Genomic DNA, 139,222 nt, shown 5'->3' on the forward strand with positions numbered 1-139,222 from the left:
GAACTCACCAACGTGTTTAAGCTGAAGCCTTGTTCCATGTTGTGTGTGTGTGTGTGTGTGTGTGTCACTGCTCGGCCCACGGTCGGCTCGTCCATCTGCCACCTCCCATGATGCTTCACTGCAGGGAGATAGAAATCAGAGACATTCAGAAAATTCCTCTAAATTCACAGAGATGGAGTTTTGTTTTCCATCATCCTCATCATCCTCCTCCTGCTGCTCGTCCTTCAGTGTGGTTACCATGGTGACCAGTAGCTAACCACCTGGTGATTCATCATCCACTTTAGCGAAGACGACAGAACAAGCGGAGCTCCCACTCCTCACCGTTTCACCGGCGACGGGAAAAACCAGGTCTGACTCTGGATGCTGTCGTCATGGCAACAGGTGAATCCAGGCTGGCAGTTTGTGGAACCAAGGGACTCTCAGACCGTCGTCTCCACAAACAGCATCTCATCCAGGTTCAGAGAAGAACAACGTCCACCAACGCTCCCACAGAGGACAACAACCGTCTGACAGAAACCACAAACTGTGAGGTGAACAGCAGCTTCTACAAGATCCTCAGACACCCTGAAACTCCACCATCTAAACGCTGTGACCAGACGTCTCTAACGCCGCGTGTTCAGTGTGACATCAAACAACAGAAGCTGATGCTGGTTTGGCGTGTGTAATGTCGTAGCTGCTGGGATCAGGCAGAACAGCTAAACCACTAGAGGCTACAAACCTGCTGCACAAAAAAAACATTCACATCCCAGAGCGAAGACAGTCTGTCCTCACATCCAAACAGCAGCTAGAGATCAGCTTGAAATCAGCCTGAAATCAGCTCAACATCAACCTGAAATCAGCCTGAAATCAGCCCAGATTAAACTTAATTTCAGTTGGAAATCAGACAAAACTGAATCTCACATCGATCAATTAAAATCTGAAATCAGTCCAAAAATTTACCAGAAAGTTTCATGAAATCACAGAAATCATCACAGAATCAACCTGAAGTCAGCCCAAAGAGAGACAGACATCAGTTCTAAGATCAGCTGAAATCATCCATCCATTCTCTATACAGCATATTTTTGGACTGTGGGAGGAAGCTGGAGTACACGGAGAAAACCCGGGCATGCACAGGGAGAACATGCAAACTCCATGCAGAAAGATCCCAGGCCGGGATTTGAACCGGGGATCTTCTTGCTGCAAGGCAAAAGTGCTAACCACTACTCCCACTGTGCAGCCCCACTGAAATCAGCTAGAAACGAGACGAGCCCCCAGTAGAGGGCAGAACCACGCCCATGCATGATACTCTATCAATTTTGATCATCCTACGTATCTCCCTTCCTACTTGATCTGCAACTCCACAACTGAGCAGGTGGTCTTAGACTGATCTTCAGTGCCAAGTTTGATTATCCTGACTTCAGCACTTGCAGAGATATCTGACCGGACATACACACACACCCACATACATACTTACCCAGCCAGATTCCGAAGCAAATGCAGTAACCCCGCTGACGTACGTCAGGCATGGTTAATCAGAGCAAACTCTGCCTCAAATCAGTGGACTGAAACCATCAAATCATCATGAAAGCATCATCACACCATCATCATCAAACCATCATCACCAAATCATCATTAAACCATCAAACCACACCTCTATTCTCGCAAAACGGTATGAACAATGCGTTGACAATCTTATAGATGAAGACCAAACTGGATTCATCAAGGGTCGCCATACGATGGATAATATTAGGAGTCTTCATATCATAGATTATATTACAAAGGAGCAAATTAGCGCGGTACTAGTAGGTCTAGACACAGAGAAGGCCTTTGATAGCGTTAGCTGTGTTTTCCTGTATGAAGTCCTAGAGAAGTTTGGTTTCAATGCAAAGGCTGTTCAATGTATCAAGACACTCTACCAATCGCCCACACCCCGAATCAAAGTTAATGGTAGTCTAACTGACAATATACAACTGGAACATTCAACTCGCCAGCGATGCAGCCTATCCCCAACCCTTTTTGCACTTTATATAGAACCTTTAGCCCAATTTATTAGACAAAATGAAGATATCGGGGTATACAAATTGGTAATGACTCAAATGTTGATGGACTTTTTGCAGATGATGTAATTTGTTATTTAAAAAACCCAGAAACATCTTTGCCCACTCTAATTCAAAATTTGGAGATGTATGGGTTCTACTCTGGATACAAAATAAACTTGGCCAAGACACAAATATTAACAATGAATTACTCCCCAGAATTTATAAAGAAAAAATATAATTTGAGTTGGAACTGCAAGAATATGTCTTCTCTTGGAGTCACGTTAACAAAAAAAATTGAGAAACTCTATGATGCCACTATCCCCAAGGTGGATCAAGAAATTAGGAATGATATAGCCAGATGGGACTCTCTCACTCTGGACTTGAGTTCTAGAATTGAGGCTATTAAAATGAATGTTCTGCCTCACCTCCTTTATCTTTTCCAGGCACTCCCCATAGAAATCCCAGAAAAACAATTCAAGCTGCGGGACAAACTCATATCACGATTCATTTGGAATGGTAAAAAAATCAAGAATCAAATTTGAAAAATTACAAATAGTAAAAGATAGTGGAGGAATGGCTCTGCCCAATCTTAAAGAATACTACCATTCAGCTCAATTAACTCCTATAATGAATTGGTGCGATCAAAATTATGTTTCAAAATGGAAAAATACTGAACAAACTATACAGGGAAGAAAAATAACCAGTATTTTGGCAGAGACAGAAACAATCAAGAATAGTCTCAAACAAGTAGATACAGTGACTCGTTTCACACTGGAAATGTGGCTAACTATAATACGAAAATACAACCTAAAAAATGAACTTCCTCTACTTTAGTGGCCGGCTTATGATAAACACTTTATCCCAGGTACTCATGATCATACATATAACAGTGGATAAGTAAAGGCATAACAGCCTGGTGTGTATTGATTAAGAATGGCAGCTTTAAGAGTTGTCAAGAGTTAAAGCAGGAATTTGACTGAACTAATCAAGACTACTTTCACTACCTACAACTAAGAGACTTTTATGACAACACAATCAAACACAATGTGAACCTTCTAAACAATGATATCATAAAAATGATAGTTGGAATATACCAGCCTAAAAAATTCAGACATATCTTCTCTTTATAAGCATTTAATGAGGAAAAGAGGTTGTAATACTTTAGACGTGAAACAGAAATGGGAGAAAGAATTAAGTGTTGGTATCTCAGAGGAGGAATGGTTCAATATTTGGAGAATCCAACAATCAACAACTTCTTCTAGAATTTGGAGGGAGCATTGCTGGAAAAATATGATACGGTATTTTATAACTCCTAAATTTACGGCTAAATATGTATCCAGAGTACAACCTTGTTGGAGAGAATGTGGAGAGGTTAATGTGCATCACGCACACATTTTTTGGTTATGTCACAAACTTGCACCATTTTGGAATGATGTCCACTCAACAATTGTTAAGATATTGGGATATTCAACTCCTAATACATGCTTGTTAATGTATTTTGGTTCTATTACTATTAATGAAGCAAACAAAAATGATAGATATTTACTAAAAATACTACTTGCGGCTTGCAAAAAGACCATTACTAAAAAAATGGAGAAAATTGGACCCACCAACGATCAATGATTGGCAACAAATTGTTTCTGGAATACTGGAGATGGAAATTTTGACCCGCAGACTAAGGACTGAAGAAGAGCAACGTCAAGACAAATGGGAGAAATGGACTGTTCTCACTTCAACGCTAGACTCTTGAAAAATTCAAAGGAATACGCTGCATAGATCTATTATGTTTAGATTTGGAGGAGCTATGCTTGATTTTTTTTTTTTTGAAGTGGAGTTTGTTCTGACCTTTCGTGTGTAGAGAGGGAGGAGTGTGTCAAGGAGGCACACAGGTTCTTGAAGGTTTTAGGTTGGTTTTGACCGTCACTGTGGTTGACATTGTTCCTCCCTTGGTTTTGGAATCATTCCTGTGGGGAATTTTGAGGCTGTAGATGCATTGGGAGGGTTTGAGATGAGTTTGAACCAGAAAATAACCATTTCAAATTTGGATAACCCCGCTTTGTAAGCTTTGTAAAATCAGGTATGGCTCCTTTAATTTATTAATTTATCTTTTAATTTTGATTTGATCTTGTTGTGTATGTCTCAACATGTCCCACGTGTTTGTTTTTTGTATTTGTAAAAGATAACAAAAATAAAGTTAAAAAAAGAAAAAGAAATCATCATCATTATCATCAAGCCATCATCAAACCATCCAGATTTCCTTCCAGAGCTCTACACCTGGATGCGGGTGCAGGATTTAAATCTATCAGCAGGACTTGAGCTGTGATTCTGGTTTGAGGTGAATCAGCAGAACAGGAACCTGTTGGTCTGCATTCAGTTCCTCTGAATAAACAGGAAGTCAGGAGTTTCTGATTTGAGGAGGTTTTCACTCTTTAAACACACATTTAGTCGTTCTGGAGTCAAACTACCGCTAAAAGTTCAGATTTCCTCACTAATCACAACATTCAGCTGATTGAAGAAGTTTCTGTTAATTTAAGGAACTAAACAAGAACACAAATGTTTTGTTTCCACCATAAATAATCAGTGAGCTGCTGAACCAGAACCAGATTTAGTCTCAATGAGACGGGTTCAGTTCTGAAAGAAAGAAAGAAAGAAAGAAAGAAAGAAAGAAAGAAAGAAAGAAAGAGTCGGTGGAACAAACTGAGGATCAACGTGATTTTAAAAGTATGGAAATAGAAAAAAGCACTCAAGAAAAAATAAAAAGAAAATAAACATTTCTAAAGATTATAGCAACTAAAAATAAATAACATGAAATTTAAAACGGTAAAATAAATAAAAAATGTTTACACAGCCAAAGTTAAAAAATGTCAATATAAATAACAGAAAAATAAATAAAACTTCTAAAAACTTTAAATTAACAATTAAAAAACAAAAATAGATTTTAAAAAGACAAAAACAATCCATAATGAATAGTTTACTGCATTTACCCAGTAGGAGTACTGGTATCAAACGGATCCAGCAGGTTCTGGTTCTGTCACTAACAACGATGGTTCCAGACTGACACTTACCGGTTCGTTGTCGCTTCTATGCCCGCAGACAGACGGCATCCCTCGGCCACATGTGGAGCACAGAGGTCGCTGGAGGGCCGGGCTGGAGGACTCTTTCCCCGGCTGGAGGACTCTTTCCCCGGCTGGAGGCGGTGCCGCGGCTCGGCAGGTGTGAAGAAACGGCGGTAAAATGGCTGAAAGCTCCGGATGCTTCACAGATGGAGGCCGCAGAGATCGTCTCTGTCAACAGATGACTCACTACAGCTTCTATGTGATCTATGCACATGCGCACTACCGCGTCCACAAAGATGGGACCTTTGTAATGTCTCACTCTGACACACTTTCCAGACACCAAACTGAGGAGAGACGCAAAGAGAAATAATAGTACGATTACGACGAGTACTACTACTGCCACTACTATTACTATTAGTACTATTAGTACTACTACCAGTACTACAACTACTACTACTACTACTGTCACTAGTACTAGCACTACTAGTACTACAGCTGCTATTACTACTAGCAGGACTACTACTACCACTACTACTACATCTGTTTAACTGTGTCTGTTTCTGATGATTTTGTTTGTGGAGCTCAGCTGGACCTCTGTGGTCTCTGGTCCTGGTTCTAGTCTCTGATCCTGGTTCTGGTTCTGGTTCTAGTCTCTGATCCTGGTTCTGGTTCTGGTTCTAATCCTGATCCTGATCCTGATCCTGGTCCTGGTCCTGGTCCTGGTCCTGGTCCTGGTTCTGGTCCTGGTTCTGGCTCAGAGGTTTCTTCCTTTGGTGTTCCTTCAGTTCTCCAGCTGAAGGCGGTTCTGTGGATTTTGGCTCCATCTGCTGGATCTTCAAGCTGCTCTGATTTATTTCCTGACGATCAATCAGAAGCTGATCAATCGATTATCTGATCAGCTGATCAATCGATTGTCTGATCGATCAGCTGATGTTTCCTCAGAACAGGTTCCAGGTTCTCAGACCTTCATTCTGTGGTGGTGACTCAGTGGATGTGTCTGATCCTGTTGTTGGCTCCAGGCTGCTCCAAGGAGAACCAGAAGATTCACAACCAGAGGAACGGAAGAGAAACAACACTACAAAATAAAAGCCTCTCGTCACAGTAAAACCGTTTCAGAAGATAAATGAAGACATGAAGGAGCTGTTTATGAGTCAGAGTAGTTGATTAACTCAGATGTTATTTGAATATATTTGTGGTATTTATTCAGTCTTGTGTTTGTTGCTGTTGTTGTTATTTGTTGAGTTAGGTTATTGTTGGTAGTGTTTATGTTGCCAGTGCAGCTCTGATGGACCATCATGCACCTGGAGAACTTTAACAGGAAAATAATTTACAGTATATTAGAAACAACAACAATGTCCCTCTGTCAAAATTATTATTTCACACAATAAATAAACATATAAATCGTTATTTACGATTTCTGCCAGCTAGTTTATAAAAATGGAATGGATTTAGAAATCTTTTTTTTTTTTGCAAAATGTTCATTTGGAAATAAAAATATTTTTCCCGAGACCTTTATTTTGAAATGACGGCCCGGACGTACTCGTGCTGACTTTTCGGTGTCTTGACGTGTCCAGGTGCGCTCACCATCATGGGGCAGGTTTACTCGGAGGTAAGAACAGATTTTACTTTTCTACTTTCTGATCGAAGCAAACTGATTTCTAATCCTTTATTCTGAAAGGTCGTAACAGTTCCAGTGTACCAAAGACAAACAAACAAACAAACAAATAGACCAACAGGCAAACAAACAAATCAACAGGTGGTCTGATGCAGAGACAGGGAACTGTCGCAGCCTTCAGACTGAATCGGTTGTTTGATCGTGTGAAGTGAATTTATCGATCAGAATTATCAGTTTGTAATCGATCGGCTGATTGAAAAACTGTTTTAATTTCAGAGTTCTTCAGTCTGAGCAGAACACAAACTGTTCTCGAACATGTGGCAGGATAAAAACCCACCAGTGATGATCAACAATTATACATAATTATCAATAATTATCAGTGATTATCAATACTTTCGCCTTGTGAATGATTGATTTCTGATCACTCCATGTAAAGCTATGAACATGATGCTACTTTAGCTTGCTGTAGTGCTAGCTACCTAGCTAACTAGCTCCCTTCATGTTAATCTATGAACATTATTCTACATTAGCTTGCTGTAGCGCTAGCTACCTAGCTTGAATTCTCAGTTCCCTGCCGAGTGGTGATTTGACATTATATATTATATAATATTATTCTCTATCCACATATATTGTTAGGTATTTTCTTTTGACAAGAATTTAAATATTAAAGAAAAGTATAATAAATACATTAAATATTTTTCAGATATTCCAGAAATATTAAAGGAATAGTACTGGAAATATTTCAATCAGTCTGATTTCTGATAATTTTTCCAGATGTGTTCCTTTAATTATTGATTAATCTGATGACTGATATTGATCATAAATTATAGAATGAGCTTTAGCATATATTTAAAAACAGACAAGAAACAATGAAAGACAGACAGACGGGTCCTAAACTGGGTGTTTACTGGTTTAAATGAGTGTTTACTGGGTGTTTACTGGTTTAGCTGTGTTTTTACTGGTTTATTTCGTGTCGTAATAACTGCGGTCCGTTGAAGCTCCTCTGGTTCTGCTGCTCTGATTCTGTTTTCTCTGATCAGCAGCCAGAAGAAGCTTCAGCTGGAAACTATCAGCAAAATATGCGGAGAGAAAACGTGGAACCTGCAGACAGACAGAACTCTGAGTTAAACATCTGGAACCTGCAGCAGCTCATAAATTCACTATATTCAGTTTGTTTGTCTCATTAACTTGCAGACGTTCAACAAAGGTTCTGGGGATGTTTGCTTCTGCTAATGTAGCTAATATAGCTAACATTAGCATTAGCCACAATGACAGGAGGATCCTTAGTGTTAGCACATTGTGGAGCTAATGTGGTTAATGTTAGCATTAGCTACAACAATACAAAGTTTCCGGGGTTAATATATTGCGTGGCTAATGGGCTAGCATTACTATTAGCCATACAACAGGACAATCCTTAGTGTTAGCATGCTGTGCAGCTAACATGGTTAACTTTAGCTCTAATGTTCAGATTTCTGTGGAAACTTTAACTGAGTAAACAAGGACTGGGTGGGTTACTGTGTTTCCATCTGGTAGCTTCTGTTAGCTTCTCTATGGTCAGTAAACTGCATTTCAAACAGCTGAAATACAATAAAGCTGCTCTCAAGAACAGGTAGCATGAGGTTTTATAAAGTTAGCAAGAGGTTTTGTAAAGCTAGGATCAAGTTTTATAAAGTTAGCATGAGGTTTTATAATGTTAGCATCAGGTTTTACCTCAGATTAAATCTGGTATCGACGATAAAACCTACTGTATCATTCCAGTCAGTAGGACGTTCCCTCTAAAGCCTGGTTGGTTTCCAGTCTGATAACCAGCTGGTTTTACTGGTTTTGCTTCCAGCCGTCCTGTCAGGCGGCGTACGACTCAGACATCCATCAGCTGTATCACCTGCTGACAGTCGACCCGTCTCACCTGAACGTCCAGGACCAGGACAGTGGGGACACGCCCCTCATCGCCGCCTGTCGCCACGGCAACCTGGCTACCGTCAAATACCTGCTGGACAACAAGGCCGACATCCACCTGACCAATAAGGTGCTGCCTCCTGATGATGTTATCGCGTCCCTTTTAGTGTTGACCAATGAGAACTAATTCGGTCCTCCTGTCTGACCTCCAGAAACAGAGGACCTGTCTCCACTATGCGTCCAGGAGGACCTTGTCTCTTCTCGACTACCTGATGATCTCCATCCTGATGCCCGTCCTGCTGCTCGGCTACTTCATCATGGTACTAACCGGCCAATCGGCAGCTTGCGTGGGGATGACATCATCACTGTGTTGTGTAGTTGTGTGTGTGAGATGTGTGTGTTTGTGTTGCAGCTGCAGCGGCAGAGACGGAACGCCGCCATGATGGAGGAGCTTCTGGAGAGCACAGCAGACATCAACGCCGTGGACTACGTGAGTCCGTCTAACGGAACCAGACCTAGAACGGATCAGAACATTTAACAGAACCAGAACTAGAACCTTTAGAACAGTCAGACTAGAGCAGAGATACGGAAACGTGGAGCTGCACCAAATGTGACGTAAAACAAACTCTGAACTAATGTTGGTGGAGGTTCTCAGTCATCAGGTCCTGGCAGGAACTTCAAGAGAAACCAAGACATTTCTAGAAATGTCAGCTGGTTTCTCCTGAAGCTCCTACCATCTCCTCATCTTGTAGATGTTTTTCTATCTCCATGTTTCCTCTCTGCTCATCGTCTGTAGATGTTTCTCCATGCTGGATTGATCTCCAACTACTTGCTCCTCTGTTCTTTGGGTGTTTTATTGATTCTATGATCTGAGATCTCCAGACTGAACCTGATCTCAGTTCAGTTTTGTGTTGAATGACCGCAGAAGGTGGTTTAGATACAGCTCGCTGATCTCCTGCTGTGGTCTCCACTGTTCAGAAAGGAAACTCAGCTCTGCACTACGTCTGTCAGAGGAAGAGTCTCCGTCTGGTTCCTCTGCTGCTCCAACGGAACGCCGACACCAACATCAGGAACAACGTAGGAGCACAAACACAAACTAAATCTGTCCATTGCTGTGAGAACAAACCTGACTGTGTTTGGTTTCACAGGACGGAGAAACTCCTCTGGACATCGCCGTCCGACTGAAGTTCAAGAAGATCGAACTCATGTTGAAGAAGAGCCGCTGACAGAGAGCTGAGGTCCTAATGGAATAATTAGATTCTGGTCTTTGGGCAACAGAAAGAAACAAAAACACCACCAGGAGACTTTATTCTAAGTTACGTTATTGGCTTCTCACTGCTTCCAAACTCTATGCTAAGTTAGGCTAACAGTTTCCCTCTTCTTTCAGACATTGTGCCAAGCTAGGCTAACGGTACCTCCTTCTTCCAGACTTTGAGCTAAGCTATGCTAACAATTTTCCTCTCCTTTCAGACATTGTGCTAAGCTATGCTAATTGTATCTGGGTCATTCCATATCACATAGACTAAAGACAGTTGCACCACCATCTCAGATTGTCTTCATTTTTTGTTATTCTGCAGAAGGGTAAAAATGATTGAAAACCCCAAAGTTACAGCCTCACAGGCCCACTGGTTTTCATTTTACAGCCTGTTGAAGGAGGGGGGTCCTTAATTTTTAAACTCCGTCTGTCATTGTTTGATGATTTCAAACCCTAATAACTCAGGAAGTACTCAATATATCTTCTTCAAATTTTCAAGTTCTTTTAAACGTATATAGATGCATAAAATAAAGTGGTCAGACAAGTGTTATGATGAAAATCTGTTGAGACACAACCATTTAAAAAGTGCATAATATTACAATAAGCTCCAAAATGAAATGCATTTATTAGGTACTTAGCATTGTCCCAGTGCCTGATGCAGTTGGTTTAGGGAGGCGTTAAGGTTTCCTGATGCAAGCATTTTGAAGAGAGTTAAGGACTTGTGGAGAGCAAAGTAAAAAAAATGTTGTCTGAATAACTTCCATGTCTCTAATGTTTAATTTAGTGACATTTGATCGTCTAGTTTGTTTAGGTTGTAATTTGTAAGAAACCACCAACTAGTCAAAAACGTCTACCCCTGTACACTTTGTGCCTCATTTTCAAGATGATGACAAGCAGAACCAAAGTTCTTTTGTAATTTTTTTTAAAGTTAAGATAAAGATTGAAAATTTTGCTAAGTATGAAACTTGTACAACCTTGTCCACATTCTGAAATTTTAGTTCAAAAATAGTCATTTTTTGCTAATGACCAATGTTTGAGACATTATTGCAAGGTTGTGAATAACATTTTCAGTACTGGTCATGCTTTGATACTTATTTATGTTGGATCCTACCAAACTGAACCATTATATGAAAAGCTCGTCTTAAGAATTTTTTCACATATTGAGAGGTCTGGTATACAAAATATATGAGACATATACCTTGCTTGAAGCTCAAATTATTATGTACTATATACATATTTTTAGTCCTGAAAATCTTAAGCAGATATGTTGAGAGGTTCCTGAGATATAAAGTTGTGAAAACTGAAAAAAATTACAGACAGAAACTTAAAAACATGACCCTTGTATACTGACAGTCAATAGAAACTTTGAGGTATAAATGTAGGCAGAATTCTACTTGTAGGGGGGTTGTAATGATTCATTGTGGATTTACTGATGATCTAGTGCCCTGGTAGTGGAGATAATGATGAGTTGTCATTTTGTCATGATTCATTGCACATGGGTTGGTCACTTTGCAAAAGTGAACCAAATACACACCAAACAACACTCAGTGAGTATCTGCACAATGTGAGAATGGGTTCTGAAGGCCTATATAAAGGCCCAAAAAAGGCCACCATTGTTAGTCCAGTGAACAGCATCATGCCGCGTCTATCACATGAACAACGTCTCCGGGCACTGGGTATGGTGGAGGCCGCTTTGAGCTACAGTGATGTATCCAGGCGTATGGGCTGTTCCCAACCCACAATCAGAAGCCTGGTCCAAAGCATGCGCCGACGGATTGCTGCCTGCATCCAAGCAAATGGAGGCCATACTCGGTATTGACTGTTGTGACTTTGTGTTTGGCAGGTGCCGTTTTCTTTTGTGAAATTCTTTATTTTGAAATCATTCTTCAAACTTTAGATTTTTGTTTCTGTATGCCAATATGCTAAACAAATGATTCATACGAAGAAAATCCAGTTTGGGGCTTCAAAATAAAAATTATGTTGAAAAATATGGTCTCAAAGTTTTTAATGACTGTCAGTGTAGAACCATGAGGATTGGGTTTAGGACCTCAAAATTTTGGCTTTCCCAATGAAATGTACCAAAGAATGGTAAAAAAAAAATGAAGCAATTTTGAGGTGCTGGGTGCAACCACTTCTCTGGATTTTTGTCTATTTGGTATGGAATGACCCATCTTGTTCCAGACTTTGAGCTACGCTATGCTAACAGTTTCCCTCTTCTTAAAGACATTGTGCCAAGCTCGGCTAATTGTATCTTGTTCCAGACTTTGAGCTAAGCAAAGCTAACAGTTTCCCTCTTCTTTCAGACATTGTGCTAAGCTAGGCTAATGGTATCATTTTCTTGCAGACTTTGAGCTAAGCTAGCCTAGCAGTTTTCCTCTCCTTTCAGACATTGTGCTAAGCGATGCTAACACTTTACCTCTTCTTTCAGACGTTGTGCTAAGCAAGGCTAACAGTTTCCCACTGCTTCCAGTCTTTCTGCCAAGCTAGGCTAACAGTATATTCTTCCAGACTTTGAGCTAAGATATGCTAAGTTTCCCTCTTCTTTCAGACATTGTGCTAAGCTAGGCTAATGGTATCTTGTTTCAGACTTTAAGCTAAGCTATGCTAACAGTTTTCCTTTTTTTCCAGACGTACTAAGCTAGGCTAACAGTTTCCCACTGCCTCCAGTCTTTGTATGCTAACTGTTGCAGCTTCCATAACATCCTCTAGCTATGAATATTATGTCTGATACTGCTAGCTGTTCAGCTGCACTTCCTAGTGATTTCTGAATGCTACACTAAGCTAACCAGCTGACTCCAGTCTGTTACAGACGAGAAAATGTCTATAAAATGAACAAAAACATTTATTTGTATTAAAATACTTGTAGATATTGAACTGAATCTGATTATTATACATTTCAGATTAAATTTTGTGTTTCACGATCAAATTGTGTTAATAAAATTTAACTTGTTTGCTGTGTTTCTGATTTATTCAACCATTTAAAACCAGAAATGTCAATGAAACACAGCTTGATCAGAAACTGAAGACGATCAGTTCCGACAAAATCTTCTAAACTCTAAAAATCTGTTAATGTAAAACATTAGAACTCCAATTGTCCCACAAAGTCACGATTTAAACCTAGGTTTCCTTGGCAACTGCCTCCTCCTGTAGGTTTCTATAGTAACAGTTCCTGCCTCTGACTGTAGGTTGCTATGCTAACAGAGGCTAACAGTTTCTGACAATTGTTTTCCACGGCAGCTGAGTCTCATTGAGATTTTCAAAGAATTTCACAATAAGAGTCTTATGTCAACCAAGCTGCAGTCAGTCGGTAGTCGGTCTTTCACAATAAGAGTCTGGAACAAATGAGAAAACAGGAGCTTGAAAGCAAACTGTCATTTTAATGTGATGGGTTTTACACAGGATACAACAGTTTGTAAAAGTGTTGTCAGAATAAAAGCAGCTGAAGTCACATTTCACAGGATTCAATTTATTTAAATAAATGAATTGAATTGAATTCAGAACAAACACGAAGTTCTTTCAGCAGCTGATCAGGAAGCGATGGATTTAATATCATCAAACACTTCCTGCTCCAGGCTTGTTTTTCACAGAGTTTAATGTAATTTTTGCAGCTGGTTTTATTTTGAAGGCACGTATTAAATGAGTAAATGTACACGTATGTGCAGATGTTCAGTAAATGAAGGAACAAACAGGAATGTGATTAAAACCAGCTACACTGTAAAACAGGAAGCTGTACACATGAATCCAGCTCATGTTTGGTTTCTCAGTAAACAGAAACTCTTCGTTTACATTCAGCAGCTCCAAAACTTCAGTCCACCGTCAGACACATGGATATTTCCTGTTCCAGCATCCTGCAGATCTCAGCCAGACTTTGGGACATTTCATTTATCGTTTGGCTTTTTGGACGCTGTTCTTGATTTTTCGTTTTTCATTTGTTTGGATGTTTTTAAAATCAGGTTCAGTTGTTCACAATATTTTCAAAAAATTTAGGAAACCACCGATTTAATCTGCAGCTGTCAGTCTGGATTTTGAAAGTCTGTAATATTACCGGCTGTGTCAAATCTCCTCCTCACAACCAGGCAGAAAACAGCCACAAAGATGCTAAAACAACCTCAAAGAGACTAAAACAGCCTCAAAGACGCTAAAACAACCTCAAAGAGACTAAAAGAACCACAAAATGATTTAAAATAAGCTTGAGAAGACACCAAGATCAGAAATCACAGGTTTAGTCTGGATTTCTTAATCATCTGTTGGATTAAATCTGCATCATTAAAAGTTTTCTAATAAAAGTTTTGGATCAGGAGGAAAAAGTAGTAGTACGACCCGGAGAAACTGCTGGGTAGAGCTTCAGTACTGGAGTAAATGTACTTCGTTACTTTGCTGGTACTGCATTCATCTGGAGCGATTTCAGGTTTTTCTAAAAAGTTCCATTTTCCTCTAAAACACGTCGATGTTTGTGATCCACGGTTTGAAGATGTTTTAGTCTGGAACTGATTTAACTGTTCGAGGGTTTAAAACTCAGTCTGCTGGTTCTTCTACACGATAAAATACAACAGGAGCTGCTGGTCCTCATCAACACCTTCACCATCTAAACCATCTCCACCATCTCCATCTTCTCCACCATCTCTAGCGATGCTCCTGCAGCAGCTTCAGGATGGAGGGAAACATCTGCTCAGGAGCGTCCAGCCCCCAGATGAAGTCCAGATGTTCCCAGTGTTGGATGTGCTGATGGAAGACCAGGTTGGACACCTGAACACACAAACATCAGGCTGAGTGGTTGGAGAACACTGATGAGGAACAGAATCTGACAAACTCCAAGAAACGAGTTCAGGCAGCGACTGAACGCAGCTCGACTTTTTAAAAAGTCAGAATCAGTGTTGATGTAGAAATGTTCCCGAGGGGTGAAGGACGTGTGGACCACTGGGTTCTGGTTCTGGTTCTTCAGTCCACCACAGAACTTATGAAACACGCTGCATTGAGTTTAACTCAAAACCATTAACCTGAAGGCTTGGTCTGTGAAACCTTCAAGGAACATTATAGGAACGTTCTCAAAAGGGGACTTTTGGCAAACTTTCAGCGGACCTTCACGGAACATTCTTGGAACACCTCAATCTTCTCTGAAGGTTTCCCTAAGGAAACTTCAAGGAACCTTTACAGAGCATTCCCAGAACATTCCCTTAAGGTTCCCCAAAGGTTCTCTGAAAGTTATTCTGTATATCTTCAGGGAACCTTTAGGGAATGTTTGAGGAACAATGTTGAGAAACCTTGAAAGGACCTATAAGGAACAGCACAGGAATGTTCTGTACAGGTTCTCTCAAGGTTTTGTAAAACCTTCAGATGATCTTCAAGGATCCGTTTGGTAACGTTTTCTGATGATTATCATATGAAACCTCTAGTTATAAAACCTTCAGGAAGCCTTCTAGTAATGTTATTTGAAGGTTATTTCACAGAACCTTTAGGGAATGATCTAGGAATGTTCTGGAAAATTTCCCTACAGTTTATCTTGTGAAACCTTCAGCGGACCTTCAGGAAATGTTCCCTGAAGGTTCTCTGTAGGTTTTTTTAAATACAAATTTCAGGAAACCTTTGAAGCAATGTTTTAGGAACACTGTTCAATATGTTTGTCAAACCTTCAGGGAACCATTAAAGAACATTCTTTGACTGTTTCCTAAACGTTCTCTGATGGAGAACGTTCTCTAAAGGTTGTTTTTGTAAAACCTTTAGGGAATGTTCTCTTATCTTCATAGATTTTCACAGTGAATGTTCAGCAGATGTCAAGAAAATCGTTGAAACTGACGTTCTGGGAGCGTTCCCTGGACGTTCTACTGTTCTTCTCTGATGCAGAACCTTCAGTGTGGTTCTGATGTTGTAGAACCAGAGCTCAGTGCTGCTGCTGGACTCACCTGGGTGAGGAGGAGCGCCACGTCTTTAGGGTCCGCCAGCGTATCCTGTCCCCCTGAGAACAGAGCGGTGGGAACCTTCATGTCCTGGACGTGGTACTGGGGGGGACGGACTGCAGCAACACAGACAGAGTCAGTTGAGTCTGTTGGACTCAATCAGCTGATGTTTACCTGCCATGCCATGTCTCCATACAGTTGTGGTGAGTGTGTGTGTGTAGATTAGGGCTGGACCTGAATATCCCGAATATCCGAGTAGTCGTTCGCTACGGCGGTATCCGGATAATAATTTTGGTATCCGAATATGCGCTCGCCCCCCCTCCCTCCGCCTTCGGCCCACATAGGCTCATATCAGCTCATCCCGTCGTGTGATCACATAAACATATACACATATGTCTGTGTGATCACCCCTTCCTCCCCCCAGATGAAAATACAAATATACGGAGTTCCTCTCTTCCCTTCGCCTTCGGCCCACTTCGGCTCATCTCAGCTCCTCCATTCCTGTTTCTTACCACCTGAATGTCCGGGTTGCTGCCGACTCTGACGTCACGCTTCACTTCGTTGCATAAACACAAGACAAGATGCTGAAGACCTCCGCTGTTTGGGAATTCTTCAGTTTAACTGAAGACAAAACGAAGGCAAAATGTGGACCCAGGAGACCAGACGAACGGATCCAAATATTCGGGCCATCTCCGCCACAGTATATATTGGGAGGCCAGAAACCACTATTCGGGCCAGCCCTAGTGTAGATATATAAGTACATACCCAGGGTGGGAGGGAAACATTTTCTTGTTGTTGTTTTTTTCCAATAATTTTCAATGTTTTAATGTTGTAAAGCACTTTGTGGTGCGATTTCATCGGATGAAAAGTGCTATACAAATAAAAATTGATTGATTGTCCAGACTCACCTGGTTGTAGTGTTCCATGTTTCCTGCAGGTCCAAAGTCAAACGCCATCAGTTTCCCTCCATGAACCGCCTGAAGACGAAAACCAGAATGTTCTGAGCTCCACAAAAACCAGAATAAAAACAAAAAAGCAAAAACAGGAAGTCTGATGAGGGGCGGGGCCTCTGACTGACAGGTGACCGACCTGAGCCCAGTGGACCATGTTCTGGACGGAGGTTCCAGCTGGACAGTGGGTTGTGTAGACCGGAGTCCGAGTCTGGAAGCAACACATGAGTCAGTGAAGAAGCAGAGCTGTCAACCAAACGTCCTGGTCTTCATCAGCTCAGTGACACAGGGAACCAATCAGAAGAACCGATCACTTCATTTAATGTTCTTCTGTCTGGTTCTAACGTCACTCAGATTCTCAGATCAAACAACATGAAAACGTTCATCAGTTTAATGTTCTCTGGAGTTCAGAATGTCTGAGATCCTCTCTGAGGTTCCTCCACTGAGGTTCCCCACCAGAAGCAGCTGAAGACGAAATAAAACCAAACTTAAATCTTTGTTTCAAGGTACGAACCATGTTGAGGTTTTTCTCGTCAAAGCCGCAGAGAACGAAGAACAGGTTTCCACACAACTCGCTGTGTTTCCCACACACGTGTTCCGCAAACCACTCAATGATGTGACTCTGAGGCAGGAAGTCCCGCCTCCCAAACAGGTCCTACACACATTATCAGAACCAACCATCAATACATGTGATCATTATATGACTGTGAGTACATGTGATGTCAGTGTGGTCATGTGACTGGTCTTTACCCATATAAGGGCGTCGGGCAGGAAGGACAGTTTGGTCATGGGGCTTTCGGTGAAGGCGACGGTTGCTACGGGAGCCAAACCGAAGAACAGCTTGATCTTACTGGCCAGTTCTGGCAGCGTGGAGAATGCTATGAATGCTGGGAAATCAGAAAGATAGTCATCAGGACAGAGGCCCAGTAGTGCCACAAACCAGGAACACATGAGGAGAACATGAAAGGAACACATCAGGAGAATGTGAGGGGAACATCAGGAAAAAATGAGGAGAATATGAGGTGAACATGAGGAGAACATGAGGTGAACATGAGGAGAACATGAGGTGAGCATGAGGAGAACATGAGGTGAGCATGAGGAGAACATGAGGTGAGCATGAGGAGAACATGAGGTGAACATGAGGTGAACATGAGGAGAACATGAGGTGAGCATGAGGAGAACATGAGGTGAACATGAGGAGAGCATGAGGAGGAAATGAGGAGAACATGAGGAGAACATGAGGTGAGCATGAGGAGAGCATGAGGAGAACATGAGGAGAACATGAAGACAACATGAAGACAACATGAGGACAACATGAGGACAACATGAGAACATGAGGACAACATGAAGACAACATGAGGTGAACATGAGGTGAACATGAGGACAACATGAGGACAACATGAGGACAACATGAGGACAACATGAAGACAACATGAGGACAACATGAGGAGAACATGAGGAGAACATGAGGAGAACATGAAGACAACATGAGGACAACATGAGGACAACATGAGAACATGAGGACAACATGAAGACAACATGAGGAGAACATGAGGAGAACATGAGGAGAACATGAGGAGAGCATGAGGAGAACATGAGGAGAACATGAGGAGAACATGAGGAGAACATGAGGTGAGCATGAGGAGAGCATGAGGTGAGCATGAGGAGAGCATGAGGAGAACATGAGGAGAACATGAGGTGAGCATGAGGAGAGCATGAGGAGAACATGAGGAGAACATGAGGTGAACATGAGGAGAGCATGAGGAGAACATGAGGAGAACATGAGGTGAGCATGAGGAGAGCATGAGGAGAACATGAGGAGAACATGAAGACAACATGAAGACAACATGAGGACAACATGAGAACATGAGGACAACATGAAGACAACATGAGGAGAACATGAGGAGAACATGAGGACAACATGAGGACAACATGAGGACATGAGGACATGAGGACAACATGAAGACAACATGAGGAGAACATGAGGAGAACATGAGGTGGTACCGATGGTGGTTCCCTGCGAGTGTCCGATGTAGAAGATCTGCTGCTGCTGCGTCATCTTCAGGATGTAGTCCACCACCGCTGGAAGGTCCTTCAGGGCCATCTCATCATGACTGCACACATCAGCACCATCACCACCATCTTCATCATCATCATCAACATCATGACCACCTTCATCATATCGTCATCACCATCATCATCATCATCATCATCATCATCATCATCATCATCCTCTCTGTTCTGGTTCTGATGAAGGTTCTATCTTGGTTTCTACCTGAACCTCCAGAACTCCTCCTCCAGAGGACTCAGTCTTCGGTGTTTCCTGGACCAGGTGTTTCCGCGGCTGTTTCCCATCCAGACATCGTATCCAGCGTCGGCCAGCACATATCCCAGACTGCAGTTGGGCAGGTTGGTGATCCAGTTGGAGCCGGCCGCCAGGAGGCCATGTTGGAGCAGGACGGCGGGCCTCGGACCTGCAGGACCACAGAGTTCAGCTGGAACATCTCAGAGGGAACTGAAACTGTCCAACGCAGCTTCAGCTGTCCTCATGAGATATCATATATAACAGCACCTTTATTTTGAAAATCCAGCATATGTCAAAAACCCTGATCAGTTCCTTTAAACATCTTAGAGCTTTTACTTTGAAAGTGCAGCATATTTCTCAGCATCCTGTTGACTCTCTGTAGATAGCAGTGATTTTAGTGTCTAGAAAATTAAGACTTCCTTTTAAAATTAAAACCATTTTAAACTGAGCTGCTACTAGGTATGGACTCTTATTTTGAAAGCGAACCCAAACATCGAGATGTTGGTCCATCAGTGTGTGTGTGAGAGAGAGACGGGAAGAAGAACTGATTGGTCAGCACATTTAAGCATCACAGAGATTTTATTTTGACAGTCTGATAAAGGAGGAAGCAATGATGTAGTGGTCTATTTTGAAAATCCAGCATATTTTATAGTAACTGGTAAGTCTTTTGTTACTTTTCAGAACTTTTATTTTGATAGCGCAGTGTATCTCAGTGCATCCTGGTAACTTCTTTTAGCTGACTAGGGGCTTTTACTTTGAAAAGCCCACATAAATGGACTTCCTTCCTGTAGACCTGTTTGAGTCATGTTCCTTTTTGTAGAATAAATCAACATGCAGCTGCTAAAGTCCTAAAACCACTGTTTGCTGAGAGAGACTTTTATTTTGATAGTACCTCATCGCATCCTGTAAACTCTTAATTAACTGTTAATTCTGTTAATTAAAAATTCTGGTCTTTCAGAAGAATTCATGAAACTGTGATCCGTTTAAAGTTGAAATGAAGTTTCTTGTGCTGAACCCTTAGAGCTACAGGGTTCCAGAGATCACTTCCCTTTTCTACAAACCCTGAACCAGACACGAGACCAGCTGAAGGTTCAGCCGAGTCACTTCCTGTTTCACAACAAACTGATCTCTGACCTGCATTCTGCTTCAGGCCATGAGGGATCCGGTTCACCGTCAAGATGTAGCCGTCCTCCGTCAGAACCTGGTGCTCCTCAGCCGGGTAGCCCCACCTCCAGATGATCTCCGACTGAACACACAACACACACATTAACACATCAACACATCAACACACACACACACACACACACACACACACACACACACACACACACACACACACACACACACACACACACACACACACACACACACACAACACACACACACACACACACACACACACACAACACGACCCTCAGGATAACATGAGGGTTAAACTGGGTCAGAACTGATCAGAGGTCAGGCAACAGGTGAGTCACAGGTGTGATGATGTCACAGGGGTGATGATGTCATGGGTTAAAGGTTGTGATGACACCTGAAGGTTATTAACACCTGTCGGCCAACGTCCAGTGACAGCAGGTTCAGTGTGATGACTTCATCAGTGCTGACCTGTCTGTCTCCATGGCAACAGCACCAGAGCATCATGGGAACTGTAGTGTGTTAGCGTGCTCACTAAAAACTCAACTGAACTGAGCACGCTCACTAAGAACTGCCAGTCATTACTCACGATGTTCATGTGCACTTCAGGGTCCAGCTGCTGCTGTCGGACATCAGAGCGTTGCTGAGTGACGGTCGGACCACCGAGGACGAGAGCCGAGAGAAACAACACACACACCAAGACACACAACATCGTCTGACACACACACACACACACAGAGTCAGAATTGTGCATTCAGGTTCACTACGTAAATGAGGATGAATCAGAGTCTTTATATCTGATCAGTTCGTAGAAAACAGAATTTCATTCATTCAGAAACTGAGCTGCTGAACACCTGAAGCTCAACGCTCAGACAGAAAACAGACAGAAAAGAACCTAACAAGAACCTGAAAGCAACCTGAGAACAGCCTGAAAACAGACAGTAAACAGACAGTAAACAGACTGTAAAGAACCTAAAAACAGCTTGAAAACAGACAGTAAACAGCCTGAAAACAGGCTGATAAACGGACCATGAAGCTTCAAACACTGAAGTACAAACAGATAAAACACAGACTTCAGACCGGAAGTTTGCTTTAACTGAAGGTTTTCTGATGGATTTAAATTCTTCTGTGAAGGTTTTATCTCTGCTGCTCTGTTGTCAGACTGTTTTAATCAGTCTTCAGCTGTTTTTAGCTACTTCTAAGCAGTTTTCAGCCTGTTATAAGCTCTTTCTAAGCCGTTTTTAGCCGGGTTTTTTTTTTTTTTTTTTTAGCTCTTTCTTCATGGTGCTGCTATTCCTTTTTTCTGTTTCCGTTTTTCTGGAGGATTCTGCAGCTTCCTTTCAGATCTGAAACTTTATTCTGTCACATTTAACTTCAAACATCTGAACGTTTTCAGTCTCAAGTATTCCTGGTTCCCGTTTCACATCAGCCGTTAATAAGCCGTTAAAGAGCCGTTAGACTAACCGTCTCTAAGGGTAAGTTTAACGGGGGTTATATGTGGCGGTAAAGAGTCGCTCACCTGTCCGTGCGTCCGTCTCAACCTGGAGATCAGCTGACTGTGAACCCATTGACGGAAGAGCCGAGACGTCAGAGGGAGGAGTCCTGCGATTGGTCAGAGACCGGAAGCACGTTGTTTACATATTGACTTAAGAGATTTTCATCGAAAAACCAAAAATAATCATAGACTGTATATATAGTGGACGTAGCATCTGGCTCCAGAATTGAAGCAAACACGGAAGTGTCAAAAACTTGCAATATCACGCCGTCCGCTAGGGTTGGCTCCAAAAAGCTTTTGCTCCATAGACCCCAATTCATTTTTGGAGAAAATAAAATTTGATAGACTGATTTTCTACAGCTCAGGATTTTTTCCTGTTAGTTTTCATGGTTAAAATGAGAGATCAGGTGGCCGATCTTAAAATAAATCAATACTGAATTTTAAATAAATCGTTAAAGTTGGCGGAGCCAGGGGGCGTGGCTATACTTGATGGACAGCAACAGAAGCCTCTGCGGTAAAACGTGGGCGGGATAAGAGAGTCCTCAGCCAATCCTGCCCCGAGTTGCTCTCCGGTCCAGTCTGTTTGATGACGCTTTTTACGTCACTGGCTCCAAAAAATCCAAAACGGCGACCAGGAAGTAGCAAAATCTGGGCTTCATTTTCTCGCCGTTGAAACCAACGGGTGACGTCACGGTTAGTTTACTCCTGAAAATAACCCAAAATACCAAAAATAAATAAATAAATAGATATAGATAGATAGATAGATAGATAGATAGATAGATAGATAGATAGATAGATCGATCCCCGGTTCAAATCCTGGCCTGGGATCTTTCTGCATGGAGTTTGCATGTTCTCCCTGTGCATGCGTGGGTTTTCTCCGGGTACTCCGGCTTCCTCCCACAGTCCAAAAATATGCTGAGGTTAATTGGTTACTCTAAATTGTCCGTAGGTGTGAATGTGAGTGTGATTGTGTGTCTGTATATGTAGCCCTGTGACAGACTGGTGACCTGTCCAGGGTGTCCCCTGCCTTCACCCGAGTCAGCTGGGATAGACTCCAGCACCCCCCATGACCCTAGTGAGGATGGATGGCTGGATGGATGGATGAATAGATAGATGGATAGATAGATAGATAGAACATGAATGATGTTATCAGTGTTTATTAAAACATTATTTATTAACTATCACATCACAGGAGGCTCATGGGTCCATTTTTATTTGATTCCTATGATTTTTGTTTAATATTTTTAGAAAATAACAACATGGAACATGTAGAAACACTAATCCTGCAAATAAAGATACCAGAGATTATTGTTAAATATTGAATATACACTAATAACTATATATTGAACAAAACTCGTTTATTATTTAAACATAGCATCTAGTTAAAAGTGGAAGATGTGTTTAACTACATGTTATATTTAGTGGTGAACTAATTTAAGATGAAAATATTTGTTTAAAACCGGTTTCAGAACTTTAAAATCGGGTTTTCTGTTAGTCGGGCTTTTATTTTGAAGGACTTTAACCGGATGTACCGTCTTTCTCCGGGATAGTATTTATTGACCCACAAGTTTCTCTCCGTTTTATAACAACGCTGGAGGATTTGACCCGAACCTGTTATTCTGTGTCCGCCGGTACCGTGAGTCCGGTCCGGTTCGGAGCTGAAGATGTCTCGGGTTCTGATAGTCGGAGCGGGTCTGACCGGCAGCATCTGCGCATGTCTGCTGAGGAGGGAGCTGCAGAGCAAAGTTCATATCGTGGTTTGGGACAAATCCAGAGGAGCAGGTGAGACAGAAGTCCATCCAGAAACCAGAGGATTTAATGTTCCCGAACTCACAGCCGAACCGGGTTCAGCTGCAGGACAAAAATAAAGACATAACTCAAAGAGGACGGTCCTCTAACATCCGGCTCAGTATTTATCCATAAATACACTTTATTTATTTACAAACACACAGATCTTCACTGAGAAAGCGTCCAGTTTACCGTAACTGACAGTCAGATAAATAGATAAACAGATACTGTGAAGATCAGGAGACCGTCCTCTAACAGCTTATTCATGTCTGCGGCAGAAAAATGAAGAATTCACTCAAATCTTCTCCTAAAATTCCTCCAGTTTTATGTTCTGAAGCTGAACATTAGCAGTGGATGGATTGATAGAGAAGACGGTTTAATTCTGACAGGAATCATCGAAACTACACTTTGTTTATGTCAGAGAGAAACGCAGAATAAAATCAGATCTTCATCCAGAAAGATTCAGCTTCATGTTCCTGAGGAACAGATTTACTGAAGAACCTGATGCAGGAACTCACCTGTTCTGTCTCAGGTGGTCGGATGTTCACCAGCCGTCCTCCAAACGCCTCATCACACTCAGCTGACCTGGGAGCTCAATACATCACTGCCACACCTGCCTACGCTCAGTCCCACCACAGGTACACCTGAACACCACACCTGAACACCACAGGTTCACCTGTCCTCCAGGAGGCTGCATTCAGGGACAGTTTGTTCATCAGAGATCAGCTGTTGTGTTTGTTTTGTTTCAGTTTCTACTCAGAGCTGCTGTCAGCCGGAGTCCTGCAGCCGCTCAGCTGTCAGATCGAAGGTCTGCGGCAGAAAGACGACAGCAAGAACTACATGACGCCGCTGGGCATGGGCAGTGTGGTCAAACACTTCCTGTCTGAGTCAGGTGAACACTTCCTGGCCTGACTCTGTTAGCTCCAGTAGCATCAGCTGAACTTGTTTTTGGTTCTTGAAGATGTTTCATCTCAGACGTTCCTCGGTTCTGCTTCCTGTTGTGGAGTTCCAGGTGTCTGTTCTCACCTGTGGACCACCTGACCTCCCTCACCTGTCTGACCAGTCACACCTGTAGAGGCTCTGATCTTTGCTGTTTCTCAGCAGGGGGACGCTTGCTTTGTTTCTTCTTCTGTGATCCATGAACCAAACCTCTCCCAGACAGGAAGTAGTTTACCATTAGATGGAGAACCCAACAAATGTCGTTTTAAACTTTATTCCTTAGGTTTGTTTTAAACTTTTCTTTAAATTTAAACTTTGATTCCGTTTGTTTGTCAGGAGCTGATTTGTTCTTCGAGCATCATGTGACCGGCCTGTACCACTGTGGTGCATCATGGGAGGTGGAGAAAAAGGCGGGAGGCAGAGAGACGTTTGACGCCGTCATTCTGACGATGCCGGTTCCTCAGATCCTGCAGCTGCAGGGAGACGTGGAACAACGTGAGAACCAGAACACAGAGACAGAACCAGAACACAGAGACAGAACTAGACAGAGAACCAACAGAACATCTAACAAACACACATGAAGATGTTCACGGTCCAACAGAAACATTAGGCTCAGTGCCGACGTTCACCACCAGGAGGCAGCAGCTGATTAAACTCAACCAGTCCTGACTGACCAGTAACCCCAACACACACACACACACACACACACACACACACACACACACACACACACACACACACACACTGTGATGTCACTATCCTGAGCTCTGATTGGCTGAAACCTTCTTCTTTAAAACTGAAAAACTGTGTGTAGCTGTAAGTCTGTCTCTGTGAGGACACTGTCTGGTCCTCATTCTGGGACGGAAGTCCAAACGCTGCCAGAGGTTCAGTTGGAACTGGGTTCTGGTTCTGGTTCAGTTGTCTGAGAAAGTGTTTCATTAATCACGGTCCTCACAAAGACAGAAGCATAAGACAGTGTAGCTGTGTGTGTGTGTGTTGTGTGTGCATGTGCACAGTTGGACTGCACGTGCATGTCTGTCTCTAGATGATGATGTCACCTTAAGCTCATCTGATTGGCTGACAGGGGACAGCGCCCATTTCCTCTGCAACACACACGATCTAATAATAACTTGTGTGTGTGTGTGTGAGCAGCTTGAAGCTGCAGCTCGTTTCTGTTTCTGTGAATCATGAGTTACAGTTTACAGTTGAGAGCAGCAGACTATTGATTATAGATCACTGATCACAGCTCAAGTTACACACCTAAACACACACACACGTTGAGTTACCAGATAAAGGTTCATCCAGATGTTTAGTAACCAGACTAATGTTCATCCAGATGTTCAGTAACCAGACTAATGTTTATCCAGATGTTCAGTAATCAGACTGTTTATCCAGATGTTTAGTAACCAGACTAATGTTCATCCAGATGTTTAGTAACCAGACTAATGTTCATCCAGATGTTCAGTAACCAGACTAATGTTTATCCAGATGTTCAGTAACCAGACTAACGTTCATCCAGATGTTTAGTAACCAGACTAATGTTCATCCAGATGTTCAGTAACCAGACTAATGTTTATCCAGATGTTCAGTAACCAGACTAATGTTCATCCAGATGTTCAGTAACCAGACTAATGTTTATCCAGATGTTCAGTAACCAGACTAACGTTCATCCAGATGTTCAGTAACCAGACTCTTTAACCAGCTATAATAAAACCGTGTTAGAACTGAGGAAGGAAACTGTCCAATCAGAGCTCACTATGTGAATGATGCGTTAAGCTGTAAAGAGACTCCTACGTTTCCCATGATGCAGCTGGACAGTGATTAGTGCTGCTACTGTTCCATCATGTACTGACTCGTGTCCTGTCTGTCCATCTGTCTGTCAGTCCTGTCTGTCCACCAGAAGCAGCAGCTGGATGGAGTCGTCTACTCATCTCGTTTCGCCGTCGCTCTTTTCTTCTCTCCAGGCGACGTCTTCAGTTTCTCCTGGGGAGCTCGATACATCAGCGACAGTCACTGTATCTGTTACATCGCTGCCGACTCCAGGAAACGGAACCTCGGTCTGTCTGTCTACTGTCTGACTACTTCCTGTCTGTATGACTGACTACTTCCTGTCTGTATGACTACTTCCTGTCTGTCCTCTCAGACTCACCTGGTCTCGGTCCGTCCCTCATCGTCCACACCAGCGTCCCGTTCGGCCTGGAGCACCTGGAGCGAGACAAAGAGGATGTCCAGCCAATCATCTTGCAGGAGCTCCACAGGCTCCTCCCTGGTCTCCCTCAGCCAATCAGCATCAAGTGCCATAAGTGGAGGTACTCCCAGGTGAGTCCACTTCCACCTGGACTCGTCCTGGTGAGGTAGCGTCTTATTGACAGTCCTCTGTCCCTCCTGCAGGTGCTGACCTCGGTGCCAGACTGTCCGGGTCACATGACCATCCTCGACCAACCGCTGCTGGTCTGTGGTGGCGACGCCTTCTGCCACTCTAACTTTGACGGCTGTGTGGAGTCTGCTCTGAGCATGCTCAGTGCGCTGAAGGCCTCGTTGTGAGTCCAAAAGGACGCTGATCAATAATCAATGAGTTGTTAATCAGTACCCGGTTACTAGAAGTGAATTAAGTTAAGAAGAAGTCGTTCATTAAAGTTAATGTTGATTAAATGTTTTTGTCTTTAATAAACTGAATCTTTTCTGGATTAAACCTGCAGAGTTCTGTCTCAGTTTAACCTAAGCTAAACCAGCTGGACTAACCTGAACCTGGTCTAAACTAGACTAAACCTGGTTCAGTCTGATCCAACTGGTTTAAACTGGTTTCTTACCTGTGCCGCCCTGGTTCTAAGCTGGTTCCAGTATTGGTGCTGGTTCTTGTATTGGTGCCAGTTCCTGCTGGTTCCTGCTGCAGAGCTTCAGTCTGCGGTTCTCGGCTGCTTCACTGCTTTGATCTTTTTATAGCAGCAGATAAGACAGAATTAGTTCTGGTCCGATGCCCACGAGGCTCTCTGAGTGAGTGTGACCTCATTTCTCCTCGCTGTTCTCCAGTCGTTTGGAGCGCGCTCAGTAACGCCACTGCAGTGCATTGTGGGGGAAGAGATTATCATTTCTGCCAAGTCACCGATCAGAGTCAGAGTTTCTGGAGGACGCAGTCGATGGAAACCAGGAGACGGGTTTACAGGAAGAGCTGCACCTTCATTATCACCATCATCATCTTCATCACTTTTACCATCATCATCCTGAGTCCACTCAACTGAAACCCGGATGATCATAAACTTGATTTTTTCCTTTATTTATGTCCTGATGAGTTTAAAGTCCTGCACTGAAAACAGTAGAAGTAAATAGAAAACGTACGTCTACGCATTAAATATCACATTAAGTCATTGGATGATTATCACTCATGACATTATTATTGATCGTTTAATTTGAAACAGACGCTCAGATTTCATGTTTCATCTGATAAATAAACTAACTGGATAACAATCTGTGGAGTTTTAGTGGATCTGAAGACTCTCAAACAGCAGCTGTTTATAAATAGTTTATTCACCTTTACAGTGTTTTATTTCATTATAAAACAGGAAGGGACAGAAGAAAGAACCGGGAGGTCAGTTTAACGTGAAATGTTCTCCGTGTGTTTGGAGGAAAACTGGAAAATCTGATCAGGAACCAGTTTGTGCTGAAATGATGCAGGAGGCTCAGAGACGCCACATCAGTCAGAGCCTGATCGATACTCATCAATAACCATCAATATTCATAAATAACCATCAATATTCATCAATACGGCGTCACTGGCAGACAACGTTCATAAGCCCCGCCCCACTGATTCATCCAATCACAGCTTATGAAAAAGTAATGTTACACGATTAGCTTATGACGAGTAGCTTTGAGCGACCGAGCTGTTAGCAACTTAGCCGTTAGCAACACATCCGCAGCTCTGAGAGCTGATTGATCGTGGATGCTAACAGAGGCTATGCTAATGTTAGCGCACGTTTTGGTCCTGAACTTTACGCTCCACTAACAAGTTATTCAGTCGTCCTGACAGACTTTCCTCTTCCAACACATGAAACAACGAATGAACTGAGGTTCAACGGCAGCAGATTAAAGGAGCACATTTAGCTTAACTAGCCACTGAGCTAACAGACATCATGTGACTGAGCTGAAATGAAATGACTCTTCCTGACTTTAAGGTCAAGAACGGACAGCAACTGAGAGGGCGGGGCTTAGTACAGTTTCAGCTGTTATTGGTTCAGAGAGCAGCTGTAGTGTGGTTGGTGGATTCCTCTGACTGATGTGGCTCATGAACTCTGAGGAACTTTCAGGTTGTTCTGATGAAGGTGTGGTCACATGACGGCTCTTCAATCACTGCGATACAAGCTAAAGGAGTGCTTCAAAGACTGGAACACTGACACACAAGGTTATGAAATGTAGAATCTGTTGCTGTGGTCTAATGCACCTGGAGAATAGATCCACCATGTGACCACACCTGAAGGCCAGAAGAAGAACACAATGACCTCTTCAACTCCAAAACTGACAAACAAACAGCAAGAACTAAAAGTGAAAAGTAAAACATGAGTGTGAGCTTCATTTTGGCAGGTTTGTGATGTAAACAGAAGAGAGCTGAAGCACTGTTTGGTCGTCTGAAACACAAAGTCTGAAGCTCCTGTGAACGTTTACTGTGGTGAAGAAACGACACCTTCTTGGTTCCTTTACGGCGGGTCGCAGCAGGAACCCGGAACATGGCGGAACAGAACAGAGGTGACCGTAAAACGACAACACCGTTTCTGTTCACTTTCTGTCCAGATGAGTTCGTCTACAACCGACCAACAGAAGACAATGTATGGAGCACCTGGACAGTCAGAAACGTGGACAGCACCTGGCTGGCCGCAAACACCTAACGCCGGTTCAGCTACGGGACGCCAGCCGAGGAGGTTTTCACACTGAGGAAGAAATACTGAAGCTGAATTTGATGTTTTTAAAGTGTGACAACGAGGCAGGAACAGGAACCATTTTCTGATCCTGGTCCGAACCTTCAACCAGATGTTCCATCAGATCTGCAGCTCAGAATGAAAACAGTCTCCGGAAGTCGCTCAGGTCTGAACGGGTCGGTGTCAGGATGGAGGCCAGGTCCGACAGCACCACACGAGACGGGAAGTGTTGCTGTAAAATGGCTGCTGAAGACAGAGCTGGATGAACACTCGCTGTAGAGCACCAAGGATGGACGACGGCTCAACCCGAAGCTTAGCACCGAAACGAAGATTAGGAGTCCGACCACACAGGAGGAGGCTCTGTTTGGTTACAGTGACGCTCATCTGGGTCAGTCCAATAAGAGAGAACGTCCCCTGCAGAAAGTTCTAGAGTAGACCTACTCCAGAACTTACTCCAGTTGTCGGTAGGTCTACACTAGAACGTTCTCCTTTCCTGCTACCAGTCTTTACATTTAGTCTCACTTAGAACATTCCAGGTCCTTGAAGTCCATGGAGGTGGGTCCAGATTTATCACTTTGTAATGGACTTTTTCAGAACTTCATGAGTCCAGCAGATAGAACCATGACATTTAGGAGGAGAAACATCTGAGTTCTGGTAGAAACTGACACCAGATCAGTTTAAATCCATCCAGGTGTCACAGTCTGAACACTGGATCCGGTTTCTGTTCATTTCCTCTAGAACCAGCTGTGATCATCAGTATTATGGGATGTATCCTAGTGTGAACAGTTTAGAGTCCTAGAAACAATCATTGGTTCCCTGGATGTGTCTGTGGTTTCTGATAATTCACCAGAGAAAATGTTAAAAAGATGATTGTGGGTAAACTTTAGTGTTGGTAGGTAGTTGGTCAGAACTGTTGTAGAAGCTAGAAGAAGGAACCAGGAACATCTGGAGGCACCGTTCATTCTGGTAAAATCACTTTTAGACTCAGAACTGAAGCTTTTCTGGACTGACCCACCTGATGATCAGACTACATCCAGCTGGTTCTGGTTCTTTTCTTAATGTCACTAAACAAATTCTGACCATGAAACCATCCATCAATCAGTCCAACACCACAACTACTGGATCTGTTGAACAAATCTGATTCAGACCTCTGGAATCAGAGTTCTGTTGGGTTTCGATGGGACTGATGTGAGAAAGAGTTGGTATTTGGTCCTGTTCAGCCTCTTCCTGTGAGATCAGACTCTACTCAAGACCTCCAGACCAATGACTACGACCGGTAGAAGCACCCAACGAGAGGACGGAAATCAGGCATCAGGACTAAAAGCGCCGTTCCAGTCACTGGGACAGATGTTCAGAGGAGACGTCTGGATTTACTGACGGCACCAAAATAAAGAGTTCACAGGCCCGATGAGATGCATCGGTTATGTTGTAGAACTTTGCAGTCAAACGCTGGACGAGCAGGAGGAATCTTGAAATAATAGCAATCCAAACACCTGAAGAAGAATCAGCGGTTCCTGTCAGACTGGTGCATGAAAATGGAACCACTGGTTTGGACTGAAGCTCTAATTAGACCTGACTGGAGCTTCTCTCTGGATCCTGCTGAACCTCCAACCGTCGTCTCTGGCGTTAAAGGTAAAGTTTGCAAAGATTTAAGTGCTTAAACGTTGACGAATATTCTACGGACAGAGTAATAATCATGGAGTGACACCATCTTTGACCCTCAGGACTCCAGTTCCTGGAAAACCAGCATCTGTTCACCTTCTCTGGACAAACGCCTCTGACTAAGGAGGTTCTGATCAGACCTGACAGCTTATGTTCTCACTGGAAACCACAGTTTAACTGAGATATTGCTGCTTTAGAACAGATTGATCAGCACGACGCTCTTGGATGGACCGCCGGAAATATTTACAAGGATTCAGTAAAGCATTGGTTCTAAACTGCAGCCGCCCGGTGACCCGGACACCAAACACCCAGCGCTGTGCAGTGGAAGGTTTCAGGATGTCGGCCTACATGTAGGAATGATTACACTGTGTGTTTGTCATTTAGCTTAATGATTGATATAGTCTGAGTACAACAAAAATACATTTCTGGTAGCTGATTGGAGAGAATCCTTCTGTGCAGACAGACAGACGGACAGAAGCATTGTGTGATTGACAGAACTGCAGCAGATTGTGAAGTTTCTCTTCTGCATTGTCGCATTCAAACAGCAGCTTGTTGCTTCTCTCTGTGCATCGCTTCCACCCAGTTCACACCTGAGGGTTTGGACCACTAAGTCCAGTCTGAAATCAAGTCACTGATCTGGAAAACATGCAGTTCTGGGGTTTGGAGGTTCTCAGATGAGCAGAAACTCCAGAAGGATGAAAACATATAGTTCCTAGGATTTTATAGTGTTAGATGTCCCTGGGAGCTTCAGACGACGGTAGCTGTCATTCTGGTTTGGGCTGAAGATGTTTGAAACCTTCATGAAATGTCTTCATGTTTGTGAAACGTCTCAGAAGGTAACTGGACTTTTGTCTTTGGCTCTAGAAGACGTTTCATGAAGCTTCTTCCTGAACCAGAAACAAAAGTCCCGTTAGCTTCTACTGGAGCTCTGCCATGACCTGAATCTTCACAGACAACAGGTCCAGAGTTTATTATTCTTGGTCCAGAGCTCTAACACTGATCCACACCTGTAGCATCTAGATGTTCTGGTTGATCAATTAAAAAAGCCAAAACTTTCTATTTCCACTCGTATGCTGAGATTTGTGATCGGGAAACAGAGTTAAAACCACCTGTGTTCTGTAAAACTGGAGATATAAAGCTCTTTTCAGAACAGAAATATGCAAATCTAAAGAGATCCTTCAATCGATTTATCAATTTTCTGATTTCTTTCAGTCCAATTAGTTTCTGTTCTATTTAAAATAAATCCAGATAGGAAGTGGATCTGGGGAAGACGTTGGAGCACAGAGCGAAGCATCAACACTGAGATCCAGATGAACCAAACTGAAGCCTGCAGAGGAAAACTGAATAAAGACCGGTGTGCAGAAAGTCTCCTAGAACTGCTGAGGAAGGAAGGAAGGAAGGAAACGTGGGGATTCGTCCAACAAACGTGGTCGCTAAAGAAGTCTACTTGTCTTTCTTTATATTCAAGTTTTACTCCTTTAATTTCTCAAACCTCCCGTTTGTCCATTCATCCGTCACTCGGTTGGCCTCGCCCCTCACCTCCGACCGCCATGATTGTCCAGGTGTTCACAGAGTAGAAGACAGGAAGGGGCGGGGCTTACGTTCTGACCGGAGCTCTTTGAATGCAGAGTCTCTCAGATCAGCTGTGGTCCATCAGTTGGTTTTATTCCCCGTTAGAGAACCACAGCCGGCTGCAGGCTGCGGTTCAGCGCTGTGTGTACATACATACATACTGTGTATACGTATATGTATATATATATATATATATATTTATATGTATATATGTACACGTGTGTCAGACTTTAGTGATCTGGTTGTGGTGGTCGTCTTCGAACGGCTCGTTCTCAGGGTCCGAGTCCGTCGTGTCGGAGTAACGGTAGTGATCTGGTTCGTTGTCGCTGACGTCCGGCGTCACCGAGGCCGACGTGCTGCCGGCGTCACAGTTCGATCCTTCCTCCACCGTCTTAGTGAAATAAAGTTTTACCTGAAGCAGAAAACAGAAGGTGAACCGATGGAGAGAGTCTGATTAAGAACTCGGTGCTGCTCAGTAAGATCAGCCTCAGATGTGGTTAAATTTAACATGAAGCATCTTTGAACTGTTCATCTACCAGCAACATCTACGCCTGTATGAACATCAACATCTAGACCTCTGTGAACATCTAGACCTCTGTGAACATCTACGAACATCTAGACCTCTACGAACATCTAGACCTCTGTGAACATCTAGACCTCTGCGAACATCTAGACCTCTGCGAACATCTAGACCTCTGCGAACATCTAGACCTCTGCGAACATCTAGACCTCTGCGAACATCTAGACCTCTGCGAACATCTAGACCTCTGCGAACATCTAGACCTCTGCGAACATCTAGACCTCTGCGAACATCTAGACCTCTGCGAACATCTAGACCTCTGCGAACATCTAGACCTCTGTGAACATCTACGAACATCTAGACCTCTACGAACATCTAGACCTCTGTGAACATCTAGACCTCTGCGAACATCTAGACCTCTGCGAACATCTAGACCTCTGTGAACATCTAGACCTCTGCGAACATCTAGACCTCTGCGAACATCTAGACCTCTGCGAACATCTAGACCTCTGCGAACATCTAGACCTCTGCGAACATCTACAAACATCTAGACCTCTGTGAACATCTAGACCTCTGTGAACATCTAGACCTCTGTGAACATCTAGACCTCTGTGAACATCTAGACCTCTGTGAACATCTACAAACATCTAGACCTCTGTGAACATCTAGACCTCTGTGAACATCTAGACCTCTGTGAACATCTACAAACATCTAGACCTCTACGAACATCTAGACCTCTACGAACATCTAGACCTCTACGAACATCTAGACCTCTACGAACATCTAGACCTCTGTGAACATCTAGACCAGGGGTCCCCAAACTACGGCCCTCCACATTTGGCCCGGCCCCATGAACAACACCAGAGACACATTATGATTTTTTTTTCAGCCTGGCCACGCGATCGAGACTAATACACACATAGAACATGACATTCTACTGGAACCTACATCAGTGTTTCCTCTAGGACTTTTTTCTGTAGGCGGCAGGCTCCCCGCTCGCCCCCCCGCCCCCGCACACACAAAGAGTAGATACTGAGAGCACCACAGTTATCTGCAGTAGTACTCGCGAGTACCCGACACAGTGTAAGACTGCTGTGAAGGTGAGACATGTGGCGTTGGAGTATTTGCAACGATTAAAAAATAAAAAAATTAAAGGACGGCGCTGGAATTTTAGTAGCAGCGGGCTGCCGCTGCAGAGTGACTGTAGCAGAAACCTTGGAAGACCTTTGAGACACTGCCCATATGAGTCATTTAAGTCAGAGATTCTGCTCTGACAACTAAGCTGAACTTTCACCTGTTAAAGGCATTAGAGGAGATTTAATTTCCTACGACTTTGAACGTAGCATGCGCACATACAACCTCTCCCTCAGCCCCCTCTAACCTCCCCCCTCTTAACATTTACGAAGAAACGCCCCCCTCCAGAAACTTGCGTAGGACTCGTGAAGTTGTCTTTTACGGCTGGGTCCCCCTGGATCTTTGTCTGCCATTATGTAAAAAAAGATGAGCAAAACAAGTCTCCAGCTAACTATGAAGCTATACCAAAGCAACACATACAGAAAACACGTAAGTCCAAGGCGTACGCAATCTACGTAACTAGGCCTGAGCCGGAAGATTTGTGATTGACAGGAAAGGGAGCAAACCAAACGCCTCGGTCCAAGCGCGTTGATTGGCTGATGTTTTTCAGGTCCTGCCATGTCCACAGTTATTTTATTTATTTTTTTAAATTCTTTTAGAGACCATACATACAAGTCCACTAAAGGTCAGTATATTCATTTTATGTGAATCAGACAAATTAAACAAAAAAAAAAAAACAACTTCCATAATGCCTTTAAGATTGTGCATGGCACAACAGAAAATTAATGTTCCACGGACTTTTTTTCTGTGAAGAACCCAGAGAGGGTAATTAGTTATTTATTTCATAAAAAGTGTTATTATATATTTCCTGACTTTTTTTTTTCTGTGAAGAACCTAGAGAGGGTTACTTGGTTATTATTTATTTCATAAATAGTGTTGTTATATATTTCCTGATTTGTTTTTCTGTGAAGATCCCGGAAAGGGTTATTAATATTTGGTTATGTGTGGCTTTCTGGAGAACAATGTTTACGTTTAGGCACCCCTGCGATCGTCACATTTTTTCTGTTGCAAACTGATCCCCACCCCCACCAGAGAAGGGAAAAGTTATGCGGCCCTCACAGGAAAAAGTTTGGGGACCCCTGATCTAGACCTCTGTGAACATCAACATCTAGACCTCTATAGAGACCAACATCTAAACCTCTATGAACACCGGGTTCCGTTTCCTACCAGCAAATCCAAGTCTTACCTTGAAGTTGGGGGAGAAGTTCCTGTTGGCCTTGTCCTTGTTGGCCTTGTCCAGGTCGTTCTTGGTCAGGGTCAGAACCAGATATTCTCTGTCGTTGGTTTCGCTGCCCGCTGTCATCATCGCCAGGTTCTGGTGCGTTCTGTCGGTCAAGTCTCGCAGCGTCCCGGCGCTGCCATTCTCCATCCTGTCGAGGTTCTCCTCGGGCCCAGGGATAAAGAACGTGTTGACCCAGAAATGGAACATCTTTTCCTGGAGGACAGAAGAAAAGGAGGCTGATGAGATGTTCAGATTTAATGTCATGGTTGTATCTGCTGGACTGATGAAGTTCTGAGGCTTAGAAATAATGGGAAAAGTCCATTAAAAAGTGATAAATCTGGACCCACCTCTATGGACTTCAAGGACCCGGAATGTTCTAAGTGAGACTAAACTTAAAGACTGGAAGCAGGAAAGGAGAACGTCCCCTGGAGAAAGTTCTAGAGTAGACCTACTGACACCAGGATAAAGTTCTAGAGCAAACCTACAGACAGCTGGAAAAAGTTCTAGAGTAGACCTACTGACACCAGGATAAAGTTCTAGAGCAAACCTACAGACAGCTGGAAAAAGTTCTAGTGTAGACCTACGACAACTGGAGAAAGTTCTCGTGCAGACCTGCCGACAACTGGAGAAAGTTCTAGAAATGTGGAATCATTCACAGCTTGAAGGTAGAAGTCTGATCATTGATAAAGTTCCTGAAGATGAAGAACCAGATGTTCTGAGGAACTTTCGGAAGATTTAGCTGCATTTATTCAAAATGACTCAACAGCTCCGACCTTTAACTGATCTAAACCTGAAACTCTGGATGATGGAAGATCAGTTCCTCATGCTCACCTTTTTCATGACCTTGTTCTGTTTGTGGAAGAACTCCACCTTGATGTCTCCACAGACGGGCAGTGGCTGAGGAAACTCGAACAGCATCAGTTTATCTTCTCTCCTGGTGTGAGTCGGAGTTGACGTGTGGATCTTCACCTTCAGCTGGTACACCACGAACTGAGGGTCTGCAGGAGAACAGAGAACACTGAGGGTCTGCAGGAGAACAGAGAACACTGAGGGTCTGCAGGAGAACAGAGAACACTGAGGGTCTGCAGGAGAACAGAGAACACTGAGGGTCTGCAGGAGAACAGAGAACACTGAGGGTCTGCAGGAGAACAGAGAACACTGAGAGTCTGCAGGAGAACAGAGAACACTGAGGGTCTGCAGGAGAACAGAGAACACTGAGGGTCTGCAGGAGAACAGAGAACACTGAGGGTCTGCAGGAGAACAGAGAACACTGAGGGTCTGCAGGAGAACAGAGCACACTGAGGGTCTGCAGGAGAACAGAGCACACTGAGGGTCTGCAGGAGAACAGAGCACACTGAGGGTCTGCAGGAGAACAGAGCACACTGAGGGTCTGCAGGAGAACAGAGCACACTGAGGGTCTGCAGGAGAACAGAGCACACTGAGGGTCTGCAGGAGAACAGAGCACACTGAGAGTCTGCAGGAGAACAGAGAACACTGAGGGTCTGCAGGAGAACAGAGAACACAGAGTCTGCAGGAGAACAGAGAACACTGAGGGTCTGCAGGAGAACAGAGCACACTGAGGGTCTGCAGGAGAACAGAGAACACTGAGGGTCTGCAGGAGAACAGAGCACACTGAGGGTCTGCAGGAGAACAGAGCACACTGAGGGTCTGCAGGAGAACAGAGCACACTGAGGGTCTGCAGGAGAACAGAGCACACTGAGAGTCTGCAGGAGAACAGAGAACACTGAGGGTCTGCAGGAGAACAGAGAACACAGAGTCTGCAGGAGAACAGAGAACACTGAGAGTCTGCAGGAGAACAGAGAACATGAAGACAGACTCACTGCAGGTTCCTCCGGTGAACATGGGGATGGTCTCAAAGAGCATCTTGTGGAACAGCAGAGCGATGGGTTTGTACTGCAGCTGGTTCCTCAGCAGGAAGCTGTAGTAGACGACGTAGCGCCGCTGGCTGGGGATGGTCACGCCCTGAACACAGAACCATAAGAACCACAGCTGTTGTTCTGAAAACACACTTCAGGACTTGGAGTTTCTGCAGATTCAGCTCGACAGCTTCGACTCTGATCTAACAGCTGAGGTTCTGCAGTTTGTTGTTGTCCTGTGGTTGGGTTCTGTCACGTAGTTCATTTCTTCTATTGTTTTGTCAGCTCTTTCTGGTAGTTTTTTGTCTCTTTCTGGTAGTTTTTTTGTCTTTTTATGGCAGTTGTTCTTTTCTTTCTGGTAGTTTTAGTCCATTTCTGATAGTTTGTTGTCTATTTCTGATAGTTTGTTGTCTGTTTCTGGTAATTTTAGTCTCTTTCCGGTAGTTTTAGTCTCTTTCTGGTACTTTCTCATCTCTTTCTGGTACTTTATCTGTTACCTTCTTGTCGCGGGTCCGGACCTCTCCGTAGAAGTCGAGCGCCTCCTGGGCCTCCTGGAACTTCCCGCGGTGTAGCAGGTAGGCGCAGATCATGACGCCGGTGCGCCCCTTGCCGGCCTTGCAGTGGATGGCGGCGACGTGCTGCTCGTCCTCGCTGAGCCACTGGTCCAGGTCCTCACAGAATGGCTTGATGAGCTCCAGCTGGGGAGGGTTGTGGTCCTCGAATGGATACTGAGCCACTGCAGGGACAAGGAGAGTCATCAGGCTGAGAGACGCCTCGACACCCCTGGACCGACCCAGGCAGCCGCCACGCCTCCCCCACACTCACCTCGACAGTTGAACTTGGCCGTGTCGTAGTGTCGCTCTGCACAGCTGTGGACAGAAAGCAGATTTACAGCAGCAGGTTTCAGATAGCAGGAGTTTAAAACATGAACACGAGTACAAACAGAGAACAGAGGTGTCAGTGCAGGTTACAGTTCTTCTTCTTTTCCTTTCGGCTTTTCCCTTCAGGGGTCGCCACAGTGAATCAGTTGCCTCCATCTAACCCTGTCTGCTGCATCCTCTTCTCTCACACCAACTACCTTCATGTCCTCTTTAACCACATCCATAAACCTCCTCTTTGGTCTTCCTCTAGGCCTCCTGCCTGGCAGTGGGAAACTCAGCATCCTTCTACCAATATATTCACTCTCTCTCCTCTGGACATGTCTGAACCATCTCAGTCTGGCCTCTCTGACTTTATCTCCAAAGCCTCTAACATGTGCTGTCCCTCTGATGTACTGTGCAGGTTACAGTTCAATGTTCCAGTTAAACATGAAGGGAACACGACTCAGCGGCATATTCAGCATGGTGAAACATCTTCTACAGCTGATGAGCAGAGCAGAGAGGAAACATGGGGATAGAAGAACATCTACAGGATGAGGAGATGGTAGGAGCTTCAGGAGAAACCAACTGGAGGTTGCTGAGGACATTTCCAGAAACGTCTTCCAAATCCTCCAGTTGGTTTCTCCTGACGCTCCTCCGACTACCAGGACCTGGATGACTGAGAACCTCCAACAACATTAGTTCAGAGTTGGTTTTACGTCACATTTGGTCATTTTACTTGTTCTGTGTGGTCATTTGTTTGGTCTCTTTGGAACACTATGCTGTTGTTTGCATTTTTGGGGTTATTTTACTTCTTTTTTCTCTCTCTGAGCTCTCTCCCTTTTCATGTTGTTCTGGTTCCACAGAGCTGCAGAACTTTAGACAGAAAACTGAACGTACAATTGTAGTTTCCTGGTTCTGTTGGTTCACAGAACCAGGCACCTGCAGCAGAGGAACATCTGCTGCAGGTGTTTATTCGGTGATTAGATGGTGTAATAAAGCTACATCTCTGTTCTGTTGGTTCAGAGATGAATAATGACATCTCCTCTAGCTGACATGGAAACACACGGAGCAGCTTCATCTGTGGAGTTCACAGGCTCGACTCCTTCTGAGATGTTTCTGGATTCAGAGCTTTTGCTAAAGTTCTTTCACAGACAGAATAAAATGAGCAGCAGCAGTGAGGACTTACAGATTGTAGATCTTATAGTGATTCTTGTGCTTTGAATCTAAAAACCTGAAAGACACAAAAAGACCAACAGCTTTTATTCTCTCTAACATTCAGCTGACTGAAGGCGCTGCATTCAGGTGTTTAAATAAAACTGAAAAGTTTGTGGTTTTTCATCTATTTCTAGTACTTTTTTGTCTCTCTTACACCTTTACCTGCCACATCAACAGGTGAAGAGGAATCAAAGGTGAACTCACCGAACGACGTCATCGATGTTGTTTCTATAAACTCCTTCCAGACGCTCCGCAGGAAAACCCATCGCTATGATGTTCGGATAAATGTCTGCTCACTGCGTTCAGGAAACACCTGGAGAACGTTTACCTGGACACAACCTGGATTTAAATTAGACTGTTTTCTAATGGAGTTTGGTTTGATGACGGTTTGTTCTAGAGCTGATGAACTCATGATTATTTATTATTATTATTATGAATGTTGAAAAATGTGCATCAGTTTCCTCAAATGTGCAAAGATCTTCAGTTTACTGTCACAGAGAAGGAAAGAAACCAGAAAATGTTCACTTTAAGGAGCTGAAATCACAGAATTTAGACTGTTTTAATGAAAAATAACTCAAATTTATTATTATTAATATAGTTGCTGAGTAGTTTAGTAGCTGAAAAATTATCTTTCTGTCTCAATGGAAACAGAAAATCAGACAGGATCACTTTAATGTCACTCAATAACAAAATCAATAAATATTCACATTTCAGAAGCTGTGATTGTTCTGTTAGTTCTAATCAGTTACTAATATTGATTATTATGTGGACAATTAATTCTATCCTGACAGCTGAAGTGGATTAATGATCTATATCCAGCTGTTAGCTTAGCATGCTAGTAACTCCTACTTTTAACTGTAAAACACATCAAAGAGCTCCCAAGATAATACCCATCTTTCCCTGCATCACTAATATTAGTCGAACATTAGCCTAATACTAGCCGCACATCAGTCGAATATTAGCAGATCAGAAGAATATTAGCCGACTATTAGCCAAACATTAGCCGAACATCCGCTGAATAGAAGCAGAACATCAGCCGAATACTAGCCGAACAAATGCTGAATATTAGCCGACTATTAGCCCAGCATGAGCAAAACATCAGCAGAACATTAGTCGAACATCAGCAGAACATCCCCAGAATATTAGCCCAACACGAGCAGAACATCGCTACAACATCAGCAAAATTTCAGAAGAACATCAGCAGAACATTAGCCGAATATAAGGCAAACACCACCCCCACAGACAGAAATTGACTCCGGACACCTTTCTGTGTTTCTAGCTTCTCCAGCAGATAAAGCCTGCAGCTGACTGGTTCTGGACGTCCGGACCGTTCTACCGTGTGCCCGCTTCACTAAGTCTCTACTTTTCTGAACGGATTTCTGTATTGAAGGATACAGGTCAGGTCCAGGTCGAAGCCGTCCTCCTGGTATCGCCTTTTATTCCGGCTCACGATTTCTTTGATTAAGGCGGCAGCCATTTTTGGAGTCCCCGGCCTCCGGTGAGGTCTACTACCGGGTCGGAAAGCACCGAAGACCGCCTGGACTCCTCCGGAGCCTCCGCTGTCCAGTTGCCGGGGAGAGAAGCTAACTGGGACGGCTAGCCCGGAGCTAGCTGGCCAGCAGCCTTCCAGAAGGTTTAGAAAATAATAAAATTAAGCAAAATATTCTTCCGGTGACACACAAGAGCCAAAAACTCGGTCCTAACGGGGTTTAAAACGACCCCGTTATCCGTCCTCCTCGGTGCCTCCCTGCGAGCTGCGGTGCTCCAGATGCTAGCCGGCCTGCTAGTTGACAGGCAGCCCGGCCGTCGGTGCTGTTTTCTGGGTCAGAACAAGGCGGCGTCGGGGCCTCCTCCCTGCTCCCGCTGCGGGCCCCGCTTTCCAGGTCCCCCGCCCGGTAAGACAAAACCATCCGCGGGTCGTTCCTCGGTGCGGAGCTGGTTCTCCAGGCGTCGGACGGATCCAGTCGGACGGTTCCCGGCCTCAGAGCGCAGCGCAGCCGCCGTGATTGGACGCAGATCGGCAGAGAGAAAATCTCTCCGCGCGGCAGAGCAGAGCGGCAGACGCGACGACGCACACATCAAGGCGGCGGCAGGAGCGGCGCGCATCCTGCCGCCTTCAAAACAAAGACTGACTCAAAACTTCATGAGATATTGAAGAGCAGCTGTGTTTCTGGTGAAGATGACTACACAGACAACGGGGCTCGAGGCTCCTCAGTCCTGGAGAAAAAAGGAGACCATCCCCATTTCATTTTTCTGCCTTTCTGGGAGGGGAGGACAAACTTCAGAAGTTTTAGGTTAAAGGGGAACTTCGGTTTTTTTCAACCTGGGGTCTGTTTTCATATGTCATTTTATACATGTGAGGGATGGAGAAATGGATTTTCGACATAGCTCCAGTATTTAGCCAGGCAGGCAGCTTCGCAGCTCAGCTAGCAGCTCGGCTAGCGAAAAGTATGGGGCAACTTGCCCCCCCACGTCAAAGTCCGCCCTAACGTGCGTTTTGTCCCACACTGACCGGCTCGGATAGTCTCAACGAGTGTCCCACAACATACTAGAGATGAGAAGTGAACGAAAACCTCCGCATTACTTGGCGATCGCTCTTTGTTGTGGTCTGTATCCAAATCTCAGGACGCTAGAAAGCAAATCTTGTTCCAAAATCGCGCGATAGCTCGCGCCAACACCAGTGTTTTGGCGCGAGCTATCGCGTGATGAGGGCACGTTAGGGTGGACTTTGACGGGGGGCGGGGCAAGTTGCCCCATACTTTTCGCTAGCTGAGCTGCTAAGCTGCCTGCCTGGCTAAATACTGGAGCTATGTCGAAAATTCATTTCTCCATCACTCACATGTATAAAATGACATATGAAAACAGACCCCAGGTTGAAAAAAAACAAAGTTCCCCTTCTAAAGGGATTCAGAAGCATCTGAATCCCCTTAATTTGAAGCTCCAATTTAACAGAAGTCAGAACCTGTAGACTGTTTGAGAAAAATAATAAAACAGTAGAAACAGCTGAAACAACAAAACAGAGCAACAGACACTTTGTAATGACCTGATAGAACCTGATAGCACTCAGTATGTTCACATATTAAAATACAGTAACACCGGAATGAATGTAGGGCGAAATAGAATGGCAACGATATATCAGTACAGCACTCAGTGACAGAATTAAAAATAAGAAGTAACACTGGTAATGATGCTGAATAAAGTATTACTGCAGTTCAAACTGAAATAAACGCATTGTGTTCCAGAAATTTACAATAAAACAAAAATATTCATTTAATAACAAACCACTGATATGACACAGTTCAGACAGCAAGATTAACTTTGTGTTGTACATTAAAAAGAGAATCAAACTCAAACATTAAAATCCAGCAGATCAGAAGTGTTTCCATCATGTTCTATGAGAATCTGCAGAAAGCTGCATATGTTACTGTCTCACCTAGATAACACTAAATACTTCTGTATTTTTATCCATCCATCCATCCTCTATACACCACTTTATCTTCACTAGGGTCATGGGGGGTGCTGGAGTCTATCCCAGCTGACTCGGGTGAAGGCAGGGGACACCCTGGACAGGTCACCAGTCTGTCACAGGGCTACATATACAGACACACAATCACACTCACATTCACACCAACGGACAATTTAGAGTAACCAATTAACCTCAGCATGTTTTTGGACTGTGGGAGGAAGCCGGAGTACCCGGAGAAAACCCACGCATGCACAGGGAGAACATGCAAACTCCATGCAGAAAGATCCGAGGCCCAGGCCAGGATTTGAACCGGGGAGCTTCTTGCTGCAAGGCGAAAGTGCTAACCACTAGCTCACTGTGCAGCCCTTCTGTATTTTTATTTAAATGTGAATATTTTTTATTAAATTTAGTTCATTTTAGTAATCCATTTGATCAGCATGTTGTCTATTTTTAATTAAAAATCGCATCTACATTAAAGCCTTAGTATTTCTGATGGTTTATTAATCCCAGTAAAACTACAGATTACATCATCATGAGCTGGGCTTTTATTTTGTAAAGCTCACCGCCCTGTGTTGCTGCTTCACTGTCTGACTTGATGACGCTTCTTGTGGACCAAACGCATCCTGTCACCACGGGGTTGCCAGGTGTTGATGACGTCATCCTTCCATTGTAAACCTCCGGTAGACACCTGAATCCCCTCAGACCTGGCAACCACCGGACGTTACGTAACAAGCCCCGGGCCGCAGCGGCAGGGCCTCGGCCGAACAGCTGCCGCTTTACCGGGCATCCACCGGGTCCGGGAGTCCGGTGATTTAACGGCGCAGGAGAACCGGAGACTGATCCACTGGACGGACCTCTGAGTAGATCAGCGGGAAGACAGCGACACTCGCAGGTCAGAGAGCGGTACTGCAGCTCGAGTACTGGAGTACCTACAGTACAAGTATACACTGAAGTCAGATCCAAAAGTACACGGTAGATAGCAGTAAAAGTACTCGGTAGGAGGCAGTAAAAGTATTCGGGAGGAGGCAGTAGAAATACTCGGTAGGAGGCAGTAGAAATACTAGGTAGGAGGCAGTGTTGAGTCTTAACTTGGTTTTCCGGTTAAAGGACCGTAGAAGAAGAAGAAGCATCCAGTTGCCGCACGAGAACCTCCGAAGAAGAAACCGAGGAAGTACCGGACTGTCAGCGGGAGGTGAGGCTCTCATTTTACCGGAGAAACTCTCGGTTCCCGGTGTTCTCTTCTCCCGGTGTCACCGGTGATCCGCAGCGGATAAATCCGTGTCTTTATCCGGTGTTGAGCCGCTCCGTAACACCGGGGAAACCAGAAGGTCAAGCTAATGCTAAAGCTAGCCTCTCTCATCGTCCGTTCGGTTTCATGATGCGGCACCGGGGGGCCCAAAGGGGGGCCCGAGGGCCTCCGGGAGGTCTGGGACGGGCCCCGGTGTGTCAGTTGACAGATGAAGGGCAGCCCGGTTAGTTTGGTACGGACGGTTCCGGTGATGAGAACTGTTCACTAAAATCCGTTCAACTTTTGTTCGATTTAAGAACTTTTCCCCTTTCGGTCCGACAGACACATCTGTGGACCGGAACTGGACATCAGAGCCGAGGCACCGAAAGTTGCTCTTCCATTCGGCTGGGTTCAAAATGACTTTTTGAGCCAATTGAAGTTGAAAACTGGAGTCTGATCCCGAACAGAATTAAAACCAACAGGATCAGAACCAGTTTACCAGCAGCAGCTTCCGGTCATCATAGTTGCTAATAAACAGCAGTTTGGTGACTTTAGTGGTTCTAGAAACCTCTGATTAGCAATTATATTATTTAATTCTAAAGTCAACAGATGAGACCCCAGACAATTGAATTTCTCTTTTGGGATTAATAAAGTTATTATTGTATTGATGATTCATTCTGGGTTCTGGTAGAAAGACGGTCAGTCAGCTGATGATCAAAGATTCGATCTTTGATCTTCAGCTGAAGATAAGCGTCTTCCTGAACAGAAGAGGTTTGAACCAGAAACACTAAATGTGAACTTGAATGTTTCCGTCAGGTGGCTGTAGAGTGAAAGTGAAAGCTGCTGATGACTAACCCTGTTCCTGCAGCACCTAGAGAACAGCTGAGTGTCAGCATGGTGCTGAGGGAGGTTCCCGCTGAGAACATCACCCGTCCTCTGGGCAGGAATGAGGTCATCGGCCTGCTCTTCCGTCTGACCATATTTGGAGCCGTCACCTACTTTACCATCAAGTGGATGGTGGACGCCATCGACCCGACCAGGAAGCAGAAGGTGGAGGCTCAGAAACAGGTGAGAGATGGTTTTATTAGAAACCAGCGGGACGTCTCTGGAAGGTTGAAAGAATCTCTTAAAGGTTGACTCAAAACTTGCAGAAAATGGTTCAGAATTTGTCCAAATATATTGTAAAATTGTCCAAAATTACAAAGAAACGTGTCCAAAATGGCTCAAAATGATTTACTAAACATCCAAAATGATAAAAATGTCAATAATATAAATGCAGCACAAACAGAGAACAGAGGAGTAGGTTGTTCAAGATCCATTCAGCATCGAGAAACATCTTCTACAGCTGATGAGCAGAGTAGAGAGGAAACATGGAGATAGAAAAACATCTAGAGGATGAGGAGATGGTAGGAGCTTCAGGAGAAACCAACTGGAGGTTCTGGAAGATGTTTCTCCTGAAGCTCCTATGACTACCAGGACCTGATGATGGAGACATCTCCACAGGTCTTCTTAGATGTTTACTTCCTGTTAGCAAAACCTTCAAGGAATCAACTTCCTGAAGTCAGTCAGTCGTTGGTTCTTCTTAAACAATTTTCCTGACGAAGCTGTTTCCATTCAGATCAAAGCTGCCGTCTTTACTTTTCTAAATACTGATAAAATCCAGAATTAGTTGGAGCTGCAGCAGTTTGTCAGGAAATAGAAACTGTTTCTTCCACCTGTTCGTCGTTTTTAAGAAAAAATGGAAAATATCTCAACTTTTTCATTTTTTTCATCGATCGTTTTTAACTTTTTCCTGCTTTGTTTTTCTGTAAACTGAAAATGAAAACTGTTGGGAAGTTATTCAGTTTCAGATATTTGACCAGTCAAAGTAATTCAGAAATCTGCGGGCGGAAATCAGGTGTTTTCTTTAAATGATGAAGAGGATCATGTGATTGGCTGAGAGCTCCAGGACAGCCTCTGATTGGTCAGTTTCTGTGTGTGTCAGGCAGAGAAGCTAATGCGTCAGATCGGAGTGAAGAACGTGAAGCTGTCGGAGTATGAGATGAGCATCGCTGCTCACCTGGTGGACCCGCTGAGCATGCAGGTACCTTCTCCGTCCAGGTGTGTTCAGGCCAGCAGGTCCGACAGGTGAGACATGACCTCTGACCTCTGTGTGCAGATCACCTGGAGGGACATCGCTGGGCTGGACGAGGTCATCACCGAGCTGAAGGAGACCGTCATCTTACCTGTCCAGAAGAGACACCTGTTCCAGGGATCCAGACTGCTGCAGCCACCCAAAGGTCAGGCCCTGCCCACCTGTCAGCTCATTAACCAATCACCTGTCAGCTCGTTAACCAATCAGGGATAATGTTCAGACCTCTACCAGACCATAATTTCATCCTGTTGTCATGGTAACAGGTGTGCTGCTGTACGGGCCCCCTGGATGCGGTAAAACACTGATCGCCAAGGCGACGGCCAAGGAGGCAGGGTTTCGCTTCATCAACCTGCAGCCGAGCACACTGACGGACAAATGGTACGGAGAGTCGCAGAAACTGGCTGCTGCCGTGTTCTCATTGGCTGTCAAACTGCAGCCGTCAATCATCTTCATCGATGAGATCGGTGAGTGGTCAGTTAGTGGGGGTGTGGCTTAAAGCAGGAGGGTTTGGCCTGAAGCAAGAAGGGTGCAGTCTGGTCAATGATGGGTGTTGTCTGTTGGCTGAGGGGCGTGGACTGCCCAGAGGCTGCAGTTCCTCCTCCGTCCAGCAGGTGTCAGAACTGTGTTTCTGTTGATCAGACTCGTTCCTGAGGAGCCGCTCCAGCTCGGACCATGAGGCCACGGCCATGATGAAGGCTCAGTTCATGAGTCTGTGGGATGGACTGGACACCGACCATCACTGCCAGGTAGGCTGTCACCTGTCGGGTGGGCGGGGTCTGGTGTGCTCTGAAGACGACTGACAGAGGTTTTGTGTCAGGTGATCATTATGGGCGCCACCAACCGGCCCCAGGACCTGGATTCTGCCATAATGAGGAGGATGCCCACCAGGTTCCACATCAACCAGCCGGTACGTAGCCCCACCAGAACCAGCAGAACTTGAAGGATCAGAACCACAACTCACAATCTTCTTTTTCTGCAGAGTGTGAGGCAGCGGGAGCAGATCCTGGGGCTGATCCTGGAGAATGAGAGCGTGAGTTAAATCCTCCAAGAACCAGTTCCCCCTTTCCACTGTATCAGTTCAGGGTTCTCCTGATCCTGAATCAGATCGACCCCTCTGGTTCTGATCAGATCATTGGAGTTTGATTGCTCCTGTCTGCCTGCAGATCGACTCGTCGGTGGATCTAAGTGACGTTGCCAAGGAAACGGATGGTTTCTCAGGAAGTGACCTTAGAGAAATGTGTCGTGATGCGGCGCTGCTGTGTGTCAGAGATTTCGTCCACAACCAGAGCGACAGGTACGACCGACCCATCAGTAGAACCTTCTCAGAACCTTCAGGTTCTTTATCAATGATCAGAGTTCTACCTTCAGACTGGGAATATCTCCAGAGTTCAAGGTCCTTGAAGTCCATAGAGGAGAACGTCCTCTGGAGAATATTCTAGAGTAGACGGACTGACAACTGGGCCAGTTGTCAGTCCGTCTACTCTAGAACTTTCTCCAGTTGTCAGGATTTCAACTCTAGAACTTTCTCCAGGTGTCGGTAGGTCTACTCTAGAACTTTCTCCAGTTGTCGGTAGGTCTACTCTAGAACTTTCTCCAGTTGTCGGTAGGTCTACTCTAGAACTTTCTCCAGTTGTCGGTAGGTCTACTCTAGAACTTTCTCCAGTTCTCGGTAGGTCTACTCTAGAACTTTCTCCAGTTCTCGGTAGGTCTACTCTAGAACTTTCTCCAGTTCTCGGTAGGTCTACTCTAGAACTTTCTCCAGTTGTCGGTAGGTCTACTCTAGAACTTTCTCCAGTTGTCGGTAGGTCTACTCTAGAACTTTCTCCAGTTGTCGGTCCTACAAACAATCATTAGTTCCATGGATGTGTTTCTGATAATCCACCAGAGAAACTTTAAAAGGTCATTGTGGGTGAACTTTATTGTTGGCAGGAGGTTTTTCATCTGGAGAAGTTTATTTTTCTCCAGTTGACTCATTTCATCTCGTCAGAATGTAGAACTGGATCTCCTGTTGAGGAGTTAAACCCTGATGGAGTCTAATGAAGGTGTTTCTGTTGACCTTTTAGGACTGAAAACTGTCAATGAGAATCTGAAACAAACAAACAAATGTGATGGTCCTTCAGATCCTTGTGGTATTTGCTGATGAATATGGGTTATCGATCGGTTCTAATCTGTGTTATTGATCTCTCAGTGCTTCAGAGGACTTCATCCGTCCCATCCGTCAGTCCGACCTGCAGAAGGCCATTGGTAAGATGAAGAAGTCCAAGTCGGCTGGCGGACACGGCGCTCTGCTGCACGCTGCTCTGGACTGATCGCTGCCGCGGGTTCCATCCCCGACTGCCGGGTTCTCCGTGTGCCGCCGCTTCGTGTTTTTATTTCTGCAGCCAACCTGTTGGCGGCACTCTGCTTCCACAACCAGCCGTGGAAGAATCCAGAACTCTGCAGCCCACAGGACGGTTCCTCCGCCTCCACCAGAAGCTCAGAACCTTTGACCCACATCTGAGACGCTCTGAGGGGTACCCAGGAGACTCAGCTGCTGTTGCCATGGAGACGCCTCCATCCTCAGCGGTGATGTCAGACTTTTAAACCTGCGACTCCCCGATCAGTAATCAATACGGTTATTTATCAGCAAATAAACAGGAAAAATCCTAACCAGGTTTTTATTTATCAGAAATTTAGTTTAATTATGTGGAGCTCAAACAGTTTAATGTTCTCTAAATTCTGAGCAGAACCACGGCTTTAATGTGGGTTCTGTTTCCTAAAGGGTTCATTAATCAGAACAATAAAAATGTGCTTTAAAAGAACAAACCTGCATTTAAACGTCCTTCACTGGAACCCATTTCCACTTCAGAGTTTTTACTTTATTCTCCTTTAAACTGGGCCGCCGCCCGGTTCTCCTGTTTTAAAGTGTTTACTGTGAAAAATCAAGACGTAAACGTGTCTGTTTCTCATCAAGTGTACTTTTTCTCCAGTTCTGTTGGACAGGAACCAGGATCATTAATGTTTAGTTTGGTTCTGGAAAAGAGAAAAACTGAAAGATGACGAAGTTCCAGAATCTTCAGGAGGGTTTTTTATTTTATTGGCTGTGAGTTATGATGTAAGACCTGCTGGATGATGTAATAAACTGCTTGAAACGGGACTGATGATGTCATTGGTTTAAATCAGACAAATGGAAATAAAACGTCGTTCACAGGAAGAAAAACTTACTCTGAAAACCTTTCATTGAAGCCGTCCACCAGTAAAACCAGTTTGGTTAACCCTGGTGTCGTCCTGTGGGTCAAAATGACCCAGTTTAAGCTTGAAAATGTGGGAAAAAACACATTTTCTGATGTCCACATTTAACATTTTTGGAATTGTAAAAATGTTTAAGAACGTTCACATAAAAATCAACCAAAATCCAGTGAATTTCGCTGGATTTTGGTTGATTTTTATGTGAACGTTCTTAAAGAAAATACTAGAAGTTTTACTGACATATGTAACCACAACAGATATTTTTTTGGAAGATTTTTACTCATTTTTTGAAAATATTCACAAGAATGTTCTTGCCAAATTTGGGGGATTTTTTAAAAATAAAACTTTTCAGGAATTATTGGAATTTTCTTCCTGAAGATTTTGCAAATTTTCTGAAATTTGGGAAATTTTTTTTGCTGAGTTTTTGGATTTTTTTTCAGATGAAGACACTGAATTTTTTGGTGCTGTAAATGAGGACAACAGGAGGGTTAAAGAAACCTGCAGAAGTCACGATTTTGGCTCAAAGATAATCGATCAAAAAGACCGAAAACCGTCTGAAGATGAGAGAAATTTGACCAAAGTTACTCAAAAATGTTCTGGAAGGACAAAATGAGTTTGTTCAAAATGATTAATAAAATAGTCCACAACTCAAAAACTGTCCAGAATGAACGTAAACAAACTGAAGTGTGAAAACTTTTTATTAAAGCTGTTCACCAGTAAAACCAGTTTGATCAAAGAAACCCGCAAAAGTCACGATTTTGGCACAAAGACGTGGAAAACATCTGAAGATCAGAGTCATGATAAAAGGTGAATAAATTAAGGATGAAGCTGCTTCCTCCATCAGCTCCAAGGCAATAATTAAGACTAACAGCACCACTCCTGGTCTGCTCCACCTGATCTACTGCAGGTTGGATCTTCTCTGAGCTTCTAGACGTTCTCATCCTGCTTTAGGTTCCTTCAGTTCTGCTGCTTCTAACCGAAGAAATCCTGAATCTACAGAGTTCAGTTGGAGAAACAAATCCTTTAAAGACCAGGATTTAAATTACAGAAGAAAAACTGTCTGAACTAAAACCCACAGCAGGTCAGAACATCATCTCATCTTCAGAAATAAACCAGCAGTACGACGACGATCCGCCAGAAACAAAACAGAAGAACCTCCAGATTTAAACCTCCATGAGGAACCAAACCTGAGCCTGAAACCACTTCATCAACTCCACTAAAGATAAAACGATTCTGTAAGAAAGATTCTCATCACAGCTACTGGAGATAGAAAACATCTACAGGAAGAGAAGACCTCAGTCCAGAGAAGAACATCTGAGGAGACCTCAGTCCAGAGAAGAACATCTGCAGGAGACCTCAGTCCAGAGAAGAACATCTGAGGAGACTTTAGTCCAGAGAAGAAATTCTGAGGAGACCTCAGTCCAGAGAAGAACATCTGAGGAGACTGTAGTCCAGAGAAGAACATCTGAGGAGACCTCAGTCCAGAGAAGAACATCTGAGGAGACCTCAGTCCAGAGAAGAACATCTGAGGAGACTTTAGTCCAGAGAAGAACATCTGAGGAGACCTCAGTCCAGAGAAGAACATCTGAGGAGACCTCAGTCCAGAGAAGAACATCTGAGGAGACTTTAGTCCAGAGAAGAAATTCTGAGGAGACCTCAGTCCAGAGAAGAACATCTGAGGAGACTTTAGTCCAGAGAAGAACATCTGAGGAGACCTCAGTCCAGAGAAGAACATCTGAGGAGACTTTAGTCCAGAGAAGAAATTCTGAGGAGACCTCAGTCCAGAGAAGAACATCTGAGGAGACTTTAGTCCAGAGAAGAACATCTGAGGAGACCTCAGTCCAGAGAAGAACATCTGAGGATACATGATGGTTTAGGTTTTATAAATAGATTATTTTCCATAATTCTGTTTCTGCAGGACTTCAGCTGAAACATGAGACACTGGAGTTCAGACTGTGATTGGACAGTGGCCGTGAGGGGGTGGGGCTTGGTCCAACAGGTGTGTTAAGGCCATGGTAGTCCGAAGGTCGGGGTCCTCAGAGCTCGGGGCCCTCAGAGGTCGGGGCCCTCAGAGGTCGGGGCCCTCAGAGGTCGGGGCCCTCAGAGGTCGGGGCCTTCAGAGCTCAGGGCCCTCAGAGCTCAGTGTTGGGGCCCTCAGAGGTCGGGGCCCTCAGAGGTCGGGGCCCTCAGAGCTCAGTGTTGGGGCCCCGGCCCCCGGACCTCCCCTCACACTCCCTGTGGAAGTCGCAGCCGTCCAGCAGGTGGCGGTAGGCAGCCCGGACGTCGCGGTACAGCGGAGCGTCATCCTGCAGCCCCGGGAATCGAACCGGTGACTCGTTGACCAGCAGCTGCAGCCGCGGACCTCGCTGGCAATCGAACAGTATGAATAGCAGGTTGGCGGCGTACGGGACAATCTGACTCGTCCGGAATGTCCGACCTGAGATGAGACAGGAGAGTTCAGACCAAAGGCAACGATTCAGACACGTCCCGCTGAGGATCAGCAGCTCCGATATCAGCCCTTATCAACTCATTTTAACAAAAACTTTTAGATATTATTTGTTGTTTTATTCAAATCTTTCAGAAACATTGTTCAAGAGTCCGACTTACATTATTTCCAGACCTTTCTTCAGTATTTTAAGTTTTTCAGCTATTTTCTTACGATTTTCAAGGCTTTATTAACATTTTGAGACATATTTTCAGGTATTGTGTTCATTTTTCTGAGAGGTTTCAATTCCTTTCAGTGATTTATTATTCTTCTTCCAGATTTTTTTTTTTACTGATACCATTATTTTCAACACATTTTATTTCTCTTTTAGAGACTTGTCACTCTCTGGTCTCTGATTGGACGTAGTGGTTATGGGCGGGGCTTGCATACCGTGCTGTGATTGGTAGTTGCTGGCTGTGGGCGGAGTCTGGTCCTTGTAGAGTCCCAGCAGGGAGAGGAGGGGGAGGAGCGTCTCAGCGTGACCCACCAAGATGGAGGCCGGCTCCGGAGACGCATCGGTGGACCTGAAGGACACGATCAATCAGTCAATCACCCAATCAATTGATCAGTCAATCAATCGATCAATTAGTCAGCCATCAATCAATCAGCTGATCAATAATCAGTCAGCCAATCAGTGATCAGCTCTGATGGACGATAGAAAGGTCACCGACCTGCGAGGACGTCCGGCTTTATCGAGAGTCCTGAAGACGTGATGGAAGAGCGGACAGCTGGACAGACCGCTGATCACATGACCATGAGAGCGTTTCCAGTACTGTTTCAGGTCTGACTGGTACTCCAGAACCTGCAGACAAAAACCAGGGAGAAGTAAACCCGTACACCTGCAGACCAGGCCGAGGAAGAAGTTAACCCATAGTCCTGCAGACCAGACTGAGGGAGAAGTAAACCCGTAGACCTGCAGACCAGACTGGGGGAGAAGTTAACCCGTACACCTGCAGACAAGACTGAAGGAGAAGTTAACCCGCACACCTGCAGACAAGACTGAGGGACAGATTTCTCCATAACCCTGATATCTGGCTCTTCTATTAGTTCTGGAAACCTTCAGATGTTCTGATCAAACCTGGACCAGCTCTGAACCATTCAGTGTTCCACATTAATCAGAACAAACAGAAACGTTGCGTTAATGTGTCGAACCTTAGCATCGCTCTCGTCAAACAGGAAACACCACGGAGAATGGACGGACCTGATGGACAGCTCGTAGGAACACAGGAAGAAGGCGGCTTCCACCAGATCTACGGCAGGAACACAGGGACAAACTTCAGTTCTAGAACGTCTCCATCCTCAACATCTGCTCACATCTACCAGATGTTTATCAGGGGCTATTTTAGACTGTTTCCAGATGTTTATCAGGGACTATTTTAGACTGTTTCCAGATGTTTATCAGGGACTATTTTAGACTGTTTCCAGATGTTTATCAGGGACTATTTTAGACTGTTTCCAGATGTTTATCAGGGACTATTTTAGACTGTTTCCAGATGTTTATCAGGGACTATTTTAGGCTGTTTCCAGATGTTTATCAGGGGCTATTTTAGACTGTTTCCAGATGTTTATCAGGGACTATTTTAGGCTGTTTCCAGATGTTTATCAGGGACTATTTTAGACTGTTTCCAGATGTTTATCAGAGAGATTTGCATTTTTCTGTGTGTCAGTGTGTGTAGATACTATGTGTATAATGTTCATATTCTGTGTGTATATTGTGTCTATATAGTGTATAATATGTATAATGTGCATATGCTGCATACTGCGTGTAAATACTGTGCATATAGTAGGGCTGGGCGATAAATCGAATTAATTCGATTAATTCGCCTTTTTAAAACCTTGAAAATTTGCCAAATCATAAAATCGAGGCGAGCTTAAATATATAACAATACAGATTCTTCTTCTGCCTTTCACCACTTGTGCACTGGCGTTTGCTTCCACCTCTCATCTCCTTCCACCAAAACGCTCACACCCCCGTCATGGTGGACAGAACAGCAGATGAAGAGTTGGTCGCCAGAAAAGGGCCTCATGTTACATCGATTATATGGAAGTGGTTCGGCTTTGACAAGACTGACACAGAACAAACTACAGTCATGTGCAAGGTTTGCTAAAGTACTGTGAAAACGAAGAGTAGCAGCACAACTAACCTCTTTCAGCACCTCGGACAGAGGCATCCTAAAGAATGGGAAGAGTGCTGCATGGCTAGCACTAGCCATAGCAAACAGACCACAAAGAAACAACAAAAATCCATTAAAATCGTAATCATCCAAGATGACTAAAAAAAAAAACAATCGAGATTTTATTTTTTGGCCATATCGCCCAGCCCTAGTATATAGTGTGTATTGTGTGTATTGTGTGTACATAGTGTATATATACTGCATACCTGGTGTGTACTGTGTGCATGCACTGTAGACTGTGTACATAATGTGTATATAGTGTGTATACTGTATACCTGGTGTGAGGCGGTGCTGAGGAAGGCCCAGCCTCTCAGCTATCCTCCTCCGGACAGCCTCCATCTCCTCTCCATGTTGGAACTTCTCCACCTCCATCAGCGCCGTGCGGTTGTTCTCCACGCCCTCCACGTAACCACGGCAACGCTCAAAGAAGCGCATCAGCTCGTCATCCAGCTGGTGGTCGTACTCTGGAGGAGCGTCTGGAGCAAGAACATCAGTGAACATCAGAACCAGAGCCAGCGTTTCCCAGCATGCCTCAGAGCCCCTCCTCACCGTGGCGACCGCGGCGCCGCAGCCCGTCCTGGAACGCCTCCACGCTGCTCACACACCGGTGCTTGGAGCTGCTGATGAAGGACACCATCCTCTTCCTCACGTTCTCCTCCGACAGCAGAGACGGAAACAAGACGGACAGACGGACGGCCAGGTGGAGGAGGTCCTCCCTGCCCTTCATCACCAGCTGACCTGAGGAGGAGCACCCTCATCATCATCATCATCATCATCATCATCACCACCTTCATCACCATTATCATCACCAAACACTTTTATATTTGTAATATTTACTGTAGTACTTTAACAGTATAACTGTAATATTGACTGTCATATTTACTATAGTACTTTAACTGTATAACTGTCATATTTACTGTAGTACTTTAACAGTATAACTGTAATATTTACTGTCATATTTACTGTAGTACTTTAACAGTATAACTGTCATATTTACTGTAGTACTTTAACAGTATAACTGTCATATTTACTGTCATATTTACTGTAGTATTTTAACATTGTATCTGGAGACTATCCTGGGACTATCTGGCGGCTCACGGTGCGCAGGTCTCCGGGTCTCTCACCGTCCATGTCCTCGGTGTACCAGGCCTCCCAGCGGCTCTGGATGTCCCGCAGCCAGCCCTCGGAGCCTCTGGCCGCCTCGGTCCGGACCAGCTCGCTCAGTCTGTGGATCCTGCGGATGTTCTTGACGGTCGGGTAGCGGCTGCCGTGGCGGATGACGGCGGTGAGGTGGACCGGGGAGCAGCGCTCGGTGGGCGGCGGCATCAGGACCGACATGTTCACGGACAGAACGTCTTGCAGCAGCCGCGGGTTCACGTCCTCGTACCGGGTCTTGGTGCCGAAGTACGCCGCGATGTGCGGAATGTCTGCCGGTGAAGAGCCGGAGAGGCGGCCGAGGAGCAGGCAGAGAGCCCCCGGTAAGAGCACGGAGAGCATGTCGGAGCGGAGCGGGGAGGAGAGTACCGGTTACCGGAGGAGGGTAACCGCAAGCTGGAAGACCTGACACCGGAGGCGGGTAACCGTCTTCTGCTTTTCTTTGCTGCTGTGTTGATGTTCCGGTTCTGGGACCTTTGACCGGAACTTCCGCCTCTCAGCGGCCGAACAAAAACCTTCCCGGAGTTGATAAATCCGCCGTTTCCCTTCAATCTGCAGCGGAAGATAAAGTAGTTCCTTTAAAAGAGGTCGAACCGAGGCTCCACAGAGACACGGGGTACGTTAAAACATCCGTTAGTTTCTGTAGTTTCTCAACAATCACCGAAACCGTTTCAAGTTACACAAGAACACAACAACTTCCGCTGAGGGAAGCCAAAATAAAAGCTTTGCGTGTCAAGTCAGCGTTTTGAAGCTTCCTGTGACCAAACATGAACATTTGTCCTCCTCTTTCAAACAGATGTGCTTTTTGTGGAGTTTTACCCTGAGCTCCATAATATTTAATTATGTACTGTGTACTTCTTAAAGACAAAAATGTCAACACTGAAAATTAGACTCCAAACGACATTTCAGATTTCTAAATGTCATCTGTGTTTTAATGAGAGCTAACTGCTAACAGGAGCTGTCCAGAGCTGCTAAAGTCAAAATTTAGAAGTTGTTGAAATGAATAATAATGAGCAGTAAAACCAGGAAGATTCACTGTGAGGACAATACACACTTTGTCTCTTTAGCTTAACATGGTGCAGTATTTCAGGAACTAAAATGTTAGTCTGTCTTAGCTAGCTAGCTAGCTGGCTAACATGTAGGCAGCTATGAGCAGTTGTTTTAGCTGCTGTCTGTCTTATTAAATGTACATGCAGCACTTTGATCAGCTGCACTCATTTTAAAAGGTGCTATTAAACAGATGTAATCATAGACTGTATATAAACATATATAGAGTCTATGGATTTGATCTGTGGCAGAAGCTAACTTTAGCTTCCTTTATTCCACAAGCTAACATGAGCATTAGCTTAAAAGTAGCTCCCCATTTTATCTTGTGATGTGAAAATATGAAATAAGCTAATGTGTGTATTAACTGAACAGAAGATGAAGTCCTGCAGTTTCCAAATTCAAATTTAAAACATAATAAAGCTAAAGTTGAACCAAACATGGAGGACTTTAAATGACAAAGTCTCCAAAGTTACCAAAACGTGTCAGACTGTCTGTGATCATTTCAGGTTCATCATGAAAATCAGACACAAAGACAAAGTGACTCCATCACATGGCTCCAGTTTCCTGTTTATTGATTCACATCAAACCTCCACCAAAGTTGATTTTCCAGCCAGCAGCTGCTCACATTCACCATCACCTGACTGCTTTAGTTACTGTGCTGGCAGCTGATGCAACCATCAGACCACCAGTTTGCTTCTAAGATTAGATGAGATTACATGACAGAAAACAGCACGCAATGTTCTGCTGTGGATTGGTCCTGAAGGTTTACTTTACAGGACGGATCTTCATGCTGATGGTCTTCAGGGAGTAGTCATAACCCTTCCAGGTGGACCATTCCACTCCAACTGCATAGAGGGTCCCATCTGCCCCCCAGCGATAAACACCATTAGGGTTTGTACTGTGACAGGCAGTGTACCAGAACGCCCCCAGGAATAGTCTGGCACAGTTCCCTCCACCAGAGTCCTGGTCTTTGTCGAAGGTGGAGAACCTCTGTCCATTGTGAGTACTCAGAGAGTCTCCTACAGAGAGGTCAGAGGGTTAGATGATCATCAGACTTCTGAAGGTGACAGAGGTGATAACTGGACAGAAACACATTCAGCTTCCATATTTTCTACTAAACCAAATAAATGCCATCAGCGTCCTGCTCTGAGCTCGTATCCAGGCTCTTACTGACTCACCGGCGCTCCCGTTGGTGAATCCAGACACATGCAGGGCGTAACCGTCACACTCGCCGTCCACGGAGAACGAGGAGTATCGGGCAGATGCTTTCCTCCCATCAAAGTCCTCCATGTCCACCAGCAGCTCGTAGCGTCGCTGCCGTGTCAGCTGGTGGATGTTCTCCAGACCTGCACACACACCGGATATTTACACTTGTAGTCCAGGTGTTTTCTGAGGAACAGTCACCTGAGTTATTGATTCAGTCCAATACTGACATTAAAGTAGGAAAACTCTTCAACAGACCTTTATGTCCAGAAGACATAAAGAGTGACTGCACTCAGACTGTGGAGGCGGTTTGGTTTTGGAGCTTCAAGACTCACTGTTGTCTTTATGGTTGGATTGTGTATCTTTGTGGTAGTTTTGTATCTGTGTGGTAGTGTTGTGTATCTTTATGGTAGTGTAGTGTCTCTTTATGGTAGTGTAGTGTGTGTTTGTGGTCATTGTTTCTCACCCAGCCAGTACTCTCCAGCAGGGTTACCGAAGCCCTTCTTGTACTGGTCCCAGGGTCTGTAGAAGTTCAAAGCCTGCTCTGGAACACCTGCAAACACAAAGCATCTGCTTTAATGTGAACAAAGCTGCTGCTCTGCCTCAGCGTCTTCATGTCTCCATCTTCTAGTCTTTAGAACTTTACTGATTAGAATCTGACTACAGGTGTGTGGAACATATGAGGGCAGAACAGAACCTCAGAGAACACTGAGAGAACACTGAGAGAACCAAGGTTCCACCTTTAAGGTGGCTTCTGGTCAAACACTCACCGTCCAATGTCCTCCGTCTGACTTCTCACAACGCACCTGCACACAAACACAACATCCCTTCAGGAGAACCACACTGCAGACAAATGTTGACCCACAATGATTAGACAACCGACAGGAAGCACAGACAGACAGCAGGAGGAACCTTTGTGGGAGTGTTGTGTGTCTTTGTGGTGGTGTTGTGTGTCTTTGTGGTGGTGTTGTGTCTCTTTGTGGTGGTGTTGTGTGTCTTTGTTGACCTCTTCCTAACGTTCCATCAGGTTTTCATCCTCATCAGATCATGTTAAAGTGAATGTGAGTCTTTCATGTGTTTGTGTGTTGAAGGTGGAGCAGCGTCCAGACAGGTGAAGCGTACCTTGACACCAGGTTTGGATCCCGTGGGGTAGATGGTGTACACTCCGCTGGTTGTTTTCTCGTTGTGTAGCTGGATGTAGGAGCAGTCCGGCGGCAGCTTCTTGGTCTTTGTGCAGCAGGTGAGCAGTGGAGCGAGGAGGAGGAGGCTCACCGACAGCAGCTGCAGATGAAGCAGGTTTCAGTGTGGAGGCAGATTCACAACACAGACAGCTGAGTCCAGGTACACACTTACCTTCATGGTCAGAGGTGTTGATGAAGACCTGGAACAGAAATGATCAGAGACAACGTGAGGAAAACTGCAGCCGGCCTTTACTCTGGAAGATGTGAGTCTGAACGTGTGCAGGTTTCCTGTTTGTAGAAGCTCCTCAGATGAAGTGGCTTTTATTTCCACGTCGTCATCAGTAGAAAGTAGAGGATGAACCAAACACACAACAGCAGAGCAGCTCCACCACAGCATTTCTATTGTGGTTCTAACAGGTTTTAACAGACCACCATCCATCGGCCGTAGAGCTTTCACTCTGCAACAACTCCAAATCTTACCAAGTCTGTTTGTCTTATTTTTAGTCCAAATGTCTCATCCCACTTGATTTCAGATAAATTCACTTCAGAGGCATTTCAGCAGATGGAGGGACGATGCATCTTAAATATCTTCGATCAAACAATCTTGAAATGACCTTGTTTTAAGTTGTATTTTACAAGAAACAAGGTTCATTTTACTTTTCATACAGTTTTCCAGCTGAGCTGTTATTTGCAGAAACTACACAATCTGGATTTAAGAAATAAACTCAACGTGATTCAAGTAAAAACCTTTTTTTGGAAAATGCCAGTTAGTTCAGATTGTCAAGTTTGCTAATGTGTTGCTGCAAATTCAAAAATAAATTGATTTCAATTCTACACTTGTTTACTTGGTGTGGAGTTATTTATAAATGAGGGAATAAGAACCACAGTCATATTTACAACTAATGTATTTTCAACCAACTGTATGCAGACGGATACCTTAAAATACCTTAGAGTCATGTCACTGTAATACAACCTAAAATAAGTAAAATACACCTTAAATTTTTTACTCAACATGAATGTTTTAAAAGCAAATGTCTACTTTTGAATTAAAAACAGCTGCTTTTGGGCAGAGCTGGCTTTCCCTAAAACACAATGAATGCTTTCAAAACATGACTAGATATTAGGATTCCAGCTACCTGTGAGAAGACATATCTGAAAATACTTCAGTTAATCTTTGTAATCTTTTTTCAAGTACAAGATTATCTTAAATCTGGAGAATTACCGCTATAATACAATTCAAAATAAATTTAATACGTCTCAAATTAGGAGGTTTCATGAAAGAAAAAATCTATTTATGAGTGAAAAACTGCGATTTTTAGCATGTCTGGCTTATTTTAAGATGGTAAAATATAACTTAAAATGAATTTTCTCAGATAATTTTAAGATCTCAGTATTTTAAATATCACATCTTATTTCCAGAAATCTTACCAAGGCATTTTTCACGTCTTCTATTGGCAGATTTTTTCACTTATTTCAAGGTAAAAGTTCCTTGAAATCTGTTTTTTTTTCTTGTTTTGAGAGGAGCATTTTTCTAGAGTACATCTGTCGTCTTTAGAGCAGCAGTGTCTCTGTGCATTAAGAACCAGTTTGTCCATCAGCTGCAGTGAGTGTGATGCAGCTTTACCTGTGGATTTACTCACTGAAACCTTCTTTGAAGATTCTGGAAACAAACTTCTGAACAGTGAAGATGGACTCAGAACCTGCAGACCAAAGAGAGAAGCTGAAGTCTGGATGGACTCAGTGACGTCTCAGCTCCATGATGTTCTGATCTGAGCTCATCTCATCTCTAATTATCCACTTTATCGAACTCAAAAAACAACTCTAGCAACACTTCCAGACTTTTAATCCAGTCAGAAGCTCAAGTTCTGTCTGGAGCAGCAAACGTTTGGTCTCAAAGCCTCCAGAGATGAAACATGTCTCCTCACTGAGCACCTGGACACCAGACAAACATCTCACCTGTCTGAACTCACCTGCAGCAGCAGCCCAACAGTCCACCAACGTCCCTGCAGCTCGTCGCCTCACGGCTTTTATCTGCAGAGATGGCAGCAGGCGACCAATCAGAGAGAGCCTCTGTTTGATGATCAGAACAACGACGTGATGTAGGACCAGGATGAGGGTGGACAAACATACCGGACATACCAGATCAGAATCAGATTTCCAGAGAGTTTCGGTGTCGTTGTATAAACAGAGCTGTAGCAGCAGAATGGTTAGTCATTTAACAACAAATTCAGTTATACTTTTCAAAAAATAACGTATTTACTGACTTCCAGCTTACAGAGAAAAACATTCCACAGCAACGGCCCTAACTCAAATGGTTGACTATTGGTAACGCGATCCTGAACAAAAGAAGCTGATTGGATCCATTTTTTTTAGCCTTTTCTGCAGCTTTTGATATTCATGATCATGAGTTATTGGAAAAATTAAAATGCTATGGATTTTTTTCTTCTGCTTCATTAACAGTCAACAGTTACTGACCAAGAGACAGCAGATGTTTGCTGGAAGTGAGTCAGACCTTAAATCTGTGAAACATGGAGTGCCTCAAGGAAGTTTCCTTGGGCCTCTTTTATATTCTATTTTCACAAATGATTTTCCTTTAGTATTAAATAAAGCTCACATGGTTCTGTATGCCGATGATACCACAATCTATTTAGCAGAACCAACAATCAGGGACTTAAATACAAATTTAGGAGTGGAAATGAAGTCAGTCTTTGAGTGGATTAATAGTAATAAACTTATTTTGAACGTGTCAAAGAGCAACAGTATGGTTATTGGAACAAACCTACATTGTGCTCTAATCAAAAGCTTGACTTAACCATTAATCATGAATCTATCAAACAAGTGAGAGAAGTTAAACTGGTGGGAGTTATTATTGATCATATATTATCTTGGGACAAACAAATAAAGAGAATTGTAACTAAAATTGGAAATACTCTGCAAAAACTCAAAATCCTACCAAGTCTATTTGTCTTATTTTTAGTCTAAATGTCTCATCCCACTTGATTTAAGATAAATTCACTGAACAAGAGACATTTCAGCAGATGGAGGGACGTGTTTTAAGACAACGCATCTTAAATATTTGAAATGATCTTGTTTTAACCCTCGTGTCGTCCTGCGGGTCAAACTGACCAGTTTTACAGTTTGAAAATGTGGGGAAAAAAATATTTTCACAGTGAAAATTTCTACATTTTCAAAATTTTTTGGGAAATTTTTGAATATTTTTTGGTGGAAAAAAAGAAATGTTAAAGAAATGTTTCTTTAAGAACATTTGGAAAAAATCTGAATGTTGATTTTTTTCACAATGTTCTTAAAAAAATATTAGAAGTTTTACTTATGTATATGGAAACACTTTAGATATTTTTAGGATTTTTTGGAAGATTTTTATTCCATTTTTTGAAAATATTTACAATTTTTATATATTTTTTTATTTTTATTTCTTTCCAAATTTGAGGATTTAAAAAAAAAACTTTTAAGGGAAACTTCAAAGGAAATTTCTTCCTGAAGATTTTGCAAAATGTTATAAATTGGAAGAATTTTTTGCTGAATTTTTTTATTTTTTCAGACAAGGCAACAATATTTTTTGGTGCCATAAATGAAGACAGCAGGAGAGTTAAGACCCCAAAGCTTGACAATCCTGGTAAAATATAACTTAAAATAAGTTTTACAGCTAATTTTATGATCTCAATCTTCTAAATATCAAGAAATCTCACCAAGCCATTCTCACTTGTTCCAGTGGCACATTTTTTCACTTATTTAAGGGTAAAAGTTCCTTGAAATAAGTGTTTTTTTTTCTTGCTTTGAGAGGGGCATTCCAGTGTATTTTGTCAATGCTTAGTAGATGTGTAAAATATCTGACACCACAAACCTTTGTTTCTGTCACACATGAATTATAGTCCAACAGTTTGGTCCAATGCTTCACTAAATAACAGAAAACTGCAGCTGTACAGAATAAAGCAGCACGAGTCGCTCTTTCCTGTGGAATTAAGGCGAATGTTTCTAAAATGCACGATAGTCTCCACTGGTTAGACATGAAAACAGATCGCTGTGCTGCTGATGGTGTTCACTGGGAATATAATCACAACAAAGACACCAGATGTTTTATATAATAAATGGTCTTTTAGTTTAGGAACACATAATTACTCTACAAGACGTGGTGCTGGAATCGTTTCACCTTTTCTAAATCTAAGTCATTTCCTCAGTAAACAGTCATCTACAGAGCAATGAAAGAATGGATTCACTCCCCAGTTATGAAACACAGCAGAGGAACAGACTTTATAATAAAACTAAAGATTATAATTTAACACAAAGTTTCAGTTATTGACATCCGTGGGAGCAGAAGCTGGTAAAACACAGTAATTAAACAACTTTAAATCTTAAACTTAAATGTAGTGGCTGCAATGTTCCACCAATCAGGCAGATTAAAGTTCTGCTGTACATAATGAATGGATGGAAGGTTCAGCGTTTCATTGTTCAGCAGACTGAGATCACGTTAGTTTCTGAGGCACATTATTCTTTAATCATTATCATTGTTGGGTCATGGCATCTTTGAAGAAGAACACAATCTGTTTTTGTCGTGTGCTTTTTGGTTCAGCATACATGTGTGTCATTTGTGTTGTACATGTGTATTCTTGTATGTACTGTCTGTGTGTTCTGTAGTTTTGCTTTGTATGCATTTTGTGTACGTGTTGCTCTTTGCTGTTGTCACAGATGAAATGATGAAGACCCCAGGAAGGATAGCAGCAGCTGCCTCGCAAAAGCTGACAGAGGATCGAAATAAAACATCATTTTTGTCTCCTTGTGGTTCTTTTGTGTTCAGTCCACAGTAAAGTGAGTCTTAGTGTAGAACGTAGTGAGACTGAGAGTGTAGAAGGTAGAAAAGTGTTCAGCTAACAGACCTTCAGACCAACTCATGGCAGCAGTTTGACTTCCAGCTGACTGACAGACGGACCTGAAGGAGGTGAAACCAGGATGCTGCCACATGACACCTGACAGATCCTGTTACTGGTTGTTTATTTTATGGCAGCAGTGAGACTGTTTTTAACTAACAGGAATCAGGTGAGACGCCTGTTAAACACTGTCCTGACCAATGTTCCCTCTAATTTTTCATGAGTCTGAGCAAACACACAGACTCCCTGAGCAGACCCTTGGACCACTGTGAGCAACATCAGACGTGTCACTGTGGTCACACCAGCATCCATCCATCCAAGTTACACGGTCGTTAAAAGAACCACATTACAGCATTTACATTTCTGTTAAAACACTTTGTCAGCAGGGGCCAGTTGAAGGCTGCAGTGATTCTGGTGACACTAAATGTATAAGAGTGAACTTATTGAATAATTTTGTCTCTCTTTGCTGTTGCAGACGGTCCCTGTTCACTCCATAGACACCAACGTTATTTCTGCAGCTTTAAAGACAGCTACTTTAGATAAACCTGGGCTTGTAGCACATCATCTGCCTTACAATGATGGGAAAGAGGCATCGTTTATGTTTTGACAACCTTTATCTAATGAGTTATTGATGCTGGAAGTCTGAATCTGTGAATATCTTTCCAACTTTACTGAACTCGGGGCCACAACCACCCAAGGAGTGGTTTATTTAATTTAGAAAAAAGCATTTAGTCATACTTAAAGCTTTCAGTGCTTTATTAACACAAAACTAAGAGTTCTGTGTTGTTTTATGATCACAGGTTCTGTCTGAAAAGATGTGGCATCACCAACTTATTCAAATCTTATGACTGATGTCATGAGACATTTAGAGCTGGAAAAAATTAGATTTGTATTGAAGAATCAAGAAAGAAAGTTCCACGAGGTTTGGCAGCCATTTATTGATTATTTTAACCATAAAACACAGCCTGATGGCAAAACTCTAGAAGCATTTTAACCCCAAATGGAAGGAAAGGATTTCTGACTTTTCTTTTTCTCTTTTTTGTTTGTTTGTTTGTTTTGTGTGCAAAGTATCCATGTGTATGTATGAGTGTGTGTATATATTATGTGTACATGTGTATATATGTAATTTATATTACAACATCTCTATTTCTGTGTCTCTATGATGCAAGAGCTAATCGCATCACTGCCGAACGTGTACATATACGTGTAAAGGTGTGAGGCATTCGTTTCACTGTTATGTTTGTATTTTAAAATGTGAAAAAACAATAAAAGAGATTTCCAAAAAAAAAGAAGATGTGGCATCATTTTAAACAGTGAAACCAAACTAATAAATGTAATGACCAACCTGTGTGTAATACTGGATTCTGCAAAAACTGAATGCAGAATACTGGACAAAGAAAGTCTCTACAGATATTTTTCCATCTAAATCTTATCTTAACACAGTTAATGTATGAACTCATTTATGTGTGTATGAATGTATTTACTGACTTATTTATTTAGTGCCGTTAACATATCAGAGTTCTGAGTGAGTTTTTCTTTAGATAGGAAAAGGTCATTTATTGATCACATATAGGCTATTAAATAAATGATTATTGAAAACTAAAAAGCATTTAAATAAAACTTAGGAGTTTATTGAGTCACTAAAATCCTGTAGAGTCTACGGCCACATCATCATGATTATAAGCATAATGTGGTAAATTCACAAACATGTACTGTAGGAAATCCAGCGGATCTCATCATGATGTTCCTTACCACATCGACTTCAGGAGATGATTAGATGATGATAAACTGTGAGCTGCTGGTTGGTTCTCTCTGTTCTCATGTTTCTTACATGTTGGTCTCCTGATGCTGCCTTACTTCAGTCCATGAGCAACAGAAAACACAGTTTTTCTTGTACCTATTACCAGGGTTCCAGTCTTCCCACTCAAACGTTTTTGCTTCTTTGGACGTCTTGGAGTTATGGGTGCAGACATTTCTAAACGCGCAGAGCAGTGTGCAGCAGCGTCTGTAACCAGGCAACCCATGGCAGGACCATAGAACCGTGCACAGAGAAGCATAGATATATATAGAAGACTAGATACGATAGCGCGCTGTAGCAGCCGGCTAAGGTGGCTTTACATCAGGACGTCTGTAAATGAGGTTGATTAGCTGCATAAATACAATGTGAACCACATCATTGGCTGGAGCAGCCAGTCACCGGTCACTCACTGACTCACACTGAAAAATAGCACAGAATGAATTGTTATGAATTTATTTTATTTCCAATTTAGGTTGGATGTTTTTTGTGCACAGCGCAGATTTTCTGTGCGCTGAGACTGTCAGGAGTGCGCAATTGGGCACGCACGCAGCTTAGAGGGAACAGTGGTCATGACTCAGCAGGTGGAACCAGAACATTCCTGTAGAAAGCAGCTGTGTGTTCTGGAGGTAAAACTCTGACTGTTGGTGCTTCAGCTCTCGGTCTTCTTGGGGTCTGTGGGTGGTTCCTGGAAGAGGTTCCATCTGGTTCTAAGGTTCTCCTGGAGGCTCTGGGTCAGTGTGGGCCCACATGCCTGGAGAGAGACTCTGTTCTGGACCAGAAGGCTTCTGAGAGACTCATCAGGAAACTCCTCTGGTCTTTGTCCCCGAGTCTCTGGATCTGCTTCAGCTTTGTGAAACAGATCCACTGATGGGTCTGCAGCAGTGAAACTGAAACTTAGATGGAAGGACTTTCAGTGAGCCTGGAGGAGGTTCTGATAAATGTTGGACCCTTCAGGAAGGGTTGTGTAGAGCAGGAGCAGAACTGCTGACCGGACTGGAGAGGATGTCAGAGCGAGGAAGGTCTGGTTTCACCTCAGGATGTGCAGTTATCCACTCAGAAAGTCATTCAGTTAGAACTGTGACTGTATAGAAACCATAAAAGATATTATATATGTGTGTGTGTGTGTGTGTGTGTGTGTGTGTGTGTGTGTGTGTGTGTGTGTGTGGAGGGATGGGTTTGCTTGATTTGAATGTTTTAAATGTTGTACAGTACTTTGTGTTGTATTTTTAAACCGTATGAAAAGTTCTCTAGAAATAGAGTTTGATTTAGATTTTTTTTCACAGTAAAGTGAGTCTTAGTGTAGAACGTAGTGAGACTGAGAGTGTAGAAGGTAGAAAAGTGTTCAGCTAACAGACCTTCAGACCACTGGTGTAGTCCAGGGTATACGGCGGTATACGGCGTATACCCACTTATTTTTCAGTTAGCATTGCGTATACCCACTTCTAATGCTCCCTGGTGCGCATCATTCAGTAATATCTGTGTGCCAGGTAGCCCTCTTTTCCTTAAGGATGATGAAGCCATGAACAACCCTCCTCTGCCTGTAATTGGCTGGTACATGCTACCTTCACTGATTCGATTGGTTAACTTTAGGGATGAGCCAATCAGAGGCAGAGTAGGGCGGGTCATACAGAGGAAAATTTTGCTAACACCTCTGTGGCACTCCAGTTGATTGACAGGTCTGCTTGAAAGATGCGCGGAAATGCGAGAAAGTCAGAATAAACACATTTCAAGTGAGTGACACGTATCGAGCGAACCTACTTTCATGGACAATATAATTCTCAGGTAAGTTTTAAGGTGGTTTCCAAATGAATCATTGTTTTAAACTACTGGCAACATGACTGCACATTTCAAGGAGAGGATATTTTGTCACCAGTGGTTAAAGCTGCAGTCAATTCCAGCCATTTTCAGTACAAAAAAATCGCTAATATTCTATTTGTAAATAAAAATATGACGAGAAATACAGGGAATATTGGACGCGCATCCCGAGGTGCATTTCCTTGAAAACGACCGATTCGTGGATTTTATACCGACTTCAGGTCATGTTTTGGACAAAATAGTTTACTGGCTTGTGTCATCTGGATGTAAAAGGTTGGATTATGGCCGTTTTTTGTGGAATATTTTCATCTGTGTGTAGTAATGAACCCGGAAATGTGAGTCGCGCTGTGTGCGTTGAAGCCGTGTACAGAGAACGGATGGATGGATATTCGTTTTTGTCGGACAAATGTGTTTTTCTCACCCGCTGTGGTAATCACATCTGAAAGTGGTTTATACCGGCGGATTCATGAGAATCTAAGCTTTCCATCGGCGTATAGTGTTTGTATAATCACTTTTGCAGTTTCAGACATTTAGCAAATTGTTTATGCAGATCTCAAAGTGTACCGCGGGCGGGACACTGAAGCGTAACTGAAGCGCAACGGGTTAAACTGAGTGTCGGGCCGAGTCTGACTAACGTTTAGAAAGGCTAACGTTATTCTAACGTAAGTCTGAAGCTAGCTAGATTGGGATAATGTGGGAAAACCTCTAGGCTGGTAGTTGATTTTAAAGTAAGTAAAAACACAAGAATGGGGACAGGTAGTTTAAGATTCGACCTAAAACAATATTGAGGTTTTATTCATGATGAAATATGAACAAGGATGCACTGTCAACTTCATATTTGAAGTATTTTATTTAAATAAATGTTCAAAAGTAACTGAAACACCATGTTTGCCTCATGATAAATACATGTTACATTAATCCAGTAATAACTACAAACTGCTCCTAATCAAGTCATGATAATTTTATAATAGTGGGCAAGTAGAAACGACTGAAAAAATTGAATAGAGTAGTCTTCTATGTCACTGTTTCTAAAACTGGGCGTTTTTCTGGACTAATTTTTAAAAAAAGGTGAAAATTAAGAGTATACCCACTTCTCCAGGGACCACTACACCACTGCTTCAGACCAACTCATGGCAGCAGTTTGACTTCCAGCTGACTGCAGACGGACCTGAAGGAGGTGAAACCAGGATGCTGCCACATGACACCTGACAGATTCTATTACACTGGTTGTTTATTTTATCGCATCAGTGAGACTGTTTTTAACTAACAGGAATCAGGTGAGACGCCTGTTTATCTCTGTCATGACTCAGCAGGTTCAGACATCAGGACTTCATGCTGGTTCTGTGAGTTCATGGAGACTTCATTTCATTTCTGTCTTTATTTGGACGGGACAGTGCATCTTAATGAACGTAGAACCTCATAGATTTATACAAGGTTGAGGAAAAAAGCCAGATTTAACATTAACATAGTGCTAATTACCATCTGTTGAAATGTGAGCAGACTATCAGGGCTGTAATCAATAATCAGTCCCAGTGATGTGATCAGTGTTTCTGCTTCATCTATTCCACCTCTGATGATCACATTTGCAGTCAGGAGGAACTTCTCATCTTCACTTCTGCGCTGATCTTCTCAAACTCTCTGTGTCTCTTTGGTTTTCTCTGTTTTTCTTCTCATTTTGGACAAATCTGAGTCTATTTCTGTTCTTCTTTCTAAGTCCTGTTGAACAGTTTTAGAGTCAGTCTGCAGCGTGGAGGTGGAACAGGAGTTCGTATTAAATTAGTTCTCTCTGATCGGTGAGTAAAGAACTTAACTGTCAGCACTTGAAATGGAATTGTCCAGAAATCAGCATACTGTGTTAGTGGGGTGTTAAAGGCCTCCAGGAACTCACTATCTACTCTCGTGAAGCTTCTGACACAACTGACATACCATAAAATGAACTGGGACTGCCTCACATCAGTGTGTGACCCAGTGAGAGCAGCGTGTGAATCTTTAAACTCTATACAGTTGGTTAACTCGCCTGTGGACCTTATTCCTGATGCCCTCACATATCTACACTCATTGACTTCATTTTAACAAATATGTCTTTTAGATTTGTGTCATCAGGTGTTTTCCTGTGATGTCAGTGATCATTGTGTGACTGCTGTAGTACGAGAAAGACTCGTTTTGTTGAAAGACGTAATATGTGATTCTATGAGATGCTTTTCTGACCTGCATCTTTTTAACTGGGATAGAACTGCTCTTATCGATGACGTAGAACTGGCCTGGAAATATCTCCACTAAAGCTTCTTGAGTGTAGTAAATAAGCATGCCGCTTTTTTCAAATTTGGAGTTAAAGGATATGATAATCATGGTTTACAACAGACCTGTCAGATGTAATGTATGATCGTAATGCTGCCTGGACAGGACTAGAAGAGGACTGGCTGAACTTTAGGCAGGTGAGAAATAAGTTTACCTCTCTCCTTCGGAAAACAAAACCTGAAATTTAATTTTCCACAACAACAGAAAGCCTCAGAAACCCTAAGAAGTTCTGGAAGACCATCAGATCTTGGTCTGCTCGCTGTAAACCAGTAAACCTTCCACCCAGTGTGCCTGTTGATGGTCTCAGAAGAGAAATGTTGAATTATTTTAATGATCACTTTATTTCCTCTGGTTTTCTAGATAATACTGAAGTATCCCTTCCAGCTGAAATATCCAGAGACCATAGAATAGAATAGAATAGAATAGAATAGAATAGAATAGAATAGAATAGAATAGAATGCCTTTATTGTCACTATACACTAGGGTCATTCCGTGTGGTTTCACCAGATGGTGGTTGCTGCACCATCTTCAAATGAGTCCTAAATGTGCATGCCATTAGATAGTCACAAAAGTACTTTCTATGCTAAATTGTAGGCCTGTAGCTCAAATAGTTTGAGTTGTTGGGGTCTGAAATTTTCAGAATTTGGGCTATAAAAAGCCTTGCCAGCATTTTTTGCATCTTTAAGTGGTTATTTGTCAGCCTCTAGACATACCAGAGAGCTGTGAGTTGGTAAACAAGGCCTCTGCATGTAGCTAGTGCCCCACAAAACATCCCCAGGTGTTTCCCTACACTCTGCAGGCCATGGGGGCTTGATAAAAATGATAAAAATTAAGAGATACCTACTCACGAGTGGAGTTTGGGACCTTAAAAGTACTAGAAATACTGCACAGAAGTGTTCTAACACCCCTGGGTTCCATTCTACACAAACTTGTGTGATAACTTAGCAAACTGGAGCTTTCTAGGTTCCTCAGTTTGGAAAATATGAGCTCCCAAAGTTGGACGAGATTTTTAATAGGCCTATTTTTGGTGGCAAAAATCTCAGTGTGGGACAGGTACCAGAGAGCCCAAATTTTTCTACAAGACAGTTCCATCTGTCTTCTATCACTGTACAAAAAAGCAGCAGGGTTATATTTGTTAGTTACTGAGATATTCTTACTCAAAATGGCATGGGTAATGTCAAAATGTTTTTGTTTTTCAGTACTTTAAATTGGATACAAGTATTAGTAGTCATTCCAATGGTAGTATTATGTATGTTTGGTTCTTTGTTAAAGGTGACTACCTCAAAAAGAGTAATGGTATAAGTTAGGTATACCTAAGATCAAATCCTTGATCGACTGAGGTGGTGTAGTTGGTGCTGTCTTTCTTGATCTTAGGAAAGCGTTTGACAGAGTCAATCATAATGTCCTACTGGCTAAACTAAGTCAGTTTAACTTTTCTATATCCACATCTACTGGTTTAAATCATATCTCTCCAATCGAACTCAGTGTGTTAAAATCCATAATTCAATGTCCAGCTATAAAACCTTATGTCAGGTGTTCCAGAAGGATCAGTCTTGGGCCCAATCCTTTTTAGTCTTTACATCAATGACCTGCCATCCGCTTGCCAGGACTGTGAAGTCCTCATGTATGCGGATGAGGACAGTCATTTTTGTAAAAGGTAGAAACCACAGAGAAGCTGCTATACTACTCACAATACCATGGTCCCAGTAAGTGAGAGGCTGAACAACTGTTGCCTACAACTCAACACGACTAAAACGGTTGCTATGTTCTTCGATAAAACAAAAAAGCATATGTAGAACCTGAAGTGTTATTTGCTGGACAGAGAGTACAAATAGTAAAGAAATACAAATACTTAGGGCATTGTGATTGACTGTATCTCACATTTAAAAATCACGTCTCGGTCATGTGGGACCGCTGACCGAGATGGCCGCCTGAAGCAGAACCTCCCGACAAATTGCCCACTTTCCCTAAGATTTCGCAAGTGAGACCACACTTTCTACTACAAGTCAGACATCTTACAAGGTGGCTGAGCTGTTGCAACTGTTTTTTTTTCAGAAATACAACATAATGTCAACTTCTAGGAGACACGGAGCAAGGCAGGCGGCGGCTAATGCTAGCACAGCTAACAGTGAAATGCTAGCTAGCTCAGCCACCGAGGACGAGCGGAGGGCCGGATCTGGGTCCTTCCAAGCCCGTGGCAATGGACGCTATTGCAGAACTACAGTCTACTTTAGAAAAGGCTATGCGTGAAATGGCCCGGTGAGCAGCATCTTACAAGATTTACAAGCGGACGTTTCAGCAGTGAAAGCTACTCAGGCTAAAATGGGACGGATGTCTCAACGCTTTATGACTAGACTGGAACAAGTTGATGCACGCATCATGATCTGGAAAGAGATAATGAACGGCTTGATAAAGCAGCCAAGGAACAACCTCAGTCAGTATGAGGAACTTAAGAGAAATGTGCAAGACATGGAAATCGCGACAGACGAGTGAATCTGCGCTTGGTGGGGGTTAAAGAGAAGGCAGAGAACGGTAAACCGAGGGAGCTGGTGAGAGCTATCATCTCAGACGGTACTTGGCATTGATTTGTCGGAGATGGAGCTTCAGAGAGTACACCGCATCTCGGGTCCGCTACCGAACGATGGGCCAGCCACCGAGACCTCTGGGTATGCTTTTTCATAACTATTTGGGAGAAGGAGAGGGTTTTGGCGGCCGCAAGGCAACACTCTCGCCAGTGGATGGTGGGATTCAGTGGAACGGCAGCCGAATCTCCTTCTTCCTGATTTACCAGAGATGTGGTGAGAGAGATGAAAAGGTGTACTGAAGTCAGAAGAAGCTTCACGAGTTGGATGTGAGATTCACGCTGCAGTACCCGCCGTTCTCCGTTTCACGTGGGACAATGAAAGGAAGAGTTTTGAGGACCCCCACAGAGCGATGGAGTTTATTGACAATGTAAGACAGTAACTCAAGTGAGTGAAACCGCTCTTCAATGACAATTGGCTGAATCTTTTCATTTTATTTTTTCCTGTGTGTGTTCATCATCTAACCCTGACTGATATAGTAACAAGGCCTGGAGTCAGATTTAGGCAAGTGAAGTATTGCTGAAGGTGAACACAACTTCAGTGCGACAGAACTTGGTTACAGGTTCCTTTGTATGGTGAGTTTATTATTTCTATTGTCATATTTTTCAGCTTATATCCTGTTTCGAACTCCAGGCATTGTGGTGTATTGTTTGTAGGACGGTAGACAAGGGCAGATTTAAGACAGTAGAAAGTTTATTTCAATTGGGGGATTTGGGAGGGGATTTGTGGAGGTGACCCGTGGTTCCGCCTCACGGACCATAAAGATGGGAGTGGATGAGATGGTTGTGGTTCTTATATTTTATGTGTTGGGGGCTATGATTGGGGGTTTCAACCATCTCAGTTATCCACACAGTTTTATTTTATTTTTCTATGTTCTTTACGTGTTCATGGTTTCAGGGTTTGGTTGGTTTGCACAGACTTAGAATCTAATTACCAGCATTCTATACGTCTGGGACTCTTAAAGATTATATTGTAACTCTCGTACTTAACATTCAGGTGATAGAGAATATGTGGTGTGATGGCTGAAACATCAGAGCAATCACCTGGAATGTAAATGGATTGTCAAACCCTGTCAAAAGAAAGAAATGTCTCACTTATCTTCAACTCTCAAAAGACAGATATAGCCTATCTTCAGGAAGTGCATTGACAGGTAAAGAAATAGCTAAACTTAAAGGCATGTGGGTGGGCCATGTATGTTACAGCTGCTTTAACAGCCAGAAACGAGGGGGTTGTAATATTAGTACATAAGAGGCTAATTTTGAAATATTAAATCAGCATAAGGATGAAGAAGGAAGGCTCATATTGAAGCTCAGATCAATGGCACCAATAACTGAAGCGGAAGTTAGGGCGGCAGTTTAGCCATGAAAGCAGGAAAGTCTCCGGGAATCGATGGATTTCCGATAGAATATTATAAGTATAATTTGGATCTTTTGGCGCCTATTTTAACAGAACTCTATAGTGAGGTAATACTGCCCGGATGTCTCCCTGAAACTTTTCATGAGGCCCTCATATCATTAATTCTTAAGAAAGATAAGGACCCACTCGATCCCGGTAGTTTCCATCCGGTCAGCTTAGTTAATGCAGACTTTAAAATTTCTTACAAAAATCCTGTCACTGAGACTGGAAAAAGTTTTACCCTCCATTATTCACTCTGATCAGGTTGGCTTTGTTAAAGGGAGGTCCTCCTCAGACAACCTAAGGAGGCTTTTTCATTTGATCTGGCAAACCCATGGGAAAGATGTACCTGTGGCTGCTTTCTCCCTTGACGCAGGAGAAAGCGTTTGATCGAGTCGAGTGGAGCTTTTTAACGCCTGTTTTGGAAAAATTTGGATTCGGGAAGGAATTTTGAGATGGATTGGGATAATTTATGCTAAACCAAGTGCAGCTGTGGTAACAAATGGTCTGATTTCCCCCTTTTTAGGCTGTTTAGGGGCAGAAACCAGGGGGACCCAATCTTGTTCACATTGGTGACTGAGCCATTAGCGGCTGCAGTAAGGAAAGAGGCTAGGATTAAAGGGGTAGTAGCAGCTGGGAGAGAGCACAAACTTTTTCTTTACGCCGACGATATCCTCTGCTTGGTGTCAGACCCAGCGTCCTCTATCCAGGCTCTTCTTGATAAAGTTGACTTGTTCTCTCAGATTTCTGGTTATAAGGTTAACTGGCATAAATCAGAGGCCATGGCTGTGTCTAAAGTCTGTCATCCAGCTACGGTCAGCGCAGGCACTTTCTAGTGGCTCTCATCTGGTATGAAGTATCCAGGTGTAAAATTATGTGCTGACTTATCAGACAGAAAGCAGCTTAATATGACTCCTCTTCTGTCTAAAATCAGGAATAGCCTGGACAAGTGGAAAAAGTTGAATCTGACTGTGTGGGGAAAGATAAATACAGTGAAATGGTTATTGCACCACAATTCAATTATCTATAATGATGCTCCCGCTTTCAATACCTACAGAATATTTTAATCAGTATAATCAAATGGTAAAAGATTATCTGTGGAATGGCAAAAAAACAAGGATAAAGCTGCAGAAGCTGTATATAACAAGAAGGATGGGGGGGGGGGGGGGGGGGGTTGCACTGCCAAACGTAGAGCTGTACAACACGGGCACTTCAAAGGGGATGGATGAATACTGAACAAGAAAACACTGCTCCATTTAGTCCATTTGACATTTTATCACAAAGAATTCCATTTAGAGCCCAGAATCTTAATCCAATTACTCAGCATTCTAAAGAGGTCTGGACCTTATAAACAATCTTATTCTTCACTTTGGAATAACCCGACAATAAAAGTGGGAGGAAAAATTATTTGTTGGCATTCCTGGATTTCAAGGGGAATTAAGAGTTTAGCAGATCTTGCTGATGATAAAATATTTAATCATACCAAGACCTGAAAGCACAATTTAACCTGAGAGATAAATTAGAATTTTGGAAATATCTACAATTAAGCAGTAGTTTAGGGGAGGTAATCAAGTAATTACCTGAACAGGACAATTGTCACACTCCTCCTGTGCCAGCCCCTCATCCAGCTAATTGAGCTCAGCTGAGGAGAAGCTCAGCCAAGGAAGCACAGCTGAGCTCCATGTTCAATCACTGCAGCATTTAAGCTGGCTTCTCTGCACAACACGCTGCCGGTTCATTGACTCAGCCACGCTCCTCCGTCCAAACCTGAACGCACTCCGTTGGAATCCTGCACTCCGTTCATCGTCCCCCGCATGTCGTTTCCTGGACTCTGCTTCTCCTTGGATTACTCTGCCTGTTTCCCTGCCTGCCTCTCACCCCCTCCTGCAACTCAGTCTGCTCTACCCCTCCTTGCCACCCGTCAGACACTGGACTCTTTGGACTGCTGTGAGTTTTCTTCCCCGCTATTTAGTTCAGTTCTTTTGGTTTAGTTCTTCTCGGCCTACTGGTCCGCCCTTTGTTAATTAGTTTACTTTTCTTCTCCATTGTTTTCCTCCGGCTTCCCTCACTCAGTGTTTCTGTTCAGTTATCTTCTGGTTTTCTTTAATTAAATCATATTTTACTTCACCCTCCTGTCTACGCCTGCTGCTTGGTTCACACTCCCAGTTGTATGACAACAATGTTGTACAGACTTATTTTAAACTGCTTTATAAGTGTCAATCAGCTTCTTTGTTTTATAAAATGGCTTCTAGGGCCACGTATGACAGTAATGAGAGTCTGAGAACGGTTTGGCAGAGAGATCTGAATGTGGACATAGATAAGGACTTATGGCTTAGAATAATTTCCTCTATGGGATGGTTCACATGAGAAGCACGAGGGAGCTGACTCATAAGATACTCCATCGGTTTTACTTTACTCCTGCACGACTTTTCAAAACGGGTATTCTCCAGAATCATCTATGTTGGAAATGTAACAGTCATGAAGGTACGTTTATTCATGCAATGTGGGATTGCCCAGTGGTCCAGCCATTCTGGAGGAAAATAATTCAAACAATGCAGAAGTGGCTGGGTACATGTGCCTGTCTCTGCTCAGCTGTGTCTATTGGGAGATAGTTCCTGCTTACCGAACGTTTCTAAAAGTTCATTTGCTTTAACTTAGCTGCGAGAGTAATTCTTAGTAAATGGAAGAATCCTGAGGGCCCTATTTATAAGGACTGGGTTAAGTCCATGACAGATGATCCTATGAGTTATTGGTACCAAGCTACAGAATCAGAGGGAAACTTACAGACATGGGATGTGTTTTTAAATGGTTGTATTTATATAGTGCTTTTATCCAAAGCACTTTACATGATATGTCACATTCACCCATTCACACACTGATGGTGGAAGCTGCCATGCAAGGCGCTAACCACGACCCATCAGGAGCAATTAGGGGTTCGGTGTCTTGCTCAGGGACACCTCAACATGAGTACGACGGGCCGAGGATCGAACCGGCAACCTTCCAGTTACAAGACGGCCGCTCTACCCACTGAGCCATGCCGCCCCCAATTTGTCTTATTTAAGGGGTCAGATACATTAGAGTCCAAAAAGTGCTTTATTTATTTGTGTTTCAAGGTGGTGGAATCTTGCTGTAATCTAGTCTGTGCTGTTTTGTTGCTTTTGTAATTTTGAAAAACTTCAATAAAAATTTAAATAATAAAAAAAATCACGTCTCTAAAATCTGTAAAAATGTAAGGCTTCCTTTGGCAAATTTCCATCATCTTAGAAATCATATGACCACCAAAGCTGCAGAAATGTACGTTTTCTCTTATTCTATTATCCACTTGGTTCACTGCTAACAGCACTACCTGCACACCGCTCATGTCTCTGTATCAACAAGCTCTCAAAGTCTTGGATAAAAACCCAGAGCATACATCACTGCACTATATTACAAAAATACAGGCTGTTAAGTTGGGAAAATCTCATTATTTTTAAAAATGGTTGTCTAATGTTCCGGATACGTCAGCGCTCTGCCCCCCCTCCCCTCTAACCTAATACACTTTCAATCCACAACAAACACTGTAACTAGAGCAGTCAGAGGTGACTGTAAAACCCCTCTCCAAAAGAGTTCATGTGGACAGTCTGTTCTCCTACAAGACAGCCCAAGAGTGGAATAAGATCCCACAGAGCATCAGAGTCCGGCTCATACATCTCCTTCAAAAGCAAACTTAAGAGTTGGCTAATCGATAATCAAAGATGTGAACATTGAAACCTACAGCCGCTGGGGCCTGAATTCGTCTTCCCTTTCTCCGATCCTGAGCATTAAATATGACAGTAACTGAATGTATATGTTAGGTAGAAATTTAGCGTACTAAACGTGTAAATTATTTATATATGCTATGAGAGAGTATGAGACTGGGTCACACAGTATGAAACTATGTATCAAGCTTGTTATTTAATGTGTATCTCCTTGTATTTTCATTGTTGATCAGCATGGTATTTTCCATTTGTATATTTTCTCTCTTCCCTACCAGGTACTGACCTTTTAGTTCTGGCAGGGGGGACAGCCGATGTAAACTAGCCTTTTGGCTAACTCGGGTGCATTTACATTTTTATAAAATGTTTATTAATGTGCAGTGTCCCTCCGAAACAAATAAAGGAAATGAATAAATGAATGAACTTAAGAGCAGGAGGATAGCATTACAGCGAGCCGGTGTGTCGCTGTGATCTGAGTGTAAATGTGTTTGGGGGCAGTGAACTCAGATGTACTGGTCCAGAACCAGTAAAGACGTTCTGACCCACCTGGTCCTCCACCAGTGAACCCAGACAGATGCAGCATGGACCATATTTTAGATATTTTATTCATATTTGTGGAAAACGTCTCTGACATTAATTTCTTTTACATTTTTCTAAATGTTATTAATATTTCTGATGATTCTTTTCTCCTCTGACCCAGAACCTTCTTTCAGCAGCTCTACGTTCTCCAAACTCTCTGGTTCTGGGTTTGTAGAACACTTCATTCTGTAATCAGTGACGGTGGATCAGAAGTAGCCCGTGGGGTTGCTCCTGTCGCACATCTGGACGTGGACGTGTGAGGTGATTCCTGGATAGACCCTCTGCATGGGCAGCATGGTCCCGATCCGCTCCCCCTTCCTCACCGTCCCGGAGGTTCTGTCCGGCCTCACGTAGAACAGCTTGAAACACAGACCTGCAGAGACACAGACCGTCAATCATAGAATTGATACCGAGTCGTAGTCGTTACCAGACCGTAGTCGTTACCAGACCGGGTTGAGTACCAGATCATAGTCGGTACCAGACTGGGGTTGGTGGACCCACCTTCTCCCCTCATTTGGATGCCCTCATTGATGGCGGTTTTCAGGTTCTCCGGGTCATTGTAGACGATCACTTTACGGTCAAGCGTGACGTCAAACGGAGCGTAGACGGTCGATCCGTCTCTGCACTCGATGTCCAGACCTTGATGTACCCTGTCCTCTCTGAAGGACACCCAGATGTTAGCAGCTGGACTTGTCCAGATGTTACAACTTAACTTTAGGTAGAACGTGGAGTTCAGAGTTAATTACTTTAGACTGAGTTCTGTTAAATGTTCTGAATAAGGTGTGGTTCTACATGAGTCTGTGTTGTTGTTGTTGTGTGTCTTCGTTTGTCAGTTCTGTCATTTTTGGTCTCCTATTAGTTATGTATTTGTGTGTGTGTGTGTGTGTGTGTGTGTGTGTGTGTGTGTGTGTGTGTGGGCGTGTTTCTGCTAACTCGGTGGGGACTTTGACCTGACTACACACAACCCGGTGGGGACTTGTGTCACGGTGGGGACCAAAATGAGGTCTCCACAAGTTTAAACAGTGTTTTCTTGGCCATGTTGTTGTTACTGAAAAAAGTAAAAGAGCAAAAACGTTTCTTTAGGGTTAGACATTGTTTTGGTCTGGGTTAAGGTTAGATATGAATGGGAGTCAATGGTAGGTCCCCACAAGGATAGGAGCCCAAACTTGTGTGTGTGTGTGTGTGTGTGTGTGTGTGTGTGTGTTACCGTCTGGCTCCATAGTGTCCTTGTCCCCATCTGTCCCTCGTCCTCCTGCTGTTGTTCGGGTTTCCGCTACACAACTGACCGAACTTCACACCGTCACAGACCCACAACACAGCTGCAGACACACAAACACACTTTGTTTTAGTTATTTTAAAAAAATACATTTTATTCTTTTTTTTACATTTCAGTAATTTTTGAAAATATTTGTTGTATTTTCTTCACGTTTGGAAGACATTTGCGTATACTATATATATGTATATGTCTCAAATTTCTTCTTCTTCTTCTTTTTCTTCTTCTTATTATTATCATTTTATCACAGTCTATCACTAACAGGATACATTTTACTCATTAAATTCTTCAGCCACAGTTTCTGGAGTAAAGAAACAATCAATAAAAAACCTAAATAATGTTATTATTGAATTTGCTTTATCCTTTCAGATGAGATCAAACTGAAGTCAGGTCCTCACCCAGTAAAAAGATGAGCGTCCTCATGTTCAGATGTCCTCACTGGGTTCTGATAGTTGGTCTGCTGTCTCTGGTTTTATAGCAGCTACAGACAAACACATGGTGGAGTTTTTGCTGTTTCCCAACCGAGGAAAGTCTGAAACTTTCACCCGATTACAGCTGAAACCTTTGAACCTTCATCTGGTTATCAAATCGATAACACAGTGACCTCGTTTACTATGGTCTGGTACTGACTACGGTCTGGTACTCCGGCTTCCTCCCACAGTCCAAAAACATGCTGAGGTTAATTGATAACTCTAAATTGTCCGTAGGTGTGAATGTGAGTGTGATTGTGTGTCTGTATATGTAGCCCTGTGACAGACTGGTGACCTGTCCAGGGTGTCCCCTGCCTTCACCTGAGTCAGCTGGGATAGACTCCAGCACCCCCCATGACCCTAGTGAGGATAAAGCGGTGTATAGAGGATGGATGGATATTTTTGAACTGTGGAAGGAAGCTGGAGTACCCGAAGAAAACCCACGCATGCGCAGGGAGAACATGCAAACTCCATGCAGAAAGATCCCAGGCCGGGATTTGAACCGGGGATCTTCTTGCTGCAAGGCGACAGTGCTAACCACTACTCCACTGTGCAGCCCTAAAGTGATTCTATTCTATTGTATTCTATTTTATTCCTGTTAAAAATTCCTAAATTGCATCATTTTTCTTTCAAATATCAGCTACTGTCTGTACTGAGCTCCCTCCAGATGTCTGATCTTCTCCTCCTATCTCTAAGGCTGAGCCCAGACACCCTACAGAGGAAGCTCATTTCAGATGCTTGTATCCACGATCTCATTCTTTGGGTCTCTACCCAGAGCTCATGACCATAGGTGAGGGTTGGAACGTAGATGATGGTAAGTCTAGATCTTCTCCTTGAGGCTCAGCTCCCTCTTCACCACGATGGTTTGGCACAGCGCCCACATTAGAGCTGCCATGCCCCATACTCCCTCAGTACCCCACAGAGCTCCTCAGGGGACACGGTCAGAGACCTTCTTTAGATCCACAAAGCACATGTAGACTGGAAGGCTGAACTCCCATGACCCCCTCAGCAGCTCTGCATGAGTAAAGATCTGATCCACCGTTCTAGAACCAGGACAGAATCCACATTGTTCCTCCTGAATCTGAGGTTCAACAATCAGTCAGAGCCTCCCTTCCAGCATCCTACAGTAAACTTTCCTGGGGAGGCTGAGAAGTGTGATACCCCGGTAGCTGGACCACTCTGGTCCTCCTTTGTGAAAATGGGAACCACCACCCCTATCTGCCAGTCCACAGACACCGGTGACCTTCAGGCCTTCACATCTCCTAACAGCTGCTTTGAGCATGGACCACTCAGACTTCATGACCTCAGCCTCCCCAGGATGCAGGAGAAGCTCTTCTGGAGGTGGGAGGTGAAAACCCTGCAGACAGGGGGCTCCACCAGACGCTTAACGTGTAAATTAATTCTTTTTTTCTGTGATTTTATTGATTGTTGTCTGTAATTGAATGAAACTGAGGAAAAACTGTAAAAATACCTGGATACAAAAATGGCCCAAAATGACGTAAAACTTGTCTGAAATGTATTGAACCTTGCCAGCTAAATCCCACAATACTCTCTGCTTTAACCTCCTCTGGTCTCTACAGGATTAAACAGGAAGAGGCTCCACCTGGTGGAACAACCAGGAACTACAGCTGGTCTCCGTTTACCGACCTTCTCTTTCCACACCGGTTAATGTAGGCAGAATTCTACTTGTAGGGGGGTGTAATTATTCATTGTGGATTTACTGATGATCTAGTGCCCTGGTAGTGGAGATAATGATGAGTTGTCATTTTGTCATGATTCATTGCACATGGGTTGGTCACTTTGTAAAAGTGAACCAAATACACACCAAGCAATACTCAGTGAGTATCTGCACAATGTGAGAATGGGTTTGAAGGCCTATATAAAGGCCCAAAAAAGGCCACCATTGTTAGTCCAGTGAACAGCATCATGCCGCGTCTATCACATGAACAACGTCTCCGGGCACTGGGTATGGTGGAGGCCGCTTTGAGCTACAGTGATGTATCCAGGCGTATGGGCTGTTCCCAACCCACAATCAGAAGCCTGGTCCAAAGCATGCGCCGACGGATTGCTGCCTGCATCCAAGCAGATGGAGGCCATACTCGGTATTGACTGCTGTGACTTTGTGTTTGGCAGGTGCCGTTTTCTTTTGTGAAATTCTTTATTTTGAAATCATTCTTCAAACTTTAGATTTTTGTTTCTGCATGCCAATATGCTAAACAAATGATTCATAGGAAGAAAATCCAGTTTGGGGCTTCAAAATGAAAATTATGTTGAAAAATATGGTCTCTAAGTTTTTAATGACTGTCAGTGTATTTTAATAAAGCAGGTTGTCTGTTCTTTGCAGGGTTGATGGTTCGACTCCTCCTCCCGCTGAAGTGTCTTCGGGCAAAAACACTGAACCCTCATTGGCTGCTGAGGACAGGTGAGACCTTATACAGGTGAAACAGCTGTAAATAATGTCACTAAAAATAGAAACGAGGAAAGTATTCCACTGGAGATATGATTAAAGCCTGAATTATGGCATCTGATCAGAAAAACATGTCTGGAATCCTTTAATGTTCGATGTCTTGTTTTTAATTATTAAGGTTCCAAAGTAGATTTATTGGGTTTCTGTTCATAAAGATTTATTCTGACAGTATTTTTTTTAAAGAAACCTTCACCTGGCTGACAAAAACAATCTGTTTAAGAAACAACAAACCCATTAGTTCAGCTTTTATTTTAGTTCACACCAGACTTAATGTAAGAAATACAGAAGACATCTGTTCTGTTTCTACAAGTTTTCCTCTGCAGTGAATCTGCTGCTTTAAACTGAAATTCTACAAACAGGAAGCAGCTGAAACTCTACATCTTCAGTTTAAACATTTGTCTGCAGCTCCAACAATTTCTCAACTTTACAAAAAATAACCTGAAAAGTGAACTAAAGTAGATATTTAAACATCTGCATTTTACCTTTAAAGTCATTTTTCTGATTTTCAACCTGAAGAAATGCAACAGAAATGTAAAAAATGTCATTTGAATATCTCAGCTTCACTAATTCTATTCAAACTAAAATCTATTACATTAAAACAGAATATATATATATATATATATATATATGTTATTTTGGTTTCAGTGTAATAGATTCAAATTCAGTTTAATTTATTACAATCATTATCTCTGAGCAATTCCCATTAAATTCTTAATTAATTTATAATAAACTTTTTTGTAACTTTAGTCTGAATTAGTCATTTTGAATTTTTAAACTTGAATTTATCAGAACAGAATTTTTCCAAAATGTTCAAAAATATCTGAATCAGCCAGCTGGACCATCAGTCATCAGGAGATCATCAGGTGATCATCAGCTGATCATCAGCTGATCATCAGGTGAGCGTCAGGCCCTCGCTGACCGGCATGTTGATGTGGGCGGTCAGCAGCGGTGAGCTCCTCCCCTCATGCAGCACAAACACCTTGATGATGTCAGAGATGCCCTTGTCGCTGGTGCACTCCACGAAGGTCTCCACGGGGTAGATGAGTCCGGGCACCAGCAGGGGGATCCTCAGATAGGGGCTCCTCATCCGGTACAGGCTCTCGTCGTACAGGAAGCTGATGGCCAGGTTCATGACGGGCCGGCAGGCCGCCGTGTTCTGGACGTTCAGGGTCAGCTTGAAGGATGGGCCAAGGCCCTGGACCACGGCGTTCATCTTGAGCGGCTCCGAGAGGCTGGAGGACATCGGCGTCAGACTGGACTCCAGCGCCTTGACGTAGGCCTTGGCGGCGGCCAGCCTCAGGCGGCTCAGGTCCATCTGGAAGGCGCGGTGCATGGCCAGGCCGTTCTCACGCTCCCTCAGCGTCTGGTCCACGTACAGCTTGGTCTTCTTGGGCACATTGAGTCGGATGCTCTGGGCCGGCGGCGGGCCGGGAGCGCTGTCCCTGTCGTCGAACGCCGCCGTCCTCTTCAGGATCTTCACCATCAGGCCGCCTCCCTTGGTGGTCATGATGAGCGTCCCGTCCTCGCGGCCGTACCGGCCGAAGCAGATGCTGGTGACCACGTCGGGAGTCTTGATGGTGCTCAGCAGGTTCTTGTCCCGGTACAGCTGCACCTCGCAGTTGGCCAGACCCACCAGCACCGCCAGGAAGCCCCTGGTGGGGAGGTCCATGGCGGCCATGGTGGTGATGGGAGCAGCGAGGATGGTCTTCCACAACTTCTTCCCCTGAAGACACAAAAACACAAAGAATCTTCCTAAAAATAGAACATTTCTGGGTGACTTCATCTGAAGTCAGTCCCCTGACCTCAGATCTGACTGATTCTTTTCGAACTTTAACCGGATTTAGTGGATTTGACAGGTAATGACTCAGACCTGTTTGTGTTGCTGAGCTCCTCTCCTTTACTTTTACCTTCTGGGTGAAGCCCTGCAGACTCTCGTCGGTGCAGCCGACCACCACGTTCTTCCCGAGTCTCACCAGACCGACGGGGTGAGAAGACAGCTCGATGCAGTACTTTGGTTTGTCGGACTCCCTGCAGGAACAAACACCTGTCAGGTTCAGTCTGTAGCCACATTAGTCAGATCAGGTGTACCGCATGGAGAGAGAGCAGCATCACCTGGACCCCAGGTGTGTCTCACCTGCGCAAGATGTAGATGTTGCCGTTACGACATGCCACCGTGATGCGGAACTCCACGTCAAACTGACCCGTCACGTCCATCATGGTGGGAGCAGCCGGCAGAGACATCTGGAAGAGTCAACGGGTTACTGATCTACATCTTTATCCTCCCAACCCAAACACCTACGACTGGTGTTAAGACATGTTCCCTTACCAACCGGATCAGACTGATTCAGACCAGATCAGACTGGTTCAGACCAGATCAGACCAGCTCAGACCAGACCAGACTGGTTGAGACTGGTTTAGACCAGATCAGACTGGTTCAGACCAGATCAGACCAGCTCAGACCAGACCAGACTGGTTGAGACTGGTTTAGACCAGATCAGACTGGTTCAGACCAGATCAGACTGGTTCAGACCAGATCAGACCGGTTCAGACCAGATCAGACCAGCTCACCTTGGACAGGATGATGAAGGCTTCGGGGTCGAGGATGAAGACGTCGCTGCTCTCCGTCCCGATCACCAGACAGCTGACTCCGTCTTCGTCCGCTGTGCTCTTCTTCAGAGTTCCGATGCAGGTGATGACTGTCTGAAACAATCGACCAATGACAGCGTGAGCAGTGAACAGGTACGACCTCAGAGGAACATCAGTGTTTTGCGGTTTTCCTGACACCATGATGGAACACGGTCTGGTTACTTTCAGCAGCAGCTTCAGTCTCCTCAGGTGGGTTCAGTCCCCAGCAGGTAAACTAGTCAGGTAGATCGTAAATACACTGCCAGGGTTTAACATTCAACATCTTATTTCTGTCCTGGAAACCACTTTCGGTCAGCAGCTGTTGATTAACAGGATTCCTGCTGTCTGACCCGAAGAAGTCACAAATCATCCAGAATGACAATGATCCATCTGTAACGGTGACAATAACAACAATTTCTCTAAAACAGCTTCAAGTTTTGAGTCATTCTAAACATTTTCCATCAAGTTTGATACATTTTGACACATTTTGAGAAACATAAACAATTTCTGAGTCATTTTGAAGGAACACTGACTCTCATAAATAAATTCTCAGCACAGGGAGATCAGTGTGAATGCAGAATGCACCTCCACCTGGTGACATCACTGTGATGTAAGCGTTACCTGCCGTCTGATTGGCTGCAGCTTGTGCAGCTGTACGAAGTCGTGCATGTCGTCGCCGTCCAGCGACAGGAAGCGCAGTGAGCGAACCGACAGCGGCACGTCGGCCTTCTTCCTGATGCTCTCCAACATCTCCTTCAGCGTCAGAGGGTCGATCTGCCCCTCCCTCACCTGCTGCCACACGTCCTGACCAATCAGAGCACAGCAGCACATCACAGGTGCAGCCAGGTGAGCCAGCCACACTGTCCTCTCCTCTGTTCATCCTGCTACGGTCTAAGGTGGACTTCATCATTTATTATTGATGATCAATCCACAGAAACCCCTGAAGATCACTGAGGTCATTTGTGCAATAAAAAATAGTGTGAATATAAATGTAAACTATAAAATAATATTAAATGCATTTTCTATCAATAACCAGGAAAGAAAAATGTTTATAGATTAAAAAAAAATTTAAATGTCTTTGCAAATTTATTGTAATTTCACAAATATTTCCTTTTTACTTAACAGAAAAAGAAGCATGAGAGAAATTATTTTCGCAACAAGACTGTTGACTGGAAGTGTTTTCATCAGTCTGCATGATCTGTGGTGGTAAAAAGGCAGTTTTATCATCATATATGTAAAAAAAACAACAAATCAATCAACGTTAAAAAGTCAAAAATACACACATGCAAAACTAAGGCCAGAAAATATAACTGAATTATGAAAATTTTAGACCAATATGTAGATAATTTGGTAGTTTAGTATAATTAAACCACGACACATCAATAAGTGATGTAAAAATAAAAGACAACAAATAGTTCAGCCTATGTATCTGCTGCAGGCTGGACTCTGATCATACATGTAAAGTTTGAGGCAGAATGGAGCATGTTCAGGCTAGTTACACAGCACTTCCTGTTCCATGGCCAACTGTCGAAGTTCAGCCGGCTGCCGTTTCCACACCCTTACACTTCTGTGGAGCATTTTGGTAACTTTTGATCCCCCATGCCTGGAGAACATCCTGGACAAATGTCAGCTCTGTTTGGGTTACCCTGTTTGAGTTTATATCTTTTGAAAATGTGCAAAAATTGGTCCAAAATATGACAGAACTGTTGTTGATCGGACCTAAAGATACTATAAATGAAATAAAAACTCACATAAAGAGCAGTTTTATGTTGTACAGACTGACATCAGCAGCTAATATGTCCCTGAAGAGCTGTAAATAACTGACCTGCTCCAGCGTGTTGACCTCCAGACCGGGCAGCGTGAACTTGAAGTACGGCCGCAGGTTCTTGTAGACGTAGATGCAGGGTCCGGACGCCACGGCGACGGCGGGGATTCGGGGCTCATGTAGGTCCATGAAGAAGGCGACGAGGCCGGCGGGCAGGTCCAGCAGCGTGCTCTCGCTCATCAGCGCCGTGCCGCGGTAAACCTTCAGCTTCATGCCGGAGCCGCCCAAGCCCAGGTCGCCCACCACCAGCCGGCTCTCCCCGTCACCGCTCAGGTCGGCCAGGTCCACGCAGGACGAGAAGGTGTAGAGGCCGGCCACCGGGTCGTAGTGGGCGTCCAGCCACTTCCCCCCATCACCGCTCCACTCCACCGACATGACGGCTTTACTCACCCACACAGACACACCTGGAGGCCTGGAGAACATCACAGGTCTGCTTCAGGACGGTTTACCTCATGGTTCTATTATTTATCAGATCAGAACTGCTGGAAGAAGGAACCAGGATCATCTAGAAACATGATTCACTGTTTCTACTGGAGTCATTAGAGAGAAAAGACGAATAATACTGAACAGAAAACACATTTAGTCTTTAGATTGGGACCCAGACAGGATGTAAAACTGACTAAATGACCCAAAATCATTTTTTTAAAAAAATTGAAAATGACATAAAAGCATTCCCAAACTATACAAAAATTATATAAAATGTCAGTTTTTCCCAGAACTCAGATGTTTCTCCTCCTAAATGTCATGGTTCTATCTGCTGGACTGATGAAGTTCTGAAAAAATCCATTAAAAAGTGATAAATCTGGACCCACCTCTGTGGACTTCAAGGACCTGGAATGTTCTAAATGAGACTAAACTTAAAAAACTAGAAGCAGGAAAGGAGAACGTCCTCTGGAGAAAGTTCTAGAGTAGACCTACCGACAACTGGAGAAAGTTCAGGAGTAGACCTACCGACAACTGGAGAAAGTTCAGGAGTAGACCTACCGACACCTGTACAGCTGTCCGTAGGTCTACGGTACTCTTGAACTTTCTCCAGTTGTCGGTAGGTCTACTCTAGAACTTTCTCCAGTTGTCGGTAGGTCTACTCTGGAACTTTCTCCAGTTGTCCGTAGGTCTACTCTAGAACTTTCTCCAGTTGTCAGTAGGTCTACTCTAGAACTTTCCACAGGGGACATTCTCCTCTATGGACTTCAAGGACCTGGAACTCTGGAAATATTCCCAGTCTGAAGGTAGAACTCTGAGCATTGGTGAAGTTACTGGAGATGAAGAACCAGATGGTTCTTTGGGGCAATTTTACTTCTTTTAGTGGAGATTTTGTGTCCTTTTATGGCATTTTCACTTATTTTGAGGTGATTTGGGGTCATTTTGTGGTAGTTTTGGCCCTATTTGTGGTGGTTTTGTTTCTTTTTGTGGTTATTTTATGTCTGTTTGGGTTCATTTTGCATCTTTTTGTGGTAATTTCAGTCTGTGGATATTTTGCATCATTCAGGGGAAATTTTGTGTCTCTTTGTGCTGATTTTGTGCTTCTTTGTGGTAATTTTGGCCGTTTTTTTTTGGTGATTTAGTCTCTTTTTGTGGTTAATTTGTCTCTTTTTGTGGCTTTCCTGACTGATGTCTGATCTGTTCCTCCTGATCACTTCTGTCTGACCTGATTATTGTCTTTATATTTGATCTGTTTTAAACCAGTTTGTGGTTCAGATTCTTCTCAGTGAGACACTTTAAATATTACACTTTATTATAACTACGTGTTTAATTGTTCTGGACAAATTTTGAGCTCTATAGATGGCATATATCTGTAGCCGTTCACTCACTTTGATTTCTGTACCTTCTCAGTCCATTTTATTTTATTACTATTATTATTTTATTTTAAGAAATTCTGAGTCATTTTCAGGGAATGCTGAGTAAATATGTGTCAAATACATTAAAATGTCACACTTTGACACTTTACACTGTTTTTACAGAAAAATATGACTTTTATGGTTTCTATTTTTCTATGATTACATCTGTGAAGAAATGGGAGGTTTGGAATAAATGAAAGGTCACTACTTAAAGGGGAACTTCGTTTTTTTTCAACCTGGGGTCTGTTTCCATATGTCATTTTATACATGTGAGTGATGGAGAAATGAATTTTCAACATAGCTCCAGTATTTAGCCAGGCAGGCAGCTTAGCAGCTCAGCTAGTGAAAAGTATGGGGCAACTTGCAAATCTCGATCCGAAATCGCGCGATTTCGGAACGAGATTTGCTTTCCAGCGTCCTGAGATTTGGATACAGACCACAACAAAGAACGATTGCCAGGTAATGTGGAGGTTTTCGTTCACTTCTCATCTCTAGTATGTTGTGGGACACTCGTTGAGACTATCTGAGCCGGTCAGTGTGGGGAAAAAAACACGTTAGGGCGGACTTTGACGTGGGGGGGGGGCAAGTTGCCCCATACTTTTCGCTAGCTGAGCTGCTAAGCTGCCTGCCTGGCTAAATACTGGAGCTATGTCGAAAATTCATTTCTCCATCACTCACATGTATGAAATGACATGAAAACAGACCCCAGGTTGAAAAAAAACGAAGATCCCCTTTAATAGCATCCCTTTGGTTTCTCAACAAAACAGTCAAAATCAGCGCAGTAATACTGCAGTCAGGTCTATTTACTGGGACAACAGCAGCGCCCCCTGCTGGACACATCAATCCAACCTCAGTTATTAGTGTTTTATAATCTGTAGATTATAAATTTTAGGAGCTGCTCTCGTTTGGAAAAACTATCTTTCATTTCTACAACAGCTTCACCTTGAATATTCACAAAAAGAATAATTTTCATTCATTTTTAAATCTGTGTTTAATGTTCCACAGCATCCAGCTGCAGTAACCTCTTCTGAACTCATGTCACTTGATTTTGAACTAGACCATCTCACAGTAATCAGATTACTTCTACAGCAGTATTAGTATCTACTCTGGTATCAGATTCCAAACTACAGTTCAAATTTCATGGATTAAATTCAGGCTCCACAGCAGGAACTCAGTGGACCTAAAGTGACTCCATGTTTCCTGAAGTTCTTTGGTTCCTCCAGTCCTTCGTATGTCCTCCTTTATCTCTGATGACTCAGTCCTCCTCAGCAAGGAGGAAACCAGAGTCCACTCATTTCTTCTCTGTGTTCTTCAGCTGCTCTCTGCTGGAGGGGTAGTGTTGCTCTACCTTTCTCTGGAGAACACCTCAAACGTTCTGCTGGCTTCAGGACTCACACTGTCCAGGTCCTGGTTCCACTTGGTTCTAGTGGAGAAGCTCTGGTCTGATGTTGTTCTTTGGATGTGCTCCTGCTGGAATGTTCCTCTTCTTCATCTGGTCAGACAGTATTCTGGTTCCTCCTCAGACCTTCATCTAGAAATGTCTTCAACACCTTCTGACCTCATGCAGCCCAAGATCATCACACTCCCACCTCCATGCTTCACTGTCAGGACCATGTCAGGACCTGGTCAGGTTCTCATCAAACATCTGGACTCCATCTGAGCCCAACTCATTGGTCTTCATCTGACCAGAGAATGTTCTCCAACATCCATCAGGCTTCTTCTCATTTTCTTCAGAAAACTTTCATGTGGAAGTTTAGTTCTGAGCAGTAATCAGGTTTAGTTCTGGTCCTCCGTCCATAGAGGTTGATGTTCTGAAGGTTCCTTCATACTGTCTGAGCTTCACACTAACTCTGGTTTCCATGGAGAACCCCTGAACCAAGTCTGAAGCAGCTGATGTCTGTTTTTACAGCTGGATGGAGAAAGTAGTTCACTGTCTGTGGAGTCATTTTAGGAGCTCTGATCAGTGGTACTATGACTCCTTCTAGACCTCCTGATTGGTGGAACTATGACTCCTTATAGACCTCCTGATTAGTGGAACTATGACTCCTTCTAGACCTCCTGATGAATGGAACTATGACTCCTTCTAGACCTCCTGATTGGTGGAACTATGACTCCTTCTAGACCTCCTGATTAGTGGAACTATGACTCCTTCTAGACCTCCTGATTGGTGGAACTATGACTCCTTATAGACCTCCTGATTAGTGGAACTATGACTCCTTCTAGACCTCCTGATGAATGGAACTATGACTCCTTCTAGACCTCCTGATGAATGGAACTATGACTCCTTCTAGACCTCCTGACTAGTGGAACTATGACTCCTCAGATGTTTGTTTTCCTCCATTCAGTTCTCCTCCACGTAGAGCCATGATGCAGACATAGATAGACCCAGTCCATAGGTCCAGAACTGAGAACGTTCTGCTGTTCTCAGCTCCTTTTAGAACCATGTTCATCAGTTAGACTGACTGGAATCACAGCTGGATTCACTTTGAGTTTCTACTTTGGAGCCTGAACTTTAATGATCATCTCTATTAAGAGTTTGTTTCCAAGTTCATCAGAGGAAATATTCTGCTGTTCTGCTGATAAATAATGCAGTCACTGAGAGCTGATACAGTTTAAAATCATTTCACACTGATGTTATATTTTACAGCAGTAACAGAGGATTTTTACAGCCTGGTGATTCTTTAATCTGCTAATCAGCCCCATTAGCATTAGCTTAGCTTTATAAATGATACGTTAGCTCACCTCACTCACATATTTAATCATCCACAGCTCTGATAATGTTATTGACCCTACAGCTGATCAATAACAGAAAATCCAGCCTCCCCCCTCCTCCCGTCTCACCGTTGTCAAGGTAACCGTCCTGCTGCGTCCCCCTCTCTCCTTTCTTCTTTTCTTGTCGCGGTTTATTCCGTAGCTCTGACACACCAAACGATAGAAGCCGTTAGCAGCAGTTTGCTGAGTCAGATTCGATCTAGATAAAGGTTGAAAGCAGCAGATATCTGCCGCTGAAGGTCTCCGAGGTTCTAATCCATAAATCCCATCCAAACCCTCCTTCTGCTCGGCGCTGTCCACCGCTGATGACGTCACCATCAGCCACCGGTGTTTAGTTTTCATTTCAAATATTTATTTTCTTTTTTTTTGCTCTTGTTTTCATTCTGTTTTAACTGGGTTTTGTATTTGCTGCTGCCTTTCCTGGCCAGGACTCCGCTGAAAAAGGATTTCACCTAGTTAAATAAACGTTAATAAATAATTAAATATATACATTTAGCATTTTAATTATTTTCTGGTTCTTTGGTGCTTTTTTAAATTATTGTTAAAACATGTTGCTCATATAAATAAATGTATATGTTCATTTTATGGTTCTATCATTAATATCTTATTATCTGTTTATTAAAAGTTATTATTAGCTAATAGCAACAACTATCGTGATGATATTTAGCATGTTTAGATTATTTTTTTATATCGTTAAATCAATATTTCAGGCTTTATTTTACGTTGGTTTAATGTTTTTATATTATTTTTATTTATTTAAAGTTCAGTTCTAATAATAAAATGAAATAAAAATAAGCTTCACAGAGGAGAAAATTTGAAATCCTGCAGCAGCAAAGGAGATCAGTACAAAACAACAACAGAAAACAAGAAAGTATAGGAATAAATAAATAAATAAAACATCAAAATAATAATTTACTTCTTTACCTTTTTCCAAACTTGACATAAGTACATCATAGACTCTATGACTGACCTTCTATATTTAGACATTGACTGTTTACAGATTTAAATTAATTTAATTTAATAAAAATGAAATAATTAAACATTTTATCTCGTTTTTATTTCAGTCCCATTAGTTCTCTCGCTGACCAGCTAGTCTCGCGAGATCGTGATCATAGATGCGAACGAGACCTGTGACGTCTCCTCACAGACGACATCCGATTGGTCAAGCGGCCGCAGTTTAAAAAGTTGACCGCGGAAAGAGGAGCAGCGGTGAAGCTAACGTTCGATGTTTTCTGTTTTTAACTCGGTGTGTGGGGGATAAAAGACGCCCAGAGTGAGTCACACTTTGATTAAATGTCTGTTTAACGTCCACATCTGCGAGTTAAAGTGAAGTTTGGTTTCTGAAAGTACGTTCCAAGAAAACAGACGTGAGAGAATGTTCGAGTTAGCTAGTTGTGGCTAATGCTAACAACAAAGCTAACAGAGGCTCATAAACTGTCCTCATGGCTTATTTTTATTGCAGTTTATTCATTATTTGCCTCTTGTGTGATTTGTTCAGACTAATAATTAAGTTTTCCTGATTGTTCTGAGCCTATTTGACTGTTGATAGCTTAATATGATGTATTCAGAGATTATTTCTTCTCATTTAAAGCTTCATTTTTTTTGGCTTTTCGTTTACCTTCAGGTAAAGTTATTAATGAGAATATTTTTAAAATCATCTTATTACGATCGGTGCAGATAGTACATTAATTAGAACGTCTTATTTAAAGATACTATTCCACAGTAGCTTTACTATCGCTCCCAGAGCTGGACTGAAAACACTGAGATTGTTTAAAAACAAACTCATTTCCATGATAAACACGCTGTTTGTTCAGCTGATACTGGGAGAGACATTATAATACTGAAATAGGTTAAATTAAAGCACGGAACGAAGTAGTTGCTCATTGGTTTAACTCTGATGTAGACATCTGAGATCATTTTATCTTTGGAAGTCATTCTGATTGTTGCAGTCATCCTACAAAACTTTATTGATTTCAACAAGGAGAGTCAAACTTATTCTACTTCAGGTTCTACATACATCCCAGTCTGATCTCCAGTGGGCCGGACCAGTAAAACCACAGCATAATAACCTGCAAATAACCACAACTCCAAATGGTTCCTTTGTTCACATTTAATAAATTATCTTTTTACTAAACATGAAGAAAAACGGGTTAAGTTTCATCAGCATTCATCCTCAGTTTATCATTTCCACATTGCAACTTCCAGATCATAGAGTGTCTACAAAAGAACACAACATCACTGTTTCCCCTGGGTTGAAATGGCTGTGAGGTGGTGGGGTGAAGGCAAGGGCCAAAGGCCCTAGGGGGGTCCGGGGGCATGCCCCCCCCGTAAAAATTTTGAAAATCAAGATGCAAAATGGGGCATTCTGGCACAATTTGGAGAACATTTTGTTGTATTTGTAGCCATTTCCAAAAACTAAATTAAATAAAATTTTCATGTTTCTTTTCTAAAAATTAGTGATGGGGAGAAAATATGACAAATATAAACCCACTTGTTCTTGCGATCAAAACATGTCAACTAGTCCAGTCTATTATATTCTGGTCAGATTTCCACAAGCCATTCCAAAATGCCACATCAGTTCTTATAGACTTTAAGTAAACATTCTTGAAAACACAAACACCAAATGTGAACACATGCTCTCTTTATTACATGAGGCAAATCAAATATAAGTGGGGATTAATGTTGATCAATCTAAGCTTGCCATGGGTGTATAGTGTTTATATAATCGCGTTGGCAGTGTTGTTCAATTTTGAAAAATGCTTATCCAGATATCAAAACGGGTCGCCCGCGGGCCACTGAACCGTTGAAATTACAGAATTTGTTTTGCCATTGAATGATATAATTTCAGGCACTCTATAAATCATTTTATCAAAAGAAACTAGGAACTTTATATTCCGTTGAAATCATTTGTCTCGTTGGGTAGAACGGGTTTTGTCGTGTCTAAATGTTTTAACGGGAGCCATTTTTGCAGTCACTGTCAATTCGTATCGCCACGGACAACAGAACAGTAAGCAAACTCAGTAAAGGAAGCGAGATTGATGCCTACACTGCGTTGCTCACTTTATTTGGATGACATGAGATAGTTTTGATCGAAAATGTATAAAATGAATCCATAAAAAGATGCATAAATATTGTGTCAGAGCATCAACAGCAGGGTTCCACCAAACCAGACTCATTGTGTTCAATGTCTTTTATGTCTTGGTCTCATTTGTGTAATTTTTTGCCACGTTTTTGTCATTTGTCCAATTTTTTGTAGGCTTGTAACTTTTTTGTCTCGTTTTTGTTGTTTTTTCACAATTTTGTCTTGATTTTGTTGTTTTTATTATATATTTGTCTTGTTTTAGTTCTTTTTTCTTTTTTCTCCAACTTTTTGCCGTTTTGATCCTAAAGTAAAATACTACATTGCTCATTTTCAATTTCGTTTTTGTAATATTTTGTTTTGTTTTTGTCGTTTGTTTTGCTGTATGTTGTTTTGTGTTTTTTTGTCTTGCTTGTGTTTTTTCTACTTTTTGTCATTTTGTTTCTTGTTTTTGTCATTTTTCTAACATTTTGTCCTGTTTTTGTATAATTCATTTCCAGGTGACTAAATGTTGTGTTCCTTTGCAGACACTCTGTGATCTGGAAGTTGTAATGTGGAAATGATGAACTGGATTTATTTTTCTTGATAAATGTCAGGTTGTTCATCATGTTTTGTGAAAATTCCTTAAGTGTGAACTTTCTTGCACTAAAATAAAGGATCCATGAGGAGTTGTGGTTATTTATAGGTTACAGTATATATTATTATTACAGGTTATTTATAGGTTATATATTATTATTATTATTATTGTTATTATTATTATTATTATTGCAGGTTATTTATAAGTTATATATTATTATTATTATTATTATTATAGGTTGTTTATAGGTTATATATTATTATTATTATTATTATAGGTTGTTTATAGGTTATATATTATTATTATTATTATTATTATAGGTTGTTTATAGGTTATATATTATTATTATTATTACAGGTTATTTATAGGTTATTTATTATTATAGGTTATATATTATTATTATTATTATTATAGGTTATTTATAGGTTATATATTATTATTATTATTACAGGTTATTTATAGGTTATATATTATTATAGGTTATATATTATTATTATTACAGGTTGTTTATAGGTTATATATTATTATTATTATTATAGGATTATTTATAGGCTGGTTACCTGCTGTGTGTTTGGACAGAGATGATGGAGTCGTGTTTCAACGGGAAGCCGGAGCGGGTCGGACCGGTGGAGATTGAGGACATCAAGAGAGACCTGCTGGGAGAATTTGCTGGTCTGCCTGCCCTGGTGAGTGTCACCTGTGTGCTGGTCAGGAGGATGCTGGAGCAGGTGTGTGATGATGCTGTGGTTCTCTCAGCAGGAGAACCTTCAGTCGCAGACGGAGAACCTGCAGGTTTACCTCAGAGTCCGACCTTTTACTGCAGCAGAGAGCGACAACGGACAGTCCCAGGTAACACACCTGGTGCATGTGTGTGTGACTTTTAAACCAGTGGATGCTTCAATACAGATTATCTGATGATCAAATATTAGATTTTTCCGTCAGTCAATTGATGATCTGATTGTTTCTGAGGATGAATGCTTGGAGCCAATCAGAATCCAGCAGCTGTGTTTGGTTTTCAGGACTGTGTGACCATTGAGGGGCCCGACACCGTGGTCCTCAAGGCCCCCAGGACCTGTCAATCAAACCGACAGGGCGACAAGTCCCTCCCACAGACGGCACAGAGGTTCAGCTTCACACAGGTAGCATTCTACACCTGAGCTGTGTGTCTGTCCACCTGTCTGTCTGCAGGTGTTGATGCTGTTGTGTTTCCAGGTGTTCGGTCCAGAGGCCAGTCAGAGGAAGGTGTTCGATGGTTCTGTTCGGGGTTTGGTCCAAAACGTGCTGCAGGGAGGAAACTGTCTGGTGTTCACTTATGGAGTCACCAATGCTGGAAAGACCTTCACCTTCCTGGGTCAGGACAACCTGTCTGTCTGACTAAACATCTGTCTGTCTGATTAAACATCCTGTCTAACATCCTGTCTGTCCCTCAGGTCCGGACCATGACTCGGGTCTGCTGCCCAGGTCTCTGTCTGTGATCTTCAACAGTATTGAAGGTCGTCAGTACGGTCGCTGTGACCTGAAGCCTCAACGCTGCCGAGACTTCAGCAGACTGACTGCAGACCAGCAGGCAGCAGAAAGCAGCAGCAAGAGGAACCTGCTGAGGCTGCTGAAGGAGGTAGGACGCTCTGACGTCATCACCGACGTCACTGCAGACGCTCTGATGTCATAACAAATCTCATAGTAAATAGATGAATCCAGTGTGGAGCTGCAGAAGTTGTTCCATCTCTCAATCAGATTCTGTGTTCAAACAAAAACAATGTGATTTTATAGTTTTTATTTTTGTATTTTTCTGCTTCCTGTCTGCAGAGCGACAAAACTCTGACCTGTGGAAAGTCAGCTTTTCTGGAAGGTCAGTCACAGTTTATTACCAGAGATTAACCTGAAGCCTCACAGGGATCAAACTGACCCACATCTGTGTGTGTGTGTGTGTGTGTGTGTGTGTGTGTGTGTGTGTGTGTGTGTGTGTGTGTGTGTGTGTGTGTGTGTGGTGTGTGTGTGTGTGTGTGTGTGTGTGTCTCCAGCCTCTCTCAGCAGTGACAGCAGCGTAAACAGTACTTCTGAAGCCGACAGCTTCTGTCTGGACGTCGACTCAAACGTCCGTTTCTCTGTCTGGGTTTCATTCTGTGAGATTTACAACGAGAACATCCACGACCTGCTGGAACAGGTAACGCTCTCATCTGTCCCCCAGCAGCTGTTAGACTCTAAACCACAGAAACTCCTTCAGATCCATAACTTGCTTTACGAGTAAAAGCAGCATTTTGATGATTTTACAGATGTGACCAGGCTAGTTTATCCATGTTAGCCGTCTAAGTAGATAAATAAAGGTTCAGACATCTTTAAACTAAATACTTAACACCTCACGATGACCTCTTCAGTTATTTCTTTATTCCTGATTGGTCCTGTTGTTACCACGGTAACGCTCCATTTAGTACAACATTGCAGAATTATTATATTTATTAGTTTATTCTCCATAAAGGTTTCGGGTTCACTCTGATGTCTTCATCAAACTAAACACTCCTGTTGTGTTGATGGAAGTCAGTCGATCAATGACGCGATTAATGATTGATGGTGATTGATTGATGATATGATTGACAGTGTGATTGATTTGTGACGTTCAGGTTCCCAGTGGACACCAGAGGAGGACGGTGCTGCGACTGTCTCAGGATGTCAAAGGAAACTCCTTCATTAAAGGTAAACGTATGTTTACCTGTGTGTTTAATACCTGTGTGTTTACCTGTGTGTTTACCTGTGTGTTTACTACCTGTGTGTTTAATACCTGTGTGTTTACCTGTGTGTTTACTACCTGTGTGTTTACCTGTGTGTTTACCTGTGTGTTTACTACCTGTGTGTTTACCTGTGTGTTTACCTGTGTGTTTACTACCTGTGTGTTTAATACCTGTGTGTTTACCTGTGTGTTTACTACCTGTGTGTTTACCTGTGTGTTTACCTGTGTGTTTACTACCTGTGTGTTTACCTGTGTGTTTACCTGTGTGTTTACTACCTGTATGTTTACCTGTATGTTTACTACCTGTGTGTTTACCTGTGTGTTTACTACCTGTGTGTTTACTACCTGTGTGTTTACCTGTATGTTTACTACCTGTGTGTTTACCTGTGTGTTTACCTGTGTGTTTACTACCTGTGTGTTTAATACCTGTGTGTTTACCTGTGTGTTTACTACCTGTGTGTTTACCTGTGTGTTTACCTGTGTGTTTACTACCTGTGTGTTTAATACCTGTGTGTTTACCTGTGTGTTTACTACCTGTGTGTTTACCTGTGTGTTTACCTGTGTGTTTACTACCTGTGTGTTTAATACCTGTGTGTTTACCTGTGTGTTTACTACCTGTGTGTTTACCTGTGTGTTTACTACCTGTGTGTTTACCTGTGTGTTTACTACCTGTGTGTTTAATACCTGTGTGTTTACCTGTGTGTTTACTACCTGTGTGTTTACCTGTGTGTTTACTACCTGTATGTTTACCTGTATGTTTACTACCTGTGTGTTTACCTGTGTGTTTACTACCTGTGTGTTTACTACCTGTGTGTTTACCTGTATGTTTACTACCTGTATGTTTACTACCTGTGTGTTTACCTGTGTGTTTACTACCTGTGTGTTTACCTGTGTGTTTACCTGTGTGTTTACTACCTGTATGTTTACCTGTATGTTTAATACCTGTGTGTTTACTACCTGTGTGTTTACCTGTGTGTTTACTACCTGTGTGTTTACCTGTGTGTTTACCTGTGTGTTTACTACCTGTATGTTTACCTGTATGTTTACTACCTGTGTGTTTACCTGTGTGTTTACTACCTGTGTGTTTACTACCTGTGTGTTTACCTGTATGTTTACTACCTGTGTGTTTACTACCTGTGTGTTTACCTGTGTGTTTACCTGTGTGTTTACTACCTGTGTGTTTACTACCTGTGTGTTTACTACCTGTGTGTTTACCTGTGTGTTTACCTGTGTGTTTACTACCTGTATGTTTAATACCTGTGTGTTTACCTGTGTGTTTACCTGTGTGTTTACTACCTGTGTGTTTACTACCTGTGTGTTTACCTGTGTGTTTACTACCTGTGTGTTTACTACCTGTGTGTTTACTACCTGTGTGTTTAATACCTGTGTGTTTACTACCTGTGTGTTTACCTGTATGTTTACTACCTGTGTGTTTACTACCTGTGTGTTTACTACCTGTGTGTTTACTACCTGTGTGTTTAATACCTGTGTGTTTACTACCTGTGTGTTTACCTGTATGTTTACTACCTGTGTGTTTACCTGTGTGTTTACTACCTGTATGTTTACTACCTGTGTGTTTACCTGTATGTTTACTACCTGTATGTTTACTACCTGTGTGTTTACCTGTGTGTTTACTACCTGTATGTTTACCTGTATGTTTACTACCTGTGTGTTTACCTGTGTGTTTACCTGTGTGTTTACTACCTGTGTGTTTACTACCTGTGTGTTTACTACCTGTGTGTTTACCTGTATGTTTACTACCTGTATGTTTACTACCTGTGTGTTTACTACCTGTGTGTTTACTACCTGTGTGTTTACCTGTGTGTTTACTACCTGTATGTTTACTACCTGTGTGTTTACTACCTGTATGTTTACTACCTGTATGTTTACTACCTGTGTGTTTACTACCTGTATGTTTACTACCTGTGTGTTTACTACCTGTATGTTTACTACCTGTGTGTTTAATACCTGTGTGTTTACTACCTGTGTGTTTACTACCTGTGTGTTTACTACCTGTGTGTTTACCTGTGTGTTTACTACCTGTGTGTTTACTACCTGTGTGTTTACTACCTGTGTGTTTACCTGTATGTTTACTACCTGTGTGTTTACTACCTGTGTGTTTAATACCTGTGTGTTTACCTGTGTGTTTAATACCTGTGTGTTTACTACCTGTGTGTTTAATACCTGTGTGTTTAATACCTGTGTGTTTACCTGTGTGTTTAATACCTGTGTGTTTACTACCTGTGTGTTTACTACCTGTGTGTTTACTACCTGTGTGTTTACTACCTGTGTGTTTACTACCTGTGTGTTTACTACCTGTGTGTTTACTACCTGTGTGTTTACCTGTATGTTTACTACCTGTGTGTTTACTACCTGTGTGTTTACCTGTATGTTTACTACCTGTATGTTTACTACCTGTGTGTTTACCTGTGTGTTTACTACCTGTGTGTTTACCTGTGTGTTTACCTGTGTGTTTACTACCTGTATGTTTACCTGTATGTTTAATACCTGTGTGTTTACTACCTGTGTGTTTACCTGTGTGTTTACTACCTGTGTGTTTACCTGTGTGTTTACCTGTGTGTTTACTACCTGTATGTTTACCTGTATGTTTACTACCTGTGTGTTTACCTGTGTGTTTACTACCTGTGTGTTTACTACCTGTGTGTTTACCTGTATGTTTACTACCTGTGTGTTTACTACCTGTGTGTTTACCTGTGTGTTTACCTGTGTGTTTACTACCTGTGTGTTACTACCTGTGTGTTTACTACCTGTGTGTTTACCTGTGTGTTTACCTGTGTGTTTACTACCTGTATGTTTAATACCTGTGTGTTTACCTGTGTGTTTACCTGTGTGTTTACTACCTGTGTGTTTACTACCTGTGTGTTTACCTGTGTGTTTACTACCTGTGTGTTTACTACCTGTGTGTTTACTACCTGTGTGTTTAATACCTGTGTGTTTACTACCTGTGTGTTTACCTGTATGTTTACTACCTGTGTGTTTACTACCTGTGTGTTTACTACCTGTGTGTTTACTACCTGTGTGTTTAATACCTGTGTGTTTACTACCTGTGTGTTTACCTGTATGTTTACTACCTGTGTGTTTACCTGTGTGTTTACTACCTGTATGTTTACTACCTGTGTGTTTACCTGTATGTTTACTACCTGTATGTTTACTACCTGTGTGTTTACCTGTGTGTTTACTACCTGTATGTTTACCTGTATGTTTACTACCTGTGTGTTTACCTGTGTGTTTACCTGTGTGTTTACTACCTGTGTGTTTACTACCTGTGTGTTTACTACCTGTGTGTTTACCTGTATGTTTACTACCTGTATGTTTACTACCTGTGTGTTTACTACCTGTGTGTTTACTACCTGTGTGTTTACCTGTGTGTTTACTACCTGTATGTTTACTACCTGTGTGTTTACTACCTGTATGTTTACTACCTGTATGTTTACTACCTGTGTGTTTACTACCTGTATGTTTACTACCTGTGTGTTTACTACCTGTATGTTTACTACCTGTGTGTTTACTACCTGTGTGTTTACTACCTGTGTGTTTACTACCTGTGTGTTTACCTGTGTGTTTACTACCTGTGTGTTTACTACCTGTGTGTTTACTACCTGTGTGTTTACTACCTGTGTGTTTACCTGTGTGTTTACTACCTGTGTGTTTACTACCTGTGTGTTTACCTGTATGTTTACTACCTGTGTGTTTACTACCTGTGTGTTTAATACCTGTGTGTTTACCTGTGTGTTTAATACCTGTGTGTTTAATACCTGTATGTTTACTACCTGTGTGTTTACTACCTGTGTGTTTAATACCTGTGTGTTTACCTGTGTGTTTAATACCTGTGTGTTTACTACCTGTGTGTTTACTACCTGTGTGTTTAATACCTGTGTGTTTACCTGTATGTTTACTACCTGTGTGTTTACTACCTGTGTGTTTAATACCTGTGTGTTTACCTGTGTGTTTACTACCTGTGTGTTTAATACCTGTGTGTTTACCTGTGTGTTTACTACCTGTGTGTTTAATACCTGTGTGTTTACTACCTGTGTGTTTAATACCTGTGTGTTTACCTGTATGTTTACTACCTGTGTGTTTACCTGTATGTTTACTACCTGTGTGTTTACTACCTGTGTGTTTACCTGTGTGTTTACCTGTATGTTTACTACCTGTGTGTTTACTACCTGTGTGTTTACCTGTATGTTTACTACCTGTGTGTTTAATACCTGTATGTTTACTACCTGTGTGTTTACTACCTGTGTGTTTACCTGTATGTTTACTACCTGTGTGTTTACTACCTGTGTGTTTACCTGTATGTTTACTACCTGTGTGTTTACCTGTATGTTTACTACCTGTGTGTTTACTACCTGTGTGGTTACCTGTGTGTTTACTACCTGTGTGTTTAATACCTGTGTGTTTACTACCTGTGTGTTTACCTGTATGTTTACGACCTGTGTGTTTACCTGTATGTTTACTACCTGTGTGTTTACTACCTGTGTGTTTACCTGTATGTTTACTACCTGTGTGTTTACTACCTGTGTGTTTAATACCTGTGTGTTTACTACCTGTGTGTTTACCTGTATGTTTACTACCTGTGTGTTTACCTGTATGTTTACTACCTGTGTGTTTACTACCTGTGTGGTTACCTGTATGTTTACTACCTGTGTGTTTACTACCTGTGTGGTTACCTGTGTGTTTACTACCTGTGTGTTTAATACCTGTGTGTTTACTACCTGTGTGTTTACCTGTATGTTTACGACCTGTGTGTTTACCTGTATGTTTACTACCTGTGTGTTTACTACCTGTGTGTTTACCTGTATGTTTACTACCTGTGTGTTTACTACCTGTGTGTTTAATACCTGTGTGTTTACTACCTGTGTGTTTACCTGTATGTTTACTACCTGTGTGTTTACTACCTGTGTGTTTACCTGTATGTTTACTACCTGTGTGTTTACTACCTGTGTGTTTACCTGTATGTTTACTACCTGTGTGTTTACTACCTGTGTGTTTAATACCTGTGTGTTTACTACCTGTGTGTTTAATACCTGTGTGTTTACTACCTGTATGTTTACTACCTGTGTGTTTACTACCTGTGTGTTTACCTGTATGTTTACTACCTGTGTGTTTACTACCTGTGTGTTTGCTACCTGTGTGTTTAATACCTGTGTGTTTACTACCTGTATGTGTGTTTACTACCTGTATGTTTACTACCTGTGTGTTTAATACCTGTGTGTTTAATACCTGTGTGTTTACTACCTGTGTGTTTACTACCTGTGTGTTTACCTGTATGTTTACTACCTGTGTGTTCACTACCTGTGTGTTTACCTGTGTGTTTACTACCTGTGTGTTTACCTGTATGTTTACTACCTGTGTGTTTACTACCTGTGTGTTTACCTGTATGTTTACTACCTGTGTGTTTACTACCTGTGTGTTTACTACCTGTGTGTTTACCTGTATGTTTACTACCTGTGTGTTTACTACCTGTGTGTTTACTACCTGTGTGTTTACTACCTGTGTGTTTAATACCTGTGTGTTTACCTGTATGTTTACTACCTGTGTGTTTACTACCTGTATGTTTACCTGTATGTTTACTACCTGTGTGTTTACTACCTGTGTGTTTACCTGTATGTTTACTACCTGTGTGTTTACCTGTATGTTTACTACCTGTGTGTTTACTACCTGTGTGTTTACCTGTGTGTTTACTACCTGTGTGTTTAATACCTGTGTGTTTACTACCTGTGTGTTTACCTGTGTGTTTACTACCTGTATGTTTACTACCTGTATGTTTACTACCTGTGTGTTTACTACCTGTATGTTTACTACCTGTGTGTTTACTACCTGTGTGTTTACCTGTATGTTTACTACCTGTGTGTTTACTACCTGTGTGTTTACTACCTGTGTGTTTACCTGTATGTTTACTACCTGTGTGTTTACTACCTGTGTGTTTACCTGTATGTTTACTACCTGTGTGTTTACTACCTGTGTGTTTACTACCTGTGTGTTTACTACCTGTGTGTTTACTACCTGTGTGTTTACCTGTGTGTTACTACCTGTATGTTTACTACCTGTGTGTTTACTACCTGTGTGTTTACTACCTGTGTGTTTACCTGTGTGTTTACTACCTGTATGTTTACTACCTGTGTGTTTACTACCTGTATGTTTACTACCTGTATGTTTACTACCTGTATGTTTACTACCTGTGTGTTTACTACCTGTATGTTTACTACCTGTGTGTTTACTACCTGTATGTTTACTACCTGTGTGTTTAATACCTGTGTGTTTACTACCTGTATGTTTACTACCTGTGTGTTTACTACCTGTGTGTTTACTACCTGTATGTTTACTACCTGTGTGTTTACCTGTGTGTTTACTACCTGTGTGTTTACTACCTGTGTGTTTACTACCTGTGTGTTTACTACCTGTATGTTTACTACCTGTGTGTTTACTACCTGTGTGTTTACTACCTGTGTGTTTAATACCTGTGTGTTTACTACCTGTATGTTTACTACCTGTGTGTTTACCTGTGTGTTTACTACCTGTATGTTTACTACCTGTGTGTTTACTACCTGTGTGTTTACCTGTGTGTTTACTACCTGTATGTTTACTACCTGTGTGTTTACTACCTGTATGTTTACTACCTTTGTGTTTACCTGTATGTTTACTACCTGTGTGTTTACTACCTGTATGTTTACTACCTGTGTGTTTACCTGTATGTTTACTACCTGAATGTTTACCAATATGTTTACTACCTGTGTGTTTACCGGTTTACCTCAGACCTGCGCTGGGTCCAGGTGAGCAGCTCTGAGGAGGCCTACAGGGTGATGAAGATCGGGAAGAGGAACCAGAGCTTCTCGTCCACCAAACTGAACCATCTGAGCAGCAGGAGGTGGGCTTCACCTTCAGATACGGTTTAGATCAAACTCTAGTTTCAGCAGCAGCAGACGGGAGGAAGTTAAATTTTAAACATAGAAACAGGAAGTGGTTCATTCAGACATCCAGGAATATCTGCATAAAGAATGTTAACAGATCTGAACTTTAAAGCTCCCTGACAGCTCACTGTCCTCTGAAACCTGTTGGTGTGATGTCTTCACCATTACTGTTTATAACCCAGAAACTGGAAAGAGTTTTCAGATGTCCAACATTCTGACAGTCCCTGAATGCATCGCTTAGCCTAGCATAAAGACTTCAAATGGGGCAACTGCTAAAATAGCCTAGCATGAAGACTGGAAGAGATTCGAAGCAAGGGGAAACATAAAGATTCGAAACAAGGACAAACTGCTAGCTTAGCCTAGCATAAAGATTCGAAACAAGGAAAAACTGCTAGCGTAGCATAAAGATTTGAAACAAAGGGAAACTGCTAGCTTAGCCTAGCATAAAGATTCGAAACAAGGAAAAACTGCTAGCGTAGCATAAAGATTTGAAACAAAGGGAAACTGCTAGCTTACCTTAGCATAAAGATTCGAAACAAGGGGAAACTGCTAGCTATGTTAGCATAAAGATTCGAAACAATGGGAAACTGCTATCTATGTTAGCATAAAGATTCGAAACAATGGGAAACTGCTGGCTGTGTTAGCATAAAGATTCGAAACAATGGGAAACTGCTATCTATGTTAGCATAAAGATTCGAAACAATGGGAAACTGCTGGCTGTGTTAGCATAAAGATTCGAAACAATGGGAAACTGCTATCTATGTTAGCATAAAGATTCGAAACAATGGGAAACTCCTGGCTTAGCCAAGCATAAGACTTCAAATGAGGCTACTGCTAAAATACCCTAGCATGAAGACTTCAAATGGGTCAACTGCTAAAATAGCCTAGCATGAAGACTGGAAGAGATTCAAAACAAGGGGAAAAAGGTAGCTTAGCTTAGCATAAAGATTTGAAACAATAGGAAACTGCTAGCTTAGCCTAGCATAAAGATCTGAAACAAGGAAAAACTGCTATCTTAGCTTAGGTTAGCATAAAGATTAGAAACAAGTGGAAATTGCTAGTTTAGCATAGCATAAAGATTCAAAACCCTACCGTGAATAAAAACCCATTTAAGCTGCTAAGCTCAGAGTGTTGAAGCTGTTTGTCTCTGCAGCCACAGCATCTTCTCCATCAGGATCCTGCGGGTGGACGACGTCGGGGTTCCCAGAGTCCTTGGCATCAGCGAGTGAGTCTCATTAATCCAGCAGCAGTGGGGGTTTGCCTGCGGTTTACCTGCACAGGTTCATGACTGTGTGTTGTGTTCAGGCTGGCGCTGTGCGACCTGGCCGGCTCGGAGCGCTGTTCTCGGACCCACAACACTGGTGAGAGGCTGAAGGAGGCGGGAAACATCAACAGCTCGCTGCTGACGCTGGGGAAGTGCATCAGCGCCATGAGGCTCAACCAGAACGCCAAGTAGGACCTCAGAGCCACGCAAGAACCTTATCCTAATCAGCAGCAACACACAACCAGTCACACTAAATAACCATATCTGGAGTTTGGAGTTAAAGCTACAGCATTTTCTTCATATTTTCAGTGTCTTTCTTTAAAAAGTCACATTTAATACAAACATTGTTATTATTCAGAAACTCTTTACCCGAATAGAACCACAACAATAATAGTATCTTATAATTATATAATAATAGTTGATCCATGTTGGCGCCTTGTGGAACTCCAAAGACTCTTTAACAAACCAGACCTCTGCAGGTCTGAGGCTTAAACTACTGTTTTGTTTAACATAAAATTCCAGTAGTGAGTTATTTATTCTAGAAAATGTTAGAAAACCGTGGAAAATGTGGATCAAAATTCCTCAAACATCCAGAGTTCTTCACTTTACTGTCATAGAGGAAAGAAACCACAAAATATTTACATTTTCAATTGGACTGTTTTGATTAAAATTTAACTCAAAGTAGTACGGCCCTCCATCCAGTTTAGACTCTCCTGGCTCTGAGGATCAAACACCTGAAGGCCTGTATCTGTCCTCTCCAGGTTCCAGCACCATGTTCCCTTCAGGGAGTCCAAACTCACCCACTTCCTGCAGTTCTTCTTCTGTGGTGCTGGCCAGGTCTCCATGGTGGTCAACATCAACCAGAACTCGTCCTGCTTTGACGAGACGCTCAACGTCCTCAAGTTCTCGGCCCTCGCTCAGAAGGTCAGTCCTTAGAAAACCGCCAACACCACAACATTTATCAGCTCCAAACTGGAAAAGCAGAAATAAGCCTCATATTTCGACATGTCTGATGGTCCCTGAATGCATCTTCTGAACCAAATCTGAGCTTAAACTGGTGATATTCTATTAAAATCTTCTTATTCTGTGTGTGTTGATCTGATTCTCCAGGAGCAACTCAACATTCAGAGAGTTTCAGGTTGAACCGCAGGCGGTGATTTCTGTTGCATTGCACGCTCACTTCCGCTTTTGATGACGTATCGTGCTCAGACGAGTTGCAGCCCTAGACTGATCACATAATCAATACCTCTGTATATATGTCTAAGAGTAAACACTGGTATTTGTGTATTTCTGTGTCTCTCCTCCTGACTCCCACCTGTCCAGGTGGTGGTTCTGACCTCCAGACCTCCGGTCCTGGACGACGCCTCCCACAGGGCGGCCATGGAGCTGTCTATGATCATCGATGAGGCCGACCGGCGCAGGAAGGGGTCGGGTCGCGGCAGGAAGAGTTCACTGGTCGCCTGGGAGACGACCCTGGAGGACGTGATGGAGGACGGCGAGGAGTGGGAGGAGGAGGAGGAGGAGGAGGAGAGCCTGATGGAGGGGACGGTGCTGGAGGGAGGAGGGGAGGAGGACGTAACCATGGAGGAGGAGCTGAAGGTAAAACTCACCTTAATTATTGACTGATTATTGATCCACAACCAGCAGGATCAATTCACTGTAACAGCTACAATAATCAGTGATCAGTTACTGATTGGTTCTCCTCTGATCACAGCAATTGATCGTTACAGAAAACCAAAGATTCACCTAATGTTGGTGTGTTACTGTGTTGATGTTTGTGTGTTTGTTTTGTGTTTGTGTGTGTTTACGTTGGTGTTTCTTTGTATTCCTGTGTGTGTGTCTCTTTGTGTGTGTGTGTGTGTGTGTGTGTGTGTCTCATTCTGTGTGTGTGTGTGTGTGTGTGTGTGTGTGTGTGTGTGTGTGTCTCATTGTGTCTCATTGTGTGTGTGTGTCTCATTGTGTGTGTGTGTCTCATTGTGTGTCTCATTGTGTGTCTCATTGTGTGTGTGTGTCTCATTGTGTGTCTCATTGTGTGTCAGCAGGAGGGCAGGGAGGCGGCACTGCGTCTGGTCCTGGAGGCTCAGATCAGGGAGGAGGTCAGCGCTGAGTTCATGGAGCTGTTCAACAAGATGGAGAAGGACTACAGGTAACAGGACCTCTGGTCATGTGACCACGACAGGCCCTGAGGTCACAGTGAGGTCACAGCGAGGTCACAGGGCTCCACCTGGTAGACATGTAATGTTTTAACGTGATGTTTGTGGTTGTGATCAGCGAGCGTCTGGAGAAGGAGAGGGAGATCCTGGAGGAACGAGCAGAGAAGAGGGTGGAGATCCTGAAGAACCTTGTCAGCAAGACGGTGGACCTGTCTGCCACCAAGACTGAGGACAGCAAGGTAAGGAGACATGTCCATTGGTGGTATTGATCACTGGTATTGATCACTGACTGCTGCTGGTGTTGATCGGCTGTTAGGAGGAGCAGGTGGTTCTGTTGGAGGGAATCATCAGCTCAATGACTGAAGACCTGGAGAAGATCAGAGAGGACGCTCAGACCGTCCACCGCTGTCTGACTGAACAGACACAAGCAGCAGGTACACACACACACATCTCATGGAAATATGACAAAATACACCAACAGAAATGTTCACATTTGGTTAAATTTGTCCATTTCCTCCTCAGTCTGGCTCTTCTGGTTTCAATCTTCTGGTTTATCTTTGACTCCTCTGGACTCTGTACCTACCGCCAAGCATGGAGGGTGTAGGGCTGGGCGATATGACCAAAATTTTATATCTTGATACAATATACATCACGATATAGCATATTTTTGCTAAATTCCATGAATGAATGGGACCGGGCAGCGGCATACCTTACAGAGCACGGTAGTCTGATCCTTGTCGGTCTTTTTAAATCCAAACCACCGCCATATGACAGAAGTTCCCCCTCTTTTAGGTACAAGCTCATCGGTTTGAGCTGGTTGTTCCTCATCTTGTTGTTTAGATTGTTCTTCTGAGTCGAGTCCACCGTCTTCCTCCATAGCTGTTTATGTTTTAGCCGCGTGTTGACAACTCCTCAGTAAGGAAAGTCGCTATTGGCTGTATTAAAAGTCGCTAAATGACATCATCACCTAATTTGCATATTTCCCAGTTTGCATGTAATTGTAATCAACGTTGTAGGAGAGAAGAATAACGTTGTGGAAGAGACCAAAAAGTGAATATAAAACACCCAAAATATGTTTTTGGACTAGAGGCTAAATGCTGTGGTTTATTTTAGCATGATGGTGAAGAAACATTTTCATTTATATTCAGGGCTTAAAGTTTTCTGGCGCTGCGCCGGATTTCCGGCGCATGGAAGTGTACCATTTAAAAAAATTCATCCATCTCCGTCCCAAAGGCTCCAAGCATGTGCGTCATTGTGCATTCAGTTGCTCCGCTTTAATCAATCAAACTCCAAATCCTACATTAAAAAATAGACACCTTCTGTCCAGGCATGCGACTTTCTGATAGAACTTTTATCCAATTACAGTTTTCTAACTGCGAGTGCGCATCGACTGCTGGGCCACGATATGCTGCCCCCTCTTGGTTCGGCATCGTCAGTGCTGCTGAGCCACTGATAAGAAATAACAGTATCCCACAAACAAAATCCAAATTTGTTGGTGTTTTTTGTAATTATATTTAAAGGGAATTACCGGAAACACATTGATATATATTGCATATTATTTATTTTATTTCTGCTTGGACTGTATACCCATTCCACGTGTCCCAGCCCTGTGGCTGCCTGGTCTCTCCAGAGCGCACGGAGCTCCAATCTGTGAGTGGTGCGGTGAAGAATCGAGCAGCTGATCACTGGTCAATAGCGTTGGAGCTTGTGTTTAGCCCAAAGACGCAGATACTAAAGTTTGCTCAGACTTTGTGTGACAGAGGAGAGAGGATGTGTCTCTGCTGATTAACAAAGAGAGCAGCCGCTGCTGATCCCTGAGCCGCGGTGTGTTGACTCGCCCCATTGGCGTAAGTGCGTCAGTGGCGATGCGCGTGCACGCCCCACAGTCCCCATGGTTTCACCACAAAATAAAAACAAACGGGCTTAGGTATTGAATTTAAAAAAAGTAACAAAAACAGAAGTTGATTTTGTTTGATTTCTTAATCTTTAAACATTTTCCATGTGTTTTACAACGACAAAAGGAAAAAAAAGAAACAGCTATTTAGTTTGCTGGATTTTATTTTGAAAGGAAAAAAAATGAAAGATCAAGCCATACCGATTTGTCCCATTATTCTACTCAGAACATCTGTTTAGTTAAATATGCACAAACTGAATGTAGCTTAGGTGATATGAACCTTTTTTATTTGAGGACATATAGGATGTTTGTAATAATGAGTTAAATAGCTCTCAACAGATTTTCTGACCTTATGCATCTGAATGATGTCTAGCCACAAACAAAAACTCTCCAATCTCAAGCAAATATTATTAGTAAGAACAGAATGAACGTATGGGTTGTGTGAAATGAATAATGGATAGTTAAATAAGAATGTTCTTAGGCTGCTTTTCACTGTTTTTTCTTCCCAAAATATACATAAAAAATAGAAACATTTAAATTGAAAGCCAACTGAACAAATTATACAGTGAATACATTTTTCCCTTACCAAAAACAAACAAAATGTGTGTCAGTTCAAGTTGAAAATCAAATGATTTAAACTAATCACACAGATTATTGAGGTGTATCAAATGAGCAGTTACTAACATGTATGTGTGGTTATGTGCTACAGAGGGCTTCTTAATCACATCTGTGTGAGAAATGGGCTGACTCCAGAGGAAAAGGCCAGAGTAGAAGTTCTTCAGCATGAGCAGTCCATTGCCACCAGGACCCAGATAAACCAGATCAGGAAGGCCCGGATTTCTTTGCTAGTTAGAGTTTGAGAGAGTCAGCATCATGATCAACTTATTTATATTGTGAGGCAATAACTAAAATTGCATTAAAGAGTTAATACTCGTACTTTTATTACCTGCTTAAATACAAAGTCGGTATAGCAAGTGACATATGACAGTTTATTCTCTTGTAGTGTTCCAGAGAATATTAAACAAGTTCATTCTGTTGTCTGTGTTTTGCAGTTTATTTCAACAAACAACATTTTGAACATGTTAAAAAGAAAATGTTCAGAAAATTCACAAACAAAGCAAAAAAGAAGAAAGAAATGACTTTTTCAAACAGTATTCTCCAAGCACTTAATATTCTCTTGAGACTGACACTTGAGATAATGTTGTCAGTAAAAATGGTGCCGTATGAAGGAAAGCAGCAGAGTTTTGTAGCAGTTTTGTTGTGGTTGGTGTTTTGAGTTCTTGTTAAATCTACTGAAGAGATAAAAAATTATTAAAAGTTATTAATAATACATGTACTTGATTTTCATGATTTTTCCCCTTTACACTAAAATAAATCTTTGCAATTATAGTGATGTGGTATTGAAACATCAGCACAAAAAAATCTGACTTGGGGCACTTTCTAAAATGTCTTACGTTTTGGCAGTAAGGTTTTACATTTGAGCAACAATAAAATAGTGGGTTCATAATGGGCATTATTTCCACCAGATGACCTCATATTTGCTCTGAATTAATAGAATCTCATATATATTGTGTTTTAGTGAGTTTTAAAACACATTAAATACGTTTATTGACACTATAAATTGGATCTTAGAAGTTCAGGCTCAGGATTTTTTCTCACTTTAAACCCTGTATATTCCATTCCGTAAGTCTGGATGGGATCTGTAGTGACTGTGCATGCGTGATTCATCTGCCGTCTGGCCGCGGAGTGATGTGGGTCTCCCCCTCCCCTCACTGGGTCTGCTGTGGGGTTACTGGACTGACAGCCTGTGCTCTGGGAGGGGGAGAAGCTCACAGCAGCACCTGCTGCTTGTTGAGGACAGTAAATGCAGAATGATCCCAGTTTTCCTGTCAGAGTCTCCAAAATGGCAGAAAAAGTCGCTAGATTTGTCGCTAGTCGCTTTTGACAAAAAAAAACGTCACTAGGACGCTTTGGAAAGTCGCTAGATTTAGCGAGAAAGTCGCTAAGTTGGCAACACTGCCACGTGCCAGGGCTTGCCGTAAGGCACGTCGGTGACGTAAAATACTGCCGTAAAGCGTGTTCTGCGACATTGTAGTCGATCAGTATCACTCAGGAGAAGTTAAGAGGTCATAAAACTAAGAAAATTAGATCAACACAACTTTCTACATCAACAAACTGGTGATTGTTTGGTAGTTTGTATATTCATGATCCTGCAGATTTCCAGAAGACCTTTAATAAATCTGTCTTATTCTGTGAGACAAGATTCAGGTGTTTAAGGGTGCTTTCACACCTGTTAGTCCGTTAGAGTGGTTCGTTTGGACCCAAAAGTTGTTACAATGTTGCTAATTTCAACTGGTTCAGTTCGCATTCACACCAGTGTTTTCGCAGTTGAACCAACTATGATGAATGTTATATCTCCCCCCGGTCGTTTGGCGGCGCTGTTCACAAAATAAGGTGTTTTAGATGACGTAGTGAACGCTGATTGGCGCAGCATGTGAAGAGGGAAAAATCCCGGAAGAAAACATTCCATGGATCGAGGTTTATTCGTAAACAATGAACTATGCTCTCCTGTTCCTTCTTGTTGCCATATATTCGTATCATTGCTTTATGCAGCAAGCACAAATACTGCTGTTGTTCCAGCGTGAAGCTCGCATTCGGTACGAGAACATTACACAGTCGTTTTTGGCTACGGAAGCTCCCGTAGACCAAAAAGTCTGCTGCACCATCAAGCCGGTCTGAATGAAGACAGGTTTGTGTTCTCACCAGGAGCGAACCGAACTGGAGTTCACATAGAACCGGACCGAGACCACCTCTCGAAGGTGGTCTCGGTCCGGTTCTTTAGTCCGCACCAAAAACATCTGGTCTGCTTTCACACCAGCCCAAACGAACCGTACTTGCTGGTGTTGCGTATGTGTGAAAGCACCCTTAATGACTCCATCACAGAAGCTTCAGATTTGTAGGCGTCATTGGGAGCTCAGGAACAGGAGGAACACTTCCTGTATTTCTACCTGCAGCTCTTCTGTTGATCTAACCTGGACTTTGCTGTGTTTTACCTGCAGAACTGGAGGCGCTGCGATTGGAGAAGCCGCAGTCACATGACCAGCTTCAGGAGGCCAAAGAGGTGCTTCAGACCAACATCTTCTTCCGTGGTGTCTGCTGAGTCCTGCTCCTCCTCCTGTTTCTCACTGGTTTGATGGTTTTTGTGTTTTTCTACCAGAGTCTGGAGCAGCAGCGGCTGAAGATATCTGAGCTGATGGAGCTCTGTCAGCAGAAGGACGGCATCATCTCTGAGCTGAAGGCCGCCATGGACAGGAGGAGGCCAGGAGGAGAGGAGGAGAGCCGGAAACGCCAACGAGACTCTCTGGAGGACGAGGAGGACCGAGGAGGACTGGCCAAGAAGAGAGGTGAGAGGAGGAGAGAGGAGAAGGTGGAACAATGGAGGGTTGGAATGCAGCAGCTTCATTCTGGTGGTGTTTCTCCTCAGTGGTTCTGGAGGAGGAGATCTGGAGGCTGCAGGAGGACAACGACAAGAAGGAGGAGACCATCATCGAGCTGAGACAGAGGGAGGAGAGATGGAGGAACCAAGAGGAGGAGCTGGAGAAGGAGAAGACGAAGATGGAGGAGGAGCTGAGGAGATGGAAGGAGAAGCTTGAAAAAGAGAAGATGAGGATGGAGGAGGAGGTGAAAGAGGAGAAGACGAGGATGAAGGCGGAGCTGGAAAAGGAGAAGAAGAAGATGGAGAACGAGGTGGAGAAGCTAGAAGAGAAGCTGGAGAAGGAGAGGGTGAGGCTGGAGGAGGAGCTGAGGACACGAGAAGAGGAGGTGGAGGAGCTGAAGAAGGAGCAGGTTTTTCTGGAGCAGAAGGTGCAAAAACTTGCAGGTAAGTTTTATCCTTTAAACACAAAATATGACAGAAAAAGTTTTGAATGTTCAAAAGTATGTTCCTCCTCTGACTCCATGTCCCTCCTCTCTGACTCCTTATTCCTCCTCTCTGACTCCTTGTTCCTCCTCTCTGACTCCATGTCCCTCCTCTCTGACTCCATGTTCCTCCTCTGACTCCTTATTCCTCCTCTCTGACTCCATGTCCCTCCTCTCTGACTCCATGTTCCTCCTCTGACTCCTTATTCCTCCTCTCTGACTCCATGTCCCTCCTCTCTGACTCCTTATTCCTCCTCTCTGACTCCTTGTTCCTCCTCTCTGACTCCATGTTCCTCCTCTCTGACTCCATGTCCCTCCTCTCTGACTCCATGTCCCTCCTCTCTGACTCCATGTTCCTCCTCTCTGACTCCATGTTCCTCCTCTGACTCCTTATTCCTCCTCTCTGACTCCATGTCCCTCCTCTCTGACTCCATGTTCCTCCTCTGACTCCTTATTCCTCCTCTCTGACTCCATGTCCCTCCTCTCTGACTCCATGTTCCTCCTCTCTGACTCCATGTTCCTCCTCTCTGACTCCATGTCCCTCCTCTCTGACTCCATGTTCCTCCTCTCTGACTCCATGTTCCTCCTCTCTGACTCCTTATTCCTCCTCTCTGACTCCTTGTTCCTCCTCTCTGACTCCATGTCCCTCCTCTCTGACTCCTTGTTCCTCCTCTCTGACTCCATGTCCCTCCTCTCTGACTCCATGTTCCTCCTCTCTGACTCCATGTTCCTCCTCTCTGACTCCTTATTCCTCCTCTCTGACTCCTTGTTCCTCCTCTCTGACTCCATGTCCCTCCTCTCTGACTCCATGTTCCTCCTCTCTGACTCCTTATTCCTCCTCTCTGACTCCATGTCCCTCCTCTCTGACTCCATGTTCCTCCTCTCTGACTCCATGTTCCTCCTCTCTGACTCCTTGTTCCTCCTCTCTGACTCCTTGTTCCTCCTCTCTGACTCCATGTTCCTCCTCTCTGACTCCATGTTCCTCCTCTCTGACTCCTTATTCCTCCTCTCTGACTCCTTGTTCCTCCTCTCTGACTCCATGTTCCTCCTCTCTGACTCCATGTTCCTCCTCTCTGACTCCATGTTCCTCCTCTCTGACTCCATGTTTCTCCTCTCTGACTCCATGTTCCTCCTCTCTGACTCTTTTTTCTCCTCTCAGACTGCTTTGTTTCTCCTCTCTGATTCTTTGTTCCTGCTCTCTGACTCCTTGTTTCTCCTCTCTGACTTTTTTCTCCTCTCTGACTCCTTGTTAGTCCTCTATGACTGTGTTCCTCCTCTCTGACTCCATGTTCCTCCTCTCTGACTCCATGTTCCTCCTCTGACTCCATGTTCCTCCTCTGACTCCTTGTTTCTCCTCTCTGACTCCATGTTCCTCCTCTCTGACTCCATGTTCCTCCTCTCTGACTTTTTTCTCCTCTCTGACTCCTTGTTAGTCCTCTCTGACTGTGTTCCTCCTCTCTAACTCCATGGTTGTCCTCTGACTCCTTGTTTCTCCTCTCTGACTCCTTGTTTCTCCTCTCTGACTCCATGTTCCTCCTCTGACTCCATGTTCCTCCTCTGACTCCTTGTTTCTCCTCTCTGATTCTTTGTTCCTGCTCTCTGACTCCTTGTTAGTCCTCTATGACTGTGTTCCTCCTCTCTAACTCCATGGTTGTCCTCTGACTCCTTTTTTTCTCCTCCCTGCTGTAGATCTGGATGAGTGTCCGAACTGTGACTCTGTGTTTTCGTCTTTGGAGTCGGAGCAGAGGGAGTCATCCAGACTGCAGAAGGAGAACAAAGCTCTGGTGAACGGCATCTTCCAGCTGCAGACGGAGGTGCTCCTCTTCTCCTCCTGCTGATCAACCTCAAGACTTCTTCTCCTCCTACATCCAACCTTCTTCTTCTAATCCTTCTTTGAATCTCCAGGTGACCAGTCTGCAGACGCAGCTCAAACAGCAGACTGACAGGTCTGACAGCCTCTCAGAGGAGTTCAGCACCACTAAGACCCGCCTCCAGGACCTGGAGAGCCAATCAGAGGAGAAGACCAGCTCCATCAACAGTCTGACGCAGGAGGTGGAGCGTCTGAGACAGGAAGTCAAGGTGTTTTCTCGCTGTGATCTCAGACTGAACCAGGACTGGATGGCTCAGGTTAGGGTGATATTGATTACTGATTGGTTGTTCTAGGAGGAGGAGGAGGAGGGGCGGAGCAGCAGCAGTGTTTTCCACACCGCCATGGAGGAGCTGAAGAAGGAGAGCCAGGAGGCACTGCAGAGGTCGGCTCAGAAATCACAGCAAATAGAAGAGCTGCAGAAAGAGAAGAGACAGCTGGAGGAGACACTGAAGCTCAGGTGATCAATACTGATCAATAATGCAGCTGATCAATACTGTTACTGATCAATACACAGCTGATCAATACTGTTAATCATCAGTAATACAGCTGATCAATACTGTTAATCATCAGTAATACAGCTGATCAATACTGCTACTGATCAATAATACAGCTGATTAATACTGTTATTGATCAATAATACAGCTGATCAATACTGTTAATCATCAGTAATACAGCTGATCAATACTGCTACTGATCAATAATACAGCTGATCAATACTTTTACTTATCAATAAAACAGCTGATCAATACTGTTAATCATCAATAATACAGCTGATCAATACTGTTAATCATCAGTAATACAGCTGATCAGTACTGCTACTGATCAATAATACAGCTGATTAATACTTTTACTTATCAATAATACAGCTGATCAATACTGTTATTGATCAATACACAGCTGATCAATACTGTTATTGATCAGTAATACAGCTAATCAATACTGTTATTGATCTGTTCACTGACACCCCTGTTGTCGTCTCCTGCAGTGAGAACAGGTGTTCTGAGCTCACTGAGGCGTTGACCAATCAGAGAGCAGAGTTCTCTCGTGTGAGGGCGGAGCTTCAGTCTGAGGGCGGAGCCCTGCGAGGCAGACTGGAGGAGATGGAGAGAAGGGAGGAGGAGGCAGCAGGTGAGGACACACTCACCTCTAGAGAGCCCACCCACAGAGAGGGAGGAGACCAGATGCTGGCTGCTGATTGGCTGATGGATGTTGTCGTGTGTTTGATTGGCAGAGCTGCAGCGAATCGTCTCTGAGAAGGACAGACTTCTGGAGGACAGCCTGCAACAGGTTGAGACGCTGAGACGAGGTAACCAATCAGAGCTGATGGGGGGGCGGAGTCACACCGACAGTCATCAAACTGACAGCTTCTAAATTAGAATATGTCTTTAAGTTATTTAAATTCTTCAGAGTCTCCAAATGTGTTTCCATCCTATCCTCTAAAATATAAAAATACTGCGATGGAATAAACGTGAAAACAGGACAGAGGAGAAGAGAAGCTGTAAACCTGGAAATAATTCTTTAAAAATACTTATTGTACCAGTGGTCCTCAGACTGTTACTGTCAGGACCTCCTTACCTCAGTAACCCTGAGGAGCAGATATTTGACCAAAGAACAGTTTCAGGACAGATTTCTCATCAGCCGTTGTTGACTCCATGTGCTTTATGTTGGTTCTGATTAATAATAAAATAATAAACTGTAAACCGTCCGTCCTGTTCAGGAGCTATATCCAGATAGAACACGTCCTCCTGAAGCTTTAATATTTATTCACTTATCAGTTTCTGAGACGTTTTAGTGGAGCCACTGATAGGACTGAGAATGTTCGTCACAAACTACAGCTGCAATAAATCAACACCTCTAAAACATTAAATAAAATTTTGGAACCGTCTTTCAAACCTCAATATACACACACACACACACATATTTATGTATGTATATATACATATATATTGATCTATATTTATTCATATATATTTATAGTGACATTTTGCCTGTCCTGCCTCAGGGCTCCACCAGGGGGCCCCCTCCACTCTTTCAGAAACACCGTTCTACTCCAACACCTTAACTTCTTCCACTTCTCCAAAGTTTAAATTTCTTCTTCATCTCCTCCAACTTCTTTGTTTCTTTAGATCTTTTTAGTTTTGATGTGTTCAATAGAAAAATAAAGAAAATCACCAAAATGAGTGGATTTGTCCAAACTGAGCATAAAAACACATGAATGTGATGTAACTCTCTGCAGGTTCATGTTTCTGAAGCATTTGATCATTTCTTTCACATTTTTGGACGTTTTTACGGGTTCCTTCAGTGTGTGGAATGTGTTGAACCTCTCTGGAATCTGTTGGTCCTCAGAGCTGCAGCGTCTGAAGGAGGAGCTGCTGAGGAGGCAGGAGGAGGAGAAGGAGAACCTGGTGGAGGACAAGAAGGTGTCGGTGGTGGAGGAGCTGAAGGAGGAGCTCCAGAGGCTGCAGGAGAGGAGGAGGAGGCAGCAGACGGGGGAGGAGCAACAGGAGGGGAGGCAGTTCCAGGCCGTGAAGAAGGAGGTGGAGAGACTGAAGAGGCTGAAGGAGGAGACTCACCTGCAGGGAGACACTCAGGTGAGTCTGTGTTCCTAATCAGAGTTCTATCTTTAGACTGGAAAGGTTTCCAGACTTCCAAGTCCTTGAAGTGCATAGAGGAGAACGTCTCCTGGAGAAAGGTCTAAAGCAGGAGAGCTAACCAGGACTGATCCCAGTTAGACCGTGAGAGGAGTCGGAAAAAACGACAGAAATATTTTTATTAATGTGTAACTGTATGTTTAGTTAGCTGCAGCTCCATCTTTTCTTCTCCATCAGGTCGTCGGTGTTTCTCCTCTGAGGTCCAACATGGCCGACAGGAAGCGGACCCACAGGACGACGTGCAGGAAGAGGAAGAGCTGCGAGGTGGAGGTGACGTCTGGATCTCTGCAGGAGCTGCTTTCTGAGGAGGCTTCAGACCTCTAACATGTCCTGTTGTGTTTCAGGAGCTGGTCTTCAGCGAGAACAAGAGGAACAGACCGAGAGCAAACACCCGCAACACCAGACAGGTGAGTCTGAGCGGACGGGTGGGAGTCTGAGCGGACGGGTGGGAGTCTGGGCGGACCGGTGGGAGTCTGGGCGGACGGGTGGGAGTCTGGGCGGACCGGTGGGAGTCTGGGCGGACCGGTGGGAGTCTGGGCGGACGGGTGGGAGTCTGGGCGGGCGGGTGGGAGTCTGGGCGGACGGGTGGGAGTCTGGGCGGACGGGTGGGAGTCTGGGCGGACGGGTGGGAGTCTGGGCGGACGGGTGGGAGTCTGGGCGGACGGGTGGGAGTCTGGGCGGACGGGTGGGAGTCTGAGCGGACGGGTGAGTGAGAGTCAGAGAAGACAAGTATGAGTCAGAGCAGACAGGTAACTGTTGTTTGTGCTGCAGGAGAAACGAGACGGAGCTCTGCAGAAGATCGGAGACCTGATCCACAGCTCACCCTCCATCATCAGCAGCAAAGGTCAGTGTTCACCGTCAGCCAGCAGGGGGGCGACGCTGCACTGTGGAGCTTTAGAACTAGAGTTATTTATGACAAAAAGGAACCAACAGTGAAAATGATGTAATGACAGAATAATAAAACAGTAAAGATTGTATTTCTTTATTTATTTTACAGTCATTGAAAAACCTTCATCTACCATTGTCTTTTTGTGCCCATTTTCACTCACATTTTGTTTACTTTGTGTCTTTTTTATTTGAACTTATTGATTTTCTCTCTCATCAATAACCTAACAGATTGAAACCGATAGTTTCAGTTGAAAATCGTAGTTTAGCTGTTGGTGCCTGAAGCTTTCTCTCGTCTCTGCAGCTAAAACCATCATCGGTCTGGTCAGCGGACACTCGGTGGAGCAGGACACGGTTGTTTCCACGGCAACCAAACCCCGGCGAGGACGCAGGAAGCTCTACAAGGCAGGAATCACATCACCGCTGATCGACTCACCGCTCATGGTGAGTTCTTCTATTTCTAGAACCTTCTACAAGGGACGTTCTCCTCTAGGGACTTCAAGGACCTTGAATGTTCTAAGTCAGACTAAGCTTTAAGACTGGAAGCAGGAAAGGAGAACGTTCCTTGGAGAAAGTTCTAGAGTAGACCTACCGACACCTGGAGAAAGTTCTAGAGTAGACCTACTGACAACTGGAGAAAGTTCTAGAGTAGACCTACTGACAACTGGAGAAAGTTCTAGAGTAGACCCACTGACAACTGGAGAAAGTTCTAGAGTAGACCTACCGACACCTGGAGAAAGTTCTAGAGTAGACTTACTGACAGCTGGAGAAAGTTCTAGAGTAGACCTACTGACAGCTGGAGAAAGTTCTAGAGTAGACCTACTGACAACTAGAGAAAGTTCTAGAGTAGACCTACTGACAACTGGAGAAAGTTCTAGAGTAGACCTACCGACACCTGGAGAAAGTTCTAGAGTAGACCTACTGACAACTGGAGAAAGTTCTAGAGTAGACCTACCGACACCTGGAGAAAGTTCTAGAGTAGACCTACTGACAACTGGAGAAAGTTCTAGAGTAGACCTACCGACACCTGGAGAAAGTTCTAGAGTAGACTTACTGACAGCTGGAGAAAGTTCTAGAGTAGACCTACTGACAGCTGGAGAAAGTTCTAGAGTAGACCTACTGACAACTAGAGAAAGTTCTAGAGTAGACCTACTGACAACTGGAGAAAGTTCTAGAGTAGACCTACTGACAACTGGAGAAAGTTCTAGAGTAGACCTACCGACACCTGGAGAAAGTTCTAGAGTAGACCTACTGACAACTGGAGAAAGTTCTAGAGTAGACCTACCGACACCTGGAGAAAGTTCTAGAGTAGACCTACTGACAACTGGAGAAAGTTCTAGAGTAGACCTACCGACACCTGGAGAAAGTTCTAGAGTAGACCTACTGACAGCTGGAGAAAGTTCTAGAGTAGACCTACTGACAACTAGAGAAAGTTCTAGAGTAGACCTACTGACAGCTGGAGAAAGTTCTAGAGTAGACCTACTGACAACTAGAGAAAGTTCTAGAGTAGACCTACTGACAACTAGAGAAAGTTCTAGAGCAGACCTACTGACAACTGGAGAAAGTTCTAGAGTAGACCTACTGACAACTGGAGAAAGTTCTAGAGTAGACCTACTGACAGCTGGAGAAAGTTCTAGAGTAGACCTACTGACAACTAGAGAAAGTTCTAGAGTAGACCTACTGACAACTGGAGAAAGTTCTAGAGTAGACCTACTGACAACTGGAGAAAGTTCTAGAGTAGACCTACTGACAGCTGGAGAAAGTTCTAGAGTAGACCTACTGACAGCTGGAGAAAATTCTAGAGTTCTAGATCTACTCTAGAACTTTCCACAGGGGACGTTCTCCTCTATGGACTTCAAGGACCTGGAACTCTGGAAATATTCCCAGTCTGAAGGTAGAACTCCTGATCATTGATAAAGTTACTGGAGATGAAGAACCAGAACATCACGATTTGATTCTCACATCCAGTTTCAGAGAATAATCCTGAACAGAAAACAGATTTAGTCTTGAGACTGTGACACCTGGAGATTGTAAAACTGACTAAACGGTGCAAAAATCACAAAAATGTTCAAAATTACACAAAGCTATTCACAAATTATGCAAAAATGGCCCCAAAATCACTTGATAATAGTTTAAAATTAGACAAATGTGATCTGAATGAGTCAAAAAGAGTCCTTAATGACCAGAACCACAACTCATATGTTTTCACTTTTGAAAACTGTTCAAAATGATACTAAAGTCATCCAAAATTACACACAAGTTGCCCTAAATGTCTTAAAATTTGTCCCACGTGAGGAAAACGTGCCCACAGTGACACACAAACTGTTCTAAATGATCTAATATGGTCTCAAATGATTCCAATACCTGCCCAAAATAATACTATGTTTATGTTTATGTTTATTCATTTGGATCCCCATTAGCGACAGCATAAGCTGCAGCTATTCTTCCTGGGGTCCTAAAAAATTACAATGGCATACTATTCTAAAAATACAATCACTCAATTAATCAAACAATAAAATATTTCACATTTAAATCAATCAATTAATCAATCAGACAATAAAATATTTCACATTTAAATCATACTGTAGTTTAAATAAACAAGTGTCATCATAAAATGACACTGAAAATTACAATAGCAAACAACAGTTCTTCATTCAGACATGTATTTCAACAGAGCTGGTGATTATATTGCAGAAAGAAACTCTTTCAGTGCACTTTTGAATTTTAAATCATTTTCAATTGATGTAATCTCTTTGGGAAGTAAATTCCATTCTTTCATGCCTCTCCAAGCAAAGGTTCTTTTTATATAGTTGTTTAATATTTTAGGTAAAGTAAATTTGTTTGCAAAGGCATGTCTGGTTGGATAGGAGTGTATGTCAGAGCTTAACATTAGTTTTTGATAAAGTGTCAGAGGAGTTTTTGTTAGAAAAACCTTCCTACACAAACACAGTATAGAATATTTAAGTCTGTCCTGAACCGTTAGCCAGTTTAATTTTCGATGCATACTTTGAATGCCAGTATAATAATTACAGTGCAGCACAAAACGTGCTGCTCTATTTTGTATAATTTACACATTTTTAATATCATCTTTGGTGCCATTAGACCATACAGTTGGACAATAATCGAGGTTTGACAATATTAAAGCCTGCACAATCACTTTTTTTATTTTGGTTGTCAAGAAATATCCATATCTTCTGATCATAGAAATCACTCTTCCCATTTTGGCACACATTGTCTGTATGTGTTTTGACCAAGATAATTTATTGTCAACTGTTATCCCTAAAAGCTTTGTTTCATTAACTTGCTTAATTACAGTATCTTTTATTTTAATATTTAATAGAGGATTTTGATTAACAGATTGACTAGAACCTATAATAATACGAACTGTTTTGGATATATTCGGAACCAGTTTGTTGTGGATAATCCATTCAAAAGCTGCATTTAACTCTGCCTGTAGGACACTGTTTAATTCTTCCTTAGTTGATGCTGATGTATATATTGTTGTATCATCTGCATACATAACACTCTTGGCCTCAGACAAAGCTAGAGATAAATCGTTGGTATAGATACTAAACAACAAAGGACCAAGGCTGCTTCCCTGTGGTACTCCACATGCCAGTTTTAAAAAATCTGAGTAACAACCATTGAAGAAAACAGCCTGACTTCTATCTGTTAGGTAGTTGTTGAACCATGTGGTTGCAGTATCATCAAAACCATAGGCCTCCAATTTCTCAATTAAAATTTTATGGTCTAGTGTATCAAAAGCAGCTGAGAAATCTAGCATCATAACAGTCAGAGCTGTAGCAGTGGAATGCCCTTTTCTATAGGCATGCTGATTAGGAACTAACAATCCAAAAGTACTAAAATAGCTTTTTACTTGTTTGTATACAATATTTTCCATGATTTTACTAATTGCTGTCAGTAAACTTATTGGCCGGCCATTTTTGCCGGAAAAAGGTTTCTTTTGATCTTTTAATATTGGAATTATTTTGGATTTTTTTCCACTCTTGTGGGCAAATTCCAGTAGTGAAGCTTAGATTTATAATGTGAGTGATAGCAGGCGCTACTCGATCAGCTGTCATCTTCAAGAAATTAGCGTTCATTTCATCAACACCAGATGGTTTAATTCTAATACTCAGAATCATTTTTTCAACTTCATTCACCGTTACTTTTTGAAATTTAAAAGTGCAATTTTTGTCCTTCATTATTTCATTTTGAAAGTTTAGGTGCGATGAAAAATTAGCATTTGGCATTGCTTCTCTAAGTGCATTTACTTTATCAGTAAAATGATGATTAAAATAATTTGCTATACTCACTGCATTCGTTAGAAATTTACCATCAACTTCAATGAAAGTGGGATTAGACTTTTTCTTTCTTCCAGTTAAATCATTTATCGTATTCCACATTTTCTGTAATCATTCTTATTATTTTCAATTTATTTCTCATAATACAATTTCTTTTTTATCCTGTTGAGTTTAGTAACGTAGTTTCGTAGTCTTCGGTACATGTTCCAATCTTCTACGTTACCAGTTAATAAGACTGTTTCTTTAGCTTGTTTTCTTTGTTTCATGAGTTGCTTCAAATCCTTATCCAACCAAGGTGCATTCATATTTTTTACTGTGAACCTTTTTAGGGGTGCATGTTTATTTACTACATGCATAAATTTGTTAAATTTACTAAGTGCATCGTTCAAATTTCTTTCTGCAAATACATTAGACCAACTTAGATCTTTAATATCCCTCTTAAACACATCCTGATCAAAAGTTTTAAAAGATCTTCTGTAAACGATTTGAGGTCCCACCTTGTTCATTTTAGTTTTTCTAACTGTGATAACTAAATTATGATCACTAAAAGATACTGAAAGTGAAGTAGTTCTGGAACATTGGTAAAAATGTGGTCTATACAAGTTGATGTAATAGTACCATCATTTCTCGAGAAAATTCTTGTTGGTACTTTAACTAATTGTACAAGACCATTTGCAGTCGTAGTATCACATAATTTACTCTCATTGAACAGCTTTTGGACATACAATCAATATTTAAATCTCCCATGGAAAATATTTCAGACCCAAAAGTGCTACAGTAAGTCAACATCTCAGTTATCTGAGTCAAATATTTACAATCTGCACTTGGAGGACGATAACAGCATCCAGCCAATAGAGGTTTTGCATGCGCTAAATGCAGTTGTATCCATATGACCTCAACATCGTTCCTCATCAGGTCATCCCTGATTCTCACAGGTATATGATTTTGAACATAGAAAGCCACACCACCGCCATATTTATTTCTATCCCGTCTAAAAATGTTGTATCCTTGGATATTCAGTTCATTATCATCATATGTATCATCTAATTTAGTTTCAGAAATAGCAAGTGCATTTAGACTCTGGGACTGTAAAATGTTTGCAATTTCTATTAATTTATTCTTAAGGCTATTTATATTAATATGTCCAATTTTAAAACCTTTAGCCATCATTGAGAATTTCTAAACACTGACAGCGTTGAGTAACTATAAGTGATTTTTAGGGATGGTACTGCAGGGATATGTACTAAAGTCTTCATGTAGAAATGAGACCTTTCAGCACACTAGAACTGATTCTTAAAGGATGAAATGTGTTTTTATATCCATCAAAAACTGTTAGTAATGACTTGAAACTTGTATGAAATTTCACTGGAATTGTCCAAAATGACACAAATATCTAAAATTACATGAAATTGTTACAAATTGTTGTTAAATTGTTGCAAAGGAGTCAAAACATAACCTTAAAATGTCACGAAAGTGACATGAAAGACATCCAAAGTTACTCAGATGTGTCCAACATGAATTTACATATTTTTGTCTTCATCTTGTGACACCTACTGAGTTGTCAGGAGCAGGGCTGTAGGCTGAGCTTTTTCACTGGAATCACAGGTGCTCCTAAATGAAAAAATTTAGGAGCACAGAAAAAAATTTAGGAGTGCTATGAATTTTCACTATGAATCGCACAATTTTATTATTAATATTCACACAACAAGCCAAGCAGTAGGCTCAGTTCTTTAACACAGAGAACATCCCTGTCCCACATCTTTTTGTATTCAAGTCGTCCTGGCACGCTTGGCTGAGTTCATCCAGCGGTCCACTGCAGGACTTGGATCAAAGTCCTCAAAACATGGCCCCTCCAAGCTGATCCTCATGAGGTGGTGGAGACTGCAAGGCTGCTTCTTTTGGAGCCCTTTATGCGGTTCTGCGCAGAGAAGCCCCTCTCGCACTGGCCAGCTGAAATGAGCAGCACCATCATCAGCTGTTTTCCTGTCAGGTTCCAAAACGGCAGAAAAAGTTGCTAGTTTTGTCGCTAGTCGCTTTTGACAAAAAAAAGTCGCTAGGACGCTTTGAAAAGTCGCTAGATTTAGCGAGAAAGTCACTAAGTTGGCAACACTGATCCAATCGACAGGCGTAGTTGACGTTACCTAGCTGACTGTCGTGAGGGGACCTTGTGTGGCTCAGACGTTAGCGCGCATCATTACGTTTTGTAGCGTGCCAATGTGAAAAAAAGTTGTTGAAGAAGAAGGTGTAGGCTATGACTTTTAGTTTGATCCACTTTGTGTGGATTTATTTTAGGAGCAAAATGCAAATGATAGGGTTGACATCTGTACTCGCACGCGTGCTCCCTTTTTATTTTTTCTACTCGCACCGATCTATTTTTAGGCGCATATGCGAGTGAAACGCTCGCACTGTACAACCCTGGTCAGTAGGTATATTCTAGGAGTTTTCGTTGCAGTTTTACCTATTTCATGGTAATTTTGGCCGTTTTGTGGTTATTTTGCATGTTTTTTGTGCCAAATTTGAGTCTTTCTCCCAGTTTCACCTGTTTTGTGGTAGTTTTGGTGCTTTACATGGTAAATTTAGTCATTTTTGTGGTGATTTTCCATGTTGTTCCTGGCGTATTTCATTTCAAGGTAGTTTGGGCTTTTTTTGTGGTAATTTTGTACTTACCTACAACTTTAGTCAAGACGTAGGTAAACTCTTGAACGCAGGCGTGAACTAACCATGACGTCACCCGTTGGTTTCAACGGCGAGAAAATGAAGCCCGGATTATGCTACTTCCTGGTCGCCGTTTTGGATTTTTTGGAGCCAGTGACGTAAAAAGCGTCATCAAACAGACTGGACCGGAGAGCAACTAGGGGCAGGATTGGCTGAGGACTCTCTTATCCCGCCCACATTTTACCACAGAGGCTTCTGTTGCTGTCTATCAAGTATAGCCACGCCCCCTGGCTCCGGCAACTTTATTTAAAATTCAGTATTGATTTATTTTAAGATCGGCCACCTGATCTCTCATTTTGACCATGAAAACTAACGGGAAAAAAATCCTGAGCTGTAGAACATCAGTCTATCAAATTTTATTTTTTCCAAAAATGAATTGGGGTCTATGGAGAAAAAGCTTTTTGGAGCCAACCCTAGCGGACGGCGTGATATTGCAAATTTTTTGACACTTCCGGGTTTGCTTCAATTCTGGAGCCAGATGCTACGTCCATCTTTATATACAGTCTATGCTTGAACGTCTTCTGTAAAAATTTCTAGAGTAGATCTACTGACAACTTTGTCAGTAAATCTACTCTAGAACTTTCTCCAGTTGTCGGTAGGTCTACTCTAGAACTTTCTCCAGTTGTCAGTAGGTCTACTCTAGAACTTTCTCCAGTTGTCAGTAGGTCGACTCTAGAACTTTCTCCAGTTGTCAGTAGGTCTACTCTAGAACTTTCTCCAGTTGTCGGTAGGTCTACTCTAGAACTTTCTCCAGTTGTCAGTAGGTCTGCTCTAGAACTTTCTCCAGTTGTCGGTAGGTCTACTCTAGAACTTTCTCCAGTTGTCGGTAGGTCGACTCTAGAACTTTCTCCAGTTGTCAGTAGGTCTACTCTAGAACTTTCTCCAGTTGTCGGTAGGTCGACTCTAGAACTTTCTCCAGTTGTCAGTAGGTCTACTCTAGAACTTTCTCCAGTTGTCAGTAGGTCTACTCTAGAACTTTCTCCAGTTGTCGGTAGGTCGACTCTAGAACTTTCTCCAGTTGTCAGTAGGTCTACTCTAGAACTTTCTCCAGTTGTCGGTAGGTCGACTCTAGAACTTCCTCCAGTTGTCGGTAGGTCGACTCTAGAACTTTCTCCAGTTGTCAGTAGGTCTACTCTAGAACTTTCTCCAGTTGTCAGTAGGTCTGCTCTAGAACTTTCTCCAGGAGTCGTTCTCCTCTGTGGACTTCAAGAACCTGTAACTCTGGAAATATTCCCAGTCTGAAGGTAGAACTCTGATCATTGATAAAGTTACTGGAGATGAAGAACCAGAACATCACGATTTTATTCTCTGGTTGAGTTTTAGAGAAAAATAACTCTGAATATGTGATCAGGTCCAGTTTGTTCTGAACATGAAACTGAAGGAACCGTCGATTCTAAACCATAACTTTGTGTTTGATGTGATGTTTTGTTGTTTTCATGTCAGACATCTGGAGCAGCAGAGGAGGAGAAGGAGAGCGATCACCTCATCATTAAGAGACAGCTGCGCTCCAAGACCTGCAGGAAGTGACATCATCACTGTGAGATGGCTGTCAGACTCTTTAGCTCCAGCCTGCTCAGAGTCTCCAGGTTCCAGATGTCTGTACAGTTTTTTTTTAATCTTCTCTAGTTCTGTAGTTTGTGATTTTTAATGTTTCAATAAAGATGTGACTGAACGACGCGACGCTTTTCTTCACCACCTCCTCCTCCTTTGGTCCACCTCACTGATGGAAGATTTCTGAACATTAGAACCAGCTGATGTCCTGTAGCTCCACCTCAGACCTCCAGAGCTGCTCTGACCATCAGGACCTCTGGGTTCTGAAGGTGGAGGATGGAGCCTCGGTTTGGAGGCCGGTTCATAGTCTTGGTTTCTTTGTCGCGTTCCTCGCTTCCTTCCTGAGCAGTTTCAGTTGTCCAGGTTGTTCTGCTGGTGGAGATCTCATGGAGGTCTGCAGAACGTTTATCAGTGCTCCTTAGCCTGGTTTCCACTGTAGGAACTTAGCTTGTGTTAGGAAAACGACATGAGAAAAATGAGACACAAAACGACAAAAACTAGACACAAAATGAGATAAAATGAGAAAAAATGACAAAAATGAGATGGAAGTTAAAAATAAACACCCAGAAACTGTTCAGACTTTAGAGGTTTAACTTTGACATCCTCAATTTTACAAACAGTAATATTTAGACCAGCAGGAACAAATAATTCCACACAAAGTATTTTTTAAGTGACAGAGCTGGAGTGAGGCTTATCAATAATCGGATCAATAATTTAAATATCCTGATCAGACCTTTGGCTTCGAGTGTTTAAATATTTACTTCTTCAGCAGGAACCAAAGTCCTGAGCTGAGCTTCATCATTGACCAGAGTTTCGAGTTTATCTGAGAAGCAACAAAACAACACGTTTAAGAACGTCTCCAAATGTTCTAATGTAGAACAGCAGCTTTTAGTTTCCTGATTTTAACGACTTTAGTGGTGAAAGTTTAACTCTTCAGACACCAGCTCAGACCTGACGTAACAGCTGCTGTTAGATCAGAAGGTCTGACTCCTCTCAGGTAAATCAACACCTGAGTTAAACCAAACCGGTCAGACAGCAGGAATAAATATGAAACGTGGTCACCGTGGAAACAGAAACGTCACACAGCAGCTTTTTGGCACCACTGGGACTCCGTATGGCTCAGTGAGCTCGACTGCAGATGTCTTTAGGTCTGTTGTGTCACAAAACAAACAAACAAACAAGCATTGAAGCACCTTGCTCCAGTTCAAACAGGAAGTAGGAAGTCTCTTCAAAATAAAAGAGTTCGTCATAGTGTTGTTGGTTCTTGTGTCTCTGGCTCATTTGATTGGCTTCTGTCCAGCCAGTCGCAGCTCACGGTACTCTTGGATGTCGGTAAATCTGATTGGCTACGCGGCGACGCTCTGACTGGCTGCCTGCTTGCTGAGCACACCGAAGCAACCTGATTGGTCGGCCGGGCTGAGGGGGAGGGGCTTGTGCTTGGTGACAGTCAGGTGGCAGCGGCGAATCCCGGCAACAGTAGAGAGGACGACTGCACTGGCCAGCAGGGCGGCGCCGCTCAGGAAGAAGGTGGCCGTGTAACTTCCTGTGATGTCGACCAGCCAACCTGCAAGAGAGAGTCTGATGTCATAACCTTGGTGATGTACAGTAATGTCGCACGTCTGATGAAGTCTCAGTTACAGGATTTAAAAATATTAAATTTAAACTGGGCGGGGTCTCTGTCTCACCTCCGATTGGCGGGCTAACCAGGTAGGGGATAGCGTGGAGGAAGTAGACCACGCCCAGGGCCGAGGACAGGTACGGAGCTCCCACCACGTCCGAAGTCACCACAGGGATCAGACCACGTAGGCGCCGTCGAAGTATCCATAGAGGACGGCGAAGGAACGAGCAGCGAGAAGGAACAGAAGAAGAGGAGATGAAGAGCAGCAGAGACCTCCATCCCCATCGAGAAGACGTAGCAGGACAGACGGTGAGGCTTCAAACACCTGACACACACAATAAGTCACCTTAGAAACCTGGGACACACAGGAAGTCAACCTCAAACATCTGAGACACACAGGAAGTCACTTTAAACACCTGAGACACACAAGAAGTCACTTTAGAATGAAAGTCACCTTCACAGCACATTTTGAGGGCTATGAGCTTGTGGAGAACTATACCATGGAAGCAGCAGTTTGTTTTTGCTGATCATCTGCTGCTTATCTCGGAGCTGTTTTATCTGCTGATGGACTGACCTGGGGTCTGCGTGAGGTCGCCACATATGGGTCTTTTTATTATTTTCCCATGATTCCTTTGGACTCATTAGTGGTTTTAAATGAAAGTTTGTTGAAGCAGTCAGTTGTCAGTCAGAATTATGCTGAGTATTGATTAGACAGATGATTCGGGAAGAAATGACGTGTGAAAAGGGTTATCAGCAGCGTTTTCATCAGACCAAACTGACTCAGGCCACTTTAAAGGTTTAAACTTTAACTCTGTGAAACGCTCAGCTGGTCTTTCATCTGCTGACGGAGGTTTCAGGCTGGAAACAGTTTGTTCTGCTGGTGAAGTTTTAATGTGTGAACCTGAGGCAGCAGGAACCAAACCGCTGGTTCACATGTTTCTCAGTTTACTGAGTCTGGTAAAGGACGTCTGAAGCAGATTGAAAACGGTCCAGATGTTTATCTGCTGAGTGAACAGTTCATGTATAGAAGCTGTCAGTAAGGAGGGAATTCATTTTCAACTGATCGTTGTCATCAATAATCAAAGTCCGGCCCTTTGCTCATGTTTGTCACACCAGTGTTTTCAGTTTGGATAAATACTTCATATGTGCAGCATTATCAGCCATTAACTGATTAAATGATGATTTAAATTCTAATTCAGCCCAGCTTTGTTCATGTATCAGCTCTGGTCGGAGGTCATGAACCTCCTCTGAAGTCTTTGTCAAGGTGCCCATTGCTGCTAAACTCCCACAGTGCTCTCTGCTTTAACATGAACTGTAGTCTGAGTGACGCCTCCTCTGGTCTCTACAGGATTAAACAGGAAGAGCTCCACCAGCTGGAACGACCAGGAACTACAGCTGATCTGAACTGATTTCATCTCCAGATTTCTTTTTGCTGCTCTGCACCTTCTTATGTGGAAAGTTTTGTCTCCAAACAGTAAACGTGGCATCGACCACAAACTGAAGCTCAAAACTTTCACAGAAGTTTCACAGACTGAAGCTTGATTTGCGTCTTCCACATTGTTGGTACATTGGTTATTATCCTGAAACTCATTAGCATTGCAGCTACAATGCCAATGTAACAGTAGTTAGCCGTGACTCGAACCTAGGGGTTACCAACTCTGCCATACCTTCTGTCCGTCAGCCAGCCGAAGGTGACGTTCCCATGATGTCGATGACTCCCAGGATGGACATGAGGAAGGCGGCGCGCTGGTGGCTGACGCCGGCGCTCAGAGCGTAGGGCACCAGGTAGACGAAGGGCAGGCTGCAGCCGCTGGCGAGGAACAGGAAGGACAAGGCCAGACCCAGGAAGTCCGGCAGCAGCAGGAACTGGTACTCTTTACTGGACAGGAACCAGGAGCTGAAGCACCACTTCCTGTTCAGAGACAGGGTAGATGGCGGCAACGACTTGTCTGCTGACAGGAGGGCATCTTTGGATTCTTGAAACGGTTTTTATGGCGAGTTCAGCGTCCTGCAGTGAGATGTCACCTGCATCAGAGCACCAAAATAAGGTTTGAGATCTGATATGTTGTAGAAAGATGGTTGCCTGATGTTTGCTGAAGTACCGGTAGATGGTGACTACATGTACAGGTGGTTACTAGGAGGTTACTAGGAGGTTACTAGGGGGTTGCTAGGTGATTACTATGGGGTTGCTAGGTGGTTGCTATGTGGTTACTGGGGTTACTAGGGGGTTGCTAGGTTGTTACTAGGGGGTTGCTAGGTGATTACTAAGGGGTTGCTAGGTGGTTACTATTTGGTTTCTAGGGGTTGCTACGTGGTTACCAGGGGGTTGCTAGGGGGTTACTAGTTACTAGGTGGTTATTAGGGGGTTGCCAGGTGGTTACTACGTGGTTACTAAGGGGTTGCTAGGTGGTTACTACGTGGTTACTAGATGGTTACTTAGGTGGTTTACTAGAGGGTTGCTAGGTGGTTACTAGGTGGTTACTGTGGTGTTTTGCTAGTGGTTACTAGGTGGTTGCTAGGTGATTACTACGTGGTTGCTAGGTGGTTACTAGGGAGTTGCTAGGTGATTATTAGGAGTTACTAGGGGGTTATTAGATGGGTGCTAGTGGGTTACTGGGGCTACTAGGTGATTACTACGTGATTACTGCGGGTTACTAGGAGGCTGCTAGGTGATTTCTAGGGGTTACTAGATGGTTTCTAGGAGGTTACTAGGTGGTTACTGGGGGTTACTAGGTGGTTGCTAGGTGGTTACTATGTGGTTACTAGGGGTTGCTAGGTGGTTACTACGTGGTTACTAAGAGGTTGCTAGGTGGTTACTACGTGGTTACTAGGGGGTTGCTAGGTGGTTTCTAGGGGTTACTAGGTGGTTGCTAGGTGGCTGCTACATGGTTACTAGGGGTTGCTAGGTTTTGCAGCAGTGACTAGACAACCTTGAAGTGGCTGCAGTGACATTTAGTCAGTGGTTAGGCAGCATTTTCAGTTGTTGCTAGGTTTGTTAAGTGGTTGCTACGGTGTTCAGGTAGTTTTCTGGGTGTTTGCGATCGTTGCTATGGAGATAATGCATGGTTACCAGAATGTACTGTGACAGGAGCGCTGGTAGTACATGTGTGTATTTAGTAGTGATACTCCTGGTACTGCAGTACTCACAGTGCTGCTTCTCATCACATTGCTCTGCCCCTCGGCCATCTCCTCCTGCAGCGTGATTGGTCGGAGCAGCGCCCCGCAGACGCACAGGTTGGCCACGATGGCACTGAGGACGAGCAGCGCCCCCTCCACGAGTACAGCTCGATCAGCAGCTGCACTGCCGGCGCCAACACGAATGTCCCAATCCCGCTGCCTGACATGGCCACGCCATAGCCAGCGCCTTCCTCCGCCGGAAGTAGTAGCCCACCTGGGCGATGGCGGCGTGTAGCAGAGGGCGAAACCCAGACCTGCAACAGGTGAACAGGTCAGAACATAGAACATGAGGATGCCTCTCACCTGTCTGGGCGCCTCTCACCTGTCAGGACTCCCATGCTGAAGTAGAGCAGCTCCAGGCTCCTGCTGAAGGAGCTGATCAGGAGGCCGCAGGAGCCAGCACACCTCCAGCATCACGGCCGCCCTGCAGGACCAGCGGTTCATCAGCAGGCTGCCCAGTGGAGCTGCAAAGACACATGTTGAGCTGCTAGCCGAGACTCAGGAGTGATGTGCTGAGTCTCATACTGACCGCAGAGCATCGTGGTGCAGTCCACCAGGCTGTGGATCCACGACGTGGCCGAGTAGTCGGCGCCGAAGTGGACCTGAAACTCCACGAAGAAGATGGAGAAGCACCTGCAGACACAGAGTCACCAAGCATCAGCAACATCTGAAGAACCAGGGCTGGAAGCACGGTTTGAACAGAAGTTAAAGTTCTGAGCGTTGGGCCTCAGATCTGTTCAAACAGCTTCAGTCATTTTCAACCTCAGCAGCAGTCATCGGTTTCAACTTCTCTTCAGAAACGTTTCAAGTTGGATATGAATTTAGATTAAAGCTGCTCTCAGTTAATAAAACTGTAGAGGAAGTTCAGTGAGGTCCAGAAGGATGAGGAGGCAGAGAGAGGAAGTTTGCTGATATCAGGAGAAGTGACACCGACAGAGCAGCAGTACATGCAAGCAATGGTAGCATCAGTTCTGAGGATTCTCTCTGATCTTTGGGTAAATATTGTAGTTGGGAGAAGGTCAGATTTAGATTACAGACCAACATGGAGACAAGTCGTCTGCTTAGTCACATCAGAATAGACAATATCTAACCTCCTGCAGCGTCTGCCTGTCTAAGGCCATTAGGACCTAGAAATGGAAAAAGAGCCATTTTTTCCCTCACAAACACAACTGTTGTTATTAGTCAGAGTGTTGTCGATTTACAGCCAGAGTTTGTTGTGTTTGTTGCCAGGAGATGAGGCTGCTGGTTTCTCAGCAGGTGATACAGAACGGGAGCTGATTGGCCGAGGAGACTCAGCTGTAACCATGGTAACCCAACGATGCTGCAGCTTCAGGAGGCTCAGATACATCCATCCATCATCTACACATAGTTTCATCCTCTGTAGCGCGTTAGGGTTGGAGCCTATCCCAGCTGACTGAAGAATCACCTGAACAGGTAACAGTCCATCAATCAATCACTGACGTTCACACCTACAGACAGTTTAGAACCACCATTAACCTCAGCAGGTCTCTGGACTGTGGAGGAACCTGGAGAACCTGGAGAACCCAGAGAAACCCGGCCAGAACCATGTAGTGTGTAGATAGTGTAGATAGTGTGTGTAGTCACTATACACACTATCTACACATGATATCTACACACTATACTACAGTGTGTAGATATCATGTGTATAGTGTGTATTGTGTGTAGATAGTGTGTACAGTGTGTGTTGTGTGACAGTCACATGTTCAGCTGGTTTCTGGACTTTGAGGCCCAAACAGGAACCTTCTGTTATGTAACCAGTTTGATGATCAGCTGGTGTGTATTGGTTTCACTGGGAGCTACTGGGAGCATCAGGAGGATCTCAGGGGGCTGATGAGGGTCAAGGTGCAGCTTTAAACACAGGAGCTGGTTCTGGACCAGTCTATGAACTGGAGCTGTACTGGTGTTAACTGGAGTTAACTGGAGCTGTACTGGTGTTAACTGGTGTTAACTGGTGTTAACTGGAGCTGTACCAGTGTTAACTGGTGTTAACTGGAGTTAATTGGAGCTGTACTGTGTTTAACTAAGCTATGTGTTAACTGAAGCTGTACTGTGTTAACTGAAGCTGTACTGGTGTTAACTGGTGTTAACTGGAGCTGTACCAGTGTTAACTGGTGTTAACTGGAGCTGTACTGGTGTTAACTGGAGCTGTAGTAGTGTTAACTGGTGTTAACTGGCGTTAACTGGAGCTGTACTGGTAAATGGTGTAACTGGCATTAACTGGAGCTGTACTGGTGATAACTGGAGCTGTACTGGTGATAACTGGTGTTAACTGGTTTTAACTGGAGCTGTACTGGTATTAACTGGAGCTGTACTGGTGTTAACTGGAGTTGTACTGGTGTTAACTGGAGCTGTACTGGTTTAACTGGAGCTGTACTGGTGTTACTGGAGTTTACTGGTGTTAACTGGGTTAACTGGGAAGTGTGTGAAAATTCCAGTTGAAGCTTTAATGTGGGTTTAGTTCTTGGTCTGTAGAACCACGAGACTCTGACTCACATCCTTACTTAATGAGAACCAGTCATGGTTCTTTAACAACAACAACGTGTTTTGCTGTTCATCCGCCAGGCTGATCTGGCTCTCATGTTAAGATTTTTCATCCTTTAAGACGTGTGGACAGACTTTGGTCGAGTTTTAACTGGTTTTGAAAGTTTCTGAGACATTTAAGAAGTTTCTCATCATTTTGTACAGTTACTGACTCATTTCAGATGTATTTTCAATCAGTTTCTTTAGTTTCAGTCAATTTTTGAGTAGTTTTAAACGTTTTTTAGAAGTTTAGGACAACATTCTGGTCACTTTAGACCAAAACTCATTGAGTCGTGGTGAAGTTTAGAATAATTAAATCAGAAATCATGTAAACTGAGACTAAACTTGAACCATGTGTCAACATGTTACCAACACTGCAGGCTCCACATTCTGACATTTTTTTAAAATTATTTCCATTTTTTGACATTGTTTTTTCTCATTTTTTCCTATTTCATGTCTCTTTTGTGGTGCATTGTCTCATGTTTGTCATTTTGTGTTTCATTTTCCTATTTTCTACCAGACTGGAAGAAATGGAAAATTAACGTCCTCCAGATGTTTAATTATTTTACATTTTTGATCAGTTTGTGTCTTGTTTTGGTTGTTTTCTGTCCTTTGTGTGTCTGATTTGTGTTGTTTTCTCGTCTCTTGTGGTGGTTTTATCTCCTCACACTGTAGATGTTTTTCTATCTCCATGTCTCCTCAGATGTTATCCTCTGAACTAATGTGTCGTCCTCATACTTCTGTGCAGGTTCTCAGTCATCTGGGTCCTGCTGATGGTAGGAGCTCCGGGGAAACCAACAGGAGGTTCTGGAAGATGTTTCTAGAAACGTTGGTGGTCCTGTTGGTTTCTCCTGAGCGCCTACCATCTCCTCATCCTGTAGATGTTTTTCTACCCATTCATTGATCCATCCAGTAGGGCTAATTAGCTTCCAGCTGATTAGTTTCAGGTCAAACATTGAGGGACTGTTGGGAAGTTGTTTGTGTTTCTACACTTCCTGTCTGATAAATGGACTCATTTTGATGATGCTGTTTCTTTCAAGCCCGTCGGCAAGTTTCAGGGTTACACACGTCAGTTCTGTACAAAAACTCTCAACTCTCAACGTCTGACTCGTCAAACTGGTAAATAGACCTCAGAGGAATTAAAATTACTGAACCGGTTCTGAAGATTCTGTTTCAACAGAACAATGCTGAAGGCATTTCAGTCAGACTTAGACTTCACTGCAAGAAACAAATATAATCCAAAAAGGAGACACCAGAAAACTGGAAGATGTCAACTGACTCACTGAATGACCACAAAGACACACAAAACAACCACAGACACAGAAAAACCACCACAAACAGACACAAAACAACCAAAAAGACACAAAAAGCAACCACAAGAGAGAAAAACAACCACAAAGAACACAAAACCAACACAAAGAGACACAAACAACAACAAGGAGACACAACAACCACAAAGAGACACAAAAACAACCACAAATAGACACAAAAAAAAAACAACAACGAGACAGAAAAAAACAAACAAAGACACACAAAACCACCACAAAGACACACCAAACCACCACAAAGACACACAAACAACCACAGACACAGAAAAACCACCACAAACAGACACAAAACAACCAAAAAGACACAAAAAGCAACCACAAAGAAGAAAAACAACCACAAAGAGACACAAAACCAACACAAGAGACACAAAACAACAACAAGAGACACAACAACCACAAAGAGACACAAACAACCACAAATAGACACAAAAAAACAACAAAGGACAGAAACAACAACAAAGACACACAAAACAACCACAAATACACACAAAACACCAAAAGACACAGAAAGCCACCACAAAGAACACAAACCACCACAAAGAAATCTAAACCACAAAGAAACACAAAACCACCACAGAGACACAAAACAACCACGACACACAAAAACAACCACAAAGAGACACAAAGCCACCACAAAAGAGACAGAAAACAACACAAATACACACAAACCACCACAAAGACACCACCAAACACCACAAGACCACAAAACAACCACAAAGACACACAAACACCACAAATACACAAAACACCAAAGACACAGAAAGCCACCACAAAGAGACACAAAACCACCACAAAGAGACATCTAATAACCAAAAGAACACAAAACCACCACAAAGAGACACAAAACAACCACAACGACAACACAAAACAACCACAAAGAGACACAAAGCCACCACAAAGAGACAGGAAAACAACCACAAAGAGACAAAATCACCACAAAGAGACACAAAAACCACCACAAAGAGAAAAAAACCACCACAAAGAAACATATAACAACCACAAAGAAACACAAAACTACCACAAAGAGACACAAACCACCACAAAGATGCACAAAACCACCACAAAGACACACAAAACAACCACAAAGAGACACAAAAATCAAACCAAAGACACACAAAACAAACACAAAGACACAAAATCACCATGAAGAGACAAAACAACCACAAAGAAACACAAACCACCACAAAGAACACAAAACAACCACAAATAGACACAAAATTAAACCAAAGAGACAAAAACCACAAACTGATGCAAAACACCAAAGCGTCATCAATGACCACAGAGACACAACGTGACGTGGGGCTCCTGAACGCAGCTTGCTGAGACGCGGCTTTTTTGCTGTTTGTTCAGGTGTCGGAGTCTCAGTCTTCATTTAATTTTCACAGACCAACACGGAGGTTACAGATTCACTGTTTCTGTCCTTTACTGCTGCTGACAGCCCAGAAATGTCCTGAAGGGGCCACGGTACCCTGAAACCTCTCTCAATAACAGGAGGTTAGCTCAACAGAAACACTGCAAACAGCTAGGTAGCTTAGTATTCAAAACTACTGACAGCTAAGTTAGCTTAGCATGAAGACTACAAACAGCTAGGTTAGCTTAGTATTCGAAACTACTGACAGCTAGGTTAGTTTAGCATGAGACTACAAACAGCTAGGTTAGCTTAGCATGAAGACTACAAACAGCTAGGATCTTTGTATTAGGAACTACAAACAGCTAGGTTAGCTTAGCATTAGAAACTACAAACAGCTAGGTTAGCTTAGCAAAAAGACTGCAAACAGTTAGGGTAGCTTTGTATTAAAAATCTACAAACAGCTAGGTTAGCTTAGCATTAGCATAAAGATTGCAAACAGGCAGGTTAGCTTAGTATTAAAATTACTGACAGCTAAGTTAGTTTAGTATAAAGACTCCAAACTTTTAGGTTAGCCTTAGTATTAAAAACTACAAAGAGCTAGGTTTCCTCAGCCTTCGCATAAATACTGCGAACAGTTAGCTTAATAACAAAAACTACAAACAGCTAGGTTAGCTAGTATTAAAAACTACTTACAGGTAGGTTAGCTTAGCATTAAAAACTACTAACAGCTAGGTTAGCATAGCATAAAGACTACAACCAGTTAAGTAGCTCAGCATAAAAATTCACACAGCTAGATAATTTAGTATAAAAACTACAAACACTAGGTTAGCCTCACATAAAACTACAAACAGCTAGCTTAGCTAGCATACAAACAAGACACAAAAGCCCCAATACTCACGCATCTCACATTAGCTTGTACTGTCTCCAGTCTTTATGCTAAGCTAACTAGCTGTTTGCTGTTAGCTTACAGCCTAATGTGTAGTCCTCTGACAAGGAGTACTTTCACTGTAATACTGGTGTACTTTACTGCAGTACAGAGATCAGCTGTAAGATGAATTGGAAGTGCATGTGTGTGCGTGCTGTGTGTGCGTTGACACAAACAGTTGCTCGCTTGTCTCCACGCCAGAATAACAAACTGCTGCATGAAAACAAACAAGCTATTCATAGATGCTCAGAGCTGCTGTGGGAGCTGCAGAAGGTGTAGCTAGAGGTGTAGTTGTTGTAGGTGTCGTTGTTGTTATGTGTAGTGTTAGTTGGTGTGTTATTTATAGGGTAGTTGTTATTGTACATGTAGTTGTTATTGGTGTGAGTTGTTACTATAGGTGTAGTTGTTATAGGTGTAGTGTAGTTGGTGTAGTTATTATTGGGGTAGTTGTTATATGTGTTAGTTGTTATATGTACAGTTGTTATTATAGGTGTAGTTGTTATAATAGTGCAGTTGTTATTATAGGTGTAGTTGTTATAGGTGCATTATATAGGTGTAGTTGTTATAGGTGTAATTTTATTATAGTGTAGTTGTTATTATAGGTGTAGTTGTTATAGATGTAGTTGTTGTTGGTGTAGTTGTAATAGGTGTAGTTATTATGGGTGTAGTTGTTACTATCAGTGTAGCTGTTGGTGTAGTTTGTTTATAGATGTAGTTGTAGCTGTCATTTTATAGGTGTAGTTATATAGGTGTAGTTGTTACTATCGGTGTAGTTGATGTTGGTGTAGTCGT

The 139,222-nt window shown here is 42.9% G+C and overlaps 10 protein-coding genes, 2 long non-coding RNA genes and 1 pseudogene across 76 annotated transcripts; 4 read left to right on the forward strand and 9 right to left on the reverse strand.

The window, feature by feature from the left end:
- Positions 1-6,584: 6,584 nt before the first annotated feature.
- LOC127531022 (ankyrin repeat domain-containing protein 22-like) lies at positions 6,585-12,791 on the forward strand. Its single transcript, XM_051939060.1, has 6 exons — positions 6,585-6,683; positions 8,524-8,715; positions 8,798-8,905; positions 8,998-9,075; positions 9,564-9,662; positions 9,734-12,791. Exons 1-6 carry the CDS (start codon positions 6,663-6,665, stop codon positions 9,809-9,811), a joined length of 576 nt encoding a protein of 191 aa, XP_051795020.1. The 5' UTR covers positions 6,585-6,662; the 3' UTR covers positions 9,812-12,791.
- A 406-nt stretch (positions 12,792-13,197) lies between these two features.
- Positions 13,198-21,849, reverse strand: LOC110968394 (lysosomal acid lipase/cholesteryl ester hydrolase-like). 2 transcript variants are annotated; one of them, XR_007937808.1, is made up of 11 exons: positions 21,646-21,834; positions 20,716-20,841; positions 20,124-20,235; positions 18,960-19,158; positions 18,689-18,798; positions 17,435-17,571; positions 17,199-17,339; positions 16,824-16,895; positions 16,643-16,711; positions 15,741-15,850; positions 13,198-14,586 (listed from the first exon to the last, which is right to left on the reverse strand). XR_007937808.1 is itself a non-coding variant. In XM_051939059.1 (11 exons), exons 2-11 carry the CDS (start codon positions 20,836-20,838, stop codon positions 14,464-14,466), a joined length of 1,200 nt encoding a protein of 399 aa, XP_051795019.1. In that variant the 5' UTR covers positions 20,839-20,841; positions 21,646-21,849; the 3' UTR covers positions 13,198-14,463. The 2 variants fall into 2 exon arrangements, 1 of the variants encoding a protein (XP_051795019.1); XM_051939059.1 differs by having other exon boundaries at positions 16,639-16,711; positions 21,646-21,849.
- Positions 21,850-23,045: 1,196 nt separating this feature from the next.
- Positions 23,046-27,040, forward strand: LOC127531021 (renalase-like). Of its 2 annotated transcripts, none has more exons than XM_051939058.1 (7): positions 23,046-23,403; positions 23,942-24,047; positions 24,159-24,301; positions 24,685-24,843; positions 26,313-26,405; positions 26,492-26,667; positions 26,740-27,040. In XM_051939058.1, the coding sequence occupies exons 1-7, from the start codon at positions 23,286-23,288 to the stop codon at positions 26,890-26,892; spliced, it is 948 nt and encodes a 315-aa protein (XP_051795018.1). In that variant the 5' UTR covers positions 23,046-23,285; the 3' UTR covers positions 26,893-27,040. The 2 variants fall into 2 exon arrangements, with proteins under 2 accessions (XP_051795018.1, XP_051795017.1); XM_051939057.1 differs by having other exon boundaries at positions 23,051-23,403; positions 26,232-26,405.
- On the reverse strand, positions 23,214-24,064 carry LOC127531023 (uncharacterized). Its single transcript, XR_007937809.1, has 2 exons — positions 23,928-24,064; positions 23,214-23,472 (listed from the first exon to the last, which is right to left on the reverse strand). It is a non-coding gene; the product is annotated as an uncharacterized LOC127531023 (long non-coding RNA).
- Positions 27,041-27,855: 815 nt separating the features above from the next.
- Positions 27,856-41,395, reverse strand: LOC110968396 (phosphatidylinositol 3,4,5-trisphosphate 3-phosphatase and dual-specificity protein phosphatase PTEN-like). The gene is made up of 9 exons (XM_051939056.1): positions 40,713-41,395; positions 39,522-39,606; positions 39,289-39,333; positions 38,068-38,111; positions 37,740-37,978; positions 37,207-37,348; positions 36,197-36,363; positions 35,330-35,578; positions 27,856-32,901 (listed from the first exon to the last, which is right to left on the reverse strand). Exons 1-9 carry the CDS (start codon positions 40,792-40,794, stop codon positions 32,713-32,715), a joined length of 1,242 nt encoding a protein of 413 aa, XP_051795016.1. The 5' UTR covers positions 40,795-41,395; the 3' UTR covers positions 27,856-32,712.
- Positions 41,396-43,492: 2,097 nt separating this feature from the next.
- Positions 43,493-49,281, forward strand: LOC127531029 (outer mitochondrial transmembrane helix translocase). Of its 5 annotated transcripts, none has more exons than XM_051939102.1 (11): positions 43,493-43,675; positions 43,891-43,975; positions 44,828-45,079; positions 45,996-46,094; positions 46,170-46,290; positions 46,409-46,609; positions 46,785-46,891; positions 46,963-47,052; positions 47,125-47,175; positions 47,309-47,439; positions 48,334-49,281. In XM_051939102.1, the coding sequence occupies exons 3-11, from the start codon at positions 44,858-44,860 to the stop codon at positions 48,452-48,454; spliced, it is 1,143 nt and encodes a 380-aa protein (XP_051795062.1). In that variant the 5' UTR covers positions 43,493-43,675; positions 43,891-43,975; positions 44,828-44,857; the 3' UTR covers positions 48,455-49,281. The 5 variants fall into 5 exon arrangements, with proteins under 5 accessions (XP_051795062.1, XP_051795060.1, XP_051795065.1 ...); XM_051939104.1 differs by having other exon boundaries at positions 43,495-43,675; positions 44,880-45,079; XM_051939100.1 differs by having other exon boundaries at positions 43,493-43,975.
- Positions 49,282-50,053: 772 nt separating this feature from the next.
- Positions 50,054-55,905, reverse strand: LOC127531028 (multiple inositol polyphosphate phosphatase 1-like). 50 transcript variants are annotated; one of them, XR_007937863.1, is made up of 10 exons: positions 55,157-55,905; positions 54,582-54,770; positions 54,308-54,508; positions 53,011-53,108; positions 52,530-52,660; positions 52,249-52,382; positions 51,179-51,810; positions 51,119-51,148; positions 50,879-50,938; positions 50,054-50,788 (listed from the first exon to the last, which is right to left on the reverse strand). XR_007937863.1 is itself a non-coding variant. In XM_051939098.1 (7 exons), exons 1-7 carry the CDS (start codon positions 55,527-55,529, stop codon positions 51,560-51,562), a joined length of 1,377 nt encoding a protein of 458 aa, XP_051795058.1. In that variant the 5' UTR covers positions 55,530-55,905; the 3' UTR covers positions 50,054-51,559. The 50 variants fall into 50 exon arrangements, 1 of the variants encoding a protein (XP_051795058.1); XR_007937865.1 differs by lacking the exons at positions 50,879-50,938; positions 51,119-51,148 and adding an exon at positions 50,969-51,028 and having other exon boundaries at positions 51,209-51,810; XR_007937864.1 differs by lacking the exon at positions 50,879-50,938 and having other exon boundaries at positions 51,089-51,148; positions 51,209-51,810.
- Positions 55,906-56,789: 884 nt separating this feature from the next.
- On the reverse strand, positions 56,790-59,000 carry LOC110947641 (microfibril-associated glycoprotein 4-like). The gene is made up of 6 exons (XM_051939107.1): positions 58,791-59,000; positions 58,560-58,718; positions 58,202-58,243; positions 57,904-57,979; positions 57,413-57,580; positions 56,790-57,253 (listed from the first exon to the last, which is right to left on the reverse strand). The coding sequence occupies exons 1-6, from the start codon at positions 58,794-58,796 to the stop codon at positions 57,000-57,002; spliced, it is 705 nt and encodes a 234-aa protein (XP_051795067.1). The 5' UTR covers positions 58,797-59,000; the 3' UTR covers positions 56,790-56,999.
- Positions 59,001-77,707: 18,707 nt separating this feature from the next.
- LOC110972475 (leukocyte cell-derived chemotaxin-2-like) lies at positions 77,708-79,537 on the reverse strand. The gene is made up of 4 exons (XM_051939106.1): positions 79,374-79,537; positions 78,910-79,021; positions 78,204-78,361; positions 77,708-78,075 (listed from the first exon to the last, which is right to left on the reverse strand). The coding sequence occupies exons 1-4, from the start codon at positions 79,396-79,398 to the stop codon at positions 77,909-77,911; spliced, it is 462 nt and encodes a 153-aa protein (XP_051795066.1). The 5' UTR covers positions 79,399-79,537; the 3' UTR covers positions 77,708-77,908.
- A 2,605-nt stretch (positions 79,538-82,142) lies between these two features.
- LOC127531027 (Bardet-Biedl syndrome 1 protein homolog) lies at positions 82,143-91,290 on the reverse strand. The gene is made up of 7 exons (XM_051939097.1): positions 91,042-91,290; positions 86,363-86,774; positions 85,159-85,341; positions 84,481-84,612; positions 84,047-84,153; positions 83,820-83,940; positions 82,143-83,635 (listed from the first exon to the last, which is right to left on the reverse strand). Exons 2-7 carry the CDS (start codon positions 86,735-86,737, stop codon positions 82,805-82,807), a joined length of 1,749 nt encoding a protein of 582 aa, XP_051795057.1. The 5' UTR covers positions 86,738-86,774; positions 91,042-91,290; the 3' UTR covers positions 82,143-82,804.
- An 836-nt stretch (positions 91,291-92,126) lies between these two features.
- On the forward strand, positions 92,127-127,611 carry LOC110971914 (kinesin-like protein KIF20B). The gene is made up of 31 exons (XM_051939096.1): positions 92,127-92,245; positions 95,208-95,314; positions 95,385-95,477; positions 95,648-95,767; positions 95,841-95,979; positions 96,059-96,243; positions 96,435-96,477; positions 96,650-96,792; positions 97,247-97,319; positions 104,131-104,242; positions 105,439-105,510; positions 105,591-105,737; positions 106,311-106,473; positions 106,873-107,148; positions 107,592-107,695; positions 107,821-107,941; positions 108,019-108,136; positions 112,656-112,717; positions 112,814-113,000; positions 113,081-113,476; positions 115,204-115,328; positions 115,420-115,593; positions 115,678-115,841; positions 116,370-116,512; positions 116,616-116,690; positions 117,731-117,975; positions 118,213-118,305; positions 118,380-118,442; positions 118,807-118,879; positions 119,225-119,364; positions 127,383-127,611. Exons 2-31 carry the CDS (start codon positions 95,210-95,212, stop codon positions 127,464-127,466), a joined length of 4,038 nt encoding a protein of 1,345 aa, XP_051795056.1. The 5' UTR covers positions 92,127-92,245; positions 95,208-95,209; the 3' UTR covers positions 127,467-127,611.
- On the reverse strand, positions 119,515-120,851 carry LOC127531030 (uncharacterized). 10 transcript variants are annotated; one of them, XR_007937873.1, is made up of 6 exons: positions 120,598-120,846; positions 120,466-120,531; positions 120,202-120,267; positions 120,070-120,168; positions 119,816-119,937; positions 119,518-119,584 (listed from the first exon to the last, which is right to left on the reverse strand). It is a non-coding gene; the product is annotated as an uncharacterized LOC127531030 (long non-coding RNA). The 10 variants fall into 10 exon arrangements; XR_007937874.1 differs by lacking the exon at positions 120,202-120,267 and having other exon boundaries at positions 120,070-120,201; positions 120,466-120,564; positions 120,598-120,851; XR_007937871.1 differs by lacking the exon at positions 120,202-120,267 and having other exon boundaries at positions 120,070-120,201; positions 120,433-120,531; positions 120,598-120,849.
- A 1,174-nt stretch (positions 127,612-128,785) lies between the features above and the next one.
- Positions 128,786-139,222, reverse strand: part of LOC127531019 (monocarboxylate transporter 12-B-like) — a 12,532-nt pseudogene continuing 2,095 nt past the window's right edge.

This window comes from Acanthochromis polyacanthus, chromosome 19 (assembly GCF_021347895.1).
Source record: "Acanthochromis polyacanthus isolate Apoly-LR-REF ecotype Palm Island chromosome 19, KAUST_Apoly_ChrSc, whole genome shotgun sequence".
Classification (NCBI taxonomy): Eukaryota; Metazoa; Chordata; class Actinopteri; family Pomacentridae; genus Acanthochromis; species Acanthochromis polyacanthus.

Excerpts from the sequence above, each read along its gene's own strand:
- LOC127531022 (XM_051939060.1), top strand. The coding sequence starts at position 6,663 with ATGGGGCAGGTTTACTCGGAG. Across the intron at positions 6,684-8,523 it reads TGGGGCAGGTTTACTCGGAG|CCGTCCTGTCAGGCGGCGTA; the intron begins GTAAGAACAGAT and ends TTTTGCTTCCAG. Across the intron at positions 9,663-9,733 it reads ACACCAACATCAGGAACAAC|GACGGAGAAACTCCTCTGGA; the intron begins GTAGGAGCACAA and ends TTGGTTTCACAG.
- LOC127531029 (XM_051939100.1), top strand. The coding sequence starts at position 44,858 with ATGACTAACCCTGTTCCTGCAGCACCTAGAGAACAGCTGAGTGTCAGC. Across the intron at positions 46,291-46,408 it reads ACTGCTGCAGCCACCCAAAG|GTGTGCTGCTGTACGGGCCC; the intron begins GTCAGGCCCTGC and ends TCATGGTAACAG. Across the intron at positions 46,610-46,784 it reads CATCTTCATCGATGAGATCG|ACTCGTTCCTGAGGAGCCGC; the intron begins GTGAGTGGTCAG and ends TCTGTTGATCAG.
- LOC110947641 (XM_051939107.1), bottom strand. Across the intron at positions 58,244-58,559 it reads GATCCAAACCTGGTGTCAAG|GTGCGTTGTGAGAAGTCAGA; the intron begins GTACGCTTCACC and ends GTTTGTGTGCAG. Across the intron at positions 57,254-57,412 it reads ATTCACCAACGGGAGCGCCG|GAGACTCTCTGAGTACTCAC; the intron begins GTGAGTCAGTAA and ends ACCTCTCTGTAG.
- LOC127531028 (XM_051939098.1), bottom strand. The coding sequence starts at position 55,529 with ATGCTCTCCGTGCTCTTACCGGGGGCTCTCTGCCTGCTCCTCGGCCGC. Across the intron at positions 54,509-54,581 it reads GCGGCGCCGCGGTCGCCACG|ACGCTCCTCCAGAGTACGAC; the intron begins GTGAGGAGGGGC and ends TTCTTGCTCCAG. Across the intron at positions 51,811-52,248 it reads CAACTACCAATCACAGCACG|GTCGGACATTCCGGACGAGT; the intron begins GTATGCAAGCCC and ends GTCTCATCTCAG.
- LOC110968394 (XM_051939059.1), bottom strand. The coding sequence starts at position 20,838 with ATGTTGTGTGTCTTGGTGTGTGTGTTGTTTCTCTCGGCTCTCGTCCTC. Across the intron at positions 20,236-20,715 it reads CTGAAGTGCACATGAACATC|TCGGAGATCATCTGGAGGTG; the intron begins GTGAGTAATGAC and ends TTGTGTGTTCAG. Across the intron at positions 18,799-18,959 it reads GAGGAGTTCTGGAGGTTCAG|TCATGATGAGATGGCCCTGA; the intron begins GTAGAAACCAAG and ends TGATGTGTGCAG.
- LOC127531021 (XM_051939057.1), top strand. The coding sequence starts at position 23,286 with ATGTCTCGGGTTCTGATAGTCGGAGCGGGTCTGACCGGCAGCATCTGC. Across the intron at positions 24,302-24,684 it reads ACACTTCCTGTCTGAGTCAG|GAGCTGATTTGTTCTTCGAG; the intron begins GTGAACACTTCC and ends TTTGTTTGTCAG. Across the intron at positions 26,406-26,491 it reads CTCCAGGAAACGGAACCTCG|ACTCACCTGGTCTCGGTCCG; the intron begins GTCTGTCTGTCT and ends CTGTCCTCTCAG.
- LOC110968396 (XM_051939056.1), bottom strand. The coding sequence starts at position 40,794 with ATGGCTGCCGCCTTAATCAAAGAAATCGTGAGCCGGAATAAAAGGCGA. Across the intron at positions 36,364-37,206 it reads GTTCACCGGAGGAACCTGCA|ACCCTCAGTTCGTGGTGTAC; the intron begins GTGAGTCTGTCT and ends GTTCTCCTGCAG. Across the intron at positions 32,902-35,329 it reads ACTTCTCCCCCAACTTCAAG|GTAAAACTTTATTTCACTAA; the intron begins GTAAGACTTGGA and ends TTTCTGCTTCAG.
- LOC127531027 (XM_051939097.1), bottom strand. The coding sequence starts at position 86,737 with ATGTCGGTGGAGTGGAGCGGTGATGGGGGGAAGTGGCTGGACGCCCAC. Across the intron at positions 85,342-86,362 it reads AGGTCAACACGCTGGAGCAG|GACGTGTGGCAGCAGGTGAG; the intron begins GTCAGTTATTTA and ends CTGATTGGTCAG. Across the intron at positions 84,154-84,480 it reads CCTTCATCATCCTGTCCAAG|ATGTCTCTGCCGGCTGCTCC; the intron begins GTGAGCTGGTCT and ends TGACTCTTCCAG.
- LOC110972475 (XM_051939106.1), bottom strand. The coding sequence starts at position 79,398 with ATGAGGACGCTCATCTTTTTACTGG. Across the intron at positions 79,022-79,373 it reads GACGCTCATCTTTTTACTGG|CTGTGTTGTGGGTCTGTGAC; the intron begins GTGAGGACCTGA and ends GTGTGTCTGCAG. Across the intron at positions 78,076-78,203 it reads CATCCAAATGAGGGGAGAAG|GTCTGTGTTTCAAGCTGTTC; the intron begins GTGGGTCCACCA and ends GTGTCTCTGCAG.
- LOC110971914 (XM_051939096.1), top strand. The coding sequence starts at position 95,210 with ATGATGGAGTCGTGTTTCAACGGGAAGCCGGAGCGGGTCGGACCGGTG. Across the intron at positions 97,320-104,130 it reads AGGAAACTCCTTCATTAAAG|ACCTGCGCTGGGTCCAGGTG; the intron begins GTAAACGTATGT and ends GGTTTACCTCAG. Across the intron at positions 106,474-106,872 it reads TCTCGGCCCTCGCTCAGAAG|GTGGTGGTTCTGACCTCCAG; the intron begins GTCAGTCCTTAG and ends CCACCTGTCCAG.